Consider the following 141,456-nt stretch of genomic DNA (forward strand, 5'->3'; position numbering starts at 1 on the left):
AAACTACAGCTAATTAATTACAAGGAATGGTGTGACAAGACCTCTGCAGTCCCAGAGGTGGGATGGGGAGCACAAGCACTGCCACTGCCTGGGATGGGGTGGCTCGCTGGGCACAGAGGCTTTTCCCCAGATCCCCCATTCCTTGTTAGAGCAGCCTCCAGCACACAGCCAAGGGAACCAAGGACCCTTCAGCCCCAGCAAGTCCCAATTCCCCCAGGCCACATTGATGGGCATCATCCCTTCCCCATGCTGCATCTTCACACACAGGAGGGCTTTGAGCAGCTGCTCTGGAGGCGAGAGCCCCTTCACTGCTTCCCTCAGCCCCCAAAGAGAAGCCCCCAGGCTGCAGATGCCCAGGGTTAATGCTGTCCCCGCAGGTGTGCTGGGGACAGCTGAGTGCTTCAGCACCAAGCTGGGCTTCCCCAAAACCCCAGAAGGAAGCGTCCGACCTGGCTACTCACTCCCTGCAGGCCGGGGAAGCGGCCGGGCGGGCAAATCTTGCTCCTCTTTCCACTCAGGCACCCATGGGGTGGTGGCAGCCCTCGCCACCCCATGTGTGCACCGCTCGGGCTCTGCTCCATCGGTGATCACCTGCCCTCAGCTTCCTGCTGCCAGTTGTTGGATTTTGTAGCTGTGATCTGGGGAGCAAAAGCCAGCTCACTTCTTGCCTCTACACCGCCCTGCGTGACCCAGCTGCCCTGCGAGGGCCCTCAACTGCATCCTTCTGCTAAAGCAAAGGATGAACCCGATTGTATGCCCACATAGGCCACCAGGCACAGGACCTTCGGATTTTAAGCTCCCTTGGTGCATTTGCAGTCAGGCCACCTCTTGGCACATGGCTGTGCGCAGGCAGAAGGCAGGGGAGGGCTTGCAGGACAGGCACCAGGAGCTCTTCGGGTGCTTCCTGACTCGCGTGGTTCTCCCAGGTCCCACAAACACCCTAAGGAGCAAAGCCAGAGCCCCATGCAGAGACCCAGGAGGCTGGTATCCCGCCTGACGCCCCCCTCCGCCCCCCGCACACCCCCGCAGCCAGGCCCGTGGCTGTGCAGCGCCCCCAGGCATAGCAGCCCCCAGCCAAAGCTGCCCTGCCGCAGCCCCCTCCCAGCTATCTCCCCTTCCCCAGCGTGCCGGGGGGGGGGTCACCCCAGGCCTGGCGTGTGTGTGGGGGTGTATAACACAGCCAGGCATTGGGTGTGCTGCTCCAATGGCTCTGCTCATTGCTGAGCATCCCGCCCCCGCTGCTTTGGGCTGGGGGGGGGGTGAGAGGATGGGGGGACGGGGGGCTCTTGCCCGCTGCCTGTGGGATGCCGAAGGCACCGGAGCTTCGTGCATCGCCCTCGTGGCACAGGGTCGGAGCACCCCGCGGGCTGTGTGCCACCAGGTGGGCTTGGCTGCCAGGAGCGAGCTCTCGTTGCGCTTTGTTTCCTACCGGTAGGAGACCCCTTTTCCCCGGGGATCGCCACTGCCCCAGCCATGCCATGTGCCCTGGTAGTTCTGGGCTAGGAACAACTGCTGCCTCGCTGCCATCCAGCCTGCCCACCCAGCACAGCACCACAGCACCACGAGGTAGGTGCACAGGGGGGTACCCGCCCCCCACGGCCCCAGCTGGCACCAGGGGGTCCCGCTGAGGCTGCCCACCCTCCCAGTGCCTCTCCTGGCCTCAGCCCGTGCCAGGCTCGGGGAGGGGGATTTTTGCCTTCCCAGAGCTGCCGGCAGCCCCTGCCACTGAGGCAGTGTCCATGGGGACAGTGCCTGTGGGGACACACGAGGTTTGGCCTTGGGGAGGGTCACCTCCTGCATCAGGGTCAGCCCTGCTCGGGGAGGATCCACAGGATCCTGGTGTGCGATCCCCAGTGATCCAGGCTGGTGTGAGCAGGGACGCACTGCCTTCGGGATGGGTTTCTGACCCCAGCTCCCATGGGCACGGGACAGGTTGGGCGGCTCTTTAATCTGCCAGGTTTTGACATCTTTATGGTGTTTGTGTGGCTGCCAAGCAGGTTAAACGCGCCTTACAGCGAGGGTGGGCTGTACAAGGGGAGAGGAAATCGGTGCACGCTGCAGTATTGTAAATACTGCCCTTCTGTGCTCTTCTCCCGCTCCTTTTGTTATCACTTTTTAATGTGTTTATGGTTTTTATTACAGTGGATCAGGTGTCTTTTAAGGGCTGTTGTTTTTTTCTGTACTTGAACGCGAGACAAGCTGCTTTATTTTTAGTTACTCACCGCCTGGTAAAAAAAATGCAGTGGTTGAGTTATCAGGAAAATCACCCCACCGAGTGCACCGACAGTGCCAGGGGAGCTGGGGCTGTGCCAGGACACGCCAGATAAGGGCAGGGCACGGAGGAGGGAAAACAAATACAGTGATAAGGGGTCTGGGCACAAAGCACTTGAATCAGGCACTACGGCGTTGGAGGCACCGCAGAAAGAAACCCACACGTTTTCCAGCTCTACTTTGCAACATGTTTATTGGGTACACTTAAAAAAAAAAACAGACATAGAAAAGAGAAAACTGAAGAGATGCATAGACCATGATATTGCCTGCTCTACGTGCCTACTCAAGTACAAAACCAAAACTACTTTGGACACTGGATGTGCCGGTGTTAACGTAGCTGCCCCAGAACATGACACGTGCCAGTGCTGGGGCCAGGTGGATGCAGGACCCGGAGGAGACCCGGGAGGGTGGCACTGGCAGGGTGCAGCACGGCACACGGATGCCCACATCTGCTTTTTGTTGTGAGCAGCCAGAGCCCCGTCGCTTGTCCCCCTTCCTAGCGGGCAAGGAGCCTCCCGCCTGCCCGCAAGCTCGCCGTCGCACCGCTGCAGCCCCAGCACTTCGAGCCCCCCCCCCTTGCCTCGGCTCACCTCCGCCTGCTGGCTCACGCAGCGGTTTCTCAGGTGGGCGTCCTGCTTTTTTGGGAACTCGCCTTCTCCCCGCACCTTCCCGGCGCTGGCCAAACCAAAGTGACCGGCATCCCATCCGAGGGTCTCCTCCTTTCACCCCGCAAACCCTCTCTGGTCCCAGCGGGCTGGGTGGGGACGAGGAGGGAAGGGCTGGGAGGGAGCGGGGTCGCTTTTGGCCGAGGCAGCGCTTCTCCCCACCCAGCCCACCTGAGTTCCCAGCTGCCGCCATCCTGCCAGCCCCAGGCAGCCGGCTCAGCACACCGAGCAGCTGTTGGTCTTGTTCATGGGCGGCCGCAGCATGTGCTCCTTGGGGAACGTCTCCCTCCTCTTGCAGAGCGCGGGGCTGAGCCGGCTGGGCAGGTTGGCTTGCTGCAGCAGCTCCCTGAAGACCTCCAGCACGTTCTCATTGTCCTTGGCCGAGGTCTCCACGAAGCGGCTGTTCCAGTCCAGCTCCACCAGCGACAGCGCGTCCTCCGCCGGCACCTGCCGCTCGCCGCCGCTCTCCGCCTTGTTGCCGACCACCACGATGGGGGGAAACTTGTCCTCCTTCACCTCCAGGATCTCCTCCCGCAGGCTCTTGACGCTCTCGAAGGACTCAGCGTCGTCGACGGCGTAGACCAGGGCAAAGGCGTCGCTGTTCTGGATGGAGAGCTTCCTCATGGCCGGGAAGGAGTAGCTGCCGCTGGTGTCCAGGATTTCCACCGTGACCGTGGCGCCGCTCACCTCGTACTCCTTGCTGTGCAGCTCCTCCACCGTGCGCCGGTGCTTGGGCTCGAAGGTGTCCAGCAGGAAGCGGCGGATCAGCGCCGTCTTGCCCACGCCAGCAGCACCCAGGAAGACCAGGCGCACGTGGTTCTTCTCCTTCACCACCAGGGACATAGCTGGGCGCGGAGGCTCTCCAGGGGACGGGATGCTCCGCAGCTGGCGCTCAAGCTGTGGGTGTCCCTGGGTGGCTGCAGCCCCGGTGTCTGTCTGTCTGTCCGTCCCTGCAGCCCCGTGCCCCAGCTCCGTGCAGCCGGCGAAGTTTGGTGCCACCTCCCTGCAAACTTTTCCTGGCCGTTCTGCTGCAGACGCTACCGTTCCCCAGACCTGCTCATCTTTTATCCTGGTTCCTCTCTGCCATGTGGCACCCGGCTGTCCAATCTCCGTGGGTTGAGGGTGCTGAAGGAGGAGGGCAGGGAGGGAGGAGAGCGGGGTGCTCCGGGCCAATCCGCGGCGCTCAGCCCTGGAAAGCCACTCCAGCCCTGGAGAGCACCGCGCTGCGTTGCACATTGCGCTTGCATCTCTCGCCGCTGCCGGCAGCGCCGGGGAGCTGGCAGCGTTGCAGCCAACCAGCCCTGCCCAGAGAGCAGCCTGTGCTTCTTGGCATGGGCTTGTACTCAGCAGGGGAGCTGAGCCATGCTCGCCCTCCCGTTGGGTGGCTCATGGGCGGACATGGCAGGGGGACATTTGCAGCCTTGCCCATGCCTGTCTGGGTCCGCAGCTCGTTTTTGGAGCAGCGTGCTGCGAACGTGCCCAACCGCTCCGTGATCCTATGAAATGTTTGACCTGAGGGGGAAAGTAAGATCTCCCTGAAAGCTGTGCGTCATAGTCTCCATGTTCAGCTGTCAGTTATTCTGTGATTTTATGAAATATTTAGCCTGGGGGGAAAATAAAATCTCCCTGCAAACGGTGCACTGTCATCTCCAAGAGCAAATCACAGACAGTCGCGGGTGAGATCGCTGACCCTGTCCGGGCTGCAGCAAGGCTTTGACCCAGAGCTGCCAAGGTCTCCGCAGGACCCAGGGCGGTTCAGGCTCTAGCACAGAAGCTGCAAACCCAGTGAACAGAGGGCAGCTGCGGTCGGAGGTGCTTCGTGTCCCTGACACCGGCTGCTGAGAGGTTTTGGAAGTGGGACGCATTCCCAGGGCAGCAGCATGGCAAAAATGGGGTCAGAGCCAGGCTGCGAGCTCAGCAATGCCTAGCCCCTCCGAGGGCAAGGCGAGACGTTGACCCTGCGATGCTGGTGGAACTCTCAGCACCGGGAAATGATTTTCAAACCACACAACCCTCCTGACCAAATACCAGTGTTCAGCTTGTGGGTTCAGGCTGAGCACACAGCATCAGGAGGGAAGGGGTGGTTTATTTACCAGGCAGAGGAGCAGGGTGCATGATATTTCCCTTCTCTGGGCAGCCAGACATCATGTCGGGAAGCGGGTTTGCTGGTGAGCATGCAGGTTGCCATGTCTGGACACTTTTCCTCAGCAGCCATCTCTTATCCTTCATGGTAGAGTCACCACTTTTCATCACTCGTGCAGCTGATTTATGAAAAGTGCAAATACAGAGGGAGCTTGTTGACAAGACAAAATAAGTCTTTATCAAAATTTTGTGTGTGTGTGTATTTTTTTCCTAGCTGTGGACTAGTTTCTGTAATTTTCATGCAGTTGGTTTCCTTTCGCTAGCAAACTACCAGTTGGTTTTTCTTTTGAGAGCAAACTACCAGTTTCATCATTTAGTTTTGGCTGTGTTTGTTCGGCTGATTTCAAAAGCCCTTTTCACAAGAGTTACTCCTGCCTTTTAATTCCCCAACTGCAACTGTATTTTAGCAGTATTAAGCACTTTCCTTATCTGATCCTATTACGAGGAGAGCCAGGAGGTTTCACTGGGGTTAGCAGGGTCCCTGCTCAGTCTGCACAGGGAGAAGAGGAAAGTTGGGTGCCTGATGGGATGCGTGGTGGGTGTCCAAAACTACCCGTGGCATCCATGGGGTTTGGCACCACCCAGTAGTGCACCATCCACCACGGTATTGGAAGGAGCTGAGGATGCAGAAGGCATCCTGGTGTGGCCACAGGGCTGCTGTTGGCCAAAAATTTGGAGGAGAGATGGATTCGCAGTGAGTGCCTGGGGACCGCCAGCATTGAGCACAGGACCGAAGGGAGGGCTTGTAGCTGAAGCAGTGACTGACTTTGGTGCCTGGCGTGCCACTGACTCCAGTGGCAATGAAGGCCCAAAGGCAGCGTGGAGCAGGGCACAACAAACTATGTTACCCCAGCTTTGGAAGCTGTTTAAAGCCAAAAATGATGTAAATCAGGAAGGAATACTGCTCATGCTTCTTTGTGCTCAGACAGCTGCAGGGCTTTTCAGGAGGAGAGGCAACGCGCGTCCCGCAGCAGTTCCCAGCTGGCTCTGGGGCCAAAGTCATCCCCCAGGCAGGGGATCCCAGGGGGACACCGGTCTCCAAATGCCCCGTCCTGTCTCCGAACCATCACCACTACTGCTGGCAGGCTCCAAGATGAAGCTACAGCTAATGGACATGATGGGAAACACCGAGCTGCTCCTCTGGCCATGGGAGGGTTCCCAAATTGTCATGGGGAAGGTGACCCTGGTGCCACCATGCAGGTCATGGTGCTCCGACCCCACAGGTCTGCGTGGCTGGGGACAGCCATCGGGGAGATGCACCGGCAGAGCAAGCAGTCCTTCCTTGTGTGCATGCAGAAATACAACAATATCACCAGGGCTGTCAGCAGCCGGAGGCATTCCTGCCAAGAAATGTGTTCTGGATGCTCGTGATAGGAGTGAATAGGCCGCCCCTGGTTGTGGTGAGTTTCTGTAAAGGTTACGCAGAGTTAAACAGAGAAATTTGTTGCAGATAAGGCAGTCCCCAGCCTTTGTGCTGCGCCGCACACAGTGTGTGCACGGCCCACATGATTTTTCACATCAGTTGTCCCCTGTTAGTTTTCACATCCGTGCTGCTATGGTTACCGAGAGCCTGAAAGGTTTTAAATCTCCCTCAGAGCAATGGAGGATTTCAGAGGTAATCTTGTTAAGAGATGAGCAATGAATATTTCCAAAGGCCTTTTGCATGAATATCTTGTTCCACATTAGCTGATGTCCACTGGCAGAAGGAAAGCAAAGCACAGGGGGGACCCTGTGAAGACAAGGGAGAAACCAGGAGGGACAAGGGCAGCAACTCATTTTCCATCACAGCCTTTTGTGTCCACAGTGATGTGCTTAAATACAATATTTTTTCCAGGCAGGCTTGGCAGGCCACCTTGGGGCAGGTATTACAAAAACAGGCATCGTTTCAGCCTGTGATTGCCCCAGGGAAAGACCCATGGGACATTTATGGGTCCTTCAGCAAAGCCCCTGCTGAACAGGGCTGAGCTGGCTCCTGCCTTCAGCAGGGCTGCAGGGAGGGGGCAGGATCTGGCCCTCGTGGTGCTGGGCTTGATAATGGAGATGGAGAGGGACTGTTCGATCTCACACTGCAGGCAGAGGCAGGGCAAGCACTGTGACCTCGGCTCCTGCTGCCGTCCCAGGAGGGACAAGGGGACCGTGACGCCCCGAGGGGACCGTGATGCCCCGAGGGACATCACAGTGACCTCGTGGTAACCAGAGCGTGGAGGGAAAACAGCGCTGAGCTGCGGGCTGGCAGGGAGGAGCGAGGGCAGCAGGAGGAGAGGACAAAGCAGCAAGGACAGAGCGTGTTGGTGGGTTGGGGGCAGGAGGAGCCCCGCTCCTTTGGGAGGCTGGAGCAGGGGAGCCTGGTTGGGCATCCTCAGCCGCAGTCCTCATCAGACCTGGAGCAATTTGGGGAAGGATGCTGGAAAATGATAGGTGTGCTGCTTCTTGCCAAATGCCTCTCAGGGTTTCTACAGCAGCTGGGCACTGCTCGAGGTGGGCTGGAAGGAGGACGGGTGCTGAGGGAAGAGACCGTGGTGCACAGGGACAGGGACAGTGCCAGGCAGGTGCTGAGCAGGACCTAGAGGAGGAGCAGCGATGAGGGCAGAGTGGGGAGCTGGCCCTGTGTTCATGAAAAAAGCCAACACCACTTGGTACGGGGGGGCACGGAGCTCTGCACACACAAGCACACTCCACTCCCAGTGCTTGTAGCGGGACGGGACGCGTGATGCAGCGGTGCCTCGGCCGTACAGTTCCTGAAGCACCCTGTACAGGAGGGAGGGAGTTCCTTTTGTTTGGCATTTGAGCTGAGCTCTTCCAAAAAAAGTCTGAAAGTCCTGACAGGTTTTGCAGCATCTTTAATGAATGTTCATTTATTGCAAGAGCAAGCCTGACATTCGGTCAGCCTCAAACACCGCGCAGGATCCCACCGAGCACACGAACCTTCCCCACCAGCCCTGTGCTCCCCAGCCCTACTGCTAGGACACAACTCCTGCAGAAGGACAACTTGCAGATTTCAGCAGGGATCAGCCCCTGCTGCACTGAGGTGGGTTTTCGGGGAGCTCGTGCTTTGGGGCTCAGCCGTGGAGCTCCTGTGGCACTGTCAGCACCCTACTGCTGGGTGTGATGCCCCAGCAGCCTGCACGTGCCCAGCCCAGCACCCCGTGGCTCTGCACCCCACGACAGGGCAGGGATGCAGCCCGTGCCCGCAGGATGCTCCCACCCCATGCGACCCGCCGGCCTCCTGCCTCCTGGTTGTGCACATGGTTAAATGCATGGTGTACGTGAGAATGGCTGCGTGTGCAGGAGGTCTTGCTGGTGTTCCCACTGAGACGATGAGGAGGAAGCAGCAGTAATGAGAAACCAAGAGAGACCGTCCCTGCGAGCAGCACAGCCCCAGCTGCTTCCCTTCACCGCAGGCACAAGCCCAGGGGGGTCCTGGGTGGGGGGGCGAAGCATTATTTCTGCCTCCAGGACTGATCCCTGGGTGGGAAACCTGAAAACACCAGGGTAGGAGCGTGCTGGCACCCCCAGCCAGCGCGACAGTAGGGGGTTAAAGCTGCCTGTCCCCCGCCAGGAGATTAAATCCCACTGGCCTTTGATTTCCCGACAGGTGAGAGGAGAAATCTGAACCTTCGTATAGCTTCCGCCCCCCCGCGCAGGGGATGCATAGATGTACCAGCCATACGTGGGGCGCCGTGGCACCGCCGGCTGGAACAGCGTGTCGCCCGACGGATCCTGTTCCTGGGGCCGCCGCAGGGACGTGCAGGCTCGGCCGCCTGCTGACCCCAGTGCCGGATGGAGCTGGTGGCTTAATTAAAGGTTCTAATTGCACGGGGGCACGAGGGCTGAGGTTTGCTCCCGGCCAGGCGTCAGCGGGGTGATGAGGGATGGAGAACGGGGCTGGGGTCCCCTGGTGCTGCTGGAACAGGGACCGAGGAGATTGGTGCTGGTGTCACCAACCAATTTGAGGGGACTGAGGGCATCCTTGTGGCACATCCTGTCCTGCTGAGGGGACTCTGCTGTCCCCGGGACAGGGCTGATCCAACCCCCCACCGAAGCCGGTGGCATGCACGTAGCCATTGGAGCTGGCACGCTCCAGCTCGCCTCCTGCCAAAACCCTCCCGTTGCTCATCCCTGCCCTGGGTGACCAAACTCTTCCCAGCAGAGAGAGCCCCTTGGTTATAAAGTCCTCCGTGACCTGGCCTTTGGGGTCATGCTGCTGCCCTCCCTGCTGCCCCCGTGAGACCTGCGCCGAGAGGCCGGGGAGGCTGCGAACGGTGTGTACCGGCTGGCGGCGGGCGGTAAAAGCCAGGCTGCCTGTAAACAAACGTCCTGCCCAGGACTAAAGGGATTTAGCGCAGCTGTTCTCAGGTTTGGAGGAGCTTCTATAGCGTCTCTTATCTTGCTCTGGTCAGGATTATTAATGGGAGTGAGAAGCTGGCCTCGCTCCGGGCCACCGAGACGGCTTTTCCGAAGGTGATGCGGGGTGAGAGGCAATGTGGCAGCGCGCTCGGGTCACCAGTGGGTGAGGGCTGTGACACCAGGCGTGCAGGTCTCTGTGTCCCCGGGGCTGGGGAGCAGGGGCCCGGCCTGGCCCCTTCCCATGCCCCGTATGAGCAGGAGATGGGCTGCAGCCTGCAGGCTTGGTGGTACCCATGTTCCCAGTGCCCCCAGTGCTCCCAGCAGCCAGCTCTGCCCAGCTTTGTGGTGGCTTCAAGGAGGGATGTGAAGCCTTGGCATAAGCCTTGGCAGCAGCTCTGCCTCCCCGCAGGTGCTGGGCACCCTGCAGGGCCTCATCCTGGCAGGGTGGCCACAGAGGGCGAGCCCTGGCTCAGGACACCAGAGCACAGGGCTGGGCAGCACGGGCACCTCCAGCTTGCTGTGGGGCCAGAGCAATGCCTCCTGCCTGGCTTCAGACCCTCAGGGGTCTGGGTATAGTCCGTGTCTCCAGACTGGAGTCACCACGGTGTCACCGTGGTGTCACGTCTCACCTCCCGTCCCCGAGCAGTGTTGGTGGCGGTGCCTCCCCTGACCCGTGCCTTAATGCAAGCAGCGCTGTGCATCGTGCCCCTTGCTGAGGCAGGGAGACGTGACACCCTCGCCCTGAAAACCAAGCGCTTTCTTTTTTTTCAGAGTGCATGGAAATGTCACGCTGTAAACATCCTCCCCGGGTGAGGCTGCCTGCCTGCAGACACTGTCATTTGCCATGAAGACAGCATCCTCTGACCGCACAGCCTTGATGCCTGAGGCTTTCATCACACAGCCTTCTGTCCTTTCCCCACTGGCTCCTTGTCCTTCAGTAGCAAAAGAAACTTTTGCAACATGCAGCAAAAGCAAGCTCAGTGCTGTCCCGAATCCCGCGCAGGGTGAGCCGGTCGCTGCTTCTGTAGCCGTATTTATGGTCAAGCTTCTCCTTCCCCCGTAGAGCATGTGCAAAGGAAGGCTTTGTCAGAGAGCAAGGCGAAAAGCTGAGGTTTTCATTCACTTCATGGGGGAGTTTGGTGTCTGAACATGCCAGGTCCCTGGCCCTGATGGGGAGCTTGGTGTCCCCAGTCCCTGGTGGGGAGCAGCGAGGTGGGGGGGGCAGCGCGCAGCTGCGGGCACTGCCAGCCTGTCAGGACACCTCGTTTCCAAACCTCGCTGCCTGTGACGAGCAGCAGCAGCAGGCATGAGCCCCATGCTGCTAATCCCTGGGACACGGCCTGGGAGCTCGGCCGTGCCTGGCTCGGTGTCGCTCTCTGCTCCTCTGGCTAACCCGCCCCAAGTCTTGATCTGTCTGGGTTTGCCTGAGCTGCTCTCGCTCCGAAGGAAGGAAGTGGGTGATGTGGGCTGGAGTTTGGCTGGAGTTTTGCTGTCATGGGGCTCTGCCATGTCCCCAAGGACAAGCCCTGCTTTTTGCTGCTTCTCCGGGTTCTGGAGCACTCCGGCCATCAGCAGGCCTGCTGCAAAGCAGAGGAGGGGGCTGATGGCACTGCTGAGGACCGCTGTGTCACTGCCCAGCAAGACAGAGACCCCCCCAGCTGGAACGGCCACGGGGACACTCTTGGGACAGACAAAACACCTGAAAGCACATGTGCAAGGGGAGCGGAAGGACACGGAGCCCATGCACTTTTGTCCCTTGTCCCCGTGTGCATGTCAGCACCCCACGGGGCAAACCAGCAGGAGGGGCACGAGGCCAGGAGCAGCCACGTCCCCCGGATCGGTGTTGCTTCAAGCGCCTGAGCCAAGCTCCCCGGCTCCAAGGATGGGGCCAACGTGCACTGCTCTTCCATCAGCCTCCTTCAGCATCAGCGGGAAGCAGAGAGGAGCTGGCAGAGCAAGATACCCCGCGCAGCTGCTTTCTGCTCAGAATCAGGTCTCGTTTCCACCCCGGGCAGCATGGCTCCAGCGGCGCCAGGAGGGATGGGGAGGCTGAGCCAACACCAGGAGGTGAAAAGCCCGTCCCAAAGCCCAGTGCTAGCCGAGCAAGGGTCACACTCGCCCTGTGCGCCAGGTGGAATTGCCTTTATTTTCCTTGTGCAATGACCTGTGTGCTTGTGTGCCAATGTGCTCCTTTCCAATAATATTTGAAAACAATGTTTGAAACAATTGTCTGCGGGTCAGCCCCGGCTGATGGATGTGGCTCGGTGCTCTGATGCCAGCCAAGTTCCTGCTTGTTTCACAACAGAGACGTGGGAAGGAGAAAAGTGCCAGCCTGCGAAGCATGGCCCGTTCCCCAGATCCTGCTTCTCCCTCCCTCTGCCTCTGTGCTGCCAAAGCTTCCAGAGGAGCAGCAGCAAGGGGAAAAGAAGTGCATTTCAGCAGGGAAACTGAGTCAGGAGGGCAATGTGCCAGAAACCAAAGCACCGCTGTGCTCCCTGCTCACACAGCAGCTTCTGTAAAGGCAGAAGACGTGCAGCCCACATCGCACCCTGCTCTGCCTTCTGCACTGTCTGCAGGTGGTTTCCACGAGGCTCCGGCAGCCGCACGCAGTTTCACGGGAGCAGCAGCTTTTTTCTCATCTTCAGCTGCTGAGTGATGGCAAAGGAGACGTGGTGCTAGACCCAGAGCCGAGGCGGAAAGCTGAAGTTTCTGCAAAACACACCCCCAGGCAACTGTGTAGCTGCTAATGTCTGCCAGGGCTTCAAAGGGCTGGGGGGAGCAGGTGAAAAGCAGCATCTCCAGCTTCCCTGGCCTGCAGCCGCCTTCCTGCTGGGAGCTGGGGTGCAGAGCTGTGTGCTGGAGCACCCCAGTGGGCGCTGAGCCTGGCACAGACCTGGGGAATGCGGCTGCCCTTACGTGTGCAAAATGTACATGCTGGTACCTGGCAAACGTGCCCTGGTGGGTCACTGTGTGGCTTGCCATTGCCAAACAGCACACAGCAGCCCTCCTGCTCACTGGGCACCCCCAGTCCCTGCACAGTTTGGCATGGTCAGTGGGGGAAAAACATAACTAAGGCCCTTATAAAGGCATATATAAAAATATAAGAATATCTGGAAGAGAGCAATACAAGTCAGAAACACTCTGACATGCAACTTCATTGCTGAAAGCCCCGCAGACTCTGTCATTCACATCTCCCCATAACCATAGCAGAGCCCCAGTGCCTGCTCCAGGCGCTGATTTCCCTGGGCGATGTGCCACGGGTCGCTGTAAATCAGGACGTGGGCAGGATGCGTCCCCCCGAAGCCACCGCCTGTGACGCAGAGCTGCAGTGCCCTGAGCTTCGCCTTCGGTGAAGGGCATCACGCTCCAGATCCTCCACGAGGTCCCTGAGGTGCTCAGGCTGCTCCCCCACAGGGATTCATTGCTCTGCTGGGGCCAAGGAGCTGCCACCCCCCTGCCTCGAGCCGTGCTCTGCAGCAGGACCCCCACAGCCCTGTCTGTGGTCAAGCATCTCCTCCCCTCTCCCCCAGCTTTCTCCTCCTGGACCTGTTTGAGCATCGCCTGCTCTGCGGGCTGGTGGTGGTCCTGCCAGTGTCCCCCCTCCATGGCCACCTCCGATGTCCCTGCCCCGTTCAGTCACCCCGACTCAGCCCAGCCCAGCTCACGCTTGTTTATTAACGAAACCATCCAGACTGCAGCGTTCCTCCAGGGGTGCAGTGCCTTGTCTCTTTGTCGTGTCCACAAAACGCCAAGGCAGTCCCGTGAAGCAGAACTGACACGTTCTGGCAGCTGACATCTCCACGAAGACTCCAGCATGAAGACAAAATAACCCTACGGTGAGTTAATGTTCCCAAGCTGCCGTCCTACAAACCCAGACCTCTCGTGATGCCCAGAGAGGAGAAAACAAAGGAGGCTGCTTGTCCTAGATCTGTGTAACGAGGGCCAGCGGCGCAGGGTGACCTGGCACGGCCGGCTGCGCCATGCTGGCCTCGCAAAGCTCACGTTTGACGGCATTGCTTCTGCTCACGTTTGAAGGCATCTCTTCTGTCCTCTCCCACCAAGGAGGCTCAGAATGAAGAGCTGCAGAGGGCTTTACCTCTGCCTGGGCAGGGATGTAGCTTCGGGGCTGACGGCTGCTTTGCTGCATGAGCCCATGGGATTTTGCAGTTTATGGGGCATTATGAAGCCTCCTCCTCCACGGCCAGGCTGGCTCCTTGCACAGAGGGTCTGCAGGAGGTCAGAGAACTCTCAACATGGGGGCTGAAACTTGCCAGCAGGCACCTCTGCCCCATGCTGGCTGCAGATTTGTGTGCTCCCTGACCCCAGCCAGGGCTTTCAACACATTTCTGGCAGCATTTTCTGTGCAACTGCAAAGCACAAACAGGCAAAATTTATGAGTTTGCCCTCCCTGAACCAGGAGACTGAAGCTTGTGCCGTTAAGGCAGCAGCTCGGCTCCTCGACCCGTGTTCACCTGCTGGGTTGTGAGTTTTCGGGGTCACTGTTTCCAAGCTCTGCCCCTCTCTGCTGCACCCCCTCCAGCTCCCACTGGCCTCAGCAGCCCCCAGTGGCCACCAAGGGGCTCTTGGGACCAGCCCGGGCACGGGGCTGTCCCCAAACAGAGCCCTGCAAGAGCAGGGGATCCCAGCAGGTGGCTGGGGGAGGGACCTGGACCAGTAACAGACCAGTACACACACAGTGCCCACCAGGAGCAGTGTGCCCGAAGGGGTTTTGGCCCTCATTTCAAAGGGTTTCTCACTGTCTGCTTGCAGAGGTTGGGGGCCCTTCTCCAAGCACACCAGGTCCCCGAGGGGAAGCCCTTGGAGATGTGCTTGCTCCGTGCCTTGTGTCCTGCTGGTCAGAGGTCCTACAGGCCAGCCTCCACAGCACCAGGAGGGGTAACTGGGCCAGCTGCCTTCACACCGGTGCCTTACTGGTCCCAGAGCATACCGGTCTGCATTGGGTGTGCTGTTTTTGCTGGGTACTGGACACAGGGACGCCACTTTGGCTGTGCCAGGGGGATGTGAGATGCCACATGCACCCCATCTGAGGGTGCCTGCTGAAGTCCCAGTGAGGCCCTGCAGGGTCAGTTTATAACAAGACGCTCAGACCTGGGGACGCCCTGCACAAGTCTGCCTCGTGCCTGCTCCGGGCATCCCGGGAGGAAGGCTCCTGCTCACCCCTGCTTGTCCCAGTACACGGGGTTTGCCAGTCTTCCCTCCTCCCTGTGCCTTGCAGTTCCTCGGGAGCCTGAACAGCATGTAGGTCTCGGGAGAGAGGCAGAAAGGCAAGTGGAAAACGGGTTTATTTCTCTTTGTGGCACAGCAGAGCATTAAACATCTTCAAAGAGACTTGCTTAGTGCAGCCGCTGCCAGCCTGCCGGCATGGGGAGCTCTGCACAGCCCAAGCCCGTGCTTGGGAAGGAGGAGGAGGAGGAAGGCGCGGCGTGGAGCCCATTTTCCCAGCACTGCTGCCTTGCTTCCCACAGCCGGGGGACAGATCCGGCCCCCAGAGAACACGCAGCCATCTTCTGCTGCTGCTTTTAATTCTCGTGAAGGACAAACAAACACAGGCAGCCGTGGCTGCCCGGAGCTGGCTCAAGGCATCAGTGCTATCATGCAAGTGTGTCCTATTTGATCTTCAGAAACAAAGGCGAGGCACGCAGCCAGCTCCTTAGCGAGATTACTGCGGAGGGGCTGATGAAACAGTCTGGCAGATAGATTGGCCTTTCCCTTGCTCAGGAAAATATGTTTTTTCAAGGGAAAACCATGCAGAGGAGGCTGCAGCTGGCCCCTCTCTAGGGCAGGGGCTGCCCCAGAAGCTCTCACAGGTCCACATCCATCCTTTGAGATACCTGCTTTGGTTGGGTCTGGCATGGCAATGGGGGCTGTTGTCCTGCAGGGCCACCCCATCCCATATCTGCTCCATTTTGGGTGAGCAGTGCGTGGGTCGAGCAAGTATCAGTGGCCAAACAGCACCCAGCAGACAGCAGGCACTGCATCCTGGCCCAGAAACCCGTCCTCGTGGGTCTCCAACAGCAGCCCCTGTCCCTGCAGGGATGGCACTGGTGTGCCCAGCACAGCTGAGGAATAAGAGGGCGAGGAAATGAGCCCTGAGAAGCTCCCCAAGTACAAGCTGTGACAGGGAAAGGTTTCTGGGAGCTGTTATGAAACAGATCAATCACGCAGCAGTGAGGGATTTCAGGGAAATCCGCTGGAGCAAGAGCAATCAATTAAACAGCCGCATTTACAGCTGCGTTCGCCGGGCAGCGCACGGCCTCTGCACAAGAGGCAGATGGGCTTTGCAGTTCGACCGGGGCCACGGTCAGATAAAACGGCAGTGTTTGGCCTCTCCAGCCGGCCGGAGATAACAGGGGCTTCACCGGGGATGTGGTCACGCTCTGCCCATCGCCTCAGGGCGGTGAGGCACCTGCCCAGGACCAGCAAGTCGTGCCCTGCTTGCTCTGCCCAGCATGGTTCGGCTTCAGGAGCCCTTCAGCCCCCTTGCTGCTCTTTAACACCTCCAGGAAGAGGCAGCACATTATAGTAAGAAAAAGAAGCATGCAAAAGGAAAAACACATAGAGAAGCATCTTCTTTTTTGTCCCCTCCAGGCTCTCTTTTTTTTTTTTTTTTGGGGGGGGGGGGGGGGGGAGACAGGCGTGCAGAGGCTGCAGCAGCGCTGCTGCACGGGGTGCTCGCAGCCGGCGGCTGGACTTGGGCCTCACCATGGGAACCACTCGCCGGGCGCTGTTTGCCTTTCTGCACGGGGTGTGTTCCCCTATGCAAAAATGAAAAATTAGCGGCGCTACTGAGGTGAACCTGGAAGTGCTGACTGGTGCCTGCTTGCTTCTGCCCACGAGCACATTCTTGCTGATGGGGGCCCCCCAAAGTACACGTGTGGGAGTGCCCCCCGATCCCAGATGGGTTGCAGAGTGTGCAGACATTTCCTAGTGGCTCCCTCCAAGCTGGGTGTCCTGTGCTGGATGCAGAAGGGCTGAGGAGGGGTTGTGATGCTGGAGAGATGGTGCTGTGCAGTGGGGTGATGCTGAGATGAGCTCAGGACCATGGGATGGGGTCCCTGGTGTGCAGGGAGCAGGAGGTTGGCACACACCACCCTGGGGACCCCCCCATAGCCGGGGCCACCAGGACAAAGTGTGTGGGGCCGAGAAGGTGGCAACCAAGCAGCAGCCCCTGATGTCCTGCTGTGCCCACGCAGTTGGAGAAGGGAAACCTTCACGTGCTGGCTAGAGCCAGCGTCTTTGGTTTGCCCCGGCTTCAGGTGCGGGGCTTTGCTCCTTTGGCTGTCCAAGCGCCTGGCGTTGAGCAGCCCTGCAGCACCGCTGGGACAGAATTGCTCTCTCGCTGTCTGTCTGCTCCTGACAACGGGACTAAGAAGAAGCAGACACCCAGCCCCGATCAGGGCTGGTTTATTGCTGATAATGATGTGTCGCTGTGCATGAATTATAGCGTCAGTCAAAGGGCACACGGTTAGGTGTGTACGCTCACCAGTATTAATTGGCAGAGGCTGGTCTTCCCGTGCTAAACAGCTGTGCTTGATATAAAGCATAGAAATTCATTTATTGGAAAGAGCGCTAATTAACCTCTTCAGAGCTGAACTCGGCTAGCCCTGTGACCGGGCTGTGTGTACAGTTATTTATTTTAATGCTAAGCGCAGGTGCCAGAGGACAGCCTCTCCTGGCTCCGGAGAAGTGAGTGCTGGGGTTGTGGCTCAGTGTTAAGTGTGCCAGGCAGCACACGGGGACAGAAGCAGGGGCAGGGCAGACTCGAGCTGCCCAAAATGCTGCTTTCTGGATCATCCCTGGCACCAGGGAGTCTGCAAGCAGCCCAAGGAGGTCTGGTGTGGAGGGACGAGGACTACACGGCCATGTTATTGTAGCTCTCCAAGCTGAATGAATTCACAGCAAGATAAAGTCCAATTTCTTTTATTTTAAAGAAGTATTTCCTTAAAATTTCCTTAAAATGAGAGTTTATGCACTAAATTGGGAAACCAGAGGGTGACAGGAGGGAGCTGAAGGGACAGGAGGGCAGTGAGCCCAGAACCACCCAAACACACCCCAAATCCCTGTGTGCGTGTGCCGGGTGCAGCTGGCAGCAGCACCCCGTGCTCCAGAGGGGCCAAAACCTCCCTGATTTTTCCACTGCCCTGTTCCTCCGCCTTGCCCGGAGCCCTGCGGCTAACTCGAGGTGAGGGGGCCGGGCCCGGACCCCTCCCTCAGCCCCTTCAAGGCCCGGGGCACCGGGGGGGGGCCGGCAGCGAGGCCCCAGGCCCGCACCGGGGCCTCGCGGGCCGGGCGCAGGCCGCGGGCACCCCCTGGCGGGGCCTCGCCGCCTGCCGCCGCCGGGCCCAGCGGGACGAGACCGGGGCCGGGGCCAGAGACGGGCCCGGGGCCGGGCAGGGCCCAGGCAGAGCCGGGGAAGGGAAAGAGCCCGGGGTCGAGGCTCCGGCTGCCGGCGCTCTGTGCGCTGCTGGGCAGCGGCAGGGCAAGGGGTGCAGAACGTGTGAGCTCCTGTTTCTGCCTGCTTCCTTCTTCTTTCCTTTTTCCATTTTTTTTCCTTTGTCTTACTCTTTTTCTTTTTTTTTTTTTTTTTACCATTTTTTTTCCCCTTTTTCTTTTCCTTCATTTTTTCTTTTCCCTTTCTTTCCCCTCTTCTTACCCTTTTTTCCCCCTCTACTCTCCCCTTTTCCTCTCCTCTCCCCTTTTCCCTTTCCCCTCCTTTTCCCCACTTAAAGCCGTGCTCCTCAGGCATGGGCCCCCAGCCGCGGCACCCCAAGCCCCACACTGGGCACTTTGGGATCCCGGAGTCCCCAGGGCCGCACCGGCACCTTTCAGGGTTCAGCCCATCGCAGCAGGGATCACAGTGATGTGCATACCCCGTTCAGGCCACCCCATGACCTCGGTCCCACTGCTCTTCGGGAGCCTGAGAACACACCAGAGCTGAGCGGGATTTCTCCCTTTGCTCGTTTCTGAAGCCAGGAGGGGCTGGGGGAGGCTCAGCTCTGCGCCCTCATTGGCACCAGCGCAGGCTCCTCGGGGACTTTGCTGCTCTGCCAAAGTGGGTCAGCAGCAGCCCCGTCTCCGAAGGCCCAGCGAGCACGGATGAAAGGGATAAATCGGATTCAGCAACAGCCGCAAGCCAGGGGCCCTGCCCTGCTCCCCTTGGGCCCAGGGGTGCCAGTTGCCACCTGAGGAACCAAAGCTTAAAGCACAGCATGGGATGGATTCAGCATCACTTGTAGGGGAGATGAAAGAAAAACAAAAGAACCTAGAAAATACTGACCTTTGATTTCTCACTGTCTGACCTTCCTAGAACAGAATTAGTTAGCAAAGAAAAAAAAAATATCTTCTCACATCTTCACATAGCAATTTTCTTTTTTTCTTTTTTTCTTTTTTTTAAAGAAAAGCCTGAATTGTGCTGGATCTTAATGACATTTGGAAGACAGCCAAACCCCTAACACTGCAGGCGTATGATTTTTCTCTCCTGGAAGCACTAAACCACCCCCGGGAAGCAGCTTTCCTGGCTGCTGCACGCTGCACCAGCCTCACACCTTCCCCCCAAACACTTTCAATACAGGGCGGAAAATTGGCGTTTGCTGCCTTAAATAACTTGTGCAGGAGATGATGGCATGTTGCTAAACGTGGTGGGGAGGAGGCAGCCCTGGTGCTGTCCGTTGGGCATGAGGTGAGGCTGTACTGCAGGGGTGGAAGCATTGAGCACCCCCTTGGCCCCAAAACACACCGTGGTGCCTGTTCCCGCAGCAAGCACCACCACAGCAAGGGCTCCACATGCCTCGTGTGTGCTAGCAGGGATTTTTCCTTTTTCCCTTCACTTTAACCTACCTTCACCAAGCACCAGAATCAGGCTGCCCTGCAAAAGCGATGGGAATGGTGAGTCCAGCAAGCCCACTCCGTTATCACCTACTCAGCTCAAACAACGTCTGAGGCTCTCTGTCTTAATTGCTGTTTCAAGAGAGGAAATTAGGCAGCTTTTCCATTGCCTCCCCGGGCATAGCACTGCTGAACAGGTGAAGCCGCCCTCTTGTATGATGTCTTTTCAAGGGCTTTTGTATTTAGGAATGTCCAGAGCAGCAGTAAGCCAGTCCATTATCATTATGCGCTGGCATAAAAACATTGGCCACGTTAAAACTTTAAGTAGGTCAGGCAGCCATGTGGTCTTGCTGACAGACCTCCACAACCAGTTAAAAGATTCTCATTTTAGAAACTTTATAGCTTGGACAAAAGCTGAAAGACCAACCATAAATGGATGTTTCAGCCACTGCTCCAACTGCAGCAGTTATAAAAACCACAGCCTGACATTTATTGGCTCCTGTTTTAAAAATAGCTAAAGCTTTGTCTACCAATGAAAAAAAAAGTAACTCCTCACATGTGATTGTTTCAGCCTCCCACGCAAAAGGCATCAGTGGCGGAGGCAGCCGATGAGGATGTGAGCCACCATGGAGCCCACCTCCCTTGTGCTACATGCCTTGATCCTGGAACGGTGCAGCATCAAACCCCATATGGGGAGCTCTGTGGATCAGCTTGCTTATTCTTAAACGAGAAAAAATTATTGTACCTTTATATTGTTAATTTCAGTTAGAAGAAACTCCCAACCTTCACACCCTACTAGCAGCTGCATCAGCCAACCTAAACCACAGAGCAGTGCAGCTGAATGCTCACCTTTAAAGGTTCCTCTCCCCAAGCACCACACCAAGGCAAATGCTGGAGAGCTCGGTGCGATCGGAAAGAGCAGGATTTATGGGCAGTTTTACTGCTCAGGCAGCTGTGCCTGCACTAAGACCGCTCAACTTTTCCCAGGACAGTCCACGCTCCACCTAGGGCAACATTCAGCCATCTGTTCTGCCAAGAAGTCTACGGCACAGACAGTGGTTAAAAAGAAATCAACACGTGGAAGAAGAAAGAATTATTGCACTTGCTGGTTCAGGTGACCAGCCCCATTTCAGCCTGCACAAAGGGCAAATGAAATGCACGTATTTGTACCCCTGCTGCGCTAAGCTTGCCAGTGAAAGCCTTTTACATAACACACATAATACACTCCACAACGGATGCTGCTGCGAGCCGCTCAGCTGAGGCTGGAGCTCCCTTTCAAACGGGGATGAAGGACTATAAAGTCATCATACAATACATAAAAGCATGAAAACCCTTTCTCTTTTAGGGCTACCTGAAGACTTTTTCAGCAGTGTTTTGTTCCTTTTGGCTATTCACAGACTAGTGAAAAACAAAGCATGTGCACCTGTGTACATGTGCACTGTGGGGATGATAAGGTTTTGTTGTAACGTGACAAGGAAGTGCCCAACAGGAGCAGTTTTCCCCCTAAAACCGCATTTCCTTTTACTTCTCAGGTTTCTATTCCCAACAAAGACAGGCTGCTTTGCTGAAGCTGCACCACAGACGCAGAGAGCCTCCCGTCTCCCGTAACAGCACATTGAACGACCAGGAAGCTTTGCATCCAGCTGAATGGAATAAAGAGCCTGACCCCTTTTTCCAAACAGTTCACATTTATTATTGATAACAATAAAAAAATCTTTTAAAGACTATCTGTGTTTTATTACCAAGAATGAGGTATTATGTATACAAAACATTTACAGAATTTGATATGCAGTTCATGAGTACAGACAGGTAAGTGCAGAAGGACACTGGTAACAGGAAAAAAGCCAACAGAACTCGTTGGCTGAGAGAAGTAAGAAGAACAATAATATCACACAAGAAAAGACCAGGATATGGGAAATTAATTAGTCAGACTGTAATGATCAAGTCATATTGCCAGAGCACTTTGCTTAGAGGAGGATAAACTACTGGTTTTCTGGAATTTTATCCCCCCCCAGCTATTTGTGCTGTCATGTGCTTTGAGCTCTAAAAGGAGTGTTAAGATTTACAGCTGGAAAAACCCGAAGTGCCACTTTTGAGCCAGCTCAAGTGAAAAACAAAACAGATCTTCAGACTTGGAAAGTGACTGCAACTCAAAAAGGTCTACAAAGCCAGACACCTCTGGAGAGATATGGAGTGTTGAGTGAAGCAGTTTCCTTACAGTTGTCAGCAAAATCGCCATCTGAGAGAGAGAGAGAGAGAGAGAGAGAGAGAGGAAAGAAAGAAAGAAAGGGGACCATCTTCAACCCCCACAGCCTGGTAAATGGAAAGTGCCACTTGCAGAGAGCTGTGAGTGTCTTTGTTAGCCTCACAGTGCCACCTGCTGCACTCGCTTCCCTCAGCCTGGGAATTCTGGCTCCTGCACATCAAGCATCAAACCACCTCTTCAGCAAGCTGTGTTCCTCCTAGACAGACAGCTCCTACGAACAGAACCACAGCATGCTGTTCTGTCTGCTGTGCAGACACTGGGTGGGAGCTGTTTGACACCGAAGCGGTGGCCTGTCTCACACAACAGCACACTTTGGCAGACTCGGTGACAGTCTAACCTCCATCTTCAACTTCTAAGTCCAAAAGGGACAAAATTGACCATCTCGGTTCAGTGTAAGGAGACTGGCCTCTCAACACCTCTGAATCTGTTTCTAAAATACTTCTTTGTCAGCTCTGTCTACCAGGTTCCGCAGCCAGAACTGGTCTGCAGGCGAGGTGCTTCTAGTTAGAAATTAGTAACCTGCCTCTCAGAAGCTTTGCAGTTATAAAAAAATAGAAATAAAAATTATACTGAACCAGCTTTCCTCAGGCAGGATATCCAGTATCTTAAGCGAGTTCTGTTTTGAAAGAGCAAGACCTTAGCAAGCTCCTCTACCACTTAACCATGACAGTGCTAACTCCTCAAGAGTTAATAGAGACCGTCCAGCTTTCTAGCAAGGACTTCACAGCAGAGAAGCTCCTTTTTGCCCAGATGGATAGTTTAGCTCTAAAACGGACAGACCAGGCAGGGTCTAAACAACGCAAATCCTGCTGCATTCCACACTGAAATCTTGGCTCCACTACCAGGTATGGTTTGTAGCTGTCTGCTGACAGCCCCTTGCTCAGCACTTCAGTCTTCTGTGCCTTTTGCTGTGCTTGGGAGAGAGGGCCCAAAGTGGAAGAATACCTGAACCAACTTCAACAAAAAGAGTTCAAGTAGGATTACTTGGGCCCGGGTAGAATAGGGACAAAATCCAACATGGCAATTCATCACTCGCAGTAGCAATGGTGAAAATCGTTGAGCAGGCACCACTTTGAGCGTCTTCTACTGTATCACTTAGAGTGAAGATCCCATGCACCCTGCCTACTTTAAAGCTTCCGCTGCTTAGAACTAAAGTGCTCTATTTCTGACACACACAGAGAAGGATAGGAGGCAAGCGGGATTGAAAAGTGCACCGGAAGGATGTAAGCCATACCTCCTCTTGACTGATTTAAGAAGCAAGCTTAAACTCTGCAGAAATTCCTGATAAGAACAAAGTTGCAGTAAGATCAATTCATGGGGAGTGTACTAAGAAAGTGGAGTGAAGCTTCAGCACAGAACTGGGAACAAATCCTCAGGCCAGATCGGGATCAGTGAGGGAGAGCCTGCTCTCTGCCTCTCTCTCCACAGTGCTTCAAGCGCAAATCCAAGGAAAGAATGAATTGCTTTAACCCATCAATACCCAGAGCTCAAATTCCCCAAAAATGTGCTCATACAAAAGGTATTAGTGTTTACAGCCTGTCCACAACTCTGTGGGCATGCCTTGAAAAAAATGGACTCACAAAGTCAAGTATCTAGCAACTGCTTTTCTTTGTCTCGGACATCGCTCAGTGGCAATGGGAGAACAGTTTGCAGCACTGGAAGATCACAGGGGATTTCATGAGATGGCAAGGAATGTCCTGACAGGAGACTTGCAGTTGATTTCTAATGCACTATGGAGAATTTTTGGTAGGGTTTTTCTCTTTTTTGCTTTTTTTTTTTTTTTAAACATTTACACAATTAAAAAAATTATCTTAACTGATGTACAGATCATTTTTCCTTCCAAGAGAGCCCTTGTGTTCAGAGTTAGGATTTGTGCAAGCACACTTGCAAAAATATTTATGGCTGAGTTAGGAAAAAGGGTTAGAGTTAAGAGACAAGCTGTTGGATCTAACAAGGACCAAAAACACTAAGTTTAAAATTTGAACAGCTACTTTACTATCTATAAAAGGCTTTCTGTGGGGTAGGTTTTTTTTTGTTTGTTTGTTTGCTTTTTTTTGCACAATTGCCACTTGTATTGCAGTCAGCTGCCACAGACGAGGGTCCAGCCATCTCATCCATTTGCTTTTCATCTGTTGTGGCACTACCTGGAAATCATGGAGCTGGAATGGGACTGGCTGGAAGAGGTGGTGGCAGCACTGAGCTGGGAGAATCCACTGTGGCTTGACTCAAGGCTGGTCATAGATCCTCTGCAATAAAAAACATTTTACACTTCAGAATACACAATGACTTTGATTTCTGCATTGTATACGCATAGTATTTCTTTGCATACTGAAAAACAAGCAAATAACAACTTTGGTTTACATGCTTTCCTGCATTACCACATAAGATAATGGGGACACCAGAAAACCTTCTTGCAAAAACCATGTGCTATTCAAATAGACTGAGTTTCAGTAGGTATATCAATTGGCAGACAACTGAACTGACTCATTTCCATTTTAAGTTGCATCCATTTCTGCATGATGACCTGCCAAGCCCTACAACCCGCACAGTACTTTCAAAGAAGAGCAAAGTAACCAATGATGATTAGAATGAGATAACTAATTAACCCCTTTTTGACATTAGTCACCCCCATTGCCAATACTGGTTGGACTTTTTTTTTTTGAGGCCTACAAATAGTTATCTAGCTTTCTTTATATACTAATGACACTCCATTAAAAAGTACGAGTCCTTACAATTTACTTGTATTTAAGTGAACTTGATGCTAGCTTGATATTCTAAGTGTAGCAAGGGAGAGCCTGTATCAGAAAGGTTCTTCTACACTAGCTGACCTTTATGATCCCTTGGCTAGACATACCTGAAATCTTCAGATCCTATTACTTCTGTATAGTACATCACTTTACATTTGTGAGAGGAGACCTGTAGAGATGCTAGTACATCATCCACACGAGGCAGGTTGGTTGTAGCACAGGCAGGCATGCTATGAAATTTCCACTGGAGAATATAGAAGCCAGGCCACCTGGTCACATGCGATCCCTAGATGCAGCCACAGCCAAAATCGAAAATAAACTTTGTTAACACAAAGATTTGTAGAGTTGAAATTTCTTTTCCATGCTTAGAAACACTGCCTATATGCTCACAGTTTTTTTCCTCAATAGCAGTATTAGAGCTCATCAGCCAACTGGCAGTGCTGTTCAGCTGGGCTTTCCCCACACAACATACTTATAAAAGTTGTAATAGAACACCAGAGGTTCCTCCTCCTTTTTTCCAGTGTCAAGGGGCTAGGATTTATGGACACTGAAAGTACAAAGTTCTTGTTTAAAACAATAACCTTTTCTCCCATTTATTTTCATCAATGGCTGGCCTTTGAGGCTGTGAATAGAGCAGTCAAGACTCCTGCTTCAGAGAAAGAGCAGTTCAAAAAGTCACTGCCCATATTTCTGAAGTTTAACTCTTCCAACTAGATCACTTAAAGAAGTACCTTTATCAAAGGCTGTTCAACTCTTATTTCAAGTCAAAGAGAATAGCAGTGGCAGAGTGTGATTGTAAACATGCTGCATGTAATAGCATATTTCATAATTAACCATGAAGTTGCAAATGCTGTAAAAAACCACAACTTTTTAGGACCCTTGGCCATAGGGACCTCCCTAACGTGCCTGTTACAGACACACACAGAGCTCAGTCTTAAATTCCAGACTTCCCTCCTTACTGAGGTAAGACACTATGATATTCTTCAAACACAGACTGTTTCAGAAAATAGCATGTCTTGCTACCTTCTGCACATGCACTGTGTTCCAGGTAGTTCCAGACAGCTTCCCTATCACCACCAGACTGATGCAACCTCCCCTTGCATCAGATCCCATGTAAACACTGTCCCCTTTCCATGAAGCGTGCAGCCAGGAACAGAAGCTGAAATGTCGGCCAAAAGCAAGCAGACAATCCGGAGCTGAATCACTACTCAGTCATCAATAACATTTGTGAATTAGAACGTCTAGTTTTGGAGCTGGCTTCCATCTGCTCCCGCACAAGGATCTGGCGGGCTTACCTGCACGCTTTCCCCTTCTTTGCAGATAAGAGGAGACTCCACCATACTGTAATCACGCCCCAACTGCCAGACTTTGTCTATCAACTGGACATTGTTCCCACCAGGAGATGTAATACTGTGAGCTCCCAGAGAGTCCTTTTTAGGAGGCTGTGGGGCTCTCTTGGAATGAAAGATGTTAAAAACAATGTCGCCTTTGCACACATCAAAATCCCATGTGATCACCGATGAAGCATCCACAATCTGAATGAGAACCTGAGACAGGAGAGAAGTTGTATTAGACAACAGCAGTTTGCTCACTGAAGACAGAAACTCTTACCAGAAACGAACAGAACTTTGTATTACTGGTCTTAATTCAGACTATTAAAAGGCATTCTAAATACCTTTTCTAAATCATTCTAAATCACTTTCCTCCTGATGGAGTGTCCTTATTTTAACACATGACCTTCAGAAGGTCTCAAGTTGCTTCTGAGAATATCATTTGTCTTTGTTATTCATTCCCCTGAAGTCTATGTCCTTCTAATCAATGATATTCTCTAAAGGGCGACGAGATGATACCAGAGAAATGGTCAGAAACTTCAGCTGTTAAAGCATCGTTACGTATCAGAACTATAAAAGAACAAGCTGAAAGCAGAGCAACTGAACAATCAACTTCTAAACCATTTTCAGACCAATAGACAGACTCCAAAGCAGAGGGTTGAGATGAAAGAAAAGAAGGGTAGGGCTGTAATCGTACCTCATGCGGAGCTCCTTTGAAGACACTTGCAGACTGGTAGATTGTTTCAGTCCAGAGCTTTATGTCTTCATTTTCCAACTCTTCTGCTGTCCGGTAGAGGGACTTGGGAACCAGCCCACCCTCTGGTACTTCGCACTGAAAGCATAAATAGTCATTAAAAAGTATCCCCTCTGTACATCCACTCACCATCATACTGCCTGCTAGTTGCAGAAACAAAAACAGTCAGCAAGTATTTTGAAGAATGAGATACGAACAGAATTTGAAAGCAATTTTACAGCTTGTGCATCACATATATGTATTTTACATAAGCTGCTAAAATAAGTGATCTAGTTTGCATGAGTTTGCAGACCCAGACACCAGAGGAACAGATCTTCTCTACACAAGATCTACACAAGAGCCACTATTGCAGAAAATGACTGTGCAAATGCTATGCCCTATACTGAAGACAGACACGAGCAACTTAAGGATCATGAGAAGAGTGGCAATAGTGACTCAAAGTCTAAAAAACATCGCCTACAGAGACCTAAAGGAAATGGGGTAGCTGAATTCAAGGACTTAAGATGGAGGGGAGATATGGTAAGTTCCCGAACAGGTGAAAGGATATTGCAGTGAGGAAGTTAACAGTTTTCAAGCTACAGCTGTCTTCAGCTGACTACTGGAACTGGTTACACAACTTCCCTAAGCAAACTTCTTTTTATTTTTTTTAAGAAGTCTCCAGCAATGAAGTTCAACAACTGTCTACAGGAATAGGTTCCACAGAAGTGTTTGGGGCAGCAGAAGTTTGGGGCAGAAGAACTGAAGTACATACGAGAACTGAAAGGACCTTTGAGAAATCAGTTTTGTTCAAACATCCAGAAGTAAAGAAGAGAAGAAAAAGACCCTGTTATTGTCTGTGACCAGCAGGAAGTATTGTAGCAATTTGCTTTCTGGTAACGTTCACTTTTGCTTACTTAAGCAGTGGATTTTGCCAGCTTCTCAAGCTCTGAATTAGACGGTACAAACTCTCTCAGTTGAAAGTTACTGCTGCTGTATAAAGCAGCCCACTGAAGATAAACGCATGGTCTATTCTAAAACATCTAGCAGTACTCCATTATAATGAGGCTGGATTTGAACAGAACTAGATACGTTTTCAAGAATAGTACAGAAATTAATGTAGAAAATGTAACAGGGGCTTAAAAAGCAAGCCTGAAATGACCGTGTTTTAACACAGCTGAGTTAAAAAAATAAAATAAAATCTAAGCGTCACTGTAATGGAAGCTCCAGAAAATGACTAAGTTGCATTTCTACACCTCAGTCGCACCAGCAAGTCTGCATTGTCAAAAACATCACAAAGGGAAAAAAACTTTTTTTTACCATTGAGATGTTAAATTGATGGATTTGACAGATGCCTATAGTCTAGGCAGGATGCAGCTATTAAGGTACATGACAAGGGATTGTACAGTACAACACAGTAAAACTAACGTTTCAGTTTGTTGTGGGCAACACAGGTCCCAATGAATCACATGTGTGAGTCCCAGCTGTCTGTTAAACCCTACTAGCAGATGTGCCACTTGTTTCCTCAGGCTCCTCATGGTATCAGTAAGTTCTTTTAGGTCACACACTCTTCTGATTAGTTGGTGGTGACGGTGGCCAATGAAGCCTGGTAGTCAGAATGAGATACTTTCAAGTGGGATCATGTACATGGGAATCTTTTTTGACCATCAACTTTTCTGGGACAGTTAAGGCCACTATAGATGCATAGTTAAGTGAGAATAAGAATAAACAGCTCTTACAGGGACAAGCAGTATCATTCTGACATGCTGAATCACTGGTATCACATGGTCACTGATGGTGACAACAGAGATCTTGCTGGTCTATCAGACCGGTGAAGATAATTTAACACTGATGCTTCTGAATGTCCAGAGCATTTGAAATCAGGGGGTGGGGCAGACCATCAAACGGTACGGTCCAGCATATTGGATATTGCTAACCTTTCATCTTGCTGCCATGAAAAAGAGGCAATGAAAGATGGATCTAATACTGCATCTTATGCCTTCAGAAAGATGCAAACAACAGAACCACGCAGAGCTCCAGGCACCTATGTATCACACAACAAATGCTAAGCTTGAGAACTGTGATAACACAATGGTTTAGTCACCCGCTGTGACTCTAAGCTCATAATTCAGTTCTCCTCTTCAAAGACTTCCCTTTGAATTCTGACCAGAACCAACAGCAACAGAACAAGAATACAAGCATCAAAACTGAAGAGTTTAAAAGTTACATTTATGGATTTATGGTTTGTGGATTATTGGAGATACTTTAAAAATGTAGGCAAAGATTTAAAATATTTTGGAAACTTGTAGCATATTTAATAGTCAGGGGTTTTTAGACAGCAGTTTATATTCTTCAATCTGCCTAAAACCTCCTGCCACCCTGAGATTGCTGAAAACACTGAAACACCGTACACCAAGCTTTTCAACCTGGGTCATCCATAAGGTCCGCTCTACGATCATACTTAATGCATCAAGGAACAATCCTCTTCTTGCTCACTGCTGTGCTACCATATGTGCTTTAACTTGACAGGTAACGGACACTGTGCATTTTAACTGTGCCTAGCTATTTTGCTAGTTATTTGAGAATTGCTGTAAAAGTAGTACTGTATTTCTCCTTTGAAAGTGCATCCAGAAGAAAATGCCAACCCTGGAATCCTGCGTCATAGCTCCCCCCAAAATTAAACATAGCAGAGAAAAGACTGCACCCCAGTCTTTGCTAGGTATCATTCTGTGCTTCTAGGCTTCTTTGTTCAGAGGAGTGAGGGGAAAAAAAATAAAATCCACAAATAAGTTGCTATATGCACTAATTTAAATTCATACCATGCACTCTCCACCAAGGAAATCAGGGATAATTTCTTTATCAATGTAATCCAGCAGTCCCCCAGGACCCTGGTAGTCATTTCCAGCATAAATAAGGAATTTCTTTCTAGTGTTGTCATCAATGAATGGACTAACCTATAAACAAAGAAAAAAAAAAAACAATAGATCAGGTTCCCAAATTTTTCTTGAGTAAATTTTGAAGGATCAGTTTGTATTAAGTGTTACCATCCTTGTTATACAAAATTCACGTTATAAAGAAGCTAAATTAATTGACTATATAAGCAAGTTCTTAGGTAGGGTTTTTAAATCCATTCCAGGAATCCCACAAAAGATACATATCCAAACGTTAACATTTCCTGCTTATAAAGTCTGATTTCTGAAGTGCTTTTACAAACTACAAGTGTGTAGCAGTGTACTGAGAGAGCTGTGAAAGACCTTGAATTACAAACATACCAGTGTCCAAAGAACTGGAAATACTCGAGGCGCTCTCAGGATAAGAAGACGACCCAAAGTCTCAGGGTAATTAGCTTCAACCACCTCAATGATTCTCAGCAATGCTTTCACACCAGGTCGCCATAAATGCCGCATGTTCAAGCCTTCTAGATCTACTAGACAGGTCCAAGAGCTAAATTCCAGAGAGATGAAAAGGGAAAAAAAATCTCAGTGGCATCAAAATTCTCCTGTCTTATGCACATATCCAGTGATTTGAAATGTGTGGACCCCACCGTATACTTTAATTTCCTCTAGTTTACCTCTGTGTTTTGTACTAACCGTTCACACTGGAGTTTTAAATTCTTAGGATGGAAATGTTGTACAGCATGCCAATCATGCCTATAGAGTATGTGCAATGATCACTTTGCACATCATGCACATCTCCCCAGACATTTCAAATTCCAGGTGAAGGCTAACACGAAGCCAATACACAATGCTGTCAACAGTCAGCCCAAATGTTAAACCATTGCTTTTATTGGGAAATCAACTAAGTGGCCATGCTGCTATGACATAATCTAACATTCTGGGTGTTGATTTCCTACTAAGACAGTACAGTAGGAGTGCCATTACAACTCAAGGCTAATTCTGTTATCAGATCTCAGGATGGGTAGCTTTTTCCATAGGAACAGATGTGTTCTTAATACTAAATACCAAGATTCAGCATATGCTTTAGTTATTTTCCAAGCTCCATCTCACCCTGGGCACGGACTCAAGATTTACAGCTGTGCTGCACCAGACAGCATCCATGAAATGATGCACAAGGTTTCTATGAAACAGCAAGCGCTTCTTCGTTTCAGTTTAAACATTTAATATGTAGTCCTTCAGGACTGCTTCTACAAATGAAGATTCAGTAGACAGCACAAGTCCATAGTCATACGCATGAAACCTACCTCTTGGATTTTATTTCTCACTGAGAGCTAGCACAGCAAGTTCTTTAGCAAGAAAAGATAAGCAGACATACCATGCATCCCTGAACCTTTACAAATTAAGGGAGAGAGTCAGAAATTGAAAAGAGTTCAAGAAACACAGTTTCATTTCAGGGCCAAGTCCTGCATTCATTCCACACCCTTAAATCCACTTTGCAGTTACTGCTCTCCTAAGTGACCCCTAAAATGACTTAAAGATGGGATAGCAAGCCATTTTTGGCTCAACTTTACATGAAGTCATGCAAGCATGTGGAAAACTAAATTGCAGGTTTCACTAGAGCCTCACAACCTTACCTTGATCAATAGTTGAATAACTGCATATAATGAATCGTGGCTGACAGAAGAATGCAAACAAGAATTGAGAGTAATGATCCTTGGTATGGACCATGGATCAAAAAGTGACACGAAAACAATACCTGAAAATACTGGAAAGGTTACACCGTGATATTATCACAGCCTGACCTTACTGGCAGCCTGAACCAACATCTGGCTATAAAATTCCCCAGAATCAGAGATGGGGAGTGGGCTGCATTGCTTTGCAGACTTCCAACAGTGTGCAGAAACAGAATACTTCGTGTAGAACCATTATGGGCATGACTGCTGGAGCATGTGTTGTGTTTCCCTCAGGCTTGACCATGCCAATTCACTCAAGTGGTAATTGGGGTAGGTCTCAGTTAACTGTAACTGGGATTATATCTGCATGTGAGACGCACACCCTACCCTTTGCTCAGTCTATTTAATAAATTGGCCTCAGCAGGGTGATATTGCACGATGTTTTGTCCTGTCCACCCCCTACCCTCCCACCACAGTGACACCTGGTAATCCTTGAAGAGATCTAATTGACATATTTTACCTGATTGGTCTGCCAAATACTTTTGTGTTCTCTTCACATCGCCTCAGTCCTTCTTCATTTATGGAAAGAACCTGTCCAAGAAAACATGCTGCTGAGAGAAGAATCTAAAACTCATTGGATAGGATAAAGAAAAAAACGTTCTTAACTGAAGCCTAATTAAAACTACAAGCTCAAAGTGAAAAAAGTATTACGAGAGACTTACAATGACTGATTTTTCAGAAAGATTATACAGAATAAAAAAAAAAATCTAAGATTCCTCATCCTACTTGAATAGAGAGCTCTATCCGATAACTTGGCATCAGCTTTTTCCAAAGAATGAACTAGAAATCACTATATTTACCCCATCAGTTGATCTTGCTGAAAAATAAATATGCCTTTCCTTAAAACCTGGAACACGTAAACAAGATCCTCTTGAAAACTGAGACCCAGGAATGATATAGACAAGAAACCTCCCTACACTTCTGTCCCTTTAAGCTTTGATTTCCTATTTACTCAGAAATTAAAGTCCCTTTCAGTCAAAGAAAGTAACCTTGAAACAAAACTAGGGCAAACAAGTAAAACTTAATATGTGCCTCGAAAAACTACTGGAAGAGAAAAAGTAGAATTCAACCCCTGCTTCTAGTAGTTACTACGGCCACGACTGTCATTACTTGGAGGAAAAAAAAATATTGAAAACCTGGAATTCTGCCAGCTTTCTGCTTGGAAACTGAGCAGATCCACAATAACAGTCTGAGTGCTGCCTTTAGAGAAGGCAACATTGCAAGAAAGTACTTTTTCTTTAAAAATAAATTATCTTTATCCTTGGTACACAGGCTTGAAAAATCTGAACATGGCACCTTCTCTCCTGCACAAATGCAGAGACTTAAGTTCAAAGCAGTGCACAAACTGCAGAAGAATCTGTGAAAATGCTAACCAACAAAGACAGGAGCTGCCAAGAACTACGCCTTTCCACCATCAGTTTGCAGTTGGAAAGAATGCAGAAGACCAGCTACCAGGAGCTTTCAGATGTATTCAAACCAAAAACAGACGGCCATAGAGTACATCAAAATATCCAGTGTGATGAATGTTCTGGCAGAGAAGGAAATTTCTAAATGAAAATATCACATTGTTAGCAACTTGCTGGCTCCAAAAATACTTACGTATCGAAGCAAGGCCTCTTCCCCAAGAGCTCGCACTAAGCCTTTGGTATCCATCTGTCCCAATCTCAGCACATACAGCGGGCGACCATCTGAATAACAAAACAAAAAAAAATCAACATAACCCTTATTTTTACAATAATAAATAAAATTGAGTGAACTTGCTTTATGCTAAAAATCCAAATGGAAACAAATCATAGTCAGTTCAAACTCTGCTGTACAGGTGAAAGAGGGAGTAACTGGAACAGATGGCAATATAATCTTTACCCTGTCCAGCTACACCACAAGATTACCTGTATGTGAACTGCAAAAGTTTAATGGAGACATCTTGATGCAAAAATAGCTACCCTATCTACAAGGAAAGTCCAAAGGACTTCAACAAGTACAGTTATAGATCTTGGTACACACAATTAAAGACACAGGACTATGCTTACCTTCCAGCACAGCTAAGATAAAGGAACAACTTTAGTCTATTAGCGTAACTAAAGAGTTGCAACAAAGGATGAAAGCTCAGGATAGTTTACAGGACCCTTTTTGGGCAAGTAGCTACACTAAATGCTGAGAGTTAATGAAACAAAGCATTAACCCCCAGACTTTCTGCGGTATTTGCTGAAGTCACACCTTTCAGCTATGTCATTACATATTATGCGGAACTGGCACACAGCCTTCAGCTTCACTTATGCAGTTTAAGTCTGGTGAGAACAGACTCTGCTCCAGATATCAGCTTCAGATGACCCTCTGCATTCAAAGACTTGCCTTTCCACAGTACTCTTGCCACACACCAGGGTATCCTGATACTGACCCAGGGTACAAAGGCATCAAGCTTAACAACTGCATTAGGTGAATCTGGGAACAAAAGCTTGCATTTCTGGTTCTTCATAATAGAAGCTAGTTGTCTGAAATAGTTTCCATCTTCCTCCCAAAGCTGTGATGTATTTGTTAAGCTTTGCTCCACCTGTTCTAGCACACAAGCTAAATGATTATCATCTTATAAAACTTAATATGCTAAAACACAAAAATAAAATAAAATGTCTTCTGCAGTTCTGATGTCTGTTTAGCTTCACTTCCCTCCAAGAACTGCAAAGAGAGATAGCAAATTATCCTCAAGTCCTTTGGGAGACAAGGAAAGAAACTGTCGGGATCCACTATTTAAAAATAAAAAAAAAGATTTGCAGAGTCAAACAAGGTTATTTATTTCGCAAGGACACTACCCTCATGCAAGTTCATGGAGTCTTTTGTATTTTATCAGATGGTCTAAAAGACAATATTATTTTAACATCAGCACACTCTTATCTTGGAATGTATTGTTTAGCGTCTGAAACACTGAACAAAAAGTGCTATTAAAGTTCATTGCGGGTCTCCCTCCCTCACAGATGCACACGCATGCAAAACCAAATAGTTCATTAACCCTCCTCCACTCAAATGACACATGAAGGAAAGTCTCAATTGACAGTGCTGCATTTTCACTGTATATTTTATTTTCATTTGGGCTTTGTGATTTAAAATAACCGTTTGACTGAAGCACTCTTGACAAACTAAAAGCCACTCGGATATAAAGAAAACCATGCTAACTGCAAGCCAAAATAACAACTTTTATTCTTTTGCATTAACAGCTCATTTGAGACAGCACACTTTATACCACTGCTGCCTTTGCTTTAGTGCTAAAATCTATACAAAATTCAGCCAGCTTCAGTTTGGCACATTTTGCTTATGTGGGAGGAAAGGAGCTTATGAAAGGAGCAATACTGGAATAGAGGGTTTAAAAAAAGAACCTACCCACTGCAAAAATTTAAATTATAGAGAATTGTTCGGTTTTGAAATTCTCTGTTTCCACTAGTGACAACTGCTATACTTGAGGGCATGGCACAGAAGAGACCAAAGGAACTGGGGGGGAACAGAGGGGCACATGAAGCTCACAATAAGACTGAAGAACTTCCCAGAAAAACATTAAATGACTTTCTGTTGCATTCTGCACCCTTCTACTCACTGGCAGGAACCTGCTACGTGCTACTGACAGAAGTCGTCTTTGGAAAGTAAGGACAAGGAACGGACAGAAAGGGAGAAAGTATTCACAATCCTTTTCCCTACAGTCTTTACAATCATATTGTTATTTTCCACCTTCTCAGTCAAACCCAGCAACAGGAAGAGCCATTCAAGCTTGTCAGCGTTACAGCGATTAAACTTCTGCTGTGCCCTCCCTGTCTCCTGGCCACTAGCGCAGCCAGCTTCCTGTCCTCTTCCTTGTAACAGGAAGAGCTCGCAGAAACAATGGTGCCTAGTGGGGAACGGACTAAATCAGAACACAGATAGCTCACAGTAAGAGACCATTTCCGTATCTAAAGAGCCCAGCTTGCCTCAAGCAGTGAATTCCAAAATGTTTCATTTCTGTGCATGTATTAGCAACAAGACCATTGCACAATAAAGCAAGCTGAGGGACAGGGGAGCTTATTAGGCACACTCATCCATGTTTTAAAGATCTGGCCGTGCCTCACCATATGAAGTGAATTTAACTAAAGCTTCTTCCCTTCTTAAATAAACCTGCTCTATTTGGTCTTTCGGCACTTCTCATCATTAAGCTGATTGTAATGACAAATATGTATTCACTTATGACATCAGCAGACTTACCCAACTTATTTTCAAATATCTTTTAATCACTGGAAGGGAAGAGTCAGTATTTGCATAACACCCTTCTAAGCATCTTAGAGTGGTATAGAAGTGCAACTTTTTAAAGCTACTGGCATAGCAGAGCTCTTCACAGAGTTAAATATGCTGGTATTTGTCAGACAGATTAGGACCTAAAAGTATGCTGCCACCAACTAAGGAGCTGGCAACATCAATTTTAATGTGTTTAGTACATAATAACTGAGAACTTCTAGCCAGCTTTCTAGCCAGCTCTAGCTAACAGAGGAACAACCAGCACCTTTAATTCAGAACATGAAAAGGCTGTTCAGTATCCACAGGATAGAGCATACCTTTGTCATGGTGATGCCAGCCTCCTGCATAGTAATCCTGGAGTACTTGAGGAGGATTCCAAGTGTCTAAAATATAGTCTACCTGGTGCTGCTTGCGCCATGTCAAAGACTGGCAAAGGATCTCTCTTGCTTTATCAATGTTGAAGTCCCGGGCACGCAGGAATCTTAAAATGTGCTCATCCTTTGGGATCTATTAAAAACAAAAACGAAACAAAAAACAAACAACACAACTTTGTATTCAAGGTTTGAAACAAGGTGAAAAGAATGAACAATAGAAGCTGAAAAAGGCGTAGCCTAGTGCCAACACAAGAGGATGGTATATAACACTGGAAGTTACTCAGGAAAATCAGTCTTTCTTGCAATAAAAACATAAACCCTGTCACATATTGCAACTACCTTCATTTGAGGGATATAAAGATTCCAGGAACTCTAACAATGATTTACACTTGTGTGACCATACTAATTCAGTCCAATTTAAATGAATCTAGGGATGAAACACAGACTGTATTTCATTGCTATGTAACAGGAAGGCCTGGAAACTGAGACACATGATCAAATCACAAGCCACTGGAAAACCCTCAGACTTGATCTCAGTGTTTTAACAGGCCATGTTGCTTCCCTTGCACATATAGATATATGAATATGTTTGGCCAAAACAAACAGATGTAAAAATAAGGTTGTTCTAGAATGAGGAAGACCTGTAAAACTGATGGTATTCCCCTGCGCTGGATTCTTGACATTATAGGAGGCAGTCACAATAATCATTTAAGCACCTCAGCACGCAAAGTCAGATGGACTATAGCAATAAAATTCAATTACCACTGTAAAGACTTAGTTTAGGTACTTTGTTCTGCGTATGGAATGCCACTTACCACAACTAGTTAGCCACGTGAGGTTTGGCATGGTGTTTTATAAGGTCCACCTTGAATCTCACGTACTGAGATAGAGCCACAAGAGGCCAACAGTAGCTTACCTTGCCCTTGTGTGTCTCCTGAAGCCACTGTCTCAGTCGAATGAGGCAGCTTTCCTGCATTGGGGTCAAGTCACCCAGATACCGCTTGATGTAGTCTGCATCTAGCTTGTCTAAAAGGAGATGAACATGTGATTAGAGTGGTCCTGAAGTGACCAAGTCAAAGCAGCAAATGATTTTATATGCTGATATCTGAGGCAGAGAAGTTCTGTGCAGAGCTGAATAAGGTTTCTTTGAATCAATGAAAAGATGAGCAAAGCAACATACACAGCTATCTTAATGTGAAACTGGGAAGATTAATTTTCGTTCTGCAACTAAGAAAGGAGTAAAACCAGACATTTGCAAGAGCATTTTCACATTTGTCTATTCACAGCAAGTATAGGGCATGCTTCTTCTGGAAATACTTAAAGAAGCTTTGACCTAAATCTTCCAGTACAAGAATTTTTCCAAATTCCCTTACTGACAGGGGAAAGAAGATAACATCAGAAGACTGTGACCAGGGAAGCTTCAGCCATTCCCTCCCCATTATTACTATAGTTACACCCACCCCTGAGTTTCTGGGCAAGAAATAGGCTACTGATTTGCAACCTAATGAACAGCAAAGAGAAAAGTTTCTCCACTCCTCTGAACTTCACTCCCTAAAAAGACCAGCTGACAACAGCTATTCAAGCTCTCTCACAGGTCACTGCTTCGCAAGCAATAACTTTATATGTTACCAAACAAGTAGCTGACGTGTTTTTTTTCAGCTTTCAGCTGCCCAGGTGAAGCAGCACTGCACTAAGAGCCTCCACATTACAAAGAATCCCGCTAAAACAAGGCAAACAACCATACCATCGGGTGTTCCTGCTGTAGGCTCGGAGGGGCTGCTTGAGGTGTTGAGGATCTCCTTATTGTTCAAGCCCTCCTTTGTGGCAGAGTCTGGTATATTAATAGCAGGTGAAACTGGCCGTCTTGTGTGGGACGTGCTGCTCTCCAATTTACATGCAACGGGGGGAGTCCAACGAGGAACAAAGGTTATTCCTTCTTCCTCCAGCTGCTTCAGGTAGTACTCTATTATTTCCTTTCCCTTCAAAAAGAAGAGTTTATTTCAGCTACTAAAAAATACTCATTTAGACACTGAAAAGATTGGGCTGGAAACACATTTAGCAGCCAGGCATCTCTAAAGATTCCACTTCCAAATACAGACTCGCACACACGTACTGCCCTAGGCTAAAGAGTAAACAGCCCAGCTTTTTGACCACCGCAGCCTGTTACTTAGCAGCAGCTACATTATCTCTTGGTAACTTAGAGTCAGGCACCTCCTTCACAACTGCAAGCTCACCTTTTTAATATTGCTGGTGTACTGCTTCATGGCAATCTTTTCCACTGTGCTTTCAAAACCAAAAAAAGATTTTATATCCAGACTTGCTGACTGTTCAAAACAGGTCCAGTCTTCGTTGTCTGGATGAACCTATTAGTTAAAAGGAGATCATACAACTTAGTATTTGGTATTCTTTTTCCTCAAAATATTTGAAATGACTGTCTCTTCTTTTTCAGGTTCATATAACCAAACACATGCAAGAAGAATTTGCAGCCTTTTGCTTTATTTACAAAACACAGATCAGAAAAGCCAACACTAAAGAACAAAAAGCTGAGAAGCCCTCCTGTAGTCCCATGGCTAGCACAGCACATTGTCTTAACACGCAAGGGGAGCGCTGGAAAATACTAGTGCACAAAGGACTTGCACATTTACACAATTAACAGTATCTCATTGTAGATACGGGCTGCAACTGTAGTGTATCAGTGGAACAGAGTTCCACAGTGAACTTTCTGCTGCTGCCAGGTTGGAGTGATAGACCACGGCCAGCTAGCTTCAAGAGTGCAGTGAGTACAGTGTACGTACTTCTCCAGCACTGCAGTCTAGACATGTTTGCAACCGACATACCACAACGGGTCGTTCCCTCTTTAACCTACTAAGTACCTCGGTATTTAGTAGACAGAAAATCATTTAACTTTGTCCTGCTGTGACAATGCTACGGAAGAACTGTAAACTTCTCATTTGTTTCACAGCCGAATAAACTATCAGGGAGGCCTTTACTACTTTCTTGCCTTTTTAAATTTAGAGCACTCCCAACTTTCCTCATAACTTACATAGCAATCCGGTCTGGGCTCAGAACTCACTGTTATAAAGAAACATCATGGCACGCTGGATTTCTGAGTATGCAGCTGTCCTGGCACCCTAAGGTTCCCCCTCCACCTCACAACATGCTAGAACTGCCTAGAACAGTTTTAATACTTTATAACAAGACAACTACAGGAAAAACAAAGCAAACAATTCCCCTCCTTTGTTTCTTCTGCACTGGGGAATCAGAGGTACACAAATAGCTTGTACCAATTAAATAAACACAAACCATAACAATAACGTTTAAGAATCTTTCTGTCCTTCCATTATTTCGATCAAAGTAATTTATTTTAATTTTTAAAAAATGATTTTTAAAAATAATTTATTCTTAAAAAAGTTTCTGGTTTTGTATTTACCTACCACTACTAGTTTCTTGATCAAGTAGAGTTAGGCCAAGGAGAAGCATCATGTTTTGTACATATTTACCACATGCACTTTTTTGTGCCACATTTCCCCTGTTCAAATGCATCTTTCACAGAAAAATTACAGGTGGAAGAGTATTTTTGAATGTGCCTTTGAAATAATTGCAGAAATAATAATAAAAAAAATAGGCTATTAGCATCAAGTGGGTTTGAATTCTAGTGACCTTTCAACCACGGTTCTGTAGACAATAGGAAACACTTAAGTTATTAGCTGTGCTAAAAAAGAATGCTACAGCGCTAATAAGTGGGTTACATTTGCTAACTTGCATCTGACCTTTAAAATCCATTCAAAGTTTTACTTCTATGAACGTGTGCTGCATCAGCCTATGGGTACGGGCTAAGACACTATGAAAAGCCACAACCAGAACATTGCAGTAAGCACACCACCAAACTCCTTTGTATCAGAAAACATCTGCACTGAAGAGCGAAAACAGCCACGATGGAAAGAGCTAGGTTAAAACACTGCTGACAACAAACATTTGAGCTGAGCAGAAGGCAAATAAGCTACGCTGAACTTTCCTTTAACAGTTCTGTCAGGGTATCATCAGCCTCGACGAGCCCCACACTGCTATTACAGACCACAGATTTGCTTAAACAGAGCTGTCAAGCACCGCGAATTATGTTGTGTTCTGCTATCTGAGAAGATGCTCAAGCAAGAGGGTGCCAAACTTGTTTCAGTTCTTCAAGCAAGCGTGTTACATTTAACACTAACAACAATTATCACTCATGGCGCTGTGTTGGTTATTTTTTCTTGCAAGGCAAAAGCCAAGAACAACCCAACTTCTGTTTGAGTTTTGAAATCTAAACACTGACTTAATTCCATCTGTGGCACCATCAAGAGCCTGTTACTCACTGTGTAACAGCAGTGTTCGTTAATAATGACTCTATTAGAGAAGGTTTCATTGTAGGCTTCTATATGCAAAGTCCTTTCTCGTCTGTTCAGAGAGTTCTTCTGGACAAAGTAGACGTAATCCACTCCTGCAATCTGAGGAAGATACCATAGATTCTGTTAAGATACAACATTCCTGTGAAACAACATCCAAAAATGTAAAACTGGCACTTCAAATCTAATCACCTTTTTCAACAGTCGTGGTGCGTCTATATCTAGCTTGCAGCGCCGTTCAATCACATGGATGGCTTCATCCTCGCTCTTGTATTCGTTTACTGTGTCACTGGCTACAAACATAGGAATCAGAGGGCATGTAGGAAACCTTCTTTCATAAGCCTACAAAGATAGAAAGAGAAGAAAACGAGCTATTATCACAATTAAGCCTTGAGGGTGTGTGTAGTGTTCCTTCGCTGACATCACCAGCACTGGAAGGCAGCTTCAAATTTTTACACCTTTATTAGAAGGGATCCTTCCTAGAGTCCACATTATAGCTGAAAAATCACAGCACATTCCAAACAAACCATTTCTTAAGAAGTTCCTAACACAGCCCCACTCCAGTAAAGCAACTTCTAAAGCAATGCACGAAACACCTCATTCCCCCCCCACCCCTTTCCCCCAAAAGGAAATTGTTAATTATGCACAATGACAATCCTCCTGTCAGGAGTAACAGGAAAATAAGACCCTCTAGTTCTAAAATACCACAAGACAAAACAATTATACGTTGGATTAAAAAAACCCCACAAGCTAATTATCGGTGTTTCACCAAGCTGTCTAGAGGGCTTTCCATACAGCTCCCAGAGGCCTAATAAAAACATTTCAAAGCCTATTTCTTAAGCTGATGGAGCTCTCAAGCTCCCTACACAGTGTTCATAATGCTTTCACTGCACAGTTTATCAGCTTACAATTTTGTTCAACAACATACAGTAAGTCTTTCCAATAAAACGAGGCCATTTTGTACTTTGGAAAGTTTAAACTTTTTGCCACAATGCCACAGCTGTGACTCTAGTTAAAGAACATACTCACATAAATGAGTTGATCTCTTTAATACTTGATGCACACTGGGAAGATGGGGTTAAATAAAACTCAGACAGGGATAGCTAAAAATTGGGAATTGGTAACACGAGTAAAAGGAAAAGGGGAGTTACCCCCATTAGGAATCCTGATGAATTTTAGTTTTAGAACCAACCGTGGCTGGAGAATACAACACTTTTTTTCCTTTTCTTTCATAGTCAGTGGTATACCTCCGCTTTCCTCTGGATTATTGCCCCCCCCCCCCCCCAATGTGGACTAGTGATGTAACTTTTTTTTTTTTTTTTTTTAGCTTTCCTTCCAAACCATGAATTCTTTCCTTTTTGCTGTTAGTATCAAAACCTCGTAAGACAGGTAGGATTTGCAAGGTGTCCCAGTGCAGAAAAAACCTGCAGTAACAAAGTAAATCTGAGAGCAGAACATGGAACAAAATCCTTTAAAAAGGGCTAAAATATTCACTCTGTCCTTTTAAATAGTTTTAACTGCTCTTAATATCATTGGGTTGCAGTACAGGAACAGCATCAACAGGGATAGGGTGTGGAAGAAAATAAGCAGCAGCTGCAAGAAGTATGCAATGATAGCACTGGAAGAGAAAAGGTCTCTTAATTTTCCCTTTATAAGAATAAAAATACTTCGTTTGCTACCAGGGTTCAAATGTAGCAGTGTTACTATGGTGATAGTGGTGCGATGCACTAAAACAACGCCAGCTTTTTTCCCCTTCGTGAATATTTTTTGAACATTTTTGCAGCATGATTGCCCTGAGTTCATAAAGCTCCTCTGTCATATGCTAGAAGTACAAGCAGTGAGTATACACGAGCCTTTTTGCAAACTTCTCATTTGTGCACAGCTGGTATTGTTTGAATTAAGAATAGAAATAATTTCTGGGTTCAGAGACGAACACAATAGAAGTGACAGAGTACTAGTGTTATAACACAATAGCAAGCAGTAGGGAAAAAACTTTTACAGCTCAAGGAGAAAGGGAGGATGGATCCTACTAATATGGTATGAATTTTCTTATTTATTTTATGAGGGTCTTCTTGTTCTGGACAAAGGCTATACATTTTACAGTTGTACAGGAATACCTCAGCCCTCTCGATGAATTATTTGGAACACAAGGCTTGTTAACCACTATTGCAACTACATTAACTGCTGCTCTAAAGCCAAGGGGGAAAAAAAAAGATTTCCAGCAGAAGCAGAATTGAGAAGTACTTCTGGTTTTCAGACTTCTTTAAAATAAAATTCTGCTTTTATTTGGGGAACTTATGTTACAATTATCTACTTCCTCTTCAGTTTGCAAAATATCTGTAATATTACTCATTATTTTTGAAGGGTTTTTTTGTTGTTCATTTGTTTTTTGTTTGTTTTTTTTTACACTTGTGTAACAATATCTCCCCATCTGAGGAACCTCTATACCAAGTCTTTGCAAGCACCATCCATTGCACATGTTGATGCATTTCTCATCTTAAGCGCTCAAAAAGCTTCGCAGTTGCCCTGTGAACACTTTCAACAGTACCTGCTAGAAGTGTTCACTGAACTGCAAGCAAAAAAAAAAACCTAATAAGAATTTGTTCTGAATGGGATGACTGAATTGAATGGCTTCAATCTGGAAGAGAACAAAATAATTATCTGCCAAAAGTTGGCACACGCTACGCTTACAGCAAAGTACTCAAAGGTTTCAAAGAGATTAACAGCAACACAGGATTCTTTCTTCCCTAAAGAATGTGCACACATACTATTGAAAACTCTTCACAGTAAATTTTATTGGGCTCTTAAATTAGGCTGGTTTTATTCAAGTTATGTACCACTGCCATATGTTCTTGTAATGCATCATTTCTCAGCACAGCACTGCTTGAAGAAAAAGCGATTATAGTAAACTGTAGCCACATCAAAATTGTCAATCTGGTTTAAGCATAGCTGTCTCCTCCACATGTGGCAAACAGTTCTCTTTCACACTGCAGAGCAGGCAGGAAAAAGCTGCTAAAGACTACAGGATACTGAGAGAGAGGTCTTGCTTCACCACGGACCAACAGAGCACAGGAGGAAAACCTGCAGTTTAAGAATGGTACAGCAATCAATAGGCAACACACGGGTCAAAGCAGAGTACGTATGGCCAAAACTGGAGCTATTAAAAGAGCCCGAAAACATTCAAAAAATAAAATCCTGCTTTTTCTTTTTCTAGAAATCGATTGTTGAATTGATTGTTCAGCATCAAGGTGTTTTGAACAAATTTTCCTGTCAGCAAAGCTGGACTGGAAACAACTAAACTGCATTATCCAATATTCCTTCAGCAGTCTCATAAAGCAGAGTATAAGATGACATGCGTTTTTCTACATAATAGGTCTCTTTACAAACAGAAATGTTAGATACTACGCATCTCCTTTCAGGATTGCAATTGTACTGTAATAGATACAATCACAAAAGCCAATTAGTTCCTCAAAAGCAGAGCAGCTGCAGTAATACTGCTGGACGAGGTTGGAATGCAAGAAGACAATGCTCTTGACCTGGGACTAAATGCGTCCAGGAAGGATGTTGCAGGGACAGTACTTAAAATGTTATCATTTTATTCTGCCACATTAAAAAAAAAGTACGCTAAGTGGAGATTCTGATACGTAACAAAGTAAGAAGAGCTGGTGTACACATTCTCAAGATGGTGCTGGACCTCAGAAGTCAGCGCCTCTTTCAGAAGGATAGATGTGGATGTACAGACCTTTAAAAAGATTTTAGCCTACAATTCTGTTGTTCCCTAATAACGTACTATTAAGATTTCCTACCAGCCTCGACCATTTATGTACTCTGATTTATTAAAAGCTGGCATTGTGTATCAAGAAAAACACAGTATGGTGAAGCAGCTTGAACTTCAAATTTAATGCGCTCATTATATAAACCCTTAACTTCCTTAACGCATGTGAACAGCGAGGACATTGACAAGCATAATTTCAACCAAAATAGCACTGTACTAAAGCCTCTTCTCCAACTGCTTCCCTTAGCAACTCATGTTCGGGGTAGAGTCAAAATAACAGGATTTATTTTACTTTTATCTTTGCTAGTATTTCAGCTGTGTTTAAAGACATGAAAGCAATTCAGAAGTAAGACTATTTTAATCCCATTGCAGTCATTTCTCGTGTCCAAGGGAATTATGCTTGCTGCTGCCATCCTTAGATTGCAATCTTAGCAATACTGGGATTCTTTCAAAATAACAGCTTTAGGACTGCGTTTAGGTATGACCCCAACCCAATTTTCAGGAAGACCAAAGATGTTCTGGCTTTTTGCCTCTCAAACCATACCTACGACTAACAAAATTATCTTGACAATTTGAGAATGGCATGTGCCCCAATCTCTAGAAGGTCAGTCATTTATCTAAATAAGTTACCCATATAATAAGTTCTGGCCAGATGAATATATTCAGTAGGGAATATATATTTCCTATACAAGGGCCCCAGTCTCTTGCCTTAAAGGATAGGGATCGTTCAGTTTTTCCATTAGAAGTAACTTCTACATACAGAAGAAAATAGTCCGACAAAACTTGCAAGTGATCTTGTCCTGTCCTGTTATTCTTCCAGTAGCTGAATCCTCTAAATAAAGATGCAAATCTGCTAAAAAGCCAGTAGGAATCTTAGTCATCATTCAGAAAATTAAGCATGTTGAGTATTTTAATAGCTAAATTACATGAAACAAGCTGCTAAGATGCTGCATTTTCTAGTTTTCTGTTCAAAAATGCTATAAAAAGTAACCTTTTAAGAACAGCACAACATTCTCCAAGGGCATCCCAAGAGAGGCTCATTGTGACAACCAAATCTAGTCCTTTGCTTTGTGTGTGCCACACACAAACTAATTTATGCCTGCAATACCGGACCGTGCTTGGGTGGTAATTTGCAGATGCATGCCAGTGTTCACCAGGCTCTTCTACCCGCTGCAAGTGTTGAATTCCTGAATTATTCATAAAAACACAAGAAGCAAGAAGGGTCGCTCAACCACTAGCTCAACAGACCGCATTCCAGCAGCCTGAGCATTGCTGTGTATCGCTATATCCCCTTCCTTCCCCCCTGCATTAAAGCACAGCAGATCAATAGGAAAAACATTGACTCGTGGGAGGCCAACCAAATTCTTGACAGCTGCATTTGGAAAGAAACAACTCTGGATTAACTCTCACAAATCAGCAAATACCTTCTCAGCTCTCATATATTGCTGTTCACCTCTTCAAAATAAAGATCAAAGTTTAAAAATCATTACACCTCTACGAAGAAGCGCGTATCTCACTGCTAGTGCATCTCATGCACGCTAGTTCCTGTGTCAGTGATCAGCTGGAGGTGGGTGGAAGAAAGCAGATGGCTAGAGAGGATATACCTCAAAAAGCTCCAGAAATAGTCTCTGGGGAAGGTAGTATTCCCAGTCACGGGAAGAGAAAGTGATTTGGACTGCAATTTGGGAAGCAAAATCTTTAATATAGGGGTAGTCAGCTCTTTAGAAAGGAACACTTTGGTGAAGCAAATTCTGGAAGGACAAACAGACCTCAAACTTCCCTGCTACGAGCCAAAGCCCTGCTATCAGGCAAGGAGCACAGCTAAACTTCACTTTTCTGCAGTCAGCTCTCCCCATCAGCATGGCTTTCCGCAGCAGTTGCATGTTCAGAAATAGGCTTAAGTGTTCCCCCCCCCCCTTCACTCCATTTTCAGTTCATTAATTGCTCTCATTTCCAAAGAGAAGTTATTTTCTTATTTCTGAGGAACAAAGGCTGGTTGGCAGTGACTCAGTTCTAAGAACTCTCTTTATCAGGAAGAGACCAAGGCAGCTTTAGTTACACGAGATCACAAATGAGGCTTATATAGCACTACAGACAATGAGCATGAAAGAAGCAGATTCAGACCAATGCATGAATTACTTGGCATCATCTGACAGAAAAGTGATCTATATGCAGGTTTCTAGTCCTTGACAAGGATGAGGTGGTTTGATCAACCTTATTTTTCACTTATTTGCAAATCTTGGCCCAGTCTTTGCCATCAATAGATGAATCAGGATTTCCAACTCCGGTTGGAAATGAGAAGCCATTTCTGCTTGAAAAGAGTGGTCGGGCATTGGGACAGGTTGCCCAGGGAGGTGGTGGAGTCACCTTCCCTGGGGGTATTCAAGGAAAGGCTGGACGTGGTGCTTGGGGACACGGTTTGGTGGGTGACGTTGGTGGTAGGGGGATGGTTGGACCAGATGATCTTGCAGGGCTTTTCCAACCTTAATGATTCTATCACTAATCAGATTTTTAAATACTGGGAATATGACCCACAGCACAACTGGTATTTGTAAAAGCAGGTACTAGATGCAACAGACCTTTACCTTCTACATTTCTTAACAGTATAGAGAAGAAACACTGACTGACTTTACAAGTAGGGAAAAAAAGCTTAGGCCTTCTATTGTGATTTCTGCTCAGGAAAGTTTTTTAAAGGTTCAAATTAGGATTGTAATGCAATATGCTCTTCCAGAGCTTCTCCAGGAAGATTCACCTGTGGTTAAGCTGCCAGCTATCACAACAGGACCAGCAAACAAAATGCTTGCATAACCACTAATCACTGAACTAGATTTAAGCAATGAAAAAGTACATCAGTAAATACTTCATATAGAAACCCTTTGTTTGAATTCAGATAATCCTTCACCCGAATGACAGATACTTCAAAGATTTTTAAAATCCAGGAAATTGAAGTAGGTAGTAAGTGTCCTTTAAAAAATGTTTTGTGTTCCATTTTGTTTTGTTAAAAAGAAACCTAAGACTCAACATTTGAGTATACCTTCATTTTAATGTATGAATTTTGGAAGGAAAACAATCTTCCACTTTCTGGAGAGAAGAATTTCACTGAAGAGAGAAAACTCCAGCCTTTACAAATTGAGCTATACTTGAGGAGGGTGTAAATAGCAGAGAAGAACTGGCAGAACATTCAATCCGACAGCCTCGCAGATGGCTGAGGGGACAGCTGTATCACACGGCAGGATGTATGCTGGTGAAGCTCTGCAAGTGAGAACGGGCTGATATTCACCTGGCTACTCACCAAAAGCGAGTAGCTGAGTAGCCCCTTACCCTGAACTCCAGGAAACAATAACTGCACTACAACTCTTCCTACCCAGCACGCTTTAAGCTTGCAACTGCACCTGGTCCTCACTTTGGTCATCTTCTATGCTCCCTCTGTTGCAGTCCAAAAGCATTTCACCCTGGTGCTGCACAATTACCTCGGGAGCAGGAATGCTGTATTCACCCTCTGGTCCCTGGCACGAGATGAAACTTGGCCTTTAAGTATTAATGAGAGCTATTAAGTATATCCAAGATAAAATAAATAACCCGTCCATAAGTTACACAGAAAAATCAATAAGACAAGTCAACATCAATAAGACAAGAATTCTGCTTCATTTTAGAGGCTAAAAAGTTCTTGTTCATTACACAAATGTACGAAGTGTTATTGACCTAGGACTTCCTGATTAAATGCTCATTAGTGCATTTAGACTGGAAGCTTACAGCACTCGAGCAAGCAGTACCTGTACTGTTCACATACACTGTACCAAAGCAAAGCATTCCCTACGTAATTCAAATACTTATGAACTATACAATGGCTTTTCAGGATTTTAAGTTTTTTTTTTTTTTTTTAAAGTTTAGAGTACACAAATACACGATTGTACCATTTATTAGACAAGTACTAACAAGAGCCTACTCCACACAGACTGTTCACTAATTAGCCTTTAGTGTAAAATTCATTTCTCAGATGGTGAGAGAAGATTGAAATATGATCCCAGATGCTCTCAGTGCCAGGAACAGAGCTTTCAGGCAGAGTATCTGGGAAGAAAAGTTATCACTGGTTTGAGAACTCACTGCAGCACAATATTCAGATTCCTATGAAATTAAATACAAAACTCATTTTCTATATTGTTCAACAGATGCCCTTAAAGGCTTTGAACATTTCTATACCACACACTATTTATGATATTGCACTGAAGTGGGGCTCAGAATTACAGCCCGGACCCATTTCTCATCTTAAAAATCCCGGTGGTCTCAGAGACTCACATCCTGAATCGGTCACTGCCGCAGACTTTACTGGATCCTGCGCAGATCTTGAAGTATTCACAGATCTTGAAGTGTTCGCCATGCTTCAGACACCCACAGGCGTTAAACAACCTGTGCTCTACACAGTCCAGCTGACCCTACAGACACGAAGATCGCTACAGAAAGCATTTCATTAGCACCACCAGGGCTCCACTTGATCTTGTAGGAAGTGCTAAGATGACTTGCTGTTTGCAGTATCCTTGTCTCTAGAGCAGCATTTGGAAACAGTGAAGCCAACACGCTGAGCTGCCTCAGCTCTCCTCTCCTTTAGTGGAATGGAAATTCCTGAGAAATTCTCCAGGAAACCAAGAGCTGAGGGAACTGAAACCAACTATAAGCAGAGGTGAACAAGAAAACATTTCTTTCCCTGGCATTCACCAAAGCCATTAAATTTTCACCGCTGACAGCTACTCTTGTCACTCAAGAGTTGGGTATAGAAACAAAGTTTTTATTAGGTGTACAAAAGAGTATAATCCCTAATCCACCTTGTCTTCTTTTGATGCTCTTATACTTGTTTAAAGGGGTCCTTTTGATTTATTCAAGTTTCAGGGGAAAGGATTTAAGACCCTACATTGCTATGAATGACCCACTCATACCTGTGCAAACATGCATGTAGAAACAGGAAGGGAGGAGAAGGGAGATCTATTCCAGTACATTTAAATTCACACCTTAGCTTAACTATATAAAGCCTTAGCTTTCAATACTTTGTATGAAGAGAGCAGGACTCTTCTGTCCATTTTCACATTTAGCTGTTCTAGAGGCCTGTAGTACTTTAAAGTTAAATTAAGTACCAGTGATGCTTCTTGCAGGTTTCAAATATATCCTACCCCTAGACAACATGAACAGATCCAATAAAAAGCTTCTAAAATAATCCTGCGGATGTCAGAGAATAAACCATACCTACTTGTTCTACTAAGAAGGTTTAAGAGGCCTGCCACATGCAAAGCAGGCAAAGAAATTTGCTGCTTAAAATCAAAAACAGCAAGAAAGCTTCTGACCTTCACATCCATTCCACAAATTCCTGAAACCAAGTTGAAAGTGTCTGAAAGCAATGAAGACATTGTGAACAAACTTGACAAAACAAACCAGCACAGAGTAAACTCAATTTCAGTAGCTACTCTGTAATATTAAATGAAGGGATTTAACTGGAAGCAACAATAAATTTAAAATCTCTCTGGAGTCAGAAACAGCACAGAAGCTATTCCTGTGCTTTCGCTCAAATAAGATACTCTACTTGAGACTATAAAAATCTAGAGGTAATTCTTTGTTTGCTTTCGGATCTTTTTGTTTTCGGATCTTTTTGTTTGCTTTCCCAACACTTACCACCCGTCACACAAAACATACAGGGGATATACACAGTGGAATCAAAACAACCTTTCAAAAGAGCCCTTGTAGCTTGTCCACAAGGAACAAAGCCATTACTTCCTGTTACGTGTATCAGCGCTTATCTCAGCACAGCTCTGTAGACACAGTCCAGGCCACTTCACACCTATTTTATGTCTCTGAAGGTTTCTGCAGGGTGAAAGGAACAGCTCCACATTAAATTTCAGGCGTAACAATAGCTTATACACACCAGAAACCATAAAAATTAGGAAACAGCACTGAAATATTATAGATAAAATAGTGTTCCGAAGAGCTTGGAGTGCTGCTTACACAACACATATCGCACACTGCCCCAGATTTCTGCCAAGAGGACCTTTCATGGGGTAACACTGCTGCAAAGCACTCAAGCAAGTGGAATAAACTAACACAAACAGGCATTTCTGTTCACCTCCTCAGCTCAAGCAGCATTGCCATGGTTACCACGTTGATCACCATTGCCTTTAAGTACATTCTAAATACAGACCAAACGCATAGCTTGGCGGTTTAAACAGCCTTAATAACTACCCAGCAGGCTAGTTCTTGGGAACTGGCTTTCTCTCTAAGGTCCAAGGCACTCAAATATCACGTTATAGAGATGCCTGAAAACTTAGCAAGTGTACTGTTTTATTGTACCATCCAAATCATTTGTAAAAGCAATCACGAAAACTGGACAGATCAATAAGTCATCTCATCGTATCACCTGCATCAGACTCCAAAATGTACGTACCCACCTTAAAAAGGTTTGTCTTGCATGTGGTTAAAGTTGTTTCCTTTGAGGCCACCATGCAGGGATAAGCAAGAGTCTAACTGAAATCACAGTGTACCTACTGCAAAAACCGTTAGTCACTCACAGTACTCTGTTTGCAGTAAATATGCCCCTAGGTACGCGTTGCAGAGATTTATTTCTGAGAAGTTCATACTGAACATGCACCGACTAGACAGGATTATGCACATTGGTATCACTTTCATTAACAGGATTTAGAACTACCTACCTTCTACTACTATTAAAAGTTAGAGAAAACATCAAACCAAACCTCAAGAAGATAGTAATACACTTCAGAAAAACTCCCATTTCCTTGTAGTAATATTAAAACTTTACATACAGTTTTAGTTTACATCCTACAAGAAGGACAAATGAAGAATTCATTTTTCTAACAGCATACAAACCAGAAAAGAAATGGGTTTCACGGGCAGCTTCTTAAAAGGATGCTCCATTTAGATAGCCCCTACAACTGCAAACATCAGTAAAATTCTGAGCTTATAACTCGACAATACATATTCATAAAGCCTTCTTTACAAATTTGAATTATGCTAAAAAAAAAAAATCACATATTTGCTTAGGACTGCCTCAAACCAGAAGCAGCATAGGGCATAAAATGCAAAAAACAGAAGCAAAGTTAAGGGGCTCAGGAAGGCCTGGAGTAAGCTTCCGCTGTAGTGGACGTGTAGGCTACAGAGTAAGTGAATCAGCTTTGGCATCCAGTGTTTTCAAGCTTGAATAAAGTTAGTTTAATATTTTAATATTTCATTAAAATAATTTAGACCTTATAAATAAAGCAGGAGATTCAAAACAGGCTATGAAGCAATCTTCTGGGTCAGTGGAATTTTACTGGTAATTCACCGTTGAGTTATGCAACTGTGGTAACCCACGTACGGCAGTGAGCGAGCCTCTGCCTTCCTGCACCAGAAGCAATAGCCAGACACAGAAAACCTCTGTTCTCAAGGGTGATGTGACCAGTCAAGCCACCCACACAGGCCCTTTCTGTGTGGCTTAGCATTTAACCCTCGCAATACGTGCATGGATACTATTTGATTTCCCTTCCTGCATGGATACTATTCATTAGCCGGTCATTTTCATTTCAGAGAAGTGGTCCCATAGAGAAGCTTTACCAGCAAAATTAGAGCAGCGTGATTGTTCCGTACAGCTGCCTGGAGTAAGACTGGGAGGGAACTGGCTCTTAACAACCTAAGAACCATTCTGCTACATGCAGAGACACAGTCTTCTTCCAGATACAAAATAAACACGTCAATGATTTAATGCAGCTTTATTCAAGCTTTTGGCAGTAAAGGTACACTCATTCAGCAGGCAAAAAAACAGTTTGGGGATAATGAATCTGACCCTGACACAAGAGCTAGCATTCTGCCTCTTATCTGCTAAAAAATGACCTTTAACAACCACAGGCATGCCTCAACAGTACTTTAATTGAAGAGTGGTTTCTTTAAAACAGATACAAGTCATTTGTGGTTTGCGTGAATACGTTTGCACCCCTGAAACTGTGCAAGACTTGCTTCTCTGTACGGGAGCCTGAACGCCCATCTTCAGAGAATGACTGGGGTAGGATCTGAGGAGAAACTGGATAGCAACTATGAGAAGTTAGGAGTTACACCTGCTTGCTCCAGAGATGCTCACAGGAGGATCATTCATTCTTTTCCTCCCTTCAAGAAGTCCAGAGAGACTGAAAGAGCGCAGAGCACAGCGCCACTCCGCTGAACAGCGAGGCTAACAGCTTACAACTCCATTTATAGCCTCTGCACAATCTTGAGACGCGAATCTCTAAAACAAGAAGCTAGAAAAAGAGAAGTTGGGCAAGTACCATTTCTTCCTCTAGAAAAAAAAAATAAGAACAGAAAACTCCAACAGGCTGCATGTGAATAAAGTAATTTTCATCTTCCTTTCCTCTGGAGTAAGCTAGGAAAGCCTGACCACTCAGGTTAGGCTGGCTTGTGATGGGGAAACCAGTATTAAAATGCTGGTTGGAAAGAAAAAAAAAGAAAAACTGACACTGCTGTGGTCTAGGTTGAAGGTGGAACATCAAGGGCAGACCTTAAAGCCATACTGGTGTATGTTGCTCTTTAGTATACCCCAACCTTAGTTGTCGTAGTGGGGGTAAGAGCAACATCAGATTGACTTGCAATTTCCCTTTATTTGTATTAAAAGTACATGCAAAACTATTTTACAAAGAAAAGGAGTCTTTGCTCTGCCCGTGTTCCAAGCAAGACAGATGGAAATCAGTTCTGGCTCAGAAGCCACGTAGCTGTGAGCACAACACTTGGTTTGACAGAATGTGCCTTGCAATTAGAATCAGCTCCACTGGTTTCTAGGAGAGGAAACTTGGCTTCTGACCCCAGTCGCACAGGACACGACCATTTTGGTTCAAGGTTAAAGTACTACAGAGGAGAGGCTGACCTCCAAAAAAGCATCACAGAAGAGCTGGCAAGAGGCCAGCGAAAGCTTAAATGCTTGGCGACCAACATGTGATTACTGGGGAATGTGAGCTATTCTCAAGCACTTCCCCTTTCTCTGCAACAATGGCAATATATAAACCCTTAAACAACACAGAAACACATCTTTGAGATTAAGAGACGCATACTGAAGGACTGTAAACCATTAAAAGCTTGTCTTACTATTGCTTGCAAATAATCATTACACGTCTTACAGCAGCTGAACAATGACAACTATGTTCAGCCTTGCCAACAGGCATCTCACAAGTGCACGGGATACTGCCACGCTGATACGCTGAGAGCAGATTTTGGTATTTAGTTTCTCCATTCCTTCCCAGTTAACATCATCCTGCAGGCCTGGATCCTCTGCAGTCAGTTCTACTTTAAAATTCTGCTGCAATTCTACTGTGTCCATTGAGGATCTATTTTTGGATCTGTCAAATATTCCTTGCTGATTGTTCCATGCTTAAGTCTTGCCTTTATAAAAGCTAAAAATGGTATTCAACGCTTTTTTGGTCTTCAAATCACAAACACTTTCAACAAGCAGTCCTATTAAAACACGTTGAACATCTGGAACGTGTTTTTCTTCAATAAAATTATTGCTACATAGACAAAATATAATTTAATAGTGGGGGAGGAAAGGATGACTACAACATCGTTACAGGATAAGCTCAGAATTCCTCATTAAAGCATTAGCTGAAAGGTTAAAGACTTATACTGCACAAAGAACAAAGTCTCCTGATCTCCATGCAGATCAACACCCCCCTTCCCTGCCGCCCCACGAAGGCTCAGCCGAACAGGTTTGACTTCATTGTCTCAGACTGCACCCACCAGGTTTTAATTTGGCCCAGAGGCAAGCGGTCTCTAACTACTGCACCAGTGATTTCACTCTACGAGGAGCACAACCAGCACAGGAAGGAAATCTTTGCCAAGAAGGTAGAATTCAAGATAAGTAGTGTGGCTCAAATGTCTGGGTCTGGCTTGTGGGCCAGCAAAATACCCGCTGCCAGGTAAAAAGCAGCTGTACTCTATTAAGTGCATCAATTACTTCTTGAGCATTCACTGATGTCAAAGTAATGTCATCCAAGTGCAGCAGGATAGGGTCTGGGGCCTGGAAAAAAACAGCTCAAGCTAGGAAGTTAAAGGTAACATTGAATAAAATATAGATCTTAACCTTACATATGTGTCTGATGTAGCAGAAGGCTCAAAAAGGTTTGAAGGTGATGGCGGAAGATCAACAGTACAGAACAAGAGCAGTTCCTCATACAGAATCAAACTATTAAAGAGCTGAGGACCCACCAGCGTGAAAAAGAATTTCAGGTCTGAGGGAGGCAACACACGGATCTGTAACTGAGCAAGCAGCACGAAGGATGGAGAGGGTTGCACCGTCTCTTCCAATACAGGGAGCAGGTGGTGTGAAACCGAGCCAGGCTCTGGATAAAGGATCTCTCTCTTGACAGGATGTGTCATGAAGCACAGGCTCCTGCTGGAGGGTGTCATGTCAGGGAGCTCGCTTACTTCCAGAAAGGAATTGGGCAGGCCCAGGAAGCCGACCACACACGGTGCTATTACGCACCACAGGTGCGCTCTGGACCAGAAGGGCTGTCAGGACACACCACCACGGGTTGAAAGAGCATCAGAGAGGATTACCACGATCAGCTCATTCGTATCCTCTCCCCTAAAGGGGGACAGACGCTGGCCACTGGCAGACACACAACGCACTAGCTAGCTGGGCCTCCCGGTACAATTCAGAACTGTGGTGCTCATTAAGAGACAGCACACAATTCTCTTCCCCACATCCAAACCGATCACCAGGATACCAATAACCAGGTAATAGCAATGCACTGGCAGGTAAAGGTGGTGCAGGTTCTATGCCCCAAGTCTGCTTACCACTAAAATAAAGAGAATATCACTAGCTTCAAAAAACAAGTCAATTAAAACAAACAGTTGAGATTCCTTTGTTTCTTTTCTAAAAGGTTCTTAAAACCCTAGATTACAACCGCTTCTTTGTTCTTTACCCTCCTTTACAGCAAGGCAAGGCAGACAAATAAACGCAGGAATCTATTCAGTCAACACAACAACCAACTCCAAGTGAAATTGCATTAAATCCTCTTCATTACAGCATCAGTAGCTGCACCACGCAGACCATGAAACACTTCAACAGAAATAAGTAATTTCATAGAGCCATGAATTCAGTAATGAAGAATTTATCCACGGGCCAGTGAATTGCACAACAAAGAGAGAGTTTTGCAAATTAAGAAGTACAATTTACACGCTGAATGAAATAGCCAGCAAAACGTCCTCTGGAACGGATTCCGCTGACTGATGTTCCTGAACTGGACTAGTGGTTATGGCACTCGCGTTTTGCACTAACTGAAAACACACAATACACTCAAGGAAGGAAGTGCTCTCATCAGGAAACTAATTGTTCCCTTTCTGTTGTGGCATAAAGGAACATAAATGACACGTTACCATCCTCACCATCGCCACAGAAATATTCATTTTCACAAAATGATATCTATTAGGCTCAAAGCAATCTAATATTCCAGCAGCGGCAGGCAAGACAGAAAGGTACCGGTTAGGGAGGCCAAGATGTTACGAGAATTTTGCAGTATAGATTTCAAACTGTTACACAGAACGATCTGCATATATTCCGAGAAAACACCTATGCTCGAATGCTGAGACTACAAACAATGTCAGAATGAAAACACTGTTGTAATCATCCAACAAGAAATTTAAAAAATAGATCTGGGGGGCTAACCTTATAAGTCTGATCATGACAAAGTCTTGAAATGCTAATCTTAGAGAAGCCAAATGTATATAATTAAGAAATAATTAAGCCAGCTGAAACAAAAGCATTTTCAATACTAAAAGGTAGCTTCTCTTTGCCCCCTCCCACAATTCCCGTGCTATCCTCAGAATCAAAGCTGTTAGGTGCCAACAGACTGATATTTTTATTTTCACGTTTACTGATACACACACTCTACACCTAGATATCATAAAGCCACACCCAAGAGGAATCCAAGACACAACGTTCAAATCACGAATACAAAACACGGAAGACAACCCAGTGAGAATGCAAGCTTCTATGTTAGATCATACAAAATAACACCTTCATTTTATTTTTCTAAGATAAGGGCAGATTCCCATTTACACCAACTCACAAAAATCTCTATTTGCTAGCTGTTAAGCACAACGTGCAAATACCCTGCACTGCTCAATAGCACCAGGCCTCAGGAGTGCTGAATCAAGTTCCCAATGCCCTCCCATTTACTGTTACAGCAGTCAGTTTCTGCGTTTCTCGAACCACAGAGCCCTAATTATTCCCCATGGAACCAGGGGCTCCTGCAGTGCAACATGCACTGACAAACGGCGTGCTGACTTGCTCCTGCTCTTGCTTTCTTGTGGCCAGCTGCCATCATCTCGCCAACAGTGCAGGAGGGGATGAGCACCTGCTCCCACAGGGGTGCTCATCAGCCCTAAGTGAGGCAGCTGAGGCAATCAGGCAGACAACATTTATTTGTTTTTTCCCCCCAGGATGGCTTTTGACCAACCTATCTCCCTGAACTGGCTTGCCAACAAACTGCAGCATCTTTGAAAGAGAGCAACGAGAACACAGGGTACGCTAACTTAGCTGTAATGGGAAGCCACACATTTTGTGAACCACAGGCTGAAAGCCTCTACAAACTGGGCTGAAATCAGTATAACTTGAGCAAAAGTGACACAGAGAGAAGCCAAGAGCTCAGGACCTGATCTCAGCTTTTGATGGCTTGTGCTTGCTTGTCTTCTTTTGGCAACATTGCTCCACGCTGCAGCAGAGCCCAGGTGATGCCAGCCAGTCCTTCCAAGACAGGCTTTGCACCAATGCTGCCACCATCTCTTCTACCAGCGTGAGTTATTGACGTGACTCACCTCAAACATCACTGACATTACAACAGAAACAAGTGACATGCAAACAGACTATGAGAAAGCAGAATGATTAAATTACCTGTAGTAGGCCCTGCTTAACATTTTACCTGAGCTGCTAACCTTACCTGCCTCAACTACATACAAAAATGAGATAAAAAGAGCTAGTAATTCAGCTTAACAGTCTAATTCCTCATTTAAAATATATACACAGTAATTTTAAGCTACATGAAAAACTTGAAGATGAGTTCACTGGGGAGAATACAGACCATTTAAGACTAACCTGTAATTAATTTTAACTTGAGCTAATTAACAGATTTCCTTGCAAATTCTCAGAAAGTTCATTCTATATTCAGAACACAAGAGTTTAAAGATCACTTCTCCTTCCTCCTTCCAGAAACTTAATGAATTCAAAGCAAAAATGTCTTGTTTACAAAGAATCACAATGAATATCCCTAAATTGTGTGTTCCAAAATGTGGACTCAGATCAAATGAGAGTTGTGGAAAGTCATCAGGGATTGTCTCCAATCCTTCAGGCCCTCCCATGCCCTCTTTCATCCTGAACTTGTTTCTTAGAAGCATCTGAGCTCCAATCTTCTGCTGTCTGCAGCTCCTTCAGTTCACAGCAGTAAGAGCTCCCCAGGAAGAGGAAGCACAGATTATTCAAGCTGGAGGCGCACGTAACTGGCCACACCATACGGAAACATCTCATGCTACGTCTGAAGCCGAAGTCTTTGATCTCTAAATAACCCCTGGTTCCTCATTGGACGCGTTTTTAGAATCAATGAGAAAAAGCAATATACAATCTCTCTCTCCCACAGGGTTTCAGAAGCTTTTACGTGTGCTTCTTAATGGCTAACCACACATTAAATTACAAGCACAAAGCTCAACGTTTTCCAGATCATAACTGTAATACCATGGGTGTCTAGGACTCTGCAGAACGTGTTAACCACTTCCTGCCAGGTTCCCAACGGATATTTTGACTCAAAACGTCACTTGGTTGCTGAACAGATCCTAGAGCAGCACTTCACTCCCATCTCGGTGATAAAAAAAATCCTGCAAAGGGTGAAATACTTGGAGTGCTTTCAGAACAAAGCAACAGGACCAGTTTTCATACATATTTTTTCTTCCATTGACACCTTTCAGAGTTTAACAGAAATGGTGTTTTAGCTTTTAAAGTGCAAAAGACTTGTCAAAAAACTGACTAAAAGCATTTGGTGAAGAAAAGAACTGCAGCCATCAACTGCAGGCAGGTCATGTGTTTGCCCACAAAAACAGGAAACAGCTAGCCATGGAAATATCTAAGCATGCCATGAAATAATATGCAAAGTGCACAGTAAGCAGGCTGCTAAAGTCAATATTTCTCCCCAGTGCTTTGCTTTACTCCTATGTTTGTTAACTACAGCTCATTCCAAACAAGTGGCCAAAAATTCATTTGGTCTTACAGCGCGTGCTAACGCAAGAGACCATCAACAATGACATAAAACAGCAGTTAAGCTGCAGACACTTATTCCGAAACAAGAAAATCCATACAAGGTGCTGTTCCACGGCTCTTTTGGTAATGCGTTTCCAACAGTAAATAAGCCTGAATTTTCAACAAAGACAGGAAGCAAAGTAGATGAGAGCCTGGGAATCAAACAATGGGAGGGAAAACAGCTGAGCCTTTTCAGTAGCGGGCACTGAGTTTGTTCCCTTCCCCAGGCATCAAGCATCTAAGAGGAATCATCAAGAACGCAACGGGGAAATAAAATACTTCTCTATACTTTTAAAGCTTACTTTGTGCTTTCAAAAGTACTTGAGAATGGCTTTCCTCCTAGCTTCCTTTTTCTCTTCGGCCTGTCAGCCCCTCCCCTCTTCACGTAAGCAGAATGCATTTTTCCAAGAAAAAGACTAAAATGAAGAAAAAACTTAGGGATTTGTGAGCAGGTGTGGCACTTTGCTTGATATATAGTAATTTTTAATGCCATTTTAAAATAATATGCTTTAAAATGATGTGGTGCCTGATCAGGAATCTCATTACAATCCAGATCGAGGGATTATACTTTGCTTTGTCAATCTGAAAACAGGCAATTTTTTTCTGACGCACTCTATCATTGAAGGGTATTTATGCCATCTAGAACCTTATTACTTTCCTGTAATTTACAGATACTTTAACTCATGGAGATTTATCTTAAATGTAGTGCTTTTTTCAGTCCTACATAACCAAAGAAATCCAGTCAGCCTGTTGTCTAAAAGCAACAAATTTAAACCATTAGTATTACCCGATAAGCAAAAGGGCACCACACGTTACACTCAAGATAGATTCATGCTTTAGCTACTTTAGATATTCTAGCAGAACAAAGGAAAAAATGATCAATTTTTTAAAGGATTTTAATGAAAACACGCAGCTTGGAGGGGGAAAAGGTTTCAGCCTCAAAAATATCAATAACACCTGCATTGCTTATTTTAAAATAAAATTTAAAGGTATTTCCCCAACAAGCTCCTGACATCGGTGACCAGTTTACCTACAGGCTTCTCCTCATTGTTTGGTTCCAGCGGAGGCTGACAGATACCAGACACTTTAACGGGGTGGAAATGTTATTTCAGATATTCAAAAGACAGCAAACTACCTTTGAAAGTCCATCTCCTGTCACAGGCAGATCCGAAAGATCTCAGTTTTCACAAAGCTACGAGCTCTTAAAACGCACTTCAAATTGACTAACATAACAGGACAAGTTTAAAGCACATTTGCTGCGTTTAGTCATGATACTATTCACACTTATTTCCAAAACCAAGTAATCTGTGGCTGCAAATAAGACAGTCTCTAGATGAGCCATAATAGATTTTCCACAGAGCTTCCAGAGGCTCCCAAAAAACCCCTCTGGTCTCAGGACACTCGATGTATTGTTTTCAAAATCTTACTTTTTTTTGCCATATGCTCCACCTTTGGAATGTCATAGTAGCTGGTTATTCATTATCTAAATTTATTTTGGAAATTAAACTCAAAGGGAATTATCTAATGCACGTCAGACTGAAAACGAGCTGTGAATCTTCGAAGTTAATTTTGACTTCACATGCAGTTAAAAAGGCTTCAAGATTCAAATTCTTAATTGCCTTCTAACATGAAGAACTACTTCTTCAGTTAAGTCACTACATTACTTTAAATGCAAACTTCTTAAAGCTAGTGTTAAAAATTGCATCTCATCTTTACAAGTTTCATAAAAGCAGTTTCTTAGTTTTTTCCCCCAGTATTTTTAACCCTGGTAACTTGACAAGAGTCTAAGTAAACAGTAATTTCTCCACATTTCAGCTACTTTCAGCATTAGTAAATTTCAATATGAGCAGGAGGAAAAATAAGCTGAGATTCTATTCAGTCTGATAAACATCTGGACAAGTTTCTCTTTCTATAAATACATGTATACACGCAATTTTCAATAAGTTATGACAGGTATACCACAGAGCTGCCCAAAACCCATCATGTCACAATGTGTAGCCACATCACCTGCGTTAGGCACGCCAGACTACGGCATGATAAATTCTAGACTATAATTCCAGCCTCTTTCCAAGTTCAGGAGATAACTTAATTAAAATATTTGCATCCAGTTCTTACTGTTTTCAAAGCAACTTAGATACTATCTGAAACCACACAACTCATCGGTAAAAATTAATTGCCTTCAAGCTTATATTAGATTTTATACAGCTTGCTTTAATATTAAAGGAAGGCACGAAGCACGCAGGAACAAATCTCCCAACTCATTTCCTACAACAGCGTTTCACAAGTTCTGTTTCAGACTTGAGAGACAAGGGTTTGTGCCTTGAAGTACCTTGTCAGATGCATTATGGTTCAATAAGCTCATTTTTGGATTTCAGTGGAAGAGCATGAAGAGAAACTGCTTTCAACATCAACTTAGAAAGAAAAAAATTCTACTGCATCTATTTTAAAGTCTTTATATCATAACTGTCTGCGAAATACTTGTCAGTCTTGGTTCAGGTCAAAGTGAAATCAAATCCAGTTTTTGTCTTAATATAGCGGCACTCACCCTTCACAGAGCTTCACAAAGCTCTCTCAAAACACACTAGAGCCACGTGAAAGGAATGCTGATTGTACTTCACTCTCCTTCAAGTACTTCTTTGAAGCCCAGGATGGGAAAAGTGGGCAAATAGGAAGCTTGTAGCGTAAATGACCCATTCTGAAAGTGGCATTCCCTTGGTTGCCCTCGGAAAGCAACAATTTCATGCTTGCTTCTCTAGCTGAAAACCGGGTATTAGTTTGACTTCACAGGTTCCAATCCATAGAACTGGAAGATGTATCATCCAGGAGGTCTTTAAGGTCCATGGGTGCATTGCTAGCACTGGTGATATTCATCTCCAGCTACTGTATCAACTGAACTACCTCTCTAGCTGTTGGAACTCTCAGGTAAGGTGGAAGGATTCTGCAGATAAGTTGCTGAGTACTTTTAAAAATTTTAAGACCAAGATAACATCCCACACAACACAAGTCAAGCTAGAAACAGTGACCTTTGTTAGACAACTCAGCATAATGAACACTGATGCCACGCTGAGCAAAGGTTTCCTCTGTAGGAGGAAGAAAAGAAAAAGCCTAACAGCTGAGCATCTCGGGGTGAGTTTAAACCTCTATTTGAGGAGACATTCTCTCAAAGGCTTGGGGGCAAATAAACGAGAGCAACAGAAAAATCAAATATACTGTTAAAGTCATTTGCTGGGTGCCTTAAATTCAAGCTTGGTACACGCCAGCATTTGTTCCTCGTTTAAGTAGAGCTGCTGGTACAGTTAAAATAACACCACAGCACTTTGCTGCTGAGACTATGCAATATAATACTTCCACTTTAGCAATCACAGAAGTTGACATGAACATTCCTTCCAGAAATATTTGATCAAATTCTGCAATCACGATTCAACCAAAGAAAAATAGTAACAAAAAATGTCAAGCTATCAGATACTGATTATATTCTTGAAAAAAATTGGCTCGTGGAGACACTCCTCTACATACTTCGGAAGAAACATTAACAGTTTGGACAGATTACCAACAGGAATAGATTACTGCATGTTTTTAAAAACAGTAACGTAACAGAAGCAACACGGCAGAAGATGTATGTTCATTTAGCGATCACACTCTTAACAAGTTCAAGTGATAACTCACCGCCCTGGCGTTAAGAATTAAATTATATGCACTATCGCTAATATGAATTGTCTCGGAAAGTATCCTGTTCAGCTGACTTTCTTTTTATAAACATTCTCCTCCTCTTAGTTCACTGTTGTAATTTTTCAACTACCATTTTCTTCTAGTTCCATACGTAGTACAGCCTCTTTCTTTTTACAGAAGGCAAAAAGAGCTTTAATGTAAGAACAGGCTAAATATTTGTTAAAAATTACGCTGGAAATTTTATTATGCCCAAGATACAGAACAATTTGAGAACTCAAACTTAATACCAATAGTCTGAAGTGTTTCCAATTACACCCAATAAAGCATTGTGAAAAATCTTAATGTCAGCACTTGAATTCAAAGTATCCTTGACGAAATAGCTTAAAAGAAATTTTGCCTTCAACAGCAAGCTAAGGACTCCTCAGCTCAGCAAACAACTACAGAATTTTCTTCAAGAACATCATTTTATTTAATTTAATTCTTTTTTTGCCCTGCGACTGCAGAAGATCACTTCCGTAAGGAACTCTGCACTCCAAACCATGTGATCTCTCTCAATATTTACACTAAGAACACTATTAAAACTCTCCTCTGAAGCCATTAAGCACAGCATTTTCAGTGAAACAAAATAGCTATTTAGATTATTTAGGTTTTAACTGCTCTTATCAAGTAGAAGCTGGCCTGATGGCTCCCCCCCAGCTGCTCTTCCTAACTCATGACAGCCACACAGCTGTGCTTTTGGCTGAATATACTTTAAAAGACTTACTTCCTCTGTTTTCTAAAAGAGGAAAAAACAGGGGGGGAAAGAGAGAAAAAGAAGAGAGAACCAGGGACCCTAAGTAGGATTTTATTCTTTTTCAGTTACAATTTTAACGCTAGTATACAAATGAGCAGCCACACATCCAAGAGGCTTTTTGTTCATCTTTCTGGCCTCCCTTGGTTTTTTTGTACGCCCCACAAAGCATTGCCACTGCTCCTGATGCTTTTTCCTCTTCTGTTCACTTATCTTGCTTTCATGGCGTTCTCTGTGTTCTCTATTCTTTTCCACTCCATACTGATGGAGATGCAACCACAACCGTCTTTTAATCAACATACTTCATGCTTTCTCCCAGGCCAGATTTGATTGCTCCCAATTACCAACAGGGAAGTACGCTTCAAACCCACTTTGGCTTTAAGTTTAAAACAAATCTATCTATGAACTGTATGTAAAATTTCAGGGAAAAGAGAACACATCATGTAAAAAATACGCCTGGAAAAGAGGAAAACCATCAAAACGTATCTCCTGTACTTGGTACACCATCTCATGTTTGTGTGTTTCACAGCACCTAGCAAACAGTGCCCAGCTAGTACTTAGAAACACAAAGAACTGTCAAGTAAGAAAATGATAGCAAAACTTAATACTCACAGCCATAATCAACTCAAAAGGGTGTTTATACACCCGCACGGGAGACTGGTACTTCTGCACCATTGCTGCGGTTACTCTGGTCAACTCAAACCTGAAAAAGAAACGTTTAAAATCATTCGTCAAATGTAGGAAGCCAGTTTTAATCTTCTCTTCAGACAACTATTTTGAGTGTGATATCATGCTTGCAATTCTATCCACAACTCCATGAAGACTTTTTTTAATGAAACAGGTCCCTGAAAAGCTATGTGTATTTTTGTCAGAAATGACTCGTTATAATTTCTTCCAAAAAAAGACTTGAAATTAGCACATTTTCGGTCCAGTTTTAGTAACAAGCCTTCAACAGACTTTATGACTATTCATCTGGGTGGTGAGACTTCCTGCACTGCTGCTAAGAACCAACCATTAGCACATACGAGCCAAAGGCAGAGAAGCTTTGCCTGGTTCCCCAGCACAGTAATTGGGCTGTTTATAGGTCATTCTGAATTGGGATTGGTTAAAAAAAGTTTTAAAATATTCCAAACATTAAAAGCCCTCACTTTCAGAAATAATAATGATAAAAAGATTATTACAGCAAACTAAGATGATGCATTCCTACATTATTTCCAATTCAAAAGAATCAAGACTTTTTAAGAGAGAGGCTTAAGAAATAGCTGGGGGGGAACAAACCTTAGAGGAACTACAGATATTCCAACACCACCAGAAAGAAATTCACCAGCAAACCGAACAGGAGCTATTCCAGGAGCATTATACGTGCTTACCCCAGCGAAGTGTTTCACCCAAACTTTCTTGAATGCAATTACGTTTATTGAAAAATATTGGCAGCTGCACTTGCAGATGAAAACGCTGGCTGCTAGCCAGACTAATTTTAGCGAGAAATGGCTTTGTTACAATAAGTTAATTTTGCTTTCTTCTTTTTTTTCCGCTCTTTTTATTTTTCAAGCGCGTTCTCACATTATCTACAGCACTTCTGGAAGGAGTTACCAACTCCGAGCAGAGAGCACCGGCACCGCAGCTCCTCGGAAACCCAACAAACCCCCGACTCCCAGGAAAGTAAAGGAATTTCCCCGCGACTGCCCACGTCTTTCAACCCCACCCCCCCCCCCCCCCCCCGAAGCAGCAACAAAGCCCAGCACCCTCCCAAACCCTCGACCAAACAAAGAACCGAGCACCTGCAGCGGGCTGGAGCCGCTGCCTTGCCGGGGGTGCCCGGGGGGGGGGCCTCGGGGCTGCTGCCGGTAACGGACTGAGGGGGGCTGAGGGGACTAGAGGGGGATGAAGGAGCGAGGGAAGGGAACGGGGCGCGGGGCTGAGGGGGGGGACCCCGGGGGGCTGAGGGGGGGACCCCGGGGGGCTGAGGGGGGGCGGAAGGGAACTGGCCGCGGGGCTGAGGAGGACAGGAGGTGGTTGAGGGGGACCGGGGCTGAAAGGGGACCGGGGGGCTGAGGGGACAGAGGGAGTCGGGAGGTGGCTGAGGGGGACCAGGGCTGAGGGGCGTGGAGCTGAAGGGACAGAAGGGGACTGAGGGGACCGGGGAAAGGAGGTGGACGGAGGGTGGCTGCGGGGGACCGGATAGCAGCTGAGGGGGGACTAAAAGTGGCTGAGGGGACCGGGGGTGGCCGCCGGACCGCGCTGAGGGCCGCCTTACCGCCTCGCCGCCCGCCGCTCTCTGCCCTCCTCATGCCGGCGCGGGGCAGCGCCGCCGCCGGTTCCGGCGGGGGAGGGGCGGGGGCGCCGCCGCCTGTTGTTACTGGTGACGGGGCGGGGGGAGCGGCTTGGCCGCCGGCCAGCACTGCGCATGCGCGCCCGGTTCACGGTGGGAGGGGGGAGCAGGAGGAGGCAGAGGGCGGCGGGCGCCTTCTCCCCGCGCGGCCGTTTGCGCATGCGCGTTGCGCTCGGGGGGGGGGGGGTGCGCATGCGCAGTGTGTGAGGGGAGCGCGGTCACGGAGGGGTTGTGGTAGCCCCCCAACGTCACCGTCACACAGTAACCCTCAGCCCAAGTTCGGTGTTAAACCCTTCATTTCTGCCCTCAGTGCGGGGCTTTAGCTGATAATATCTAATAATGTCCCTCCCAGAGGCATGGCTGTGGCTGTGCCGAGCTCCTTATCGTTATCTGCAGCTCCTCGGGGCTTCAGAGAGGGGCAGCGTGCCTCAGGAGGGGGGGAGAAGTTCGGGGGGTGCCCGGGGTGAGGCAGGGCGGTGGCACACCGAGCCCCGTACGGGGTGTGAGGGGACAGGGTAACTAGGTACAGGGCGTGGGGCAGCACTGGTGGCGTCACCAGGCACGGCGGGGTGACCTGACAGGGAACAAGTGGGGAAAAAACTGACCCGAGAGCCTGCCTGAGGCTTGAAATGGCAAAGGACTGAAAGAGGGGTGAGAAATGGTCTGGAAAGCCTGTCCAGGGCTTGAAATGATGAAGGACTAACAGCAGGGTGAGAAACTGTCCCAAAACCCTGCCTGGGACTTGAAATGGCAAAGGACTGAAGCCTCGCATCTTCTAGGTATCTTCTCAGGGCAAGTACTGTACCATTTTAGTAGGGATAACAGCGGCCCTGTTTGGGTTCATCGCCTGAGGAGGAGCAGAACCTGTCCCAGGACCGGGAGGCACACAGGGCACAGCCCTGCCAGCGCTGTGGGAGCACAGAAGCATGCCTCCAACACGCCTGAGCTGCCACCTGCCTCGCTCTGCTGTCCCCAGGCAGCCGTCACCCAGCCCGGGATGCCTCGCAGCTCCGCATGTCCAAACGACAAGCTCCACTGTCTTAGTCCATGTCTAACATGGTCATAATATGATGTACTGAAAGCAGGAAATACAGCCATGTTTTGTCCTGTACCAGTGTATTACAAGCTGTTAAAATAAGGACTTGAAAATTAGGGGCAAACAGTTCTGTTCCCTTCAGTGACTCCACTAAGGCGATGCTTTCGCTCTGAATATATTTTATTATTACCTGCTTGCTCCCTCGAAAAATAAATCCATCCACTAAAATTTAGAGTCATTATCCTGTCCTTCTGGTGCAATTATTTCTCTAGGAAGGCTGAATTTGTGGTAGCTATTAAGTAGTGAATCAGCTACAGGTCTTTCTTACACAAAGCGTGTGTTTTAAAGTTAGTCAAGAAAGGTCTGTTGTCTGATCCGAAACTAGTCCTTACAAGTAGTTCTTTAACGTGTTGAGAAATTGTTTCTCTAAATCTGGTTTCTGTCGTGGCACTTGGCCAGTCCTGTTCATGTAACCGAAGTTAGCTAGTTAATCTAGTAACTTTATAATTAGATTTAGGTATCTGATTGATATTCCCTGCCATTACGCCTGCAACATCCTTTTCCTGCTCCGAAGGCCTGAGATATAATCCTACCAGTATAGCAGGGCGAGGAATTTACGCCCACTCAGATTCCTCTTTGTTCATAGTGCTTCTCCCTTTAGAGTCTGGGAAATCTTATTACCTGCCTCTATTTCATTTAACCAAATAGCCGTACAACCTGAAAAGCTTCGTTAAGACTCCTAAAGGCATTTGGAGTTTATTGATAAAGTGAAGGCATTATCAATGCATCATTTAATGTCTAAGTCAGTCGTAGTAGGTGTCTCGCCTCTCTTTTGTAGCAATAATCTTAACGAGATAGACACAGCAGAGGAGAGTAGTATGTTTTAAAATGTTTCTATTATTGTTCATATTCCTGATACATCTTCTCTTATGGAAACTCCAGCAGTGCATCATTAGAAGGAGTATAAATAAATGAGTAAGTGGGTGAAATGTTTAAGGAATGCTGTGAGGGGTGATAAAAATTTAATCCCAAAGGACACAGGCTGAAAGTGCAAACCAGTATTTTCAGAAAATAAGGAATGCAGCTTGCTAGAAATGGAGGGAATATGGGCCTTGTGGAGGTTATGCAAGGTCAGTCACTCCCCACCACGTGAACACTTTTCCTGGGTTTCATTCCTTCACGTTACAAAGTCTGGTTACACAGCTCAAAGCCCAGTCATTTATCCTGTTTCAGGCAATATTTCCATGGAGATTAGTTTGAACCATCGGCAGCCAATCCTTTATTACTAATAACAGCTAAGTTAAAGTGCAATTGCCTGGGAGCAGCACGGGGCTGATGTATACACAAAAAGATTCAAAATGCCTCTAGGCCTTTCTGTAGCTGGGTGCAAGCCCGTGGAATTCAGCAGGCAGGGACTCGCTCTGTTCCCTTTTGTTTGCATCCCAGAGAGTCCTAATAAAAGTGGTCATTGCTTCTTACTGTCCAGCAGGTCTCATCTTCACAGCTTTTGTACGAAAGAGAAGGGATTGTTAGGAGTTCTCAACAAGACAGGGCACGCGTTCATTCAAGTTGTGGCTGCTAAGCAGTAAGCATATTAAGGAATGTGAAAGAAGGGATGAGATTTCGAATTCAGATATAACGAAGATCTTCCGGAGTCATTCCCTAATAAATCAGCTCTGTCTGACTCAGTGGAATTTTTTATGTACCACTGGCTAAATTGAAATAAATGTCCTCTTCCTAAACATGTAAAGTCATGAAAAAGCTCCCAAATGATAATGTTTCCAGATAAAATAAGCAGGATAACTGACAGGCAGTTAGTAGGACAGAGTTGCGCCCTGCAGGCATGCGATTCTGGTTTACACGCACTTCTTATTAGGCACAGTTATACGTACTTAACTAGGTGTCACAATTCTCTCTTTCCTTTGTCAGTCTAGGGAGAAATACCTGGTGGTGGTGCTGGCTCTCAGCTGGTCTGAATTCCTTCGTCAAAGAACCAAAGCAGCTGTGACATCCCAGTTGGGTCCTCCAGACATACAGGAACGTGCTCCTCTGGATATATTTTTGAAAGCTCAAACCAGGGAAATGGTGTATCTCTGAAAAGCACATACTGGGGAAATGGTGCACGTGCTTCTCTGGAGATCCTCAAGCCCTTTGTAAAGTCAGGGAGTATACTAATAATCCCAACGTACAGACAGAAATACTCAGGCTCAGAAAGTGCTACACAAAAACTCACACAGCGAGTCAGTGTTAGAAGGCAGACCAGAGCTCTGTGCTTCCAGGGGGATGCCCTTATTCCCCCATGCTGCTGCCTTTGCCCTTTGTGGTACTTTTCCACCATTGACAAGATTGGGAACAGGGCAAAACGTGTCTGGACTGATCTGTGTTCAGAGAGACGATGTTAATGTAAGAAACCTAAGACATTAAACTCTTGCACAGAGATGCTCATCCAGGATTAAGCTGGCCTTAGCTTACAGTAGTTTAGTGCAGTATAAATGAGGGTGTAACTTCTACACCATTATTCGATTTTTCTGAGCTTTTCCGTGTGTCACAGTGTAGAAGAGCCTTAAATGAACTTGTAGCCTGGAGCCCTTTGTGATTTGATGTCACAAACAGACAGAAATGTGTTTTTTTCCTGTCTTCCGAAGTGACTGATAGGGAAATTGAATTGCAGGCTGGGAGCTGGCCAGGGACACCAGCTGCCAGCGCCTGGGCTCCAGCAGCTGACATCAGAGCCCGGATACCAACAACATTAACAGCTACGTAGGCAAGCGTTACCAAATAGGACTAAGTTCTGATTCATAAAATATATGAATCAGGATGAGCATGTGGAAAGCATCCACAGCCTCTCCTGCGAAGCCCATAACTGTACTGCGCTTGCTGCGTGCTTCCACCACCTGTAAGTAGGACAGTGTTAAAGCCAAGGTGAGCAGCTGGGGGGCTGCTGGCGCAGCAATAATTAAATCATGAGGAGAGCTAACAGCATCAACTCCAACACTCATTTCAGCGCCGGAAATGGGTTACCAACACGCAGGATGCTTGTAACACCCAGGTTGACAGCACAGCCTTCTTGGGGGAACATGGGGAGAGGGGGGATGCCCTTTGGGGCCCTCCCAAAATGATCCCTGAGACATCAGGAGGTGGCACAGGAAAGCCAAACTGCCTAAGGAAACCTGCCCCCCTCCCCTTCTTTTTTTCAGCATAAAGGGAAAAAACACTTGGATGATAACGTATTTGTCGGGGTATTTTACTATTGGTGAGGATGCTGCCATGCACGTGATACAGGAAGCTGGATCTGCAATCAAAGAAGGCTTTACTGGGCTTTGGGGAATGCTTAACTTTCCTAAAGTGCCTTTGGAAGTGCTACTCATGCCCATCTGCCACTGCCTAGCAGCCTTCTGGTACTTGCCTCGCAGGGAGGCTCCTGGTACCAGTCGACTCTCTAAGTGCCTTAAAGGACTGCCTGGAACTCAGCTAATCATTAATGACACTTTTCAGTCCTTAGAAAAACACCAGTGTTGACTAAGAGGCATTGCAAACGCAGAGATGAGTACATTTCCTATAAAAATAAAAACAAAGGCCGTTTACTATCCCCCCTTCAAATCAGTCTGACAGCATAAACGCTCTCAACTGCTTTAACAAGCACTGAATGAGCTATTGAGCTGTTCACTAGCTAGACACTTTGTCTTTATTTGCCTGTAAAATACTGTGATTTTTTTAATATAATACCAGGGGATTAATAAGAAACAATTGCTCATTATTAAAAGTATTCCACAAACCTAGCTCCTTTCACAGCACGCGCTGACTGCACCAGTACTTGGCCCTTTTCATGGGGGCTCCCTCAGGACAAGCCTTCATTGTGGGTGCTGCTCTGCTGGTATAAAAGTGCTCATATCTGTATTGCCTATTCCCATGCCTCAAGGAAAATGAGACATACCATTATGAGGCACTCCCCCACCAAAATAACTACCAGCAGAGCTATTTCAGGGTTTATTTCTTAAATCACGCTCCTAAGTGTAATAGCTAAAGCAGCTCAATCTGTCCCTGGATCAGGCCTCTGCTGGCAGCCTTCACCCAAGCATCTCCGAGAAAACACTTGAGAAACACGAGCCTCATGACGCTGCTCGCAGGCCACGGAACTGCTGCTTATCTTCTCTGATCAGCAGAATTCTTTGCTTGAATTCCGCTGCTGTATCCAAGGCGATCTCATTATTTGCTATACACGCTCGATCTGCTCGCTAATTTCTTTTTCCTCGTCACGGGGGAGGAACCTTCCTGTGCTCCACAGGCGTGCCTGTGGTTGGAGATGAAAGAAAGCCAGCAAGACGCATAAAAATGTCCCCCACTTGCAGCAGCAGCAGCCTGAATGGGAGCACGGTGCAGAGACAGATGTTCCTTCCAGCCGAACCGCCCGTGTCAGTGGCCCCAACATCTTCCAGGTCCTGCAGAGCCTGGGTACCGCTGAGCAGAAGGCTGGCTGCATCTGGGGAGCTGCCCTGCTCGTCCTCACGTGGCTGCAGCACGGATCTGTCTCGGCCTTGAGAACCCACTGGCTGCCTCGCCGTCCTGGAATTGATTTGGCTAATGCGCCGCGTGATGGGAAGCCACGTTTGCAGCCTCTCTGCTAGACGGGAGCGAGCAGAGATCGATAGCATCCTCCGCCCCTGGCTAAGCGGACTGGGAGCAGAGCTGTGCTGAAGGGATACCCACCCAGAGGCCGGCCTCGGCTCTGTAGGGATGAGGGATGAAATATTTAACGCCTCGCAGCTCCTGTAGCTGTCAGCGTGGGGAAGGGGGAGCGGGAGCAGAGAGGGAAGGGGTGGAATTGCCTTCTGAGCACAGCACCGGCGCTGCAACCCCTCTGCAAGTGGGACGTGAAGTTTTCTCTGAGGGTAGCTTCCAAATGGCATCCTCAAAATAACTTGCTTTAATGAAGGGAACGGTCTCCAGCACAGGAAGCCTGTTTGCAGTCGTGGTTTCAAGCTGGTAGCTACAGACTGACGTGTGGCCACTAAGTATGTCAAATTAGCTAATAAACAGCTGCTCCGTTTTATTTGCTTTTGAGCAAATAAAATTTAGTTGAGCCTGAGCCTCAACTAAACGAAAGGAGCCCGTATGCCCCAGGCCATCCCCCAGGGCAGAGCCTGGAAACAAAGCCCTGCTCTCCTAGTGCCCTACCTGACATCCCTGACGTGCACTGCAAGCCAGGAGCTCTGCAGGAGCCTGTCCCAAATATAGCCTGACTGGCAAATCCCTATTTTGTATCCCAATCCATAGGAGAGGACACTTTTGGGCAGCCGTGAGCAGCTGTGCGCCTTCCCTCCTCGCTGTGACCGCACCCAGCACAGGCAGCGACACGCAGAGAACTACAGGAGACTGCAAAACCCCATCAGTACGTGGACGGAAGCTGCACCACCACGGTACGGCTCAAACCAGCCCAGAAGGAGGTTTTAAACACAGGCAAACTAACTGCTGAAAAAAAATACCCATCCCACCACGGCTGCTGCACCGTGCCATGGGAACGATGCTGTGCATACGATCAGATTTAGGACGCAAGCAGCCTGAGGGTCTTTTTACATTTGGCTTGAAAAGGCTAAAAATAGCACCCCAAATCACACGTTTTTTTTTTTCTTTGCTTTGTCACCTCCTCCCCCTGTCCCTATTCTCTGGCAGTGTTACATGCAAAGCAGGATTTGGGATCCAAGGCCCGGTAATTAGACTCCAGCCCAGCAGCTGCGAGAGGAACAGCTGGAAGTGTTATTTTTGCAGGTTATTAATTGACTCCATAGAAAAAAAAAGAAAAAAAAAAGCCCAGCAAACACAGAGCCAGCAAGCCACAGCCCATAGCCACATGACAAGGTCTTAACGACATAAAAAAGATAAAATAAAAGAGCGAGCCCAGTATCCTAAAGCCGATTAGTTATAGCAATTTCTCCGAAGCTAAATATAGAAAAAAAAAATCCTCCCCCATCTTCAGCTCTGTTGGCAGAGATCAGAAAGCATGAGGAAGGAGATAGAGATAAATTTCATTTTTCGCTTAACCTCCTTATCAGCTGCAGAGGAAAACTGCTGCTTTGGTGACGCTCCCAGCCCCGAAAAGCAGATTTCTGAGCCAGTTACAGCCCTTGCCCAGGGCATGGGCAGCCGCAGAGTTGCTCTGAGCCCTGTCATTGTGGGCAGGGGCATGAAGCAGGGACCCCCCCGTGCCAGCATTAACGTTGCCCCTGTCTGGACACTAACAGCCAGCAAGGTCCTGTCCCCAGTGCTGCTGTAGCCTCTTTAGCCAAGCCCCAGGTTTAACTTCTGAAAATCAACCACTGCCGTAGAGCCGAGGCGAGGCAGCACCTCTTGCAGGTCATGCATGAGCTGTCCCCAGGCTGCATGGAGAGGATGGCAAGGAACATTGTGCCCGAGCATCCCCTGTGCTGGCAGAGAGGTGGCAACAGGCCCTGCTGCCCCAATACCGCCCAGAACCCAGACAAGTGGGCAGTGAGCACACTGCTACGAGCTGCGTGTCCCCACTCGGGGGCTTGCACGTTGCTTGTGCATCCGGTGCTCTGGCAGGACCAGGCGTTTTTCCCTAGTGAGACTCGGTACGTGCCACCCGGGCTGCCATCACACCTCTCCACAAGGTCTGAAGTGGTGGTTGCACAAGGACAGACGACGCTTTGGGGGCAGCACAAGGAAAGGAGACTTCTCCAAGGGGTGTTGGAGCCGCAGGTGACCTCCCTGCAAGCAGCCTGGGCTGGACCCTGCCCCACTGCAGAAGCTCCTGCCTGCCCCGGGATGGGGACTGGAGAGCAAAGCTCATCGAGCTGGCTGAAGGACAGGGACATTTTCCTTCCCAGCTGCTCCAGCCTTGCCCACACAGCCGGTGGGATGAATCCACACAGCTAACGATGCGACGTGACTGGTAAACAAATGATGCGCTTGCACTGGAAAGAAAGAAAAGAGAGGAAGGGAGGAGGAATGCAAGGGAACAAGGCACATAGAGGATAGGAGCATGCAGCAGGGAGCTCTTTAAAAATCTGCTGAGGAAGGCACTTGCACAGCACATGGTTTGGTCAGATCAATGAAGCTGCAGAGTGGCTTGCTGCTGGCAGGCACACAAATCCACTTTCTAATGAAATTTACAGCAAGTGGAATTTAGGTCACTACTCGGAAGCATTCAGTTTATTCCAGGCAGCTTTTTAAATATTTAAGGAATAGCTGTCAAATTAAGCCTGAGCACCTCTGGCTGGAAGGTCCAACTTGGAGCCACTGCAGATTTCATAGCTAGAGCTTAAAAAAACATTTTGTAAAGCTTCCTTCAATCGCCCTCTGCCCATTATCACAGCACAGTGACCGAGGCCAGGCTGGCTCCTGCCACGCAGCGATGCTCGCGCTGCACCCAGCTCTGCTCCCCAGAGCTCAGCCTGGCCTCGACCCCCAGAATGAAACCCGGGTCTCATGAGCTCCCTGCAGCTCGTTCTCTCCCTCCAAACGTGCTGCTGAGGGAAGAGCAGTACTGCAGCCAGACCCAGAGACTGAAAACAGCTCTCTGGGGAGCAGCTGGAAGCAAGCTCTTAGCAGAGGGGAACCTTAGCTAAAGGCTGAGTGATGCTGAATGGGAAGGATCCGGCCTGGAGCTGTGCTTGCTAACACTCTTCCCAAATGTCTCCTAAGAGAGCAGCCGAGGCTCCTCGATGGGCGATGGAGGGAGGAGAGGTGGGAACCAGGCGGTGCTGCGGCTGCTTGAGCAGCAGAAATGGCCCCAGCCCCAGCTCTCCACGCACTCAGTTCCTGTAAAATCAGAGCAAAAGTACAAACGTTTCCTTTTCTGAGATGCAAAGTTCAGCAGTTTGCATAACATACCGACGGGATTAACCAGTTCCTGTCCCAGCTCAAGGTCCAGCTCACCAGGCACAGACCTCTTGCGTTTTCCTACATGCACACAGGAAGGAGATGAGGTGGGAGCTGCTCCCCCTCCTTGGGGCCCAGCTTTCCTCCTCCAGCCCAGCCGGCCTGGAGCAGAGGTAGAGCACAAGTGCCTGTACAAACACCTCTGCCTCCTTCCTCCCTTCCTTTTTTTTTTTCTTTTTTTTTTTTCTTTTTTTGACTGATTTGGTGCTTGTGCACATAAATACCCATTTCACGCTCAGCTGCCAGAGGCTTTGCTTGGCTGGGTGACGGCGCTGGCTGCCGCCCTGCCGCTGGCTTTGCACCAGGACCTGGCCCCGAGGATGCGGCCGGTCCCTGTCCCACCTTGCAGTGTCCCTGCTGGGCTCCAGGCTGGGTTGGGCACACAGGGACGTGGCTGCTGGCACCGCTGCCGCATGGTCCCACGTAACAGGGAAGCAGCGGTCACATCCCTCTGCCCTGTGATGGCAAAGGCTGCGCACGGGGAGGGTTGTGGCTGCGTTTCCCCTCCGGTCAATCCCCAGCAGTGCCGTTCACCCAGGCTGTGGTGTTGGCTCCAAGGGGGGGAAAACGTCATCCTCATTTTACTTCTCCCCAAAGCAGTTGGCTACCTAAACGGGCTGAAAAGCCAATTCCCCATGGATGCTGCTGTGTGTCTGACTTTACCTCGGTGTGCACACGCCCATTCTGCAGTGAAGATCTGGCTGCTGTCATCGCAGAGCTGCTGGCCCGGGCAGGTTTGGCAGACCCAGCCTGGAAGACCTGCTGGGATGCTCCAGCAGAGCACCCGCATATGCAAAGGGTTAGAGCTGCTCCAGTCCTTGGAGCCGTTTTCAAGCAGGAGCACGGAGCCAGGGATGGACAAAAAGCTGCAGAGCCACGTGGGGCTTGGCTGCATGGGGAGCACCCGAGGGCAGGGTGGAGGCAGCACTCGGGCGGCCACCAGGACCGTGACCTGCCAACGAGCAGCGCTCCCTCCGGTCCCAAAGTCCTGCTCCAACAAGGCACGACTCCTCCCCAGCACACCGTCAGCACGGGGAGCTCGTCCAACATAACTCATTGCTCTGAGACGAGCTATCCTCACCCACTCGGGAAGGAACGTCTCGCAAACCGCACAAACAAGTGCACGGCTCGACCTTAACGGGGCTCCTCCAAGCGATTCGTCATGCTTGGACGGGGGGGGGATGTTTACAATCACCAAAGCACTCTGCTCGCAGCTTCCTTCGCAGCCGGGGAAGGAAAATAAATGGGGTGTGCTTGGGGAGCCGGGGTAAGGCACTGCTTTGGGGGCTGGTGGTGAGAGGACTGAGCTTGGGTTGATGGCAGAGGAGTCCCCAGAGGGGTGCTCAGCCCAGCTCACTTGGGAACAAGGCTGGGCCTGAATCCTACAGAGCCAACGGCAGCTCCTCTAGAAGAAAAGGATGGTTAGATCTAGAAGTGAATGTCTCAGAAAAATACTCTGGACTGCAGAGCCCGCAGGCTGACAGATCACGAGGTGACTGCCACGGTTCAGCAGACCCGGCAGAGACAACACTGCACTCCGCTCTGACCCCGCTGCAGGAGCTCAGCCTGCCCCAATCACCGCACCTTCCCTGGACAGCGTGAGCTCCCTCTGTTTCTCCAAGTGCTTTCCAAGCACGAGGAGGTCACGGAGGTGAGAAATCCCCATGGCTGAGTGTACCAGGATGCTGTCCCTGCAGAGCTACACCTGGAAGGCATCGTTCCCATTTCCTGTCCACACACAGAACACCGTCCATGTTGTTGCCGTCACCCCAGGAGAGCCAGCTGCAGCAGGGACGTGGTTATACCCTGCCTTCTTTCACTCGCTCCGATATTTCAGCTGTGTTGCTGTTGGGAGGAGCAGCTGCCTTTGCAGGATTTGGCCCAGCACCTCCCCGCAGCCGTTAGGCGTTCCCTGCTTTCACAGGGTGAGCCAGAGCAGCCGTGGGAGGGACAGCACCTTGCTGAGCACCGGGTTAGAAACAATTTCCCTTCTGGACAAGCCCGGTGCTAATCCCGTTAGGGATTTACACACTTACCCGACTAGTGGGCAAGACTTCTGGGAAAACAGGACAGGGTTAAAACATACCCACGTGATACCAACACTTCACGACCAGGATGTTTGTGTGCTCTTTGTCCTGACATCAAGTTCTCAGTTGCTATTTAAAAGGCTCACAGCAGCTTCAGGTTGTAGGAGAACCCCACGGGTGTCCGACAAGCAAAGCTGGGCACATCCGTGTTCCCAGGGCACAAGAGGCTCCGGACAGGGAACACAGGGATGCAACACTCACTGCTCCCGACAGACGTAAGCCACCTTCACAACTCAGTTGGAGTCACTTCAGCCGATGAATAAGGAAGATACTTCAGCATGATGAACACTTTCCAGAGCCCCAAGCGCACAACTGACTCATTCCCCCCCAAGCCAGTTGTGCTTTCCTCAAACGAAGGCTGCTTGCAATCTCTAATCCACTTTCCTTGTCAGCAGCAGAGACCTCAGCGAACCGAGCCCATGAAAGCTGTGCCCTGCCTGTTAGTCAGCCCCAGGAGGATTTCACCAGAGCAGCATTGCCAGCGTAACCAACCAGCGTCAGCTCTGCTTTCACAAAAACCTGGGCGAGCTGGGAACCACACGTGGCAGTCATGCGCACATGACTGTGACACAGCGTCTCCAAGCAGAAGCTGGGAAAAAGCACTTAAAAAGGAACACAGTGACCAACTTCTCGCTGACCTACTCTGAATTCAAATCTCCAGAGAGCGCATTAACATTATTTTTGCAGAAGCCACAAGGTCGAATAGATGTAAAAAGTTTCCTTTAAAACAAAGCAAAAGCAGAAAAGGCGCTGCAGGACTGCCCTTCCTCCAGGCGCTGCCTCACTTCCTCGCCATCCGCAGGCGCATTCCTTTTAGCCCCGTGAGCACCAACGCGTTTCCACCACGTCCCCATTGCTCCCCAGCAAGCCTCCACCCCAACATAGAGCTGGCAGTGGTAGGCAAAGGAACCGTTCCCCTCTCAGATGCAAAAAGTGGGCTTTAAATGTCCACCGACCCCATCCAGTACCAGCAGAGAGGAGCACACACTCACGCTGCAGCAATCAAGTATTCCAAGACGGCCATCGCTCCTCCCGATACCTCTTGTCAAGTTCTCACTGCTCTAGCAAAGGCAGCATTGCTCAGGAACAGGGCCAGGTTTGGTTCTGCTCAGGAATTTGTCCTGAACATGACACTCGGAGGCAAAATTTAGCAAGGAAGAAATTCTGTACTTGGCCAAGGAGCAGCGTGGCTGCTGCAGCCCAGGGAAGAGGCACCACCTGTCAGCTCAGCAGCCAGCGTGGTTTCACAACGCACCAGCCTCAGGCTTGGTTTGGACTGGGAATATTGCAGATTCAGTGGAAATTCCCCCTACGAAAAGAAACCTAGAAGCCAGGCTCTTTGCAGTGCAAATGAAAACTTACTGTTTGCTTAGCAAAGGTAGATTTTACGACTCAGATGAAAGGGAAGGGAACGTGGTAGCTGCACCCAACACAGAGCAGAGCTGCCTCGCCCGCGGTGCACGCGTGCATTGCCTAAGAGCACAAGAGGATGCACGACGGCCAGGGCTGAGCATCACATGGGCTTCACGGTGAGAGCAGCTGATGGGTTATATAAAGCAGATGTAACCTGGGCTGCTGCCAACACACAGAGCAGAGTTCTTCAACTGGAACATAATCCTGCCACAGCCTTGCTGCTCGCGCATCCGATTAAAGGAAGTCTCCCAGTTTCAGGGAAACGCCACCATTCTGCAGACCTTCACACCCCCTAGTGGAGATCAGAGCTTGGCACACCAAGAAGATGCTCAGATTCTTTCAGGATTGCTTTAGTGACTGTCAAGACTGAATTTCTCCTAGAGATCCCCAAAGCACCACACCTAGAGAACACCATGCGCCCCCAGCATGGCTGCCCTGGGCACAGGTGTCAGCACAGGAGAAGGTTTTATGCGCCTACCTGCCTACGTGCACACTTCCAGGGAGTGAAAAGCCTTTTTGCTTTGTTCATACATACTAGCAGGCATTAAACACAAAGACAGTCAGCTTGGAGAACTGGATTTTATTAATGTTTACCATCTACTTAGACAAAATTACCTCCTATAACCTAGAGACCACGCAGATATAACCAAAGGGAACCGCAAGGGCAACACTCTCACCATCACGCAGAGACCTTCAGTTCAGCCACCTGTAAAGAAACGACCAGGACACTGAAGCAGAACAAGCACACAGCAGGGAAAGCTGCACGCAGATGTCAGAGCTGTTCAGTGCGCGTGCCAGGGCACCAGACCCAACAAGTGCCACCAACAGCTAGCGATCCCTCTCACAAATGGTTACGCTGCGCGTTAATTGAAATGAGAAAATGCTTTATCCTTTAAAAGTCAGTTGAGGAAAACCCTCAGTCAGACAACTTCTAAAAAGGAATATTCTTCAAGCTTAGAAGATTTATTTCTTACTCGTATTTCTTCCCTCCTTTATTAGGAACCTGTCAAGTTTTAAATATAGCTGTATAGTTACCATAGAACCGTTTGTCATTTTTTTGATTTAAAGGATAAGTACAGCTCAATTTCCCGGTGCAACAAAGATCAGGATATTTTCAACCACCCTATACAGGGCTCCATACACTTTGACAGCCCATGTGGCAGAAAATACCAGTCGGTAACCCAGGAAGAGCGTGACGTTAGTAAAAGGAAAGGGAAATGCTTTTTTTCAGTAGTAATGAACACAGGGTGTCAGCCTGCAGGAGCGCAGAAGTGAAATGCTTTCTCCCTGCAGTCTGACCCCATCAGGCAGCTCTGTCCGGGTGAGTTCAGTGTTAGAAGACGAAGCAGAAAGGGAGGATTGGCTGCAGATTCAAAGCACGCAGCTTTGCCTCCAGTGGGCAGAGAGCCCGGCTGAGCTCCGTTACCTCGGCCTGGGACAGGGCGCAGACTCAGCAGTCTCCGTGGCGAGCAGGAACACCTGCACAAAGAGCAGCGAGCGTTAAGCACGGCACTTCGGGGCACGTGCACACTGGAAAGCTGCCGTTTCTACGTTTCAGACGAGAGCCTGACACACGAGCCCAGGAGCCGACCAACCTCCCTCCCCCAGGTGCCGCTGGAAACCCCATCGTCTTTCAGCCACTGCGCAGCTGAGCCCGGGCACAACTGCCACGGCTGACTGAAGTCATTCAAAAGGCAGGAAATTCACCTTACACGGTCTGAAGGATCAAAAGCGGGGTGTTAAACTGCGTCACTGCTGCAGTTTTACTTAGGTACACCACTCGCTGTGTTAGGTGAGGTCTGTAGGAAGAAGCGATACCTTTTGCTTCTCGATACGAGCTGATACGGGTGAGAAAAAAAATCATTAAGCTCTCACGCCCATCCGCTGAACGCCGCACTAGGGAGCGCTCCGTCACACCTGCGTGTGCCTCGCAAGCTTAAAGAGAGCTGCAGGGAGCCCGGCAGACCGTTAAAGAGATGCAGTGAACCCAGGTTACTCCGAACACGTGTTCGTACCTACACGGATGAAACAAACGCTTTGCCACTGATGCCTGCCACTTGAAGCGGCAGCGCTTTTATCAGCTCAGAAACGCACAGACTTTGGTTTCGACCCCGCTGTGGAGGAGGGCCACACCACCTGATGCCTGCTGCACCTCTGAGCAGGACCTTCCCCAGGCCCGGCCAGCCACGGTAGCTGCTCACACGCGGGGCTGCCGGCAGCTGGGCAGGATTTAATGGGAAACACTCTGAGTCTGGATCTCTGTTCGGAAGAGTTGAGAACTGGACTTTTATCATCTCAGAACTGCGCTGTACTCGGCCTTCCCTGCTGCTGGCCAGTTTTAGATACGAAAGCTGTACTTTACGTCTCCTTGTGATTACCGGGCAAGCTTCAAATGAAAGCCCAAAGGCTTTCCCCTCGGTCTGACACAAACAACTCCCAGCTCTAGCTAGGTACACAGCAAACTCAAAGGAACCCCTTGAGACTGCTCCCTGCCACAGTCAAACAAAACAACCCCAAACTGACTAGCACAAAACATCATGCAATGTTTTTTGAACAGAGAGCATTACGCAGGCAGGGCGTTAGCCAGAAGTTCCGCTGAAGCTAGGGACCACTGCCACGCACAGATCCATCTTCTCTGTATGAGCTCCACTGAAACACCTGAGAACAGCAGCACACCACCCCCCAGCTGTCTTTAAAATCCTTCCCTGTAGCATTTTGACCTTGAAAAACGCCAAAAGCATACTAGCGCTGAGCACCTGATGGACACCAAGAAAACAACAAGAAAAATGCCTTGCTTTCCCTTGGAAAAGCATTTTTTTCAGAAGCCCAGACCACCTGGGTGCCAGGTTCACAACCCAGGCCTGCGAGGACGCATGGCTGCCTTAGCTGGGACCTCAGCTGAACTCCTCGGCTGGAGGAGAAAAGTCAACGCTGAAGAAAAGCACGGATGTAACGGGAGAGCAAGGTACACAGCTTCCAACAAAACCTCACACGTTGTTCAAGTAAAGAATCCCGCCTGTCAGCGTTCCCTGCTACCCGGGAACTAAAGCTTTGGAATTCGGATAAATCGATAAATTATTCCTGCGATAATCGAGGAAAAAAAATATCAGCAGTGTATCCAAATTCTACCTTCAATGTCTGTGAAACTTGCCTGTAAAGGAAGGGCGACGTCATTTATTTCTACAATTTGACTTTTAAGCCGATACAGCACAGGTTAAAGAAACGAATCCAGAGGCCACACGGGGACTCTCCCCCGGCCGAAGGCAGGCTCGCACTGTGTGCAGTATCATACATGACCACCAAACGCTGCATGGATGCTCACACCTGTTACTGCACGGGAGGAACCCCGGCGGGGAGCCCGCGGGGCGTTGATCTGGGGCGCGGGGGAGGCCGGCAGGCACGGGCTGAGAGGCAGCCGCCAGCGGCCGTCCCCAGGCCCCCCACCCGCCCGGCCCACTGCAGGAGCTGCGGACAGGCAGGGCTCCTGACTCGCCCGATTCCCCCTCACCTGAGGGCCGCGGACGTCCCACGCAGACTCAGCGACCTCTGGTCACGACTCAGGGCTGCGGCTCCTCCGGAGGTGACCCCCAGCACAGATCCTGCGACACACGAGGCTCAGGGAGAAGCTGCTTCACGCCACCCCCGCGGCCTGGCCCCTGCCCGCCTCCCAGTCCCCATACTCCCTCTCGTGCCTCAGCACCCCCAGCCCCAGGGCACCCCACACCTCACTGCACCTCAGCACCTGCTGCATCCCCCCAGCCCGCCAAACAACCCCCCCAACCCCCACCTCCCCCTGGCCTCCTCTACCCTTACCCCAAGCCCTCCAGAGCCAACCCCCAGCCGCAGTACAACCCCTCCAGCCCTCCTCGAGCCCCCACCCGCTCCAGCCCCCCATTCCCTGACCCCCAGCCTAAACGTAATCCCTCGGCTTTCCCCCAGCCCCCCAAAGCCAACCCCCAGCCCCAGTATGACCCCCGAAGCCCTCCGTACGCTGACCCCCCAGCCCCCAATATAGCCCCCAAGCCCTCCCCCATCCTCCCCTTATCCCCAGTTCTCCGTAATCAACCCCCAGTTCTCCATAGCCAACCCCCCCCAGCCAAGCCCCCAGCCCCAGTACACCCCCCCCCAGCCCTGCTCTACCCCCACTCGCCCCCAGCCCCCCATTCCCTGACCCCAAGCCTCCACTATAACCCTCCCGGCCCTCCCCCAGCTCCCACCTTCTCCCAGCCCCCCATAAACCACCCCCAGCCCCCCAGAACCTAACCCCCAGCCCCAGTATAACCCCCCAACCCCTATAAACCACCCCCAGCCCCCTATAAACCAACCTCAGCCCCTCATAAACCACCCCCAACCCCCCGTAACGACCCCCGGCCCCTCATAAACCACCCCCAACCCCAGTACGACCCCCTCAGCCCCCCATAACCACCCCCAGCCCCCACAACCTAACCCCCAGCCCCAGTACGACACCCCCCCCCCCCCCCCCGGCTCCCACCTCCCCGTCAGCCCCTCACAACCAACCCCCAACCGCAGTACGACCCCCTCAGGCCCCCCCCAGCCCCCCGTACACCACCCTCAGGCCCCATAACCCCCCCCCAGCCCTGCCCGGGCCCCCCCCGCCACCACGCGGCCCCGCGCCCCGCCCGCCGCCGGAAGCACAAGAGCAGGAAGAGCACCGAGACGAAGGGAAAAACCAGAGCGCCCCGGGGGAGCACTTCCGGCCACCCGCGGGCCTCCAGAGCCTTCCTTAAAGGGGCCGGCATCCTCAAAAGGGCCCGACGTTGCTATGGCAACGCGCAGCGCAGCCGGGCCCGAGCCAGGAAAACCGCAAAGGAACCACGAAATGCGATGCGAGCCAGAAAATAAAACAAAAATAAAATCCGTATGCTAAGAAAGCGCCCGTTTTCAGTCTTGCGTTTCCGAAAAAAAAAGGCACATCAGCATTAAATCTCTGCGTACGGAGGGTTCGGAGGCTGGATTCGCTAGGAGCTGGGGTTGGAGTTAATGTGGAGCACATCAATATTTAGCTCTAATTTGCTGTTTATGGTTTCCGAGGCCCCCTGTTTACGGTGAATTGTGCTTCACTTTCAGCGGCTTTGACAGCTCCGCTCATGGCTAAGTGAGAGAGGCTTTTCAGCATGAATGAAGGTGTCTCAATCATGTAATTTAATCACAAATTTCCCTCCAAGACATCTCGGTACAAATAGCCCAACAGAAGGAGAACACCACAACAAGCATGTAAGAGCTTTCTCCCCGATGGCTGATTAAAAATGAATAAGCGCTTAGTTTTATTTGTGCAATAACACATTTTAGCAGACATTTTATAAAATATAGACACAGATCTAAATGATGCATGTTGGACCTGGGCGGAAGGAACAGCTTGGAAAGCCAAGCTCTGCACCGCTCACAAACTCTCACCTTCTGGTTGCTGCAGAGCGCCGGCAGCTTGACCCGACCCGCTGACAGAGCAGGGAAAATCAACCTTCAGGTTCTTGTTAGTGGTCCTACACCCTGTGCCACGCTGCCTGCATGCTCACAGAGCTGCTCTGTGTAATAAACTGTTCATCCGCTCACGTCTTTCTTCTGGAGTTTGTAAATACATGGTCAGAGTACTTCACAAATACTGAGGAACGTCTTTTCTGTCCCTGTGAAATCAGAGCCCCCGTTTTGCACACGTACAATTGTCGTGCAAAAGGATGAATGGAAACATAAATACCCACAGATTTGGGGAGCTCAGTTTGCATAGCCTGCATTCACTTTTTCAGGGCACCAAGCCCTTTGATCAGTGGTCCTAAACCCAGGGATGTTCACCGCTCTCTTCACATGGCCCAGGTTTTCATGTGTTGCTTATTTAGTATGTGGCAATGCTCAGTGGCTTTTATTTTTTTCCTTCCACTCAGAGTACGACCCTGTACCGGGGTCCTGGGTACCAGAAGGTGCCCAGAGCACGTGGGAGAGCCCTGCAAGGAGGCTACCGGAGGCTGGACCCCAAATCCTCCCTGTCCTTCTATGCAGTGGCTGTGCTGGGCAGGCTGGCAGCCCAGCACCCTCACAGCAGAAATGGGCTTTTCCAACCAAGTCAAAGGGTCTCCGAGCTCCCCACAACCTGCTTAACACTGTGGGACTGAGTACACCCTGATACACCTGCAGTGGTGTGGAGGGAGGTGAAGACAGAAAAAATGAGGGTCTGTTTGGCAGATTTCATTTTAATTATTCAAAAATACAACTTGGCCTTTCAGAAGGGGCAAGCACCTTAGCACTGGCAGGATGCAGCTGGACACCCTGTTCCAGACAGGCTCCTCCTTCCCCCTCCATCCTGCATCAGGACAGCACAGGGGCACATGTGTGCAGAGCCTGAGAGCAGAAGCACACCACCTCCTTTTCTTTCCTCTTACTCTTAACACTGCTGAATGAGGCATGGTGCCACCCAGCTCTGATCGACAGCTCCCACACCCCCGTGCTTTCATTTTTCCTCGATATAATACTGCCAGGGCTGCAGCCAGCTTTAAATGTTATGCATCTCATTTGTACAGCTGAACCCATGCTGTCTGGGTCTGAAAACAAACTCTTTTTTTTTTCTTTTTTTTTCCCCCTTTGGTAAAAGAGAGCATTACCTTTCTGAGATTTACACACTAGATCAAGCATAAACCTGAATTATCTCCTTCTCCTTTTTTTTTTCCAGGGAGTAGATAATAAGTAGATCTATCTATCCATCTGCTCTGTTACACATTGCCCAGCTTGGCAGCATTTCTGTTGCTATTAAACCATGTTCATCCCCCTTGACATTTAAAGGGCCGTTATATGATTACTGTCACAGTCTCATACGTGGATCCTTAAACCAATTCTCTCCTCCTCTTCCCTCTGATGATGGATTTGCTCGTTTATGCCATAGTAATTTGTTTTTCTCATGCTGTGCTCCAGCAAAACGCTTTCACTGTCAAACATGGTTTTCAGTATAGACCTTCCCTGCAGTGCCATGTTGTAACTGAGCAGCTCCGGGCAAATTGGAGCTGCCCTGCCTTTCAACAGCATTAGCAAAACAAAGTAGCAGGAGCCTGGGTTGGATCCTCCTCGTTTGGAGTCACTGCTGCAGCACAGTGAACGGGGACAGAGAACAGCAGTGCAACTCCTGGGAACAGGGACCATTGTCCACCGTGACTGCTCCAGTGCCCCGATGCAGGATGTACCATGGGACGCACGGTCGTTGGCTCCACAGCGAGGAGCAGAGACTCGCTGCTTTCTGGCCTCTTTGAGAGCAGATTTCCAGCATTTGGAAACCACCATTCACTTGGGGGTTTGCAAATCACCTGTGGTGTCAGCTCACACCAGGAAAATGCTGCTACAGGGTTTGCTGCCACTGGAGCTTTTCCGGAAGATCTATGAAGCGGAAGAACGTTTCAGTGCACAATGTCCTGAGCATGCTTTGAAGTTCTTTTTGGCCTCTCCTAAGTTCTCTTATTCGCAAGATGAAAAACTGACACAGGCAGTACCCAGCTCCCCCAGGCTCTGTTGTGCCACTTGGCCAGAAAGCTGGCCAGTTCCTTGCACCAGAAATCAGCTTGCACTCTAGGTATCTGATAAGAAAGCCTAGCTCTGTACATCTTCCCACCACAAGTCACACGCAGACACCTGCCTCTGTCAGGGGTGTTCACACAAGGTGCTCACCCCATCTTCCCTGGCCAGCACAACCCAGGCAGCAGGACCAAGTCTGTGCTCCGGCTCCTGTTGCCTGGCTTAGGGCCCTCACCCATCTCATGCTCGGAAAATGAGTCCAGTGGAGATCACGATGCCATCACATCTTTACAAGGATAGGGTCACAAGGGGTGGTGTGGCCAGTCACGTCACTGGAACGCCTGATCCCAAGGCTCCTGCTGCATGCATGTCCATCCTATCATGGGGCCAGGGTGCTTCTGAACTGGAAGGCTGGGGCTGAAACATGAAACGTAAATTCCCTGCTATGCAAAACTCGGCTGTTTCTAGAATTCCCCCCAGCAGCAGATTCTCTGCTCCCAATCCCCTGCCTCAGAGAAGGACACAAAGGTTTCTGAACCTAATGTATTGCTATTGAACACCCTTGCTCACAGAGAAACATCCTTGTCCAAATCCAGCTGTGCTGGAGAGAGATGTTTTCTCTCTCAGCCACTTGTCACTGTCCCCAGCTGGAGCCTTTCCCTGCCATCAACCTGCCAGCAGCACTGTTTGCATGCTCGCTCCAACAAAACCAGCAGGGCTGGTGCCCACGTGCCCTGAGATGATAAACACCAGGGCAGGCGCTGCGGTGGCCAGGCAAAGTGGTGCTTTGTGTGAATTAATGGGCAGAACTGCAGCTCTTCAAGGAGCTGAAACAAACCCTGAAGTGGGACGGAGAGTCCTCCCCACATTGCTCAACCAGCACATCTGTGGGGTACAGGCCCAGGCCACGAAGGGCAGTGGGGCGCTAATGCCTTCTAGAAGCACAGCTGGATTGCAAAGATGACATTTCTTGGCTGTAGGTGCATCTGCAGGGCAGGAGGCCAACACCAGCAGTTACTCACCCAGTTTCCCCACCAAACCAGGGGACACAATCAGCTCTGCAGGCTGACAGACGTCAGGGATAACAACCATCCTTAACCGCGCCTGGCCCCTGGCTTGACAGGATAGCGGGAAGAAGGCCGGGCACCTCACAAACATGTGGTAGCTGGGGCCAGCCCAGGAAGGACCATGCTAATCCCTCTTAATTTGTTGCTGGGGTAGTCCCACTCTGAAATGCCTCAGAAATACTCCAGAACACGTGTCCCAGGTCACAGTACACGGGGACACCCTGGCTGGCTCCCCCAGCCCTGCGCCTGGATGTGCAGCTGCCCTTTGAGATCTCTTTCTGTTGTGTTCACACAGAATTTGGCCAGTTTACTGCAGATTGCTGGAGCCTGGCAGGCTGGGGACGTCACCTACCCAGCTCCTCCAGGCTGCGCATGAGTTCTAGCACCCATCTCATGGCCACCTAGGAGCTCCTGCCTTTCCTGTAGGATCATTTAGCAGTAGCTCTGCTAGTGTGCTCTGCTACACAGCACGAGTGGATCCAGGGAGGAGAGAAAACCACATCTGGAGCCAGAAGATGGAGTACAGGGCCAAGCGCTGGAAGGGCAAGAGTTGGCCAAAGTGACTCTGAAAAGCACACGGCATTCCTCTCTGGTGAGGTGCAGGCAAACTCCACCAAAGCTACCAGCCATGCTCCGTGCCAGCATCATCCACTGCCTCCAGTGGGGCAGGTTTGGTGCTAAAATTCTTTTAGAATCCCTGAAGCACCACTTCCCATTTAATTCTGCAAATGGTGATTTGCAGGAAACTACTTGATTCACAGGTTCATCCTTTATTTTGGCAGATAACATCAGTTAAATGCCTGCTTACTTCTGCTTTGTGAGAACAATATAAACCACTTAAGTACACATACAAGATAGACTGATCCGTAAGTGCTTATGAGCTCTTTGATTTACCGGGGCATCTTTATCTTTGCTGAGTATCTTACAATGTCATTTATTATTTAGCAGTAAATTAAAGCAGAGGCTCTGTGATTTTCAACAACAGAAATTAATATCCCAGCACTCCTTTGTACCATATATATCTATAATTTACAGCCCCGAAATCAGCCAGATAGAGCTGGAAGATAATCCGTTTCCCATTCTCCCTTGTTACCTTCTGATTACTGCTGCACAGGGGGAAATAAAAAATAGGCTTGCAGGAGAGACGCGCAAGTCAGTGAAGGATAGTTTTAAATTAAAAGTCCGGTTTTTGTAGCTCTCGTGAGATCCCCTCCTCTCCCCACTCCACCCTTGTGCGCACATCACTTATGGATAATATATCGAACAGGCTGCGATCTCGTCCAGAGACCTCTGAATTTTAAGCTCACCGATTCTATGCTCGGAGATAATCATTAATAAATAATAATGATAATAACAATTCTTCCAGCTGCAAGCGTCAAGAACATGCTGCAGGGTGTTTCGGCACCGGAGGGGTGGGCCCGGCCCCTGCAGAGCTGGAGCAGGGTGGAGACTGTTTGGGAAGGGGTCAGCAGCCAGGACAGGTCTCTTCCTTCTGAGGCTGCACCGTGCTGGAAAGACGTGCTCACAGACCCTGTGGCTGATCTTGGGGACAAGGATGGAGGAATGCTGGAGAATAACACATCCTTTGAGCTGGCAACTTCTCCCCCTAGGCCTCGGGCAGCTTGCTGCCAGCAGCCCGGTGCCACGCTCCAGCGCAATAACATGGCCAGAAAGTTTTATGGGCTGCGTCGGGCTCTGGCTGACACAAAGAAGCTAATAATTTACAGCGATCTCCTGTAGCACAAAGGCGAAACATGCCCCGCTTGGATGTAGCTGTGCAAGCTGCAGGGATAAATCAGCTCCAGCAGGGAGCAAAGATGAGAAGCAGAAAAATGATCCCAAACTCGCTGCTTTTCCCTACAGGCGCCGTGGCTGTGCCAGGCACTGGGTTGGGGCTGTGGCAGGCGCTGCAGCTTCACCCGGCTGGGCCAGCACCTGCAGAGACATCCTGGTGACATCCCTGGCATCACACCGACGTGATGCTGTCACCATGCTTCCACTTACACATGCACCCTTCGATTCCCCCGCTAAATTAAGCAAGCCGTTCCTCTTGCCTCAAACCAGATAACAAAAAGGGAAGACATCAAGGAAAGAAATTCAGCAATTAACAAATCATGTTTTCACGCTCTCTTCTTCTTGGAAACGTGTGGAAGTTTCCAAGGAGAAACCGTTGTGGTATTGTTTGTTTTTCAGAAGAAACGCGAGCTGATTAAAAGCAAACACAAAGCAATAGCTGTGGGGTCTCCGAAGATCCCTCGCAGGAGTTCAAAAGAAAAGGGAATGACAATGGAAGCATCGCATCAAGACGTCTTTAAGCTTTGAAGATTATATTGGTTATGGATGAATTAAAACACACAATAATTAGCACTGAAAGCTACAACACCTGAAGACGTGGGGAGAACTGTTATCTTCATGCTAAGCCCTTCCAGCGATGCCAGTGCCAGGCTGGGTTACAGTCGCACAATCTCCAGCAGCGTCTGTGTCGTGCTGGGCTGGATAAGGTTTATCACGGGGAAACACCGCATTGCTCAGGATGGCAGCATGCCCCCGGACACTGTGCATGGGACAGCAGTGCTCTGTGCCCCCCAGATCCCATAACGAGCCCTGAGATGGACCTAGAGGTGGGATGGGAGAATGAAATTCCCCCCTTGAGATCCCTGGAGGCACCCAAAGCATCTCATCTGCTCCTGTCTGTTGAAGATTACAGTTCTTTATTTTCTTCACCCCAGTTGCATTGGGAAAAAAAAATAAGGGAAAAACAGCCTCTGGTTAAGGTATGAGCCTCAAATAAATACCATGGCTATGTTATCCCATTAAAAAAAGGCATTTGCCTTCAAGTTTTGAGCACCTTGGGCCTTGGAATGCCCGAGGGGATCTGACTGCAGTGAGCAATGGGAATGTGCCTGCCCGCTGCAGCTGGCTCTTGCTTTCTTGGCAAACTCTCCCCCCTTCTGTTAGCACAGACGTTTTTAGCACTTGGCTTCAGACCTGCCCCAGAGTTAATTTGCTTGAAAATTAGTCCCGTAGCTCAGGGTTTGTTCAAGTGAACCAGATTTGGCATTTTTTTTGGTGGAGAGGGGTAAAACTTTTCCAGGCACCAAGGCTCAGCCCCAGCCTGAGAACCCCTTCCCACGAGGGCAGTGCTAAGGGATGGATGGGGCTGGGTGGCTGCACCAGCTCAGGTTTTGCTGGTGGCATTTGCAGGTCAGCAATGCCCCTTGTCCTTGTCGTGCATCAAGGCCAGGCAGTGTATCATTCACTCCAGGAGTAGAAAACCCAACTGTGTGCGTCCTGCAGCATCAACACCTGCTGCTGCCTCCTCTTCCCTTTCGCTCTCTTCACTCAAGGAGCAGAGCAGATCGAAGCTGACCACGACTAGCCCGTCCTGCCAAAATTCTCCTCCCTTTCGGTGCAAAAGAGCAAAGAAACCTTCGTGATTGAAGTCACAAGTGGGGTGCTCCGAAACCCACCTGCACCCACCCGTACAGATGCCCTCCTGTCTGTCGGAGGAGGGATGCGGAGCAATATCCCACAAAGCTGTCCTGATAAATTTAAAACCCCGGGGGGATAATAAGAAAGCCTCGTCACCCTGAGCCAGTGCTGGGGGTGTCCCCGCTGCCACTAGGTGTCACTGAAGGCTGGAGCTGGGCTCGCCGCCTTCCCCCGCATCCCTTGGGGCCAACAGTCCTTGGCCAAGGCCTTGGGCATCGCTGGGGGGTCTGGGGAGGCTGCAGGAGGTGGGGGGGGGTCCCGGCCCCCGGGCATCGCTGCTGGGGGCGCAGCATCCTCTGGGTAGGGAGGCAGCGGCTGCCCGGGCTGCTGGAAGCCTTGTGGGGGAACAGCAGAGAGAAATGGGCCCGTGCCTTGGGAGGAATCGCTGCTGGCAGCTCAGTGGCGTGCAAAAAGGCTAATTTTGGTGCAGCGAGGGGTCTGCAGGTTGGCACAGGGCACAGTGCTCCAAGCAGCAAGGCCACGAGCTTGGCTGAGCTCGCCCCAAAGCCACAAACCCACCTGTCTGTTTAACATCCCTCTAATAAATAGCATCCTTCCCTTCCCACGTCTGGCCACATCCTGGGCTGCACCACTGCAGGAAGCTTCACCCCGAGCACAAGGAACGACTGCAGCGCTCTGCAAGGGACGGGGTGCTCGTGGGGGCAGCAGGCGGCCTCCAGGCAGCTCCTCTACCCCAGGCTCCTGTCCTGCCTCTACAGCCCCCCAGCACGGCAGCTGCCCTGGGGAGCCATGCACCGAGCCCAGGGATTGACTTGGTTTTTCACTTAAAGACAGCATGTTGGCTTCAGCTCCAAATGAAAAGCAATTTTGCACCAGCAACAAACAATGATGTAGGCAAAGTTGGAAATACTCCCCAGCTTCCCTCACTAAAAAACATCAAGACCAGCCCTTCTCCCTGCAAATGTCTCCTGTAACTATCATTTTCTAGTTAAAAAAAAAAAAAGGCAGCAAATTCCAAATTAGATACCTGTAGTTGTAGGTTAAAGTTCACATGACAGATATTAAATATTACAGGAGAGTAAAAGCCCCATTCTCCTGCTAACCTTCCTCAATGAATTTGGAGGCTCCCTGTTTCCACCACCCCAATACCCAGTCATGTGCGCTCTGACATTCCTCTAATACAAAAAAATAGAAAAAAAATTTCCAAGCCCATTTCTATTCTTACAAATGTCATTCAACATGTAGCAGAGCAGACCCGGCTCTGCAATAGACACCCATAAATCAATCCAAAAGTCCATGCTGATTAAAAAATATGATTTTCACAACTCTTTTTTTTTTTTAATCTATTTGCTCAAGGTGCTCTTGTAGGCAAAGACTTCCTCGTGCCTACCAGGGCAGGATGGTGAATGGGTGGGCTGGAGTAACCCATAATGGCATTGGGATGCTCCACCAGGCCTCCTGAGGATAAATTTTTTTCCCCCTGAGGGTCTCAGAGCAGGGCTCGTTAGCTTCAGAGAGGAGCCATCACTGAGCAACTTTGCCATCCCTGTGACAAACCTCATGGTCAGTAATAACAAACACTCAGAGGCGGCTTTTAGAGAAGTGGGCATTGGGGAAGGCCCCAAAGGGACACGCTGGGCTGAGCCCTGGCTGCCCAATGCCAGGGTGGAGCCGTGGCAGGGTGACAGCTCCTCGCCATCACACTGGGGGACAGAGCAAGGCAACCCCCAGGCTGTCCCTGCTACCCAGGACGAGGGGGACAGCTCACCAGCAGCAGCCATTGCTTCATTATTCCCACCCCTGGACTCGAATCGTGACCCTTATTGGGAAGGGGTAATAAAAAACAACCCGACCACCAAGGCCACAGAGCCCTGGAGAGCTGGGGACCGAATCCAAGCTAATTTCATGCAAGAAAACAGCTATTAAGCTTTCTGAGGCCTTCTGAAGAGAATTAAAAGGGAATTAAGTTGCTCACTTCAGCTTAGTCAGTACAAATAAACCCTCGGCTTTTGGATTAGCGATGCCGGAGCAAGAGTGGTGGCTGCTGGATTTTTTTTTCCTTTTGATTATTGTCATTCAGGGGAACATAGTGTCAAACCAGCCTGGCTCTTCTCCAAGAAACCGCCGCCTTTGTGGCTGTGGTGCTGCTGCTTTCATTCCTGGCAGAAATAAAGGAAGCATCAGAAAACCAAACAAAACCCTCCCTGGTCCCAGTTCACACCGGTACCTTCTGTCCCCACAAGGACCCACGCGGATCTCATTTGGAGGAGAAATCCTTTTTCAAACAATATTGGACAAGTAAATATACCTGGCACATAAAGAAACCCTCTCTCCCTGCATGCGAGCAGCTCGCTCTGCACAATTGAACTCACGCTGCACCTGACAAAAGAGATGAGCCGAAGCAGAGAAGAAACTGCCAAAGAGCAGCTGCTTGCAAATGGTCTCAGAAATAAAGATTAGATGGACTTAATGAACACATCCTCTGTCAACGGCACCAAGGCACAATCAGAGAGCAGCGACCCCCTGGGCACTGAGCTGCCGCCCTGAGCCCAGCGTGGTTCTGCGCACCAAGATCTGAGAGCATCTGCAGAGCCTGGCTGGAGCGGCCGAGCAGGCAGGGCTGGCACTGAGGCGGCCACAGGGGCTCGTTCCTTTGCTGGGGCAAGTTGAATAAAAGCTTGGAAGCTTTGTTTCTGCACCCAGGGACTCCAGGTGCAAGCCAGCCTCCCCGTGCCTCAGTTTCCCTATCTGCAATAATCCACTGCTCTTTTCTACAGCACATTGATGGATATCAACTTGCAAATTTACCTATGCACACGCAAATATGTACACTGATGGATATCAACTTGCAAATCAATCTGTGCACACATAAATATACACACACACACACACAATTATAGTGGGATAAATAAGAATCCCTGGCTAAGGTGCAGGATATATACCCCACCCTACACACATGCTTAGCAGGGTCACAGACTCGCAGTATTTAGGTACATTTGCAGGGTTAATCCAAGGCAGAAAACAGGACAGGTAGCCAGGAAAACTGCCGTGCTGGGACAGAGGTCGGCTGCTGGTATGTGCTGGGTCCTGCCAGCCCCTGGGTGCCCTTGGTGCTGGAGCTGCAGATTCACAACCACGGGCAGACATGTGTGCTCCTCGCCACCCCTCGCTGCCTGTGTGGGGTACCCGGGGACACAGGCACAGCTGAACAAGCATGACCACTACCTGCCATCATTAATGGGGCAAATTTCTTATTTCGGTGCTTGTTGAGCTCTTTCAGGGAGGCGTGAATGGCTGAGAGGTTGCTCCTCTGTGCCTCCACCATGCTGGGTGGCTCGGCTGTTGTGGGTGCTGTGAGCCACCCGGACTCCTTGCCATGCCCAGGCATTTTGGGAATAAAGTCCTGCTGTGCAAGTGTCCCTGCGTGAGAATACAATGGCTTGGGGCAGAGGGGAGGCGTGGTGGGGACAGAATGGGGACTTACCCACCTGCAGCCTGCAGCATCCATTGCACCCCAGCTTCCCGAATCCCCTCCCCAAGGGGCTGTTAGACCCTTTGAAGGGGCTAAACACAAGTTCAAAGACTGCAAACACATTTTAAAAAGACACAAGTAAATACAGCCCCCAGCATTTGCTCTGGATCAGGCAGCCCTTGCAGTGCCGCCCTTCCCCTGCCTCAGGGCCCTTCTGCTCTTCCTCCTCTTCCTCACCTCCCATCCCTCCCATTCCCAGGAGCTCTGGAAAGCAACGAGCTCAAAGGGGAGCAGAAAGGGAGGGAGCTGCGGAGCCTTGCTGGCCAGGGAGGTGACACACGTGGCATCTTTATGCACCGATAATGATCCGCATGGTCAGCACTCCCTGCCCGACCCCAAGCCTGACGGCAAATAAAACTGCTTCCTCTATTAGCACGGTGCCACTCGAGCCAGCAGCCAATTTTCCTGTTACAGATCCAGCAGACAGGGGAGGGATGAGCAATTTCGATCCCAGAAGGGAGAAGCTTTGCAGAGCGAAGGGGCAAGGCAGATCCCCCTGGCACCGAAGGGCAGGGCGAGGGCTGTGGCTAACAGCCAGGAGCAGTGGCACAGGCACCCTGGGGACAGGGAGCAGCCAGGAGCATCACCAGCCACCCCCAGGGTTTTAGCAGGGATCCCTCCTTCCCTGCACCTGCAGGGTACACCCCATGGCTGCGCTCTCACCAAAGCTTTCTGCGTCTCATTTCAGAAGCTCTCCTGAGTGCAAATATTTCTTGCGTGCAAATAACTCTCCCCCCGCCACGGCACCACCAGGCTGCAGACACGTCACACACCTGGGGACAAGTCCCAAAGGTGTCACCTTCAGTGGCACGAGAAGGAAGTTGACCCAGCCGGGCTCCACGGCTTGCCTCACTCCAAGCACCCCTGGATGATGCACTTAGGCACTGACCCCAAAAATCAGTGGGAACCAACCTGCCAAAACGCGAGCCAGGACAACACCAGCAGGAAAGCCTTCATGTGGCCAGGCTGCAAGGAGCAAGCAGAGCCCAGGACCTGCCTGTCACCACGAGCCCTCGAAGTGGGAGCATTTCGGGTCCTGAGCACAGAGCCTGGCACTTTCTCCGCGGCTGCTGCCGCCACTGCGACGCCGTGCCTGGGTGCCTCTCCTGCTGATGCTATTCGGGCTGACAGCGTCTTTTTGATTAAATCCTGCAGCTTCTAGGGCGCCGTGCTGCCTGGCATGTAACACTTACACCGTTACTGGGGTGTGTTCATTGCTGCCTTCTCCTCCTCTGTGCTGCTCGCCTCTGGGCAGTATTAAGGACTACGTGTGCTCCCTTCCCTGCTTTGATCGCACACTCCGTAGGGGCTTTTCCTTTCCACGGCTGCAAAGCAGGGGTAGCAGGGCCTCGGAGGATGCTTAGAGTTATCTCAGGCTTATTTAAGGGTGGCAATAAACCCAATTTGCTTTGTACGAGCCCTCCAGGCTGCTTGCTGCAGGAGAAACAGATGAACCAGGGCTGGTAGGGGGTCCTGCCACCTCCTGTACCCCAGCCACTCAGCCCACATGGGTTCCCTCTTCCCCTTGGCTTTGCGTGCAAAGAAAGCAGACCACAAGCTCGCTGTACCTTCAGACCTGTTTCCATCACAGCTGGGGCTGCAGAGAGCACACACATCCTCGGAGCATTTTAACAAGTGCCTTGCTCCTGCATTGCCCGGCAGCATCTCCCAAGGGACAGAGACCCCCCTCCCCGCCCCCCCCGGATGAAGAAATGGGCATTTGGAAACCCCCACAGGCTGCTGCAGGAGCTGGTTTGGGGGAGGCAATCTGGGAGGGCTGCACTTCAGCACAAACAGCAGAAGGGAAGGGGCTGGAGGGACTGGGGACCCCAGTGGGCTGCACAGGACAGGGGTGCTCCCAAAGCCTCTTGCTTGTTATGGGGCAGAGCCTGATCCTCCGCAGCAAACACAAGGAGGCAGCTGTGGAGCTGCCTGATAAGTCAAATCCTTAGCCCTGGCCTAAAAACATTGGTCAGTGCCCTCCTGTCCTGCAACAGGGGGTTGTTGCTAACATAACCAGGGGCAGGAACTCAGCAAAAACTCCAAATGCAGCCAAAGCGACTTTCCCAGAAGTGCAAACCTCACCCAGCCCCCATTTATATGTTTTGATATGCCATTTATAGTGTGTTTAAGATAGACAAAATAGCAATCCCCTCATTTTAAGCAGCTGCCAGGCAGCCCAGCCCGTCCACGGGGCAGAGGCAGCTCCAGACCTGGGAGCAGGCACAGCACCGAGCTGCAGTCCCGGCAATGAGCTGCATCTTGCTAATAAAATAATTGAACATGATCGCCTGCCCTACTGGGATCGTGGCCAGTATCCATCACAGGAACCTCACCTGAAGCAGATTGTTCGTGAAGGAGGGAGGGGGAAATAAAAGCCAGTGCAAGGCCCAGTTCTGCCGTGAGCCAGGCTGGGTGCAGCTGCAGAACCCGTCCCTGGAGCTGGGGGGGCTCGCACCATGTCGGTGGGGATCAGAGGGGCACGAGAGCCTGTCCAGAGATCCCAGGCCCCTGCTGAGCTGGGAGCACTGGTTTTTCTGGGATGGCAGAGTTGCTGATGATCTGAAGGAGGCCTCTTAAATGATGCCTCAGTGCAGTTCGCACCCTGCAGGGAGCAGCCTGGCCATGCCACATGCCTGGGGACAGCCTGAGGATGGAGGGGACCAAACGTGCCCACCACCCCTTTTCAACTCCCCTTGCTGCACCCCCACATCCCCAAAAGCAGTAGCTTTTGGCCCAGCCCCACCACATGAGATAGCAAAGGGAAAGGTGGCGGCTGTTGCGGGAAAACAATGAGAAAGCAGAAAGAAAAATGCCGGTGATATAACTTTGCTAATAAAAGACATGACAAGGATAATAAATGCAATCCTTCCTCGGCTGCCCTCGCTGTTCCAGAAGCCATCCATTACTCTAAAGCGCCGGATGAATTTTTTCTCCTTTTCAATAGCGAGCAGGCTCGGCTGCCCGGCACGTCGTTTGTTTCCAGCGTGGTGCAAGTGTCTGGCTCTGCTGGCAGCAACTCCCCGCCGCCAGGATCCTTACAAAGGGTTTTTTTTTTTTTTTTCTTTTTCTCTCCCTCTTGGAAACCTGCATGTGAGTGCACAGTGCAGACACACCGCTGCTCATCACTGAGCTAAATGACAAACCGCTCCGATGGCTGCTTGGAGGGGATTTAGGAAGGTTCTGCATGTTCTCAAGTGGCATCCTCTGGACTTGGCTCCAGATGCTTTAGGTTTTGGTGTTATGTATTAACTGCTCCTGGATACGATCGAGTTAACCAGTGAGCCAGGACCCAGAGACACAATCCAGCATCCCTAAACTGCACCGGAAAGAATTGTAAGGATTTTGCCCTGGGAGAAAAAAAAATATATAGATCCCCTTGCTCCCTGCAGCAAGCTCTGCCCTGAATAGCTCTGACAATCCAGCAGGGCCTTGTTCCACTCGCCAGGAGCGTGTCCCCGCTCAGCAGGACAGCGGGGTGGCTGCTCCAACCATCCCCTTCCAGCCCAGACCAGAGGCTGGAGGCACAAAGGGAGACCTCCCCTTTTTGGGACCACTTTGCTTTCTTATTTTCTACCTTTTATATTCCCCGCACAGCCCATGTGCCTGGCAGTATGCTAACGCCGCCACCAAATTGACGTTGGAAGATGGGAGCAATCAAATCCATTTCCACAGGATACATTTAGCTGGACAGGTTTTGCTTTAAACCTAAGTACCCTACTGGGGATTCATTACCCAAATCCATCCACTTCCCATTTGTTTTTAACAGGAGGGAAGATGAGCTCTGAATAATTAAAGGCAGCTCCTCTCTGCGCACTGCCCCTGCCTGCTTGCCCCACTGCGGGGCCCAAGCCTAGCACCATTTATGACCCCACAGAGCCCAAAATGTTTGGGAATTCCACAGAAAAAACCCCCACCTGGATCCTCTTTGCATGACCCATGCAGGTACCCAGCTTGGACATGATTTGCCCCATCCACACATTAAACCAGGTACCCAGCAAAACCGGTGCTAAAAAATAAAAATAAAATAATCACCCCAAAAAAGGGAGCTGGGGAGCAGGCACTGAAGTTTTCCAGCTTAGAGCTCATCCAAAATCTGGTTTGCAGTCACATCGTCTGCCCAGGGACATCTGATGGCAATCTCTTCCACTCGCAGGGGCAGTGGGGGAAGTGGTGACAAATCCCTCCAGTTAATTAAAAAGTCCCACTCCCAACAACACAGCCGAGCTTTTGAAGTAATTTATGATCGCTTATTCATTTTGTCCCAGCACAATCTCAGTGGAAATGTAAAATTCAGCTACTGTATGATTTTCTCTTCGCATTGACTGGAAGAAGAGAGAACGAATAGATTCTGTTAAATTAATTATCAGCATTGATTTCTTGTCTTTTTTATTTTTTTATCCCAAGACAGAGCCTTCAGTAACTTTGAAGAATCTCAAGCACTCAGGCTTGGAAAATTGATCTAGTGGTTTCTGTGAAGCAGCGTTTCCAAGCTCCCCTTCCTCAAAATACACTCTAAATGTTAATTTGCATGCTCGAGAGGACCTGGGTGATTCGTCATCATACCTCCCTCCTCTCCCCTCTCCCAGATGTAGCTACTAGTTCCCTTCTTAATTGATTTTCATATTTAGACTCAGTTCCAGGGAAAGTAATTTGGAGACTGAATCGGGGACTGAATTAATAGCTGACAACAAACGGGAACTTTGATGGGACTTCATTAGGCCATCGGAGCACCCGAACTCGTGCTCTCTTCCTCCAGCAGTTTAATTTTCTTGATCCATTATAAATCATTATATTGAAAAATAGCTGCTAAATAGACTCCTCACTTCTTTTGCAACGGAGCCTAAAGCTGCTAGATAAGGGGAAGGAATTGCTTGCAAACATTGATTTGAACACCAGCCCTGGAGGGCCTCTAGGCATCAGCAGGGGCTGGTGGCCAGGTGGCAGCTCAGGTGTGCGGGATCAGGGCAGCACAGAGCCCCAAAACAGGGGCTGTGAAGGCTTGTCCTGTGCTTTTTCTGCTCGGATTCCCCATCCTGATGTGCTCACAGCACCAGGATGTGCCTGGGGACCCCAGGGCACGAGGGATGCTCGTGGTGGCCAAATCGCTGCAAGCCCCGGCTGGAGAAACCCTCCTGTGTCCCTGGGCTGCTCAGCACCTGCTGGCACAGCATGGGAGAGTTGGCTGGCCTCTATCATCCCAGAGCCCTCATTAACATTGCTTAATTAACACTCACAGGCACTCCAGGCAGTGTGGCAGTGCTCCAGCTGATGGCATTTACCTATCACCAGCATTTTCCTGCACTGGCCTGCCCAGGGAGCCTCAATCCCACCACAGCTCTGGGTCCACTTATTGCACTTTTAGCACCTGAACATGCACAAAACCCTCTTGTAGAGGAGAAAAGTTTCTCTGCCAGTACATTTCAAAGGAAGAAATGTTTCTCTGCCAGTCCATTTCATTTTAGGGCCGCTCCAACGCTGGCTGGAGAAGGCAGCTTCTTCCTCTAACTGCTCTAAACACAGTTAATTCTTTTATAAATTAACTCGCACAATGTCACACTACATTACCTCACCTTGGAATATTTTTATTCTGAACTTTGCATGGCTGATAAATGGAATGATGCTTGGATTTTCTCTGGGGATATTTTACCCACACCGCAACTTATTAAAATACAGCTGACTGTGGAAGAAACGGCGCTTTTCCAACAGGGCCCAGGTTACCCAGCGAAACACAGATAATGAATAATGGTTTATGGCAAAACTGATAATTCAGCAGCTAGTATGTAGCCTGATGGCTTCCTTTAATCACACAAAAGTGCTGGGCAAGGTGCCAAGCCCCAGAGGCCACTTGGGAAGCAGAGGTCCCAAGGAGGGGTGGCACCAGGTCACCTCCAGGGGTGGCATTGGGCACCTGAGTGAGCTTTGCTGGCCACAAAATCCCTGCCCAGCTGCTGTGACTGATTGCAGCACTTTATCCCTGGCTGTGAAATGCCTTTATTTTATTTATGGCAGGGGCCAGGAGCTAGAGCCAGGCAGCTCTGTTTGGGGCTGTGTTTGCTGCCTCCCATGCACAGGGCAGGAGAGGGCACCCGGGGCTTTGAAGAGGGCAGTAGCAGAGCTGCTAAATCTGGCTGCAGCCCCCACCAAAAGCACCCTGAGCACACAGCCACAGAGCTTTGCCCACGATAATCATGCTCAGTCCCATACCTTGGGGCTGAACAAGGGCAGGTCCCACCCCATCTCCCCATAGCCCCAAAACCAAGCCCCAAACCCCAGCAGCTGTGTACTGCAGGGCCACCCCACAGCAGAGAAGAGCATCCCCTTGGGTGGGGACAGCACTATTGGCACCTGCCGGCCCCATCCCAGCCTGGCCCCCAAACCTGCAAACAAACTGGTTTTAGCCACCACATCCTCACTGGGTCCCAAAATCCATTAAAGGACAATTTCAGCAGCCGAGAAGAGACAAGCAGCTTTCAGCAAGAGCCAAGAAGCAGGCACAACCTCTGGTGCTCCCGGCTACGTAGCTGTGGACAGCAGGGAACGCGCGCCACCACGTACCTCTGGGTACCAGGGGACACCGGTGGCTGCAGACCATGGTCCTCAGCAGCTCAGCATCGCGGAGCAGGGCTGGGAGGAAGCCCCCGAGCAGCTCCTGACTCTGCCTCCCCAGTACCATCACAGGAGATGCAAACCCTGCTGCTCCCCAGCCCTCCCCTTTATAGCACCTGAGCAATGGCCCCATTAACCCCCAGATGCCCCCCAACTGCCCACCTGTGCGGGGAGAGCTGTCACCTCGGTGCTGTTCCCATCCCTTTTTTCCCTTTCCAGCCCTCGCTGCTACCTGGGGCGTTGCTGGGCTGCTACCAGTGGCTATGGGATAAAGCAGGTGGTAAATAGCCTCGTTTTCCTGAGCACTGCTAACCCAAAGGGTAAGCAGCAGGGGGAAAAATGGGGCTGTTTGGGTGTTTTAAAAATGGATCAGGGAGCCGGGGCGGGGGGGTGCAACGGGCAGGGGGTGCAGAATGCTGATGGGTGGAAGAGCAGCTCTGGGTCGCTCCACGCGGCAGCTGTGGCATCATCTGGCAGGAAAAGTGCTCTGCCAGGGGGGTTTGGCAGAGACCCAAATTGGGTGGCACCCTGGGACGGTGCGGGGACAGCCGCAGGCTCTGCTCGGTGCTGCCAAACGGCCACGTCGGTGCCGTGCCTCAGTTTCCCTGAGGTACCCAGAGCCCAACCTCAGTTCCCAGCAGGGTTGGCAGTTATGGGTCAGACATCCCTGGTACAGCAAGAATTTTGCAGAGGGATTTGCATCCAAGTCAAGCAAGGGATGTGCATCCAAGTCAAACCCTTTTTCCTCACCTCTCCTGGGCAGAGCAGACGCTAACAAGACCTGACAGTGCCCGTACCAAGCGGGCGGGCAGGAGCAGAGCCCTGCAGGGATGGAGCTGGCTCCCCCAGCCTTGCCTCTGCTCCAGGAGGATGTTTCCCCCCCTCCAACAATTGCTCCTTCGCCCCCAGCTCCAAACCTGCCGCTGGGGCAGAGGAAGGCGGCACGGCAGCCCCGGGCCCCGCTGCTGTCGAAAACTCGAGCTTAATTATGAACGATGAACACTTGAAAATCTGACCCGAGGTAGCTGTTGTTGAGTCAGTCTCTGTTTAATTGCTTGCAAATATTACACTGGCTCACAGTGTGGGCTGTAAATTACCAGCAAATAAAGCGCGGAAGCTGCTTTACAGCTGATATATTGCTTCTTGGGCGAGTTTGGGATGGGAGGCATCGTTTTGCTGCGATACCCGTGCCTTCCCTGGGATCTGGCTGTGGTGAGGGGTGCAGGGGGATGCCGACATCCCTCCAGTCCATGCCTGCTCCTCCCGGGCAGGAAGATCCATGGGAAGTGAAACGTGGAGACATCCAGGCTGAGTGCTGCAGCAGTGTTTGTGCCACTTGCTGAGAGCCTCAGAAGTGCCAAGTGCTATTTATCAATATTTTCCAATACCCCCTAAGGTGAGTCTTTCTGAAGATTTCAGCATGAGGGTTCGTTAAGTGACTTCAAGTGAAAAAGAAGAAAAAAAAAAAACCAAGAAGAAGAATCCTCTATTCAGCAGCGCAAATTTCCCCGGAGGCTCCCGTTATTACTGTCTTCCAGTTATGAGTGATTTATCCGTGATGCTCCTGGCTTGGCACACACTTTGCAAATGATTGTTCCCAGCATGTGCATGGCACAAGCACCGGGCTGGGCATCCCACAGGGTCCTCAGCTGGGGGAGACAGCTGGGGGGAGCACTGTTGTGGGATGCTGAAGCCTCGGGAGGGCTCCTTGGCTGCCCCAGATGTCACCTAGCGGATGGGTTCCCATCTCTGCGACCAGGTGGGGATGTCCCGGGGACTGGTTCTGGTCCTGGTGGTGGTGGCTCAGGACCATGGCTGTGTCTCGAGTCCCATTGAAGTGACAAATATTTGCAACCGGTGGCCAGCGTGGAGCGATGACTGGTGCAGTCTGTGGATGACTAAGAGGAAATAATCGCGCGTCGTTTCTAGATCGTTCTTAGTAATGCTCAAAGGAAACCCTGCTCTTTGAAGCAGCCCCCCCCAAGAAAAGCAAGGTTATTTCAGGGCTTCATAACTTCCCCTTGCCCCTCAGAAAACAGGAGGCAAAATCCACAGCAGCCTCAACCACACTCACCAAGGCCACCGTGTGCCCCTGTTTCCCTGGAAAAGGTACATTAAGCATTAAAACCACTACCGCTTTCCCCCCATCTTCCTCCAAAACTCTGAGATGAAGGATTATTAATTGATGAAGGAGCCTCTCTCCATGAAAGCACTCGCTCTCCTGCGCACAGAAATGCAAACTATAATTAGCGAGGCTTTTTTCCTGTCGGTGCGCACGGCCCGAGAGTGCTGCGAAGCCCTCGGGAGGCTGCCGCGCTGGGGGCTACGTGAGCGGGGGGGAGCAGGGGCTGGTGGCACGAGCGGGGATTGTTCCCAACCAGCCGGTGAGCTCAGCTCTGCTCGAGCTCTGAGCATCACCCCGAGGCAAAAGGGGACGTGTCCGCTGTCTGTCCGTCCCCATGTCCCCACCACGGGCGGTTTTAGGAAGTCCTGGAGGTGCCCCCTCCTCCCCATCTGCTTCAGATGCTTCTGCATGACTCAGGACTGCAGGGGAAAAAGCACAGATCCTACAAAACACAGGAAGGAGATGGGGTTTAGGTTTACATCAAGGATGACAGACAGGGGTCACGTCCCCGTGGCTGGGGGTGCTCAGCCCGGCATCGCTGCAAACCTGACCCAGGCAGGCACCCGGCTCCCCGCGGGCTGGAAAGTGCTGCCCATCTCCTAGACACAGCTCGGGGCAGCCAGAAAGGCATTTCCTTTGCCAGAAATACCTGGAAGGGAGCAAAAGAAGCTGGGTGGAAGGAAGCTATAAAGCAGAGGAAGCGCTAAGGCGTTCAAAGCCTCGGTACGGTGACTCGCAGGGGCTGGAAAGGGATAAAAGCCTATCTAGTCTTTGTTCGCTCCCAGAGCTGCACTTCTGGCAGAGGTGAGCAAAAACAATAAAAATTCCACCAGTCCTAATTTTTCCCTGAATAATGCTAGGGATTTTCTCAGGAAGAGCTCTGAATAGTGCGAAAATTATACCGGAGTGTGTTTCTGTTGCCCGCGGGCAGGAAGATGGTCGCCAAGAGGCTTCCCCAGCTGCTGGCAGCTCCCTGGGTGCTCGCAGCTGCAGCCCCGACCTCAGCCCTTGGGGTCTCGGGGCAGAGAGGAGATGGGCAGGGGGCATCCCACCAGCACCTCCCAGCCCTCGAGGTTCCCAGCTTCATCCCTTGTCCTGCTCCTCGCTGTCCCCAGCAGCGCTCTCGGGCTCGGGGAGCGCTTTGTCATCCCCCGTGGCACAGGTTCCAGGAGATGCCCTTGGAGAAGCGCCATAAGGAAACGCATCCTTCCCTCCTTCCCGCTCTCCTCCAGCTCAGCTAATTCCGTATTTCTCTTTCTGGCTGTGCTGCAGAGAGTAATGAACGTGGCTGATTTGCCATCCGATAAATGGCATGCCATTAGCTGCCTGTTTAGAGACCATATTTCCTCTTTGTGATGAGAGCTCAATATCTTTCCGATGAGTTATTACTTGGAGATCTTCTAGACCTGGACTTTAAGTACCAAGCAATTACTGCGCCATAATTCCAGGGCTGCTTGCCTCCCTGTTAGACACAGTCTCCTGAGCTTCGCCAGGTTGGCTGGAGGAGGTGTTTTTAGGTTTAAAAGGACGGCTGAATGGCAGCGGGCTGCTGCACCTCCCTTTTCCCAGGCTGTCCCATGTGCATCGTCCCCCTGCTCCCCGCTGCTCTGGGGTCATGGACAAACCCCTCCCTGCTCCAGGGCATTGCCCCCATTGGCACAGCAGGAAAAAAGGTCTTATTTTCTTTGGGAAAAGCCCTTTGCCTTGGGACAGAGGTCCAGAACCACGCCTGCAACATTAATACAAATAATTTTTGCCCTCCAAGCACCCCATCAGGGCTCAAGGTCAGCGTGACAACAAGAACAGGGTTATGGTTGGTTTTTTATTTTTTTTATTTTTATTTTTGTACTTTAAACCTCATTATTGGAGTATTTAGTGCATCTCGACATTTTCTAGTTCTCAGCAGAGGGGTGGGCAGTGTTGGGGACCACATTTGGAGTTGCTTGAACAAGAGGTTCCCAAGTTATGTTCATTTCCCCCTCTTACAAATGGTTTTACAAAAGCAATAGGCACTTGTTCAACACAGGCACAGCCCCTGATGTCTTTTCAGAAAACCATCCTGCCACCGAGCCCTGGAGGAGCTGCACACTCTTGAACCCTGCCCAAACCCCAGCGCAAATCACCCAAAGCAAGTGCCCGCACCGCAGGGCTCAACGGCTTCCAAGCCCTGGCCTCAAGAAAGGTTTTGGGGGAAATGCTGTGGCTGTGGGACATTAATGCTGTAAAATCTAGGGCAAAGCACCCAAAGCACTGAGGCAGCTCCTCTGCTTGCAGACCTGCGTGGTCGCTGCTGGAGATGTACTCTCCAAAAGCACATTTCTTCTCTGCTAAAGAAAACGGCAACAACAAGTGGGAAACTCAGGGCTAAAACTGTTGATGCAGAGTTCAGGTTGCCTGGGGCATCTCCTGCATTTTTCAACATCTCTGCCTGCAGAAATGGAAAACAAGACAGCCCGGTGCCCTGGGGAGGTGTTGCTGCCTGCCCAGCTCCAGCCCTGGGCACCTCTGCTCCCCCTGAGCCCCAGAGCACCCAGGCAGCCTACACAGGGGGACGGGATGGGATGGGATGGGATACAGTGGGATGGGAGGAATGGGATGGGATGCGATGCAGGGGGACAGGATGCAGCAGGATGGGATTAACGGGACAGGAACAGTGGGTTAGGATTAAAGCGGGATGGACTAAAGCAGGAAGGGCTGCAGTGGGGTGGGATCAGCAGGATGGGACGCAGCAGATGCCACACAGCAGGAAGAAGGATGGGACAAGGCAGGACAGGACACAGCAGGACAGGATGAGGCAGAGGCCGGGTACCTGTGGGTGTTTCCCAGCCTGGCTCTTGCAGCAACCCCAGCTGCTGTCAGCAAACACATTTATTCACTAATGATGAACTTAAGAAGAGCTGATGAGCAATAAACCACCCAACTATGTCTCAGGTGCACATTTTTGTCCTAATACGTGATAGAAACGGAGTACTATTGTCCCTCTTAGTGGTCGTGCTGCTCGGCTCTGCCAGGAGGGACCTGATTTTGCTCGGCGGCATCGGAGCATCCCGGGGCTCGTGCGGAGAGCCCCTCAGCCCTGTGGCTGCTCCTCTTCCCCCCGTGTTGTATATTCAGAGCAGCCCCAGCAGCATCAGCTGCATGCAGCCAGCTGCCGGGTAAGCCTGCATCACCGGGGAGCTGCTCTGGGTCAGTCGGGGCTTAAGGAAGGTAAAGAAATGAAAAGCAAACAGGAGAAATGGCTCGGGGCTCACTCACAGCTGGGCTTCCCCCATGAGCTGCTCAGCTGCAGCCCGTGGGCATCCCCTGGCCAGCCCGTCCCCAGCCACCAAATGCAAAGGAGAGGAGACATTTCCACCCCTGGGTAGGTGGGTGGGTGGATGGATGGACAGATGGGTGGCCATGGGGTGAGCACCACCACCCCCGGATTCACCAGAGCAAACGCTCTCCTATACTAGAAACAGGGAAATTGAACTATCCAGGAAAGCTCTTTTCCTTTTCATTTTCTTAAACACCTCCTCTTACTTCAGACATCAAATTCCATGTCTGGAAAGTGCCTGAGAGGCTTGGCGGTGCTCCCTGCCTGCTCGTCTGAGGAAGCGGCATGAATAAAAACCTTTTTCTATTCTTCCTATTGCTTTATTCCCAAAATTGGTCACAAGAAGGTGTCGGAAAGGGGCCACGTGGTACTCACAGTGGTGGTATTCACCACGCAGAGGCTCCAGTTCCTAGGAATTAGAGAACGGCAGAAGATTTTTTTTTTTTTTTTAATGACCTAGAGGAGCTATTTCAACCTCCCAAACTGCTGACGTTGAAATGTATCCAGGAGACCAGGCTAATACTGGAAGTATTTTAAATAGATCAAATAATCGGTGCTTTGCAAAGCCAGATTTTTCTGTCTGAGGCCTCGGGCAGGTAAGTTCAAGTGCGTTTCCACAGCGTATTAAAAGCGTGTTAATGAAGCTCACAGACTCTGCTCGCGATCTTCAAAGGCTCTCTTGTTTTTGAACTGTAATTGTCCACTGAGAAATGACAAAACAAACAGCAATTACACTGGAAAAGGGATTTTAAAAAAATGATGCCAGTGGGACCGGAGCTCGTAAAACTGCGTTAGTGATATATTCACGTTAAACTGTTGCCAATTGCTGGAGACATGAAAGCGCTGGAGTGAAGGATTTTGGTGCCTTTTTTTTTCCACGGTTTCTTTCTTATTTTTTTTTCCTCTCTTTTTAAAAATTTTTGTCTGAGTGATGCTCAGGGATGAAGGCAGGTGGAGCATCTCTGCTCAAACCCATAGGATGCTCCCCAGATGGCCCCAGGACGATGTGGGGACCGGTGCTGGTCCTTGGTCCCTGGGCTCAGAGGAGCTGCAGACCCTGGAAATGCCAAATAATTCCTCAGCTCTGCTGCCTTTCAGGAGGGAATCTACAGACCTGCCTGGCTCTCCAAAAGGCTGAGAGCTTCCCCACCGACAGCACGTTTTCATTAGCGCGGTGCTAACAATTCCCTGCTTTTATTAGGGCAGCGCTGTCCGGCTTTTTGTGCCATCTGCAGAATTCCTTTCCAGGAGATAAAATAACCCACGCTGGACCCAGCGTGCAGAAAGCTGCTGATAGCAACACGGGGCCATTTATTCGGTGCAGCACTGTTAAAGCGAAAACAGCAGCCAGGCAGCGGCGGCCAATTACTGTCAGACAGGACCTGCAAATAGGAAAAAATTACCCTTGCTAGGAAGGAGAGAGACAAGTTATGGACCGGACTCGATGCCGTGGCAAGGCAAATAATAATAATTTCGGTGTCGGGAGAGATTATGGGCTGGAGAGCTGCCTGCCTGCCCGCCAGCTGTAGCTCTTGCTCCGTAATATTGGGTTTGTGCTCAAGGGGAAAAGCCAGTGGGGCTGCAGTGAAGCATCAGCTGCAGCTCCGGGCAAAGCAAAGGGCACTGTTGCTCAAAGCACAGCTTTCCAGGGGTCCCTCCACCAGGACCGTCCTTGGAAATGGGATTTTTTGCTGCAAAACAGCTCAACCAGGTGCCACAGCCTCTCCTTGCACTTCTGCTGGGGCTGCCCGGGGAAGGGATTCTGCGTTTGCCCCCTGGTTTTGCAGTGCAATGCACTGGGAAGGGATTTTGTGCCTGGGGAGGCAGACAGCCCTGCACACATGTATGGTCACATCCAGGCAGCTCAGTGACACCCACTGCTGCTGCTGCCTAGACAGTGATGTCCCCATCAGAGCTGGTCCCTGTCCCCATGCAGCGCGTCCTTCCCAGTCCCAGCCCATTTTCTGGTTACCCACTTCCCTATTAAAACCACAAAGAAATGTGATGCTGCGACTTAAACTACTGGCATTTAAGGGACTTGTATAAAGACACCAAGCAGCACGCGCTGGCTGTTGGCACGGCGAAGAAGCCAAAACCTGGGAGGTGCTGGAAGGCTCCGGCTCAGCACTGGGAGCATTGCGGTGCCGTTAACCAGCCCCTGCCAGCACCACCGCTCCCAAAAGCACCAGCAAAACAAATACCTCCCTGCGTCCACATTCCCCATTGATTTAGTCCCACCAACCAAGCCATCGGAACTGGGGATGAGGAAAAAAAACGGAAAACCTCGTTTTCCCTTTTCCGCCTGCAAGTAAAACTGAAGTAACACATTAATTTTGAAACCATCCAGAATATGAAAATTCAGAACAAAGAGCTTGGCTCCCTCATTGCAGATAGCACTTATCTTGTTTAGGGAATCAGCTTTAAATGCATGCTCAGATAAGCTTATATTTTTGTCGATAGCTAGCACATTTTAAATGGTTTTATTTAACTAATAAAAAACATTTTTGATGCTGGTTTTTAGGTGTTTTAAATTAAAAACCAATTTCCATCCAAACAGGCCGTGACGCAAGTTGCGAGTCCAAAATTAATAACCAGCTCACAAAAACGTGATGCATCTATTCCCTATAACACAATAAAAAGTAAAAATGAAGAATCCCCATAAATATACATTAAGCCAGATAATTGCTTAAGTAAACTTGCACACATAGAGTTTTCTCTGTTTAGCTAAAAAAAAAAAATAGTGTTGCCAAACGTTGTGTGAAAGAAGGAAAACTGCAGATTAATGGTTGCCAACCGAGAGGAATCGCGTTCAGGAAATAATTAAATTGTACAAATGAGAAACAAGATTAAAAGTGATCATTTAAATCGAGCTTTCTGGTTTACTGACTTAAACCATGATTAAAACCCCTTTCCCCTGGGTGGGTTTGGGCTGGCGGACACGTGGCCGTGACAGGTGGCAGCACCTGCCCTGGGAAGCCACCAAATGCGTCCCCCCTCCACGGTTCCCATCGTATACATAGGGCAGGATCACGCCTTGTCTGTAGGGAAGCACCCACAGGATGCTCCCAGGTAGGCATCCTGCAAGATGGACATGAGAAAAAGGGGTAGCTGCTTCCCATCCATCAGCCCATCATGGGAATAGGGGCAGGGGGTGGCAGCCCCCTTGCTGCTGCCTTCACTTCCAGGGTGCTGGGCAGAGCCCCGGGGTGCTCAGGGCTTGCCCAGCCTCGCAGCAGCACCCACACCAGTCCCCAACACCCGGGGGACAGGGAGGGTTTCCCCACCTGTGCCACGTGCTGGTGGTCCCTCACATTGCCCTCCAGGACACTCAGACTTTTGGGATTCAGTAGGAAACATCCGCGGAGCCCATTGGGGATTTTGGCAGGACCTGGGGCAGCTCAGAGGAAGGGCAGGGGCACAGCCCTGCAGCTGTCCCCGGGCTAAGGGCAGCACCCTGGGAAGATGTCAGGGTAGGAAAAAAATATGATTCCTTCCTGGCATCTCCTGCCCTGACTCTTCCAAAACACGCAGCCCCGCTCCTGAGCAAAATCGACCCTCTTTCTTTTATGTGGAAGAGAGAGGCTCGGCAAGATGCAGCAATAATCTGTCGTTTTCTATTCTGCTGCTCAGCTAGAAGCCTCTGGGGATGACAGGGAAGGAGAGGGACCTCGAAATAGCGGCAGGCTTTCCGTGCAGCTGGAGAGGCTTTCAAGAACAAAGCAAAACCTGGAGCAGAGCAAACAGATCCCTTCCCCATCCTTATCCCAAGGAAACTGCTCGGGTGCCAGCAGCACAAAACATCCCCTGGCTGGGAGCGGCCTGGTCTGTCTGTCGGCAGGGTCAGAAGAGACTTCAGCAGCCCTGGGTCTCTGTTTGAGCCCTTCTTACGGAGAAATCCTAAAACCGCCTTCATTTAAAATCACCTTGGGCAACCTGCTCTGGTGGGTGGCATCCCTGCCCACGGCTGGGGGTTGGAACCAGGTGGTTTTTCAGGTCCTTTCCAACCCAAACCGTTCTGTGATGTCCTCTGGGAGCAACATCTGCCTTTCTCTGGCCAGGCTGGCTGCAGGAGGCGAACACCAGCCCGTGGCCCACAGGTCTGGTTCCCCCTGCTTTCATCTGACACCCGAGGAAGGGACACATCCTACCCTGGTTCCCCGCAGCCAGCAGAGCTGCCCGCTGCCTCACCTTGAATTTTCCACCGCTGGATTCCTGCACACCCCCAGAACGGCCAGCAAATATCAGAACATCTCCTTCCAGTTCAGACCATGGCAGGAAAAAAAAAGGATCAGCTCAGGCTGTGGATGCTGTGCCAGGAGCCAGCCCTCAGCACCAGCAGCCTCAGGCTCTTCCTCCAGCTCTTGAGCTGCCTCCAGCAAATGTCATTTTGGATGGAGCAGGATGATGCTCGAGGGTCTGCAGCTCCCACAGAGGGAAGCCCCAGGGGAGGGATTAACTCAAGATTTATCACCCCGACAAGTCTCGGCTGTTTGTGACCTCCCCGGGGCTGCAGCGGGGCTGGGGAGGGAAGCAGCCCACCCGGGGGCTTGCCTCGTTTGCCCTCCCCAGTTTGTTGGTGGAGCAAAACACCCAAAGCTGAGCCAGCTGGGGGGAAGCAGGGAGGCAATGGAAAAGGAGCAGGCTCAAACTTCAGCAGGCTCAAAAATCTCAGCAGGCTGCAGAGAGGTGCCTAAGGGGGGGAAATGGGCAAAACCAAGGACGCCGGGGTGAAATCCTGCTTTTCTGTGAGCCCAGAGCTTTAGAAGCTGGCACAGCCTAAGGGACATGGCGCAAACCAGCAGCAAGGAGACAACCCCAGACTCCTGCAGACCAGCTCCTTCTTACTCCTCGTCGAATGCCGCTGGCCTTCATCCCCTCTCCCCATCATCTTCATGCCCTCAGGGAGAGGAGCTGCTCCGAGCCCCCAGGGTAGCTGCCTGCTGCCTTGTTTCTGTGCCTGTCTCCAGCTCTGGCCACGTCCCTGCTCAGTAATTTCCGAGATCCTACCGCCGCCTCATTAAACCAAACAAGGAGCGATTGGAAAAAAAAAAAAAAAAAGCTGTGGCAAGAAGAGGGGTTGCAAAGCACCAGCAACAGATGCCCCGGGTCCCGGGTGAGCTCTGTCTACCCTAGAAAGCAGCCAGCTCCAGGCTTTCTTTGTCTCGCCAATAAACAAGTGGTAGGGCTGAGCACAGCCCCGTGCTGCCAAGGGGTATAAATTGGCACCTATTAGCCAGCCTCAGAATAACTCTAACTTGTTTGACATAATGAGGTGATTAAATCAGCATGAGAAATTCTGCTTCTCGAAGCCAACTGGACACGGTGATTTAAGTCGCGTTTCAAACCCCAGCGCAATTAGGGGGAGGACAGAGCAGGGGTTCAGGAGGGAGACGTCCGCGCAGGCTTCGTTAAGCTCGCTGTGCCATGCCAGCAGCTAGCCCGTACTCATCCACAGCCTGGCCGCCTTCGTTAGCACTCCCAGGGCTGGGAATACACACAGATTGCCCAATATGTCTGGTTTCACCCACTTTTCACCCCCCAGAAAGGCATTAGGGCACACGAGGACACTGCAGCGAGGGATGCCAGCTCGGGACCCGCCACCAGCTCCCACGCATTTTCCTGGTGGCAAACTCTTGGAGGAACTCCACGCGTGGCACCGGTGGGCAGATGCTGTGGGGACGGGCTCTGGGCTCTTGGCAAACAGTGTTATGGCCACGCGTTTGTTTTTCTTTTACCAGACATAGGAAAAGGAGCAGGAAAGATGTTGCATTGTGCATAGGTTGTGGATTAAATTAAATAAATTCACCCACGCTGGGGAGGGGATCCTGAGCAGGCTTGGTGTCCTCAGCAGCTGGAGCAGCAGATCTTCATGCCACGCTGCAGGAGAACACAAGCACAGGGACGAGTGCTCCTGAAATCAGCCTTCTGCCGACACCAGCCCACCCAGAAGCTCCCCAAAATCCAGGGGAAATGCCCAGCCCCCCAGCCCTGTGCTGCTGTAGGAGATCTTCGGGGTCTCCATGCCGGCGTGGATCTGCAGAGCTCCCCGTGGCTGCTCCACCCCAGTAGCTCCTCTGTGTCCCCACATTTCCAGCAGATTTTCAGCGACCTTCAAAGGGCCAGCTCTGCTCGGCCAGCTCTCCTCTCCGAGGATTTGGTGCCTCTCCCGCTCCTGTCATGCAAACGGAGGGATGGTAAATCCTTGGCCAGCAGCAATGAGCATTCAGGCATCGTGGGGACTGGAGATAATGAAGGTTTTTGAAACCCAATAGTCCCTAAACACTTTAAGGTGCTGCCTTTGCCTTTTCTATCCTCATGCTGCGAGGACAGATCATTCCTTACAATCTGTGTTCCCGTACCCTCTTGCCTGAACCCCGGAGAAGGATTTCATTTAGGTCTGGCGCAAAGTATGGCCATTTGTCATAAAATTATTTTTGTTCATTTATCTCCATTCTGCCTTTTCAAGTCCTTTTTTTGCGTGCTACTTCGGCCAAATTCCCAATTCCCTGAATTTATTATCACTATAAAATGGTTGCCTGCTCCACAGCATGACCTAGACGTGCACCCCACCGCGATGCTTTAGAGGCCTTCGTCTGTTCCTATGGCAACTGGAAAAAAGAGGCGAGCACCGCAGCCTACTCGGGGACGAATCCTGCATGGATGCTGACACCCCTCGCCGGCTGGGAGGAGCCCAGAAGGAGCCGGGGGCCATGCAATGATGGGATGGATGGGGCAGAGACCCACCTGCCTGCTGTTTGCTGGTGCCCGGACACACAGCACCTGGTTTTCCTGGTGCTGCTCTCCAATTTGGGCTTGAACCGAGCCAACAGAGGCCCACGGGTGGTAGGACATGGCCAAAACCACAGGTACACAAATACCCATTCCCTCCAAACCATCCAGCTTTGTAACAAAGAGCTGCTTTTGCAAAATCGACTGCCTATACACCTGTTGATAGACATTAGCACCGTTACTTTCATTTACTGATGTTATTCTCTTTTAATTCTTTATTAATCAATTCCCACGTCAGCCACTCGATCAGTCTGCGCGGGATCGAAGCAGAGCTGACAGGCCTGTAATTATCCAGGTCATCTCGTTTATCCTTCTTAAATGTTGGCAGAGATCTCACCTGGGAAATCAGCACAGTGGATTCAGCTTTTGCTTGTGACACCAGCACAGTTTTGTTTTCCCACTCATGATGGGTCCCCCCCAGGTCCCCCCCCCCCGGCCTCTCCCTCTGCATCGAGCAATGGGAAACAAACCTCAGGGGATCGGCGGCGCTGAAACCCAGCTCTGCCTCTCTGTGCTGGGCCCTGATGGGGGCTGCAAGGAGGAAGAGTTGGTGCAGCTCCTGGAAGTGCAGAACCAATACAGAGCAAACCCTAGGACGTGGCTTTGAACCCCTTTGGGTTGTCCCAGCCAGCACCATGTGTAAAGCCACAAGCATCTCCCATAGCATCCCTGGCTTTCCTTAAAGCTGGGAAGTCAGCATGGATGTGTCCTTCATCCCCTCCACGGCACAGGAACCAGCTCCTCTGCAGCTGGCAGAGCACAAGCCGGGCTCTGGCTGTTGAAAAGAAAAGCCAGCTGAAAAACCAATGCTCAAAACTTCCAGGCTGCTCTCAACACCGGCCAAAGGACATGAAAAAGTGAAGGGGAAGGTAAAAAGAGCCCTGCTGCAGAGCGGCACCCTGGCTGCATGGCACGGGGGCAGCACATTTACATGGCCCTGTTGCCTTTGATTTGGCAATTTTTATTTTTTATTTTTTTTAATTTTCTGATGACAAAGGACACAGCCTGCTCAGGCAGCATCTCAAGCTGTGGGCTCCTGCTGCAGACGGTACAAAGCACTCAAGACGGATGGAAGTAGCATCTCCTCCGTACGCAGCCAAGTGGTCGTGATGCGCTGGCAGGAGAGACGGGCACAGAAGCCTTCACTCGCTGCCATCTGGCAGCCACAGCGCAGGGAGCCGGGGCTGGAGGTGAAGGAGAAAATAGCTTTTCTGTTTACCCGCTCGTAGGAAGGAGGAGGAGGAGGTTAAACGGCGACCAAGAGCCAGTTTGAAGGCTGGCAGGGAGCGCGGAGCCGCTTTCGCCGCCTCTGCCTACTACTGCAAGAGCTTCTCCCAGACAGCAGATGAGAATGTGGGATTTTGGGTGCTGGGATGCACGGGGATCCGGAGCAGACATCACCAGCCTGGGTGTGACATTGATCAAAATCCCTCTGGGAAGTGGCTTTATTCTGAAGAATCTGTGCAGGATTTTTTTTTTTTTTTGGTACGAGCAGAGGCACAGCGGGGAGGCTACCAGGGGATGAAGGCAGCTGGGAAGGAGCTCGTCCGCTGGTCCAGCCAGGCTCCGGGGCAGGAGGCCGAGGGCTGACTGAGCACCGTGCCCAGGGCAGCACAGCACCCATGGGGACAGCTCCATGCTCTGCAGCCCTGCAGAGATTGAAAACAAGTGAAGGCACCGTCCTTGGAGGAACTGTACATGTGCCAGCTGCAGAGCGAGTGCTGCTCCGAGGACCTTCTGGAGAAAGCTCAGCGCTGCTTCAAAGCGGCTGAAATTCAGGTCAAGGAAGGGATAGAGACAGCTGCCTCCCCTTCACTTGCATGTGGGATCCCTAGAGACAATAAAGGGCCCTTGCTGCAGGACAGCCTGCCGGGGACATCGTGGTGCCCTGTGCCGAGCAGCACCACTCCAGCACCTACATCAATGCAGCATAAATGTTTTCCACCCCAGCTTCCAAACACAAAGACGACAGCTGCCTGTGCCCGGGCTCCCTGGTTTCTCATCTCACTCCTCTCATGCTGCTCCCCTCCCTTCTGCACTGAAAGGTGGGCTCCTCTTCCCACCTGCCACCAGCCTGCTGAGCCCATTGCCGGGCAGGTGGGACGCATCTCTGGTAGCAATGCAGGGGGTGCCTGGAGGCAGCGCAGACACAGAGATTTAGGGAACCCTGCACAATTGGGCAGCAGGGATGGGTGTGCAGGACCTTCCCCGGGCTGTGAGTGGCACCAGCAACAGCTTCACCTGTTCGAGGAGCCGAGCCCTTGCGCTGCAATTCGGAGAAACGCCGCGAGGATGAACGCCGAGTGCTCTCTGAGCCCAGCCGTCAGCAATTCCACACATCCTCGTCTTGTGATAAACCCCAGCACATTACGAGAGGGAACCCACTGCTTTCTGCAAGTCTTTTAAAGAGCTTTGTTCAACACACATGCATAGCTGTTAAAAAAAAGCCCTGCATCGATTCTCCTGGCACTTCTCCACCAGCCCATCCCTCCCCTCACCTCCCAAACCCGCCGCTTCTGCATCGCCCTTTGTACAGCAGCATTTCACATAACACGCTCACTGTGACGAAGATATGCTGCTGAACTCAAAGAAATGCCTTTTGAGCACACCTAAGCTTCTTTTTAACCAGGAGGGAGACACAAAGAGCACACGCTACTCACTGGGATATTATGGCTTGCGAGCGCTGCTTGCGCGCAGCCCCACCAGCCCCGCAAACTTCTCCAGGAGTCAATAGCACCGAGGATTTAATAGCTGTGGGGATGGAGCTGTGAAAAATAAGTGGGCTTTGTTTGGTAGCTTCCTGCCACTTGTGGAAAAAAAAAGGCGGTTTCAAACACTGCGGTTTTAAAGCTGGTTATTTTTAAAATACAGATTGAAGGAGGCTTCCAGCTGACACGGCGGCCCACGGGATGATGTTGTTTGCGAAGCGCTGGTGAGCAGCTGGAGGTTCCAGAAACATTCGTCCCTGCTTCCCTCCCGTGAAAGCACCTGGGCAGGACAAACCAAAGGAGAATTTGGCCTGATGGATCCATGTAGCTCACCAGCACGGCAGCAGAGAGGAGCAGTCAGGAGGTGACGTCCCCTGCTGGGATCAGGGGACCCCAGGCATCACCTCGTGCCCCAGGGGAGAGATGGAGCAGGGGCACAACCTCTGGCCCATGCCAAGCAGGCTGAAAAGCAAAAACTGCTCACCTTTGATACAAAAGCCCCGCAGCTCACTCGCTGCATCGGGAGGAAGCCTTGCTCTTATTTACAGCAGCAGCCTGGGACCCGAGGTCTGAACTGAAAGCATTTGCTCTCTTTTCGAGAAGCTATTTAGTCCTCTGCAGGGGAACGCACAGCATCTTCATAAATTTCAGCAATGTCCAGAGGGCAGCAAGATCAGAGAAAATGCCCTGACCAAGAATCCATCAATCTCTTCAAGAAAGAATCAATTTTTATGTGCTTGTAGCTGTGGGGATTATTGTTGACCTTGTGAAGTCATAAATAGAAGGCAGCGCTGGCAAAGTCCCCGCTTTCATCCGGCTTGTTTCTCTCCTCCTTCACCTCCCTGTTTTCGGGAGGTAACAGCTGCCTTCATGGGCAGCCTGGAGCAACCTCCCCTGGTCACATCCCCATGGGATTTTTTTTTGGCAGAGGAGCACCAGCCCTCGCTGTTTGCAGGCTCCATCTCCTGCCTGGGGAGTACAGCCAGAGCTCAGCTCCCCAGTGGGGCACGGCGGTGATGCAGCCTGCAAGATGCACCCAACATCTTCTCTGTGCTCATTTAACCCATTCCCACAGCTGTGCTTTTTTCCCCACCATCCACGCATGGGCTTAATGCTCCCAGGTCAAGTTGTGTTGCTTAATTAAAGGGTCAAGTACAGCATGCATTTCTGCAACGAGGGAGCTCATCATTTAAGTCACCACACTCTCAAAGACACCTGCAACACCCAGTTCTGCTCCAGGCATGCCCAACACCCCTCGTAGGGGCTCTCAGTGTGTGCAAATGTTTCTGCAGAAGCAGCACAAACCCCAGAGAAGCCATTTGGAAACAGGATCAGGAATCCATCTGATTCATTCTTGGCACCCATCGGGCTTTTGGGGTCCTTCCCTGCGCTCTCACCTCCCAGGGCATCTCGTAGGAAAAACTCCGGGTCTTTCTACAGCAGCACAGGCTGGCATGACAGCACGTTACACCACAGTGCGGGAGTAAAACAGCACCAAGAAAATGCTCCTTCTCTTTGGTTTTAATGGCCACTTGCCACCCACACCAAGACAGCCGCGTGGGATGTGCTGAGAGCTGGCCCAGCCTTGGACAGGTGCCTGGCACTTCCTGGGCGACATTAGGCAGACAGACAGGTTGCAAAGCTTTGAGAAGGCTGTTGAAGGAGAACACAAAGGGAAAATGTTTCCTTCTGCTGGCTTTGCGGAGCATCCTTACCTGCTCGCTTCACACAGGCTGCCCCTTGGAACAGAGCCCCGCTTGTCAGCGCCGTGACAGGCGGCAAGGGACCACTGCCTCTTACAGACCCGTTTTGTTTTGCCACAAATCACCCACCTAAGGAAGCGGCAAGCATTTTCCCACGTCATGCTTCAGTGGCAAAAAATAAGTCAGCATCCACGTGAAATTGTTGAGACGGGGACCACGAGCGGCAGCAGCGCGACCAGGAGCACGCTGGCTGCTGCAGAAAGCTGCAGGCGTGGAGCAGATTTCCTGAGCCAGGCTTCACACGGGGCAGGCCCCAGGCTGCCAGACACCTGCACATGTACTCTGCGCATCACAAAATAAACCTCACATGCACTGCGGGGTCACCTGAGCCTCCTTTTCCTGGCATCTTCAAGGAAAATGAGAATATTCCCTACCTGCCTGCATGGGGCTGGAGGATGCTGCTCCGGGACTGCTCTGCCTGCTGCACAGGCTTTGGACAAGCTGTGGGTTTGGGGAAACAGCCCCTGTGCCAAGAGCTTCGCCTGTTACTCTCTCACTCTCTCCTGGGCTCTGTGGGGCCAGAAGCTGAGCGCTACCAGGCTCCCCTTGAGCAGGCTCACGGCTGCGCTGACATTGCTGCACCGTGCTGGGTCCTATCCCGAGAGCCACAGAGGAGGAGGGTCAAGAGGGTCCCAGAAAAAAAAGATTTCATGGCATTCACCCCTCAGCACAGAGCTGTTGGCATCCCCCTGAGGCTCCTTGCATGGCTCCACGTGCCCAGTGGGTTGCAGAAGCAGGGCAAGCTCAAACCCCCCAGGGAAGCTGCTGCTGGGCAGCTTCAGCTGTGCTCAGCCCCCTCTGGCCCCACTCTTCCCTTGCTCCCCGCCTGCCACGTAATACACGGATCACTAGGAACCAAAACAGGGCTCAGAGCAGGATCTAAAGAAAATGAGAGCAGGGCCTGAGCCCTATGCAGGTAGGGGCTGGGTGCTGCCCCCCAGTAACATCCCACGGGGCACAGCTTGCTGTCCCTCCATGGAAAGCGAAGGCAACGCCATGCCCCAGCAGAACATGGGGAAATGAATAAACCACATGCCAGGCAGGCAGCACGAGCAGCACTTTAATCAGGTCAAATGAAATTTAAGATAAGCTAGATATGAATCAAGCTTTTTTTTTTTTTTTAAATATCCTATTAACAGATCATGAATGGCTCAGCTCCAGAATATGAGCAAGAAAAGAAGCGGAGGGCTCTGCAAGCATGAGGAGACCCATCTCACCCTGCTCCCCTCTGCTCGGCACAGCCTGGCTCCTGGTGCAGGTCCCATAGGGATGTACGTGTCTGAGCACTCACCTCCCTGCTCACCTGCCCCATTACCAAGTGCCAGAGCTTTTAGACTTGCTCGCGGAGCTCCCCCCACCTCGGGCAGCCGCAAGGATTCAGCAGCATTAATTCACCATCATTAACAACTCCTGGAAGGTCTCAAAGTGGGGACAAACACAGCAGGCTGAGCTGGGGTGGCACAGGACCACCAGCAGACTATCAGGAGCACAGCACCAGGCAAACAGGACCATACCACCGCTCTTGCTGGATACGCAGCCCCCAGCACCCCACCAACTAATTAAAGAAGGGAACAGCAGCATCCTGTGTCAAACTGTTCCCATTTCCTCCAGCTCAGGGATTCATGCCACAGCAGCACAGATGTGTTGGGAGGCTTCAACAGACCCTGCAGGAATGGGGTAAGGCACAGGATTCGTAAACCTAAAAGATTTTGCAGACCCGTCTTCTACTCAGACAGCCTGCCCTTTGAAAGCTGGAGCGCCTCGTAAAATCTGGGTCACTTCTGAGAGATTATTTTGGAACAGTGGAAAATTGTTTTGACAACTTCAAACCCGTGGCCTTTTTTTTTTTTTTGAATAAAGTGCTTTGGAATGACTTTTTGTCTTTATGGTCTACTGAAGAGAAATCCAAGGTAAGACCCAAACGAGACGCCCCAAATGGTTCATGACAGAGCTCCGTGCACTCGCCCCCACACAGCCGGTAAGGTCTCACCCAGGCCAGCACTGTCAGAACTGATTAACTGTACCCCTTAAGTCATCCCCTGTCTCACAATGCTCCTAACTTAAGCCAAAAAGAGGGATTTCCAGCCCAGCAGACAGAACTCTGCGGAGAATCTTTCCCATCCAGGGAATTGCTGATGACCTGCGTAATAAATGGGAATGAGAAAATATTTGTGTTACAATGGAGCATGAAGGGGGCAGACCAGAACTGCTGTCCCATAAGTGGGGACACATCTGGGGACGTGGATCTGGGTAGCAGCAGTGACCTGTCAAAGTACTGGTGTCACCAGGATTCAGCACCGTCTCCTCCCTCTCCCCACCACTCCTCTTTCAGGAGAGATTCACCAAGCTCCATTGCCGTGATTTCTCCAAAGCGCAGCCCAAACAGCACAAGGCAAGGCTGTGATGGGTGCCTGGGGGGTACAAGCCCACCCCACAGCCAGGGGATGGCCCAAAGCCCCTCTGGGGACCACAACAACCCCACTTGCACCAGGAGCACCGCAGTCCCATGGGTGCTCCGTGGGCACCCACACCCTGTGGGACCCTCCCCACACAGCTCCTAGGGCTCTGCAGAGCAGGATGACGGCAGACGGAGCTGGTGATAATTTCATTTCCCTTGCAGATGAGGCCCTGCTCCCTCCCCAAGCACCTCATCAGCAGAGCACCAGTCCCTACAGGGCTCAGCACCACCCCCTCGCCCAGCGAGCCCCGGGAGCAAATATTCCCATCCTGCAGGGAGCCCTGACCAGTGCTATTTTCCTACCGCCTCGTTGCAGGCAGTCGAGCTGACAGGTTTGCTTATTAATGACGTTATTAAGATTAACTATTAATAACAGCAACAGCTTGCTTTTCCAGCAAACCTGGTTCCCCGAGACCCCACAGATGCCAGTCGCTGCAGGCTGGCTCCATGCGGACAGCCACCTGCACCGCCAGGCGATGCTCAGGAGGGGATGCTTTATAGGGCTGCTGTCCATGTGAGAAAGGGGCTTTGTGGGGCCGGGCAGAGAGATGAGGTGCGAGATGTCTCTGCCCTTACCCGGATGACCTAACGGAGTGGTTCCCCACCATCTCCCCAACCCCTTTGTCCCACCTTGACCCCATCAATGCTTTCCCACCCCATAGACATCACGGTGCAGGGACCAGACCTTCCCAGCTCAGACCCTGTTCAGACAGGGAGACGATGCCAGGTTGAGCAGCAGCCAGCCCAAATCCACGCTTTTTGGCAATACACTGACTGTTTTGCTGCATTTAAATAGTCCTGAAAGCACTGCTGACCTTAACAGCCCCATTCCCCCGCACAGCTGCTTTTGAAGCACACCATGCTGCACCAAAGCCAAACCAAGTTAAAAGCAATTAAAAGCGTAAGACCAATTAAAAGCTAGACCAAAGCCTCCCCAGGGATTTCAGTTAAGGCTGGTGAAAGCCCCATAAAGCAAAGCTGTAGGGTTAAGCAGGTTCCCCTGCAGACCAGGGCACAGCCACCCCCCAGGTGCTGTGCCTCAGTTTCCCCACTCACCTCCTCCAGCTTTGGCTTGGATCAGGGCGGTCACTGGCTCCCCGGAGGGTGCTCAGCCCCTGCAGCACCCAGCTGCCTGCACCTCCTCTGCTGGAAGTCCTGCAGCGAGCAGAGCAAGAGCCATTATGAAAGGTGCTGCTGGAAATATTTCCCCCACCCCTTTAATGGGGCTGTTTGCACTGAGAGGTGACCGATGGGCTGCAGGTCAGGGGACAGACACAGGGCTGGGGTTTTGCACTCACCGCTCTTCCTCTCTACCCGCTTTACAAGAAAGTGGAAGTAAAAGTGAGCCCACATGCTGCCCTGAGACCTGCACATAGACCAGCATCCCTGCAGCACGAGGGCTTTAAGGACAGCGTGTTAGAGTCCGGAGAAATCCCCATTCCGGCTGCCCCTGCAAGCCTCAAAACACTGCCCAACTTCACCGTTCCTCAGTTTCCCCAAGTACACCCTAAGGAACACCAACACATCGCTGTCCCAGCCTGGATCCCCCGTGTCCCTGCCTGGTCCCTGCGAAGAGAGCGATGCTGGCCCCGCGAAGGAAAAGCGGGATCCAGCAGGATCCAGCCCCGCTTTCATTAATTTCTGTTGAATAATTAAACCCTGGGAAGTTAATACTTTCTACTTAAAAACTCAAACTGCAGTGTTTGTAATTACCATTTTATTGAATCATTAAAAATTAAAGGGCATCCTGAGGTTGCTGTTAGTGTGAGAGCTGCGCTCAGCCCCGTGGAGGAGGAAAGGGAGCTCCTTTTCTCGTGCCAGAGCCCGGCAGCGGATGGCATTGCTGCTCCATGGGGCAGGTTTTGGGGGCCAGCAGACACAGGAGGAACAGCCCCCGAAAAGCTGGGGTCCCAGCTGCAAGCCCAGCTCAGCTTGGGGCTGGTCCTGAGCTGTGCCTGGTATCCAGAAGAGTCCAGACCCCAGGATGGGGGACCCCAAACCACCACCCATATCCCTGCAGGACCAACTCACCAAGGCAGCCGTGGTGACCCCACGCCATCCCTCCTCTCACAGCCAGGCTTTGGGGCTCTCCCAGAGCCCCCACCTGCAGCAGCACAGCCCCCGTTCCCCTAACAGCCCTTTATAGGCTCCAGCTGCTCCCACCCACCTGCACCGTGCCTGGGCTCAGCCACCCCACGCTGGGAGCCCTGGGAACAGGCAGCAAGGGCAGAAAGGTGCTTTTAGGGCCGTAGCTATGAGGAATCCTCCTTCCTTCCCCCCTAGGAGCTGTGTGCTCCTATCCCTGCCCCATTAATTTATCCCATAACAGAGACGTTTAGGCTCAGGATTTGGAGCCAGAGCACCCCCAGCCCTGCAGAGGCGGCGGTGGGAGGACAGGCCGATGGGGATGTCCCATCCCCAGTGTTCCCTGTCCCCAGGGAAGCTCCCTGCAGGCAACCAGCAGCTGGAGACATTGGCATGGCAGCGGGCAGAGCCCTGTGTGCCCACCTGGGAGCGCACCGAGGCCTGCCGGGGTGTCCCCAGGACGTCCTGCTGAGGACACCTCCTCTTGCAAAGGAGAGGATTTGACCTCCCTTTTTTTCCCCGAGCCCTTTTGTGACTATTCTGGGAAGCCAAACAACCACAGAACCCAAACAGGAGGTGCTTTATTGGCTCTGGGTGGGGAGGAAGAGCTGTTCAGTGCGATCCACGTCGCGGCACCGCTGCCAAGCCAAGGGCACCCCCGGCCCCTCCTGCCGGCTCCGCTGGCCCCTGCCTGGCCCTGCTCTTCCCTCCCTGTCTCCGTGTAATTTCTCCCCGGAGGCAGCTGCATTTCCACCCTCGGCCACTTCAAGGCTCACCTTTCTGCACAATTTGCAGTCCTGAGCATCAGCAAGCCGTGTGGCCCAGGAGCATCCAGCAGACCTTTCCCCCACCAGCCCCCGCTGCTCCAGTTTGGGATGCTCAGCCCCCTGTTTGAGGTCTGCCTTACTCCACTTTGCACCCCCCCAGCCCCAAGTATCCCATTTTGGCGGATGCAGCGGGGGCTCAGCCCTGCTCTGCAGCACCCCTCTGTCCCATCCGTCCCTATGGACCAGCACCATCCCCACCGTACAGGTCCAGCCCCAGCAGGATGGTCCCTGGGTCCCCAACTCGTTTCCATGGCAGCTCAACTGGCTCATCGGTTTCCATGGCAATGAGGTTTTTCCCTCCCCATCCTCGGTGCTGGGGAGTTCCCAGGGGTTCCCATGGCAGCTCCCCCTAATTTTGGGACCCCCAGGTCCCCCAGCAGCTCTGCCCAGCGAGCAAACCAGTACAACCAGTGCATTCCCTGCACAGGCAGCCTCTGGCTGCGTCCCCCCAAGCCTGCTGCGAGCACAGGGTACTCTCCCCTAACTCATTGGGAGACAACATCAATTTTTCTCCCTTCTGCCACCCCCTCAGACCCATCCCTGGTGATTTCCTGCTGCTGGCGGCTGGAGCTGTGGCTGCGGATGCCTGCCAGGTACTTGGCTCTCTCTCAAACTGAAAGGAGCTGCCTCTTAAAGCATCCCTCCGGTTGCAGGAGGAGGCAAGCTTTGTAAAAATGATGCATGGCAGATGCAGATTAATTTTATTTCCCAGTCCTGTGGAGGATTTTGAGCTAGTCACCGATAGGGGACTAAAAATACCACTGGGGTCCTCAAGTTTTTATTTGCCTGTTCAGCGGTGCTTATTATGGTGTTTTCCTAAACACCAGCCGAAATCACATCCAGGAGAGCAGTGAGAGACCCGGTGGGATGGCAGGAGCTGGGGTGGAGCAGCACCGAGCACCGGCTGCACGTGGGGTGGCTGGAGGATGGCAAATAGCATCACACCAAACACGCTTTCATTTCACATCACCCGCGAGATCCACGGCACAAACCTCTGCAGCTTCGGATAAAGCTGAGCTGTGGAGTAAGGAGCATCAGCCTGGATTTGCTGGGCTCCTAAAAATTGGTCGTAACAATTCATGGGACTGCTGCGGCAAGTTTGGGGTCTTTGGGGTATTTAATAGAGCTTTGCCCAACCTGCTTTGATATGTCCTTGGCAGAGGCACCCTACACATCCTGTGGGGTCAGCGCTTGGGGGAAATATTCGCAGCCTCTCCTGAAGGCAAATCGCGTGCTCTTCCCCAGGGCACCAGCAGCATCTTTCACTTTTGGGGTGTTCCCTCCCCTGTTTCACCCATGGTGCTTTTGGATCTGGGTCTAGGCTTGGTCCTGAGCTGCCTCTGGGGTCCGGAGGGGTCCAGACCCCAACAACAGGGAACGGCAGAGAAGGAGGGGAGGTGTGCTCCTTAACCCCGCTGAGACAAAGCCATCGCTGGAGGACGCTACTGAATTAACGCGCTCAGAAAAAAACACATCAGAAAAAGAAGAGCAAGCAGACGTTTTCATTCAGGCTCCTTTCAGCATAAAACAGTAGTGGAGGAGGATTAAAAAAAAAAAGTCAATGAAATCCCCCTACAATTTAATCCTTGGGAAGGAAGCTGCACTACTCTGAGCACACCCCAGCCGTGCAAGAATTCAGCATCCTGGGAAAAGAGCCAATGGTGCAGCCGAGGGCTGCCATCCGCTGCCCACCACCACCCCGGGAGCAGCGCCTCGGGGGGACCAGACCTCGGAGGGACCCTTTTGGGATCCCCGCTCCCCTGGGGCTGTGCCCGGCGCTGCCCGTGCTCAATGGCTGCGTAACTCCACGTCCCCGGCTTTCCTGATGAAGCTAACAGAGATAGCGCGGCTGTTGCTTGGGGTGGAAAGATGATTAACCACTGTAATCCCAATTACAGCTTTTAATTGGGATTAATCTGTGGAGTCAATTAAGTGTGGAAATGCATTGCCTCCCACATTTCTTTTATGAACCGTTTGCTCCCCGGCCTGGTCCAGAGCCACAGCTGGGAGGGAAGAGGGCTCACCTCTCCTGCCTAAGGACACAAAAACTGCCAAGAGCAGGGCCACCAGCAGGGCCACCCAGCAGGGTTCCTCATTTATCCCCCAGCAGCTGCTCTTTTTTTTTTTTTTTTTTTTTCCCTCCTAGAAGTGGATGGGGCCAGGTTTGCAGAAATAAAACCAAGGTGGCAGATCAGGCAGCTGCTCCCACCGCCCCGCACCCAGCATGACAGCCAACAGCGCTGCTGGCAGTTCCTATTATTTTTCTCCGCACTCTCATGAAAATTAATTAATTCAATTAATTGATTAAATAAACAAACCCCCCACGCTCAATGACACCGAGCCAGCTGCGCCCTGTGGCGAGCTGCAGGAACATCACCTGCTCCCGGGCTGACATGCTAAGAAATGCCTTGGAGAGGGCTCGAGGACATGAAACTGGGGGAATTTAGGAACAAATCAGGCCTGGCAAGTGAGGGGCTGCAATGCAACGCTCAGCAAAAAACCCAAATAGTTGTATTTTCATGCAAGTTGCGAAGCCTTCACTCATTTCTCAGAGATGCTGTCGGATGCTCTGAATCCTCGGATGAAAGGAACCAAATCAGGGCAGATTGTTATTTCCTGTCTTCGGGCTTGTATTTATAGAAAGGCTGATAGGTCTGGTGGCTCTCCTTAAACAAGCACAAGCTAAAAATAAGCCACTGTTTCATTCTGGCCTCCACCAGGAGCTGGACGTGAGACGTGAGAGGCGTTGGCCCGGTGGCTGTGGGGTCCCCAGGGGATGGAGAGGAAGAGGCTGGCGGCGGCTCTGCGGGGAGATGGGGCTCGGATCCCGGCTGCTTTCCTCCACCGTCATCGGGACAGGGGCAAAATGCTCCGAGCCCCTTTTCTCCTGGCTTTCCAAAGCCAGCACTCGGCAGTGAGGGCATCATCAATGCATTTTGTCCACCTTTTCAGGCAGCAGTGGCACCTGCACTGTGTGGCCATGACATGGAATCACACCCCACAGAAACACCTAACCCCCCCCCAAATCCTCCTCCAGCTCTTCCCATCCTCCCAAACTTCATTTTTACCTCCTTTCCAGAAAATCTGGGTGCCAGGGCCGGACTGCATCAGTGCCAGGCTAGGGACGCTCCAGCCCCCCCGCAGGTGCTGGTGGCACAAGCTGCAGCCTCAGCACTTCTGCTCCGCGCTGTCAACGGGTCGTTGGTATTTCTTTGCCTGCCTGGGGAACTGTATTGAACAGTCCCTATCTCTCCTGAGAAAGTATTGAGCTGGAGTTTTAATGGCTTTCCATTAACAAGGCACAATAGGTGTCACTGGGAATTATTGCTTGATCTGGTAAGAAAGGGAGCACTCAGTCCCGTGGCTTCAAAAGGGGTTTTCACCCCCCCTCCCCAAATTCTTTCTTCCAGAGGAGGAAAAAAAAAAAAAAAGGGAAAAAGAAAAAAGGCAAAAGATTTCACTGCTCTTTTCACTCGGTAAGGCTGAGGACAGATTTTCAATTTGTTAACTTTCTTTATGGCTCTGGGTTTGCCAAAAGGAGCAAGAGATGAGGGGAAGAGACAGGAGATTAAATACACGAGTTTATTTTGGGAAGGCCTTCTAAAGGAGGGGGAAAATAAAAATTGTAGAAAGCAAAAGCAAAAAAATAATTAAAAAAAAAAAAGGCATGACACCAGGGAGACAGGACTCAATTAAAGCAAGACCTTGAGATACACGAGCCAGCAGTCTGGACCGTGGGTCCATTAGACATCCCTGTCAGACACCGTGCTGTGGTTAACGGAGCCGTGTGGCAGCTAGATCCATCACCTGGGGAAATAAACAACGGTGCTTACATCTTCAGCAGCTTCTTGATCTAGCGATAAACCCATAAGGGGAAATAAATGGGCTTCTCTTCCCCGGACTGTCCACACCGGGATGCAATTTGGCATTTTACCCGGGCTGCTGATAAGCAGGGGATTGGGAGGGAAAAGCCGCTTAACGATTTCCTAATAAAGCCCGAGATAAGAGCGGAACAGCCCTATTACCTCCGTCCTGGTGTGATTTACAGCCCAGACAGCTGCTCCGTGTGGCCTAGCGTTGGCAGGACGTGGGGCTGGTTGGGGAGAGGCGCCCGGTCTGCAGCCCTGCGGGATGCTGTTTGGGGACATCAGGACAGGCACCGCCAGCCTCATCCCCCAAAATTATCCCTGTGGCCATGGAGGTGAAACCCAAAGCTCTCACTGAACCCCAGCAGCCTGTTGTACAGGGGCAGGCACCTGCAGCTGGATGGGAATCAGGTCCCCGTGTCAGGCTCAGCACCCCAGAGCAGACCCCACTGTGCCTGCTCCAGGTTTTAGGTGAACAGCCCTGTCCACCAGCAGCCGGGCGAGCAGCTCTCAGCTCCTCACGTGATTTTTAACTGTTTGATTTTATTCACGGTTTCGACAGTTTCTCTTCCCCCCCCCCCACCTGCCCCTCCCGCTGGGGATTTATTCTTTGTAATTAGCTGCGGTAATTAGAATCCCTCTCATACTGCAGCGCTTCAGCTTCCCTTTAGATCTCTTCCATGTTCCTGCTTGATAAAATGTGAAGTTAACGCCTGGGTCACGCTCAGGTCTCCCACCCAGATGGAAATGTGTCCTGGCCGGGAGAGTGGGGTGAGCTCTGTAGGGCCGCGGGATGCTGCAGCGACATCTCGGGCACAGCTGGGACCAGAAACCCCAGCAGGCAGAGAAACAGCAGCACTTTGGGGTGATGCAGCCCCTTTTTCTAGCCATCTCCCCTGCAAAAAGAGGCTTTTCCCCATGCAGCATCCACCCCCAGGGTGACACCAGGGATGGGTGACAGCTGGCGGGGCTGATGGATAACAGCGGAGCATCGCCGAGACCATCACCCAAATGTAGATGCTGGCCCCAGATCCCCGCAGGTCCCTGACAGGTCGTTATTTACCGTGACAGTGGCTGAGGTGAGCGAGCTGCCTTTTATTTCAGCTCGGAGAAAACGGTCCTGACAATGGGTAATTGGGGCTGTGCAGCACGAGGCAGGTGCCCAGCTGCCAAGAGGTGAAGGCTGCTTTAAAAGCAGCTGAGCAGAAAGTGCAGCGAGGGCTGCCCTGGGAGCTGACGTGCAACGAGAGCTGTCCCGAGCCAGCTTTGGGAGCCGGAGCTCTAAATCTCCCTTGAATCCTCATAAATCAGGTCTTATTTGGTCCTTACAGCTGGGAGCTGGATCACCGTAACTGCCTGCTTGCTAAGCAGCAGCCTGGGCGATAGCTTGGGAGCTTTTGCAAGGTGCTGCCTTGAGCCCTGGATGAAAGGTGCCACGGAAAGGCACAGAGGATTGCTGCTCAGCTCTGCGGGGAGAGGCTCTCTCTGCTTTTATTTATACACACGCTTGCCGCAAGACACAAAAATTACTTAATCAATCCTTTCCCTTGTCGGCGTTGCTGGCTGGCTGGAGGCTGCCTGTGCAATTTCGCGCTGAAGCTGACAAATTGCTCCAGGATAACGGCGATGACTCCAGCTCTCGCCTCACCTGGGTCGACAAGCACTGCATGGTGCCCCCTGCCCGGGCTGGAACGGGGGTGGCGAGAGCAGCGTTGTGCCAAAACGGGGCTCGCACTCATCCTGCTCGCTCCAGCGGTCACCTCGAGCCAGGTGGGGACAATGCTCCCCGGCGCTACCGCCTGCAGGGGCTGTCACCGCAGCCCGGCTCTCCGCCTGGGACGGGAGTTATTCCAAGCAGGGAAGGGCTGGGAGTGAGTTTTTCTGGGATGTCAGAGCCTCGATCTCCAGCACTTCTGAGCGGAACGAGGGCTGAGCACCAACCCCGCAGCACCAGACGCTCACCTCCCTCTGGTGAGCAACCCTACAAAAACACACCGGGCTCCGCAGCCAGCGCTAAGGCAGCAAGAGGGCAGCCAGGAGAGGAACAGAAGCAGCACTGAGCTCGTCTCTGAAGCGAGGTTGATGACAAGCACGAAGAGAAGGTAAAGAAGCGAAGATGCTGCTTGGAAGATCTTTGCCCGGAGCTCACCTCCTCCTGCAGCTGCCCCGGGGCTGCAGCGTTTGGGGATACAGACACAGCGCTGCTCTTACACCTTCTCCCCCAGCTTCAACCCTTGCCAATATTTCATCCCAGCTGCTGCAGCACCTCTTCCTTCCTGCCCCGCTCAGACAAAGAGCAAACGGGGAGCTGTGCCCCCACGGGCTGGGGCGCAGGGGTCCCGGGAGGGTTGAGCCATGTGCACCCTGGCGAGGTGGAGAGCAGCACCAGGGAGGAACCCCTGGGAGCAGCATCCTCTGCAGAGCCCCCCACAGGGCTGCCCTCCCCAGCCTCAGCCTCGATTCCTGGGGGCTCAGTCCCCCTTGAATCCACCCAACGCAGCCCCCGTCCTCAGGCTTCGTCCTCCGTGGCCAAGGCAGGCAACAGCAGCCCCCTGCAGCCCCCCCCAAGCAGCCCAATAACTCCTCGCAGAAGGGCTGGGTGTTGTTTCCCCTTTAATTTACCACTTGTCAGGGAGGGAGTGGTTAAAAAATAAATAAATAAAACAACCTCGGATGCTTCAAGAGGATGAAAACCCTGAAACTGCAGTCTGCTGGTGGCTCATCCCCCACGCCAGAAGAGGGGAAGATGCCCCCCCTCCCCAAGCCCCCTTTTTCAGCCACCCTGCCCCAGCCCCAACACGGTCCGGGTGGGTTCGGATGCGGACGGGCGATGCGCCTCGAGAAGAAAACGAAACCAAACGTCAGGACATGGTCATTCACAGCCGGCTGGTAGACGAAACAACCCACGAGAGTCTGGCACCCCCGGCTCAGCGCGCATCCCGCTTTGAGGGATCCATCCTGCTCCCCGGCTGTTGCAGAAGCTTTGAGACCAAGCCCCCGGCTGCAGCACGTGGCCGAGTCACACGCAGTCCCTGCACAGAGCCACTTGTCCTTTGCGGTAGTCGCGGCAGGGGCAGAGGCGCCGGTACTTGGAGTTGTGGCCGGCGCAGCTGAAGAGCAGCGGCTCCTTCTGGAGGTAGCACTCATGGACGTTCTCGGCCACCGCCGGGTAGAGATGGTTCATCTCGTACTCCGTGCTGTCGCAGGTGATGCTGAGCCTGGGAAAGAAGATAAAAAACATGGGTCGGCTTCAGTGGCCCCTCTCTGGGTGGGGAGGCTGCCTGGTGCTTTGCTATAGGGTCTTTAATTCTCTGTCCATCCTCCCTGGGGTGTTCCCTGGGTGAGCTTTGGGCTCTTTGCTGGTTGCAGGAACCATAAGCACTACGCTTGGCACCTTGATGTGGTTGCCAGCCACCAGCCCAAAACAGCAAAAAACCGAACCGTGCAACCCGAGGACTGCCCCAAACCTCATGCAGGCCACAGATGGAGGACTCGGGGAATCACGGGCAAAATCCCACTAAAACCCCTTACATCCCCCCTGGAGCAAGGGGGCCGCCTGCTCCCTGCAGGCACCGTCCCCTGGGAGTGCACCTGAGTCAAATGCACACCCTGGTGTCCCCTGCTAGCCCGGAGCAGCAAAATGAAGACGGGAACCCACAAAGACCCCAAGGAGCAGCAGGACCCCAGCTTTGCCCTGCTCCAGGCTCGTGTCTGGGGGAGCTCCAGCACCGGAGCTGCCCCTGCTCCGTGCCCCTCCAGCCCCCCGAGCCCACCCGCGGCTCCCCCAGGGCTCCAGGCACCGGGGCACGGAGCGAAACGCGCGTCCCGGCTCTAATTCGTCACATAAAACTGTCACCAGACCTCAAATTGCGTGCCTGGCCGGCGTGATGGAAATGGTAATACTCGCATCTTAATTGTCCACGCAGCAGCACGGAGCCCGGTGGCAGATTTATACTCTATTAAAACTTCACTGCTGTGTGTTCAAAAGGCAGTTTTATGGAGAAAGACGTAAAAAAAAAGACAGAAAGGGAGAGAGCACGCAGGAGGCGGAGAGAAACGGGGTGGGAGAGGGATGGTGCCATGCCTGGATGTGCCAGCGCTGCTTTGGGAAGGACAAAACCGTTCAGCTTTTGGGGTTTCAGAGGGGAGGACAAGGGGACAACGGACGCTGGGGGTGCAGGACAAAGCATCCAGCCCTGGGGAACGGGGGAGCATCTCCGGCAGCCCCCCTGGGGTGTCACCACGCTGTTCCGAGGAGGACACGACTTACTGCAGGAACACCTCCTTCTTGTTGAGGAACCTGAAGAAGGTGGGCTCGCAGACCAGCCCGCGCCGCCGGCACGTCTCAGTGCAGGCGTGCCGCGTCTCCGACACCCACACCTGCAGCGAGTCCACCGGGGGCCAGGCGCGGGGGTCCCGGCGGGCGCTGGGGGACCACACCAGGTGGGTGGCGTTGGGGGACAGGGCCAGCACGCTCGGGGGGCTTTGCATAGCAGGGCTCTTGGTCCTGGGAGGCGGAGGAGGTGACGTCGTGGTGCAGAAATCCTGGGAGGGAAGGCAACAGGTCAGTGCCCGAAGGGAAAGGGTGGGGTGGTGGGGATGGGGGCACGGCAGGACGCTCGCGCTGCTGGTGTGGCTCCACGGGTTGAGGACTCCTGCCCTGCCCGCATGGATGGTATCTCCTGCTGGGGAGATGAAGGTGGCAGCCAGCCCTTCCTCTCCCAGTGCTGCCTTAAGCTCTGCAGCAGAGAAGTCCTGCCCCTGGCTCGTCCCCGCACCCCCAGCCTCCCTCCGGCAGCCCCCCGAGCATCTTTGGTGTGTGACAAATCTCCTGCGCCCAGCTCCTGGTGTCCCCCCCGAGAGCCTGCATGGGCCAGGGGTCCCTTCCCCAGCAGAACAGGGATGGTGCCCGACCTGGTGCTGAATGTAGGCGTGGATCCGCTCCAGCATCCCCTCGCAGGTGTACTCGTAAGGCAGGTAAGGGTCCACCTGTGCAGGGGAAGAGCAGAGTGCTGCAGCAAGAGGGAAAAGCTTGCCGGTCCCAGCCATCTCCGGGAGCATTTCCCCACAGGAGCAGCGGGGAAATCCAGTGTAAACATAATCCCCGTTGCCGGCCAAGAGAGTAATACTCCTGTCCCTCCATCTACCACCAGAACAGAAGGGTATGGAAGAAAATCATCCAGTTCCTGAATTAATTCATCTCCTTTTCCTAAAAATAGCAAGTACCACGCAAGGGCACCGCAGGAATCAGACCCCTTCCAGGGCTGGGACCTCAGCTTGGAAATCTTCAATCCAATTTGGAAGAAAACTCAGACCGCAAAGACCTAGGACTGCAAAAACTAGGCAAGCAACAAAGTGTTTGAGAGAAAGAGGGTGAAGGATTAACTGGGGTTTGACCCATACATTGGTTAAAATGAAGTCACCCTGCTCTACTGTCTTTTTTTTTTTTTGGTGTTGTTTGTAAAATAAAACTGCAAAATAAAATCAGTTTAATGCAATAAGTCACTTCCAAATGAAAGCTTCAACACTTCCAGCCCAACAAAGTTTCCAGGAACTCAATAGATTTCCTCCACCCCGGTTTCCCACCCAAATAAATTTCAGGGGCATTTCCCTGGCCCCCTGGAGATGCCGGTGGCCGGCATGTCAGACACAGGGGACCGCGGGACGGGTCCTCACCCCGCAACGGAGCAAACGCCTCCCACAGCCCCGTCCTGCTGTTTGTGCAGAGCCAGCAGCACTCCGGTGTATTTTTAGCGTGGGTTATGAAACGCTGCTGCTCTTCGCTCACTTTTCCACATCGCACCTCCCTCCCCCAGAGCTGCCCTCGCATCCCGGTGTGGAAATCAGCTCCCCCCTCTGCATCCTGGCCCCGCAGCACCCCCAGCCCCTGTGGGGTCACCTAAACCGCCCCCCCCGTGGGGTTTGGCGTGGGAAGGGGCTGGTGCTGGAGCCCCCCCTTCCCCTGCGCATCTCTGCTGAGCTTCGTGCGAAGGATGGATTAGAAGCAAAAATATCCCAAAGATAGTTCAGCCGGAAAACACAGCTTCTCCTATTTCTGCACATCCAAAATAGCCGTCTCCTTTGAAGTACCTGTCAAAGCCGAGCTCAAAAGGCTCAGCCTGCCAAGAAGATTCCTCTAAGCATCTCCCCACCATAAATATCCCACCTGAGATCTCGGCAAGGCTGGAAATCGCAGCTGCTTTGTCTCATTACAGGTGTGCAGCGTAATCGGGGCTGACACCTTGGCAGGCACAGATCCTGCCTCTGAATTAGCGTTGAGTTAACCAGGGCTGAGTCCTTCACAGAGCACGGCGCTGCTGCATGAAACCCAAGCAGGGCTGGGGGCTGTCTGGAGTGGATTTGGGGCTGCCAGGTGCAGATTTAGGGCTGCTTGGAGTGGATTTGGGGCTGCCTGGCACAGATTTGGGGCTGCCCAGCTACAAAGCATCACCAGCGCCGTGCTCACAGCAGTGATGCTGGGGAGCTTTGCTCAGGATGCTGCTGTGCAGACAAAACCTGTAAAACAGCCTCATCCCCCCCCAGCACACCACGCCTGCAGGGCACGGTGTGACCGATGGGATGCAAACTCCCCCCACAGCGTGCCCACCACCCCGGGGTTACCCCAAAAGCTCTCGCTGCCCCTGCCTCCCCTCACCCACGCTCGTTAAAATTCAGCTCCCGCCACCGGAACTGCAGGAAAATGCCAATTTGGGGAAGATAATTGTTTAATTAAAACCTGACAGGCTTGGCCTCCCCTTGACAGCCGCGGCGTTAATGCTGCTCCCCGCGCCGGGAGCTCCGGCTCTCCCCTGGGGGATGCTCCGAGATGAAGGCAGGCAGGGCTGGGGGGGTTCACCCCATCACCCCCACCTCACAGCACGAGGTTTGGGGGCCACAGGGGTCCCAGTGGGGATGGATTCTGCAACCCTTTCCTGCACACATCGCTGGGGAACCCAGGGCCAGAGCAAGGCACGAAGGCACTATGGGATTTTTACAGTCCCGCTCTGGAATCCCAGAGCTGGAGGGAGGAATAAGCCTCCTTGGGTCCAAAGGGAACAAAAGAGAAAAAAAATAAATCCAAACGTCACCAGAGAAATAAGCAGAAAAGTAATGCAATTGTCTGCCAGCACGTAGCAGCAGGCTGGGAATGCTTTAACCAGCTATTTTGGCGGTGATGTTTAATACGCCACTCTTTCAAGCATAGTCTGAAATGTATAATTTTCCATTATATTCCTGTATGTTTGACTTTAATATGATGAAGCCTTCTCCCTTCGCTACACCAGAATATTGGGTCTATTAAATTGCTTGCGCGGGGACTGTTTTTGACAAGGGAAAAAGCTGAAGGCCAAGGAAATGACCGCGCATGGAAACCTCTCCCCTCCTTGTCCCCAGCCCTTGGCTGAGAGCTGCAGCTCTTTGCAGGGACAATTTGCCTGGTGTCACCTCTCCAGGGGGCAATTTGTCTCATGTTTTTCTCTCTCCTGGGCCTTCTGGGCAGCAGTTTGCTGTCTGGGTTATATGGGTGTGGTGCTGCAATGCTCCGAGTCCTCCTTGCAGCCAGGTCAGGGATGGGAGCAACAGGGGAGCGCAAAGCGGCTCCACCGTGGGACAAGCTCCGCAGGGGCCACCCGCAGCAGGTGCTGCCTCTTGCAAAGACACTTTGCAAACCTGAGCCACATCCGAGCCCTGGTTCAAACCTCTGACAAGAAGGAAAAAGTTTTTTTTTTTTTCTTCCAGCAAACCTCGGCTGGCTCACGGAGAAGGACGCCTGCTGCATCTCAACTCCGCTATTTGCAGGGCACAAGGACCCAGCGGGCGAGTGCAGCTTCGCTGTCTTGGGATTGCTGCCACCTCCCCGCTGCTGGCAGCAGCTCCCAAGCCCCTCGAAGGGTCCCAGCACCCCTGGGTGCCAGCACCCCACATGAAGCCTCCTGTGGAGGCACATAAAAGGAGACACATCAAAGGAGACACCTCGTAGCTTCCCCAGCTTCACCTCTGGAAAATGTTTTACCAACACCTGCCTTGAAGCTGCAAAGCCAAAGGTGTGTGATGAGTGATTTTTCAGTGTCACGGTGGGAAAAAAAAGGGGAAAAAATAAAATCAGTTTCAGGTCGGATTTCAATTTCCAGTGTTTCCACCCATCAAGGAGAAAAATGCGTTGTTTCAGGTCAGGCAATCTGTTTTGTTTGGTGAGGCAAAGGGAAATGCATCGTTTTGGATCTAAGCCTCCCTTTCAATAAACGAGCGGGGCATTTTCAGACAAAGCCATGCAGATGGGAAACCAAAACACGTCATCTCATTTCGGTAATGTTGAAATTAAATGTTTCCAGTGAAAAAGAAATATAAATTGATGGTCATTATTCTGAAAGACAAATTTGCCAAATATTCAGATGACACAATGTCCCATTTTGCCTTAGGGAGAAAAGGAGCCAGGAAAACTGTTCCTCCTACCTGGCTGAGAGCAGCAGCACTGAACCGCCCGCTCCTGCCGCTAAGACATTTGTTTTCATTTCCTGCTGTAACAAACATTACTTTAAAGACAAGATACCAAGGGATTCCTGAAGCCAAAGCCCATAATGGGGCTTTTAAACCTGTGAGGTAGGTCAATTTTAGACTTAATTGCCTTGGCAGCGTCTCTAGTACAGCAGACCTTTCTATTTAACAAACAAACAAACAAAAAAAGAGTTGCTCACGCTCGGTCCCTGCTCTGCTTCCAGAGGATTTATAGATCATAAATAAACCCAAAACACAAACCAGCAGAGGTGTGTTGTGGGATTATCGCAGCACCCTTCTTGGCGGACAGGAGGACCTCCTTGGTTTTGGGAGGCAGCCTGAGCTTCTGTCCCTGCTCCCCTTCAAGATTGAATTTAATAGGACCATGAAGCCATTATTTCCAGCCTGGGTGTCACACTGTAATGGGGAAGGCACAAAAAAACCCCACACAGTGCCCAGCCCCATGGCCCCGGCACCCCGACGCTGCCCGTCAGGCCCAGCCTTGTGCCCACGTTTTCTGTGCTCCCCTGCCTCCTGCCAGCTGTTCGGCAACGTAAGAAATGTTAATTAAGGGAGGGAGGGAGGATGTGTTGTGACTGCACCGCAACTGCATTTGCATGAACAGCTGACATGGGAACAGGGAGAGAACTGGTGATGGGAACTCATCCACTCATCAGCCTGCAGCAGAACTTCCCAAAATCCTTTTTTTTAATTTTTAAATCCTGGACTTGCCATTAAACTTCTAAATTACCTGGTCCATATTCAATCCATATTTCAACATGACACAGCTGCCCAGGGACCGGATCACCCCAAAAAGCCAACATTTCCCCCACACTTAATTCTAATTCTCCCTTGTTTTATGCCCCTGATGGCAGGGCAGCCCCGGACACCTCTATTTTCTTTCTCCAATGCCTCTCCCCCTCTCCTGCACACCCCCGAGCATCTCCCCGAGCAGATGGTGCCGGGTCGCTCGCTGCCGCTGGCACACGCCAACAGCTGGCCCAGCGGCACGGCAGCAGGGATGGAATTATTTTTAATTTCATTTTAATCGAGATCCCGTAACGCGTGCGCAAAAGGACAAAATGTTTTCCTAAGTCAGTTTTGTTCATTCTTTGCAGACTCTTAGGGAAAATGAGGGAGATGAAGAGCCGTGACGGTCACCGGTGGCTGCGGTGACAAGGTGACAGAGCCAGGCAGTGACTGCGTTGGCTGGCCGAGGTCCCCAGGCTGGCACAGGCACTGGTGCCTCTCGTGCAGGGACAGGCAGCAATGACAGGGACCTTTCCTGTGTTTTCAGCCCCGGTAAGACCAAGAAGCTGGATTTCTTGGATTTCTACCAGCACGTCTGTGTCTGCTTTGTGTTAAGCCAGGAGGAGCAAAGATGCACATTTCTGCTGGTGACCTCGCCAACAAGCAGGGGACCTGCGAAGCCTGCGGTCACCCCCTGGCCAGCACCACCCCCAGCACCCTCCAAAATCCCACCCCGTGAGCCCCAGTGCTGAGCCTCATCTCAGCAGCACATCGGTATCACAAGGGGATGGTTCATTGTAACCAAGCAAGTCGCGAGCTATCAGAGACCAGCACTTCTCCCCCTCCAGGAAAACCGACTTTACGAATTCGGAAAGGCTCCAGTCCCAGCTCAGGAGGCAAATAATTGCAGCAGTGTGGTTCAGTGCCGCTGCAGTGGGCGCTCTGCCTTCCTGCAGGACCCCTCATGCTCCCCTCTCTCTTTCCTGCCCTTCGTCCTTTACAGAGGCTAATCCTGGGGCAGTTCCTATCGACCTGCTTGATGCCAACAAAGAGCTAAATGGGGGAACAGCAGGCGCAGAGGGCTGCAGCTCCCAGGGAGATGCTCTCTGGGTTTCCCTGCTTGATGCCAAGTAACACCACTGCTGTGCATCTCCAGCCACCCCCTGGTCCCAAACCTCATCTCCCTCACCCCAGCACCGCCTGGCTCCATCTGACCCACACCAACACAAGCAGCACCACGAGCTGCCCTGCAGCCACAGAGGGAGCAGGCTGCAGGGGGTCAGGGCTGCTGCCTTGCACATGCAAATAATCCCAGAGGGGAAGCCAGGAGGGAAAAGCACCTCGTGCTTGAAAGGGAGAGCCAGCCACCTGCACCACCGCTGCTCTAAGTCCTACAAACCACCGGTGATCACCCCAGCCCTTTCTCCGAGACTCACCTGGGTCCTCATGATTGCTTTGATAGCAGCTTCGAACTCCTCGGAGTTATTGTAGTCGACAGTCCACACGTGGGGCTTCCCAATGAAGTCTTCGGCATATGGGTGCTGGGAGGACACCTACAACGCAACAACGTGAGATGGTTTTTTTTTTGCAGTCCCTGCCAGAAGCAGTGCTGCTGTCTAGCACCCGCAGCCGCACCAGCAGAGAGGAGCAGACTGCAGCCGGCTCAGACGCGTTTGGTTTTAAACCACTGCACATGGAGATGTGCTGGGAAGAGAGCAGCTCCTCCGAGCCCAGCTGCTCCCCAGAGTTAGGCTGATGCCCTAAAATTCCCGCTGGGTTGGGATGCAACGTTCCCATCAGTGCCAAAAGTGCCGAGCAGCTCCAAATGTCCCCATCCCCATAACTGGGGTAAAACCTAACCTTGACCTGAACCATTCGTGGGAGCGGAGAGGCAAAACAGCCACATCTCTTAGGTTTGCCAGCTCCAGAAACAGATCAGAGACAAAATCCATCCCCACTGAAGGCAGTGCTGGCAGCTGCTTTGCCCCAATATTGCAGGAAACCACGTGTTGGTACCCCGCCGCCACCCACCTCTGACCAGGCAATTCTGGGGGAACGTGCCTCTTTTATTTAAATCTCTGACACTGCCTTTCTAGCCCCACATTGCTGAAAGGCAGCCAGAGCCCAAAATCTCCCTGTGGGACAGGAAGAGAGAGGATGCTGAGCTGTTTTGGGGAGCACCGCAAAGCAGGAAAACCTGCCAGGAAGAGGAGGAGAGCCACGCTCACTCCTCAGTTTCCTCCCCAGTTTGCTCTCCCTTCCATTTTTTTCCCCAGCAGATTGCCAAAACTCCTTCCCCTCCCCTGTGTGACCACCCTGGGGCATTTCACAGCCCCAGCAGCCAGTGGGGACAGGCATGATTGGGGACAGAGTGGCACAGCCACCGGGCACACGACAGCCACTGCCGGGCTGAGCGTGGGGAGCGAGCGCTGCATTATCCACTTCATTAATAATGAAAGAGGCAATTTTCTCAACCCTTTAACTTTTAAAGAGTTCCTGCTTCACTCAGATTGAATTCCCAGTGACAGGCAAGCCCAGGAGGGATTTCATCCCCCTGCAGCAATGCTGAGGTCCTGGCATCCTTCTCGTTTTGCAGAACGAGGCGGGAGTCGCTGGGCTCAGGCTGCAGGGGAGCACCAGACCCTGTCCAGGAGAGGTGTGCATGGATCTGCCTCGACCAGAAGGGAATTGGCACGGGGTTTTGGGGTCTGCAAGCATCTCCCACACCACGCTCTCCTTTGCAACCCCCAGCAGGGCCCCTTCAATCCAAACACTCTGGATACTTCTGCACCTGAGGGTTTGGAGGAAACCTCTCCAAAACATCCCAGTTTAGCACCGTTTTTTCCCTGGGCTGGCTGAATACGATGCTGTACACTTGCCTCTCTCGATGTCGGCTTCCCGCGGAAGAACTCGTGGTTGAGGGAGCTGTGTGGGGGGTTGAAGCGCGCCTGCAGGAACACGCAGCCATTGGCGATTGCCTCCAGTGGGGCAGGGCCCTCGTAGGGGAACCCAAAGCCGATGAAGAGCTGCAAGGAGCAAACCCGGGCAATGTGAGCTAACGCTGCCCTGGTCTCTGGCACACCAGCCCCACGGAAAGACCCCTGAATAACCCGCCAGCATCCTGTGCTGCTACGGAGCCGCTATGGCAGCTCCATGTGGTTCCCCAATAGCTAAAATGCGTTAAAAACTATCCCCACGGTCAGATGGATGCTCTGTGGCTCACAGCCCACTGGTACAAGACAACGGGGTGTTTGCATCAGTGGGAGCTGTAGAGATCACCCAGAGCGGCTGCAACCGCTGTGGTCCTGCATGGAAAAATGCTGCTTTGCTTGGGGAACCAGGGACACTGTGCCAGCACCCTGCACCTTGCTCTGAGATTCCCATTTCTTTTTATCGAGGCGACGGGAAGAAGAAAAAGAAGAAAAAAAGCCCAAGTGAGAAAGTAATTAATCAAGAAACTTTGCACTCCGTCTGCGAGGAGGAGAAACTCGTCAGACACGTCTCGAGTTGAAATTAGGTGCTCAGCCCTGCTCCTGGGTAATTAGGCCTGCTGACAGCGAGCCTGGGAGGCGAGCAGACACAGGGCTCTCCCTCTGCCGCCCTCTCCTTTAATTAGAGCTCGTTTCTCAAGGCCTGCTTAATGAGGGGCCGCGGCAGAGACCTCGAGGGTGGCCCACCTTCGCCTTCCGCAGCAGCTGCTGGAACTCGTGCTGCGGCAGCAGCCCGTGGTTCTTCACGAAGGCCGGCACCTCCGGCGGCCTCTGCGTCTCGTAGTACACCGTGCCATGGATCTCCATGTACTTGTTCAGGATGGCCAGAAACCTCTCCTTGCCCTGCGGAGGAGTGACGCAAGAATTTGGGGGGCTGACCCCCCAAACCCCTGGGATGGGTGAGATTTAATTCTGAAACCACTCACCTGGAACACTCAAACCACCAAACCCACCCCCAACCCTTTTAGGAATGGCAAAACTTGTACCCTCTCCTCCCCCCTGATCTCTCAAGACACATATTTAGGGGAGGGGATCCGCAAAATCCATCACCCCGAAACATGCCGTGAACACCAGCACCCCAAGCCCGGCTTTTCCCGCAGCTTCTGCGGGCAGCTTTAGTGCCGGAGCTGCTGAATTACAGATGAGTGGAGGCAGGGGGAGGTTTGCAAAGCCAGGGCTTGTTAATGGCCTCTCATTCCACGTAACAAGTCCCCAGGATGTTTTCACTTGGGTTTAATCCCTCAGCCTGTTTTACTACCTGGAAAATCAAGAGGGTCATCATTTTTCTTCTTTTAGAGGCTTTCTAGCTTTTGCTCTCCGAAGCAGCCTTCCATTTTAACAATTTCTCTGCTGCAGATTTTTTTTTGTGTGCTTGGAGAAACACAAAGGGACCATACTTTGGATGCTGTACTTTCAGCTTACTACAGGGCTCCGATAGGACCCTAAGGAGCAGACTGGGAGGGAATCAGGAGGTATAAACGAGGAATTTGAGAAAACTCCACACGTTGCCTTAAAGCCTCTCTGAACACGGCATTTCTGCACTCAGCCACGTAGTCCTGGACTACTCTAAGGCTAAAAACCAGAGCTGCATACAGAGGAAAGAAGCCAAGCAGCAATTCCTGGTGAGACAAGGCTGCGGGGTGCAATCCTGGCCACAAAGGGCTCGGGGAGATGGGGGTAAAACACCGCTGAGCATCACTCGTGGGGAGAACCAGATCCAGCTCCGCTGAGCATAATCTAACCCCAATAGTTGGGGAATTGGATATTATTTGTGAATTCTGGATTAAAGGAGCAGATGCAGCCCCCCCTCCCCCCCCCCCCCATCCACCTGGGGCAAACAAGAGGCAAACACAACGTTTTCCCCCTCAAACCGGTGCGCAGAGCTAACGCGGGACAGCGGCGGGGTGCAGCACTGTACCTGCAGCTGGAACATCCCCAGTGGTGCGCAAAGTGGTGGGGGGGGCAGAAAACAAAAAAACACAAAATCAAGAGTTAGCTCCTTGTTTTCAAGCCCTGGAAGGAAAAACAACTCTGGAAGAGAGAGGGGGAGAGGCAGAGCCAGTACCAAGAGCTCGGTACCCCCTATGAACGGGAAAAGGATGTTTTTTTTACGGATGCATGGAAAGTGGTGGCCCCAGCACCCGAGGACACGCACCTTCCAGATGCTGGCCTCCTTCCCGTACACCACCGCCATGCTGCCCACTTTGTTGGACTTGATGAGCTGCCTCTCCGTCTTGTTGAGCTCCTCCGACACGAAGCCCATGAAGGAGTTGTCGGGGGTGTGAGCTGTGGACACCAAAAGAGGGACATGGCTCGGACCTCGCGGGGCTGAGACGAGCCTGGCTACAGCGCCTTGATGGAGCTTGGAGGAAAAATAATGTGAAATCCCAGGAGAGCACCTCAAAAAAATAAAGGCTTTGCACCTGCTCGAGGGGCTCTTTAAAAACGTCAGGCATTTTTAAGGCTGTTAAATGGGTTTTATCCAGCCAGGAAAAGGCAATATTTGAGTCACCGAGCACTCAAGGGGTCACTAGGCTCAGCTCAGACGAGCACAGCTCCCTTCCACGGCACGGCTTATCAGGTAAATCCGACCCCTGGGCTGCCTCCTGCCTCAAAAATCCCAGCCGAGGTAAAACTGTGCTCTGCAAACCCAACTGCCCTGTGTTTGCCTGCTGGAGCCACCTCTCCTCCATCTCACATTCCTACAGCAGGAGAGGCGCCGGGAGCTGCGGTGCCCCGTGATGGGCTCAGCGCCCGCCTGCACGCCTTGGGGAGCAGGATCTCAGATGGGGAGGACAGCACCACCCCTGCAGCACCTTCTAAAGGAGGCCAGAGCTGCTCCTGCGGCACCTACAAGCACCCAAAATTGCCCCCGTGGGTCCCCGTCCCCAGCTTACGGAACATGGTCATGAACTGGGAGGGGTGCAGGTTCCAGTAGCCCCAGTTGGTGCGGAAGCCGCGCAGCGTTGCGTATTCCTCGTGGTTGTAGGCTGGCTCCGTCCCAAAGGTATCGATGACTCGGACGCGGCACCTGGGAGAGGAGACAGCACCATGGTCATGTCCCCACACCTGCCTAAGGAGTGATTTCTCACCCCAGGGCTTTCCCTCCCCGTTGTTTTCCAGAATGATGAACGTCCTGAAGACTTGCTAATGCTTTTCCCAATATCCCAGGAATGCTGAGGCAGGCATTACTAGCACAAGACTGAGGAGAGAAGGGAAACATCAAGCCGGGGAAGAGAAAAACAAGCTGAATGTGAGAGCAAATGCATTTATAATAAAAGCAATAACATTGCTTGTCATTTTTCTCTCTAATAAAATTGTGTGGGATAGTGGAAGAGATGGGAGAAAACATAATAAATAGCAGGACTATCAGCACTAAATTAAATCGCATATTTTCCTGCCTGGTGATATACTAGGGGATGATGACATTTGTCTTGATGCTGAAGGAGCCAGGGCCAGGGCTCTGCTTCTCACAGACACAAAAGGCTCCCGCTCCTTTTGTGGCACAGCAACCCATGCCTGCAGGCTTGCAGCTTGGAGGCACACACGTGCCGCAGACGTCCATAAGGTTGTGGGTTTTTCTCCCAGTTCAGACTCTTCTAACGAGGTTTTGTTTCAAATACGTGAGGCTCTGGAGCGAGCAGATCCCCTCGTGTCACTGCAGCAGGAGCTGCAGCACGGTGGCAGCTGGTAAAGCTAGGCAAAAATCCGAGCTGCCATCAAAGCGGGAAACTGCCTGGATGAGGCCAGTGGCTCCTGGGGAGGGGAGGCTGCCCCAGCAGGGCTTTGGCTGCCCCAGTGTGGGGCAGAGCTGGGCTGGGGGCAGAAGTGGTGATG

The 141,456-nt window shown here is 50.3% G+C and overlaps 3 protein-coding genes, 2 long non-coding RNA genes and 1 other non-coding gene across 9 annotated transcripts in view; all 6 read right to left on the reverse strand.

Annotated features, from left to right (window-relative positions):
• Positions 1 to 2,447: 2,447 nt before the first annotated feature.
• On the reverse strand, positions 2,448 to 4,561 carry LOC121057078 (GTP-binding protein Rhes-like). Its single transcript, XM_040530764.1, has one exon. The coding sequence runs from the start codon at positions 4,170 to 4,172 to the stop codon at positions 3,153 to 3,155; it is 1,020 nt and encodes a 339-aa protein (XP_040386698.1). The 5' UTR covers positions 4,173 to 4,561; the 3' UTR covers positions 2,448 to 3,152.
• Positions 4,562 to 20,991: 16,430 nt separating this feature from the next.
• SEC14L1 (SEC14 like lipid binding 1) lies at positions 20,992 to 64,931 on the reverse strand. Of its 2 annotated transcripts, none has more exons than XM_040577771.1 (16): positions 64,770 to 64,931; positions 63,125 to 63,215; positions 40,172 to 40,321; positions 39,950 to 40,081; positions 37,835 to 37,963; positions 37,345 to 37,579; positions 36,517 to 36,626; positions 35,544 to 35,733; positions 32,575 to 32,663; positions 31,436 to 31,506; positions 29,618 to 29,789; positions 29,165 to 29,299; positions 26,313 to 26,447; positions 25,580 to 25,831; positions 24,392 to 24,570; positions 20,992 to 23,783 (listed from the first exon to the last, which is right to left on the reverse strand). In XM_040577771.1, the coding sequence occupies exons 1-16, from the start codon at positions 64,919 to 64,921 to the stop codon at positions 23,678 to 23,680; spliced, it is 2,328 nt and encodes a 775-aa protein (XP_040433705.1). In that variant the 5' UTR covers positions 64,922 to 64,931; the 3' UTR covers positions 20,992 to 23,677. The 2 variants fall into 2 exon arrangements, with proteins under 2 accessions (XP_040433705.1, XP_040433706.1); XM_040577772.1 differs by lacking the exon at positions 64,770 to 64,931 and adding an exon at positions 64,294 to 64,381.
• Positions 64,932 to 77,848: 12,917 nt separating this feature from the next.
• LOC121079917 lies at positions 77,849 to 81,017 on the reverse strand. The gene is made up of 3 exons (XR_005825216.1): positions 80,788 to 81,017; positions 78,706 to 78,758; positions 77,849 to 77,985 (listed from the first exon to the last, which is right to left on the reverse strand). It is a non-coding gene; the product is annotated as an uncharacterized LOC121079917 (long non-coding RNA).
• LOC121057197 lies at positions 80,552 to 80,720 on the reverse strand. The gene has a single exon (XR_005813696.1).
• Positions 81,018 to 113,556: 32,539 nt separating the features above from the next.
• On the reverse strand, positions 113,557 to 121,775 carry LOC121057044. 2 transcript variants are annotated; one of them, XR_005813613.1, is made up of 3 exons: positions 121,470 to 121,775; positions 119,665 to 119,763; positions 113,557 to 114,667 (listed from the first exon to the last, which is right to left on the reverse strand). It is a non-coding gene; the product is annotated as an uncharacterized LOC121057044 (long non-coding RNA). The 2 variants fall into 2 exon arrangements; XR_005813612.1 differs by lacking the exon at positions 113,557 to 114,667 and adding an exon at positions 116,911 to 118,290.
• Positions 121,776 to 128,162: 6,387 nt separating this feature from the next.
• The window catches only part of MGAT5B (alpha-1,6-mannosylglycoprotein 6-beta-N-acetylglucosaminyltransferase B), a 57,350-nt gene continuing 44,056 nt past the window's right edge, over positions 128,163 to 141,456 (reverse strand). Inside the window, exons 10-18 of one of the 2 annotated variants that reach the window (XM_040530617.1) lie at positions 140,517 to 140,650; positions 139,775 to 139,905; positions 139,538 to 139,543; positions 138,307 to 138,462; positions 137,509 to 137,655; positions 136,066 to 136,182; positions 130,301 to 130,375; positions 129,657 to 129,931; positions 128,163 to 128,604 (exon numbers count right to left, since the gene is read on the reverse strand). In XM_040530617.1, coding sequence (XP_040386551.1) covers positions 128,406 to 128,604; positions 129,657 to 129,931; positions 130,301 to 130,375; positions 136,066 to 136,182; positions 137,509 to 137,655; positions 138,307 to 138,462; positions 139,538 to 139,543; positions 139,775 to 139,905; positions 140,517 to 140,650 — 1,240 coding nt within the window. In that variant the 3' untranslated portion in view covers positions 128,163 to 128,405. The remainder of the gene's footprint in view (positions 128,605 to 129,656; positions 129,932 to 130,300; positions 130,376 to 136,065; positions 136,183 to 137,508; positions 137,656 to 138,306; positions 138,463 to 139,537; positions 139,544 to 139,774; positions 139,906 to 140,516; positions 140,651 to 141,456) is intronic. The other variant, XM_040530618.1, reaches the window with a different exon arrangement.

This window comes from Cygnus olor, chromosome 18 (genome assembly GCF_009769625.2).
Source record: "Cygnus olor isolate bCygOlo1 chromosome 18, bCygOlo1.pri.v2, whole genome shotgun sequence".
NCBI classification, from domain to species: Eukaryota; Metazoa; Chordata; class Aves; order Anseriformes; family Anatidae; genus Cygnus; species Cygnus olor.

Bases quoted from the DNA above. Each gene is read 5' to 3' on its own strand.
- SEC14L1 (XM_040577771.1), bottom strand. From the start codon at position 64,921: ATGCGCAGTGCTGGCCGGCGGCCAAGCCGCTCCCCCCGCCCCGTCACC. The intron at 40,082-40,171 runs GTGATTAGATTT...TATCTTCCTCAG, and splicing joins CACCACGACTGTTGAAAAAG to ATTGCAGGAGTGGATTACGT. The intron at 23,784-24,391 runs GTATGTCTAGCC...TTTTTATTGCAG, and splicing joins ATAGGATCTGAAGATTTCAG to AGGATCTATGACCAGCCTTG.
- LOC121057078 (XM_040530764.1), bottom strand. From the start codon at position 4,172: ATGTGCAACGCAGCGCGGTGCTCTCCAGGGCTGGAGTGGCTTTCCAGG.